Consider the following 144,179-nt stretch of genomic DNA (forward strand, 5'->3'; position numbering starts at 1 on the left):
GAGTGGATAACTAAGTTGACGTTAATTCATACAATTGAGTAGTATGCAGCAATGAAAAAGCACAAACTGCCATTGCACATAACAATGTGGATGACTTTCCCAGACAATATTTAGTGAAAGGAGCCAGATGTCAAAGAGTACATAGTGTATGGAGTCTCTTCACATAAAATTCAAAACCTGGTAGAACTGATTTATGGTGCTAGAATTCAGAATGGTAGTTACCCTTGGGGAGTTAGTGACAGAGAGATGACACAAGGGAACCTGCTGGCATTCTGGATTATATGTCGATCTAGATGGTGGTTACATGTATCTGCAACACATTCAACACACACACATGCACACACATGTATATGTGTATATGTATATGAATTTCAGGAAGAGAGCCTTCTTTCTCCCTCCCTCCCTCTTTCTTTCTTCTCCTTCCTTCCTTCTTTCTCACCCCCCCTTCCTTCCTTCCTTCCTCCCCCTCCTTCTCCCTCTTCTTTCTTTTCCTTTCTTCCTTCCTTCCTTGTAGGAGTTCAATCAACCAATACATCCTATGGATCATTACTATAGTTTTCTTCAGAAATACAGCAATACCAAGTGCATGAGCTAAAAGCATGGCCATTATTCTGTCTTACTCAACAATATTTTATCCTTTTTTCTGAATCCATATTCACTGGGGCTTTAATCCTAAGTTCTACATCTTCAAAATAATGAAATATTTAAAAAGCTAACAGAAAACTCATGGATGACTATTTGATTTAAAATGATAGCAGAGGTTGGTGGTTTTGAAATCAGTTTACTTGTTGATTCACTTACTGTTTTTTTCACCTTAATTGGTGATAAAAATGTTCACTCTCTATCCCATCCATTGACTGTTTTAACTATCTTTTTTTTTGACCCGAATCTAAAACTTTCCTGTTGATTCATGAAACTTCAGTGTTTCTCCTTAGATTAGTTTCCTGTGGCCATTGTGACAAATTACTGTAAATTTGGTGGCTTAAAACAACATTTATTCTCTCATAGCTTTGCAGTCTGCAAATGTTTTTTTTTATTATTTTTTAAGTTTTTTTTTTTTAAGATTTTATTTTATTTATTTGAGAGAGAGAGACAGTGAGAGAGAGCATGAGCGAGGAGAAGGTCAGAGGGAGAAGCAGACTCCCCATGGAGCTGGGAGCCTGATGTGGGACTCGATCCCGGGACTCCAGGATCACGCCCTGAGCCAGAGGCAGTCGTTTAACCAACTGCACCACCCAGGCGTCCCGCAGTCTGCAAATGTTAAACCAGTGTTTGCTGGGCTGAAGTCAGTGTGTTGACAGAGCTGCACTCTCTCCATTGGCTTGAGAGGCAGAATTCCTTCCTTGCCTCTTCCAGTTTCTGGTGCTGCCGACATTCCTTGGCTGGTGGCTGTGTCACTTGTTTTTGTCTCTGTGGCCTCAATGCCTTCTCTTTTTCTGTCTGAGTCAAATTTCACTCTGTCTTTCTTTTATAAGGGTACTTGCGATTACATTTAAGGCCCACCCTGATAATCCAGGATAATCTCTCTATATCAACATCCTTAATTTAATCACCTTGGAAATAAGGTAATATTTATAGGTTCCAGAGATTGGGACCTGTTATCTATGGAGAAGTCACTATTCTGTCTGCAGTACCTCACCACCAAATTCCAAGTTCCGTAGACACAGAGTCCTTGTATGTCTTGTGTGTTCTCACTGCTTAAAACAACTGTGAATGAGAATGCCTGGCACATGGTAGGCATTTATGTAATATTTGTGAAATAAATCATTAATTGTAATGAATACATTTGAAGACCTTCTTTTAGATTGGGGGAGTTCTGTTTCACTCCAAAAGACATACCTGATACCATTAGTCGGAATTTATAGTGAAGGGTTTCTGTTCATCTCAGATCAAATATTCTAATAACCAGGCTTACGTCCATAGTTCAGATTCCTTCACAGGGAATGTACTCCTTGTATTTGGATGTACTTCAACAGAATTTGGATTATCATCTGTTAAAGATGCTAGAGAAGATATTTTAAAATTAGGTGGGAAGGTGGTAGCAGATAGCAGTCAGGTTTATCTTACTTAAGTACTTTTACTTCTTCATAGCTAAAGAACCCTAATCTCCTGAATTTTCTAGAATTCATCTTTAAACATTTTGTTAATTTATTGTTCTTATGACCACTGAAAAAGATTTCCCTAGTTTATGACCCTGTTGCGGGTTCTTACATAAGCTCCACATTTTCCTTTTCTGTGGATCAGCTCTATTACTCTTTAGAATGGTAAGGCACCATACTGGAAGCTTTCAGTGCTAGGTAGCATGTTCTCTTACACAAGAGAAATATATATTTTAAAATATTTTTATTTATTTATTTGAGAGAGAGAGCATGAGCTGGGGGAGGGGGAGGGGCCAAGGAATAGGGAGGTAGATAAGCAGACTCCCCATCGAGCAGGGAACAGCTTGATCCCAGGGCTCTGAGATCATGACCTGAGCTGAAGTTAGACTTGGGCTTAACTGACTGAAACACCTAGGCACACCTCCTTTTTTTTTTCTTTTTAATTTACAAATATGGTTCCAAGTCTTCAAATCTTAATATTCAACCTGGAATCTTGTCATAGATGGGTAAAATATGGTCACTAAAATAATGCAATTGGCTTGTTTCGTGTAGCAGCACTGCCCAGGGATGAATCCATGTCCAAATAAATGATGTCTCTCCATCAAAGCAGTTGTCTAGGAAATTAATGATAGGAAAATCCAAGGTTTTCTTCTAAATTTCCCTTCATATGAAACCACAGTGAAAATCGGTCTTAACAACCTCAGCTGAATCTAGTTTGGAGCCAAAGCATTTGTGCCAGTTGGGATGTTTCTATCTGCGAGTAATGGAATACACAGCCAAAGTGCCATATAACAAGAAGCCTGGAAGGCTGTGGTAATTCCAAATATTATGTCCTCACCCAAATAATGACAGCAAGGGAAGGGAGGGGGGAGATATTTCTTCCTGAATCTCTCCATTTTCTCCTTCCTTCCTTCTCTCTCTCTCTCTTTCTTTTTAAAAAAGATTTTATTTATTTATTTGGCAGAGAGAGAGAGGGAACACAAGCAGGGGAGTGAAAGAGGGAGAAGCAGGCTTCCCACTGAGCAGGGAGAGCCTGATGTGGAGCTTGATCCCAGATCCGGGGATCATGATCTGAGCAAAAGGCAGATGCTTAGTGACTGAGCCACCCAGGTGCCCCTCCATTTTCTTTTTTAAAGAGAAAGGGAGAGAGAACACATTTGTGTGTGTGTTTGTGTTGGGGGGGGGTGGATAGAGAGGGAAAGAGAGAATCCTAAACAGGCTTTGTGCCCCACTTGGAGCCTGATGACCTGGGGCTTGATCTCATGACCCCAAGATCATGATCTGAGCTGGAACTGAGAGTCTGAAGCCTAACTGACTGAGCTACCCAGGTGCCCTTCCTTCCTTTTTAATCAGGGAGGAAAATCTTTTCCAGATGTCTCCCAAAGGACATCCTCTTCTGTCTCATTGGTCAGAACTGGGTTACATAACCATTTCCATTAAGGACAAATGGAAAAGCAAATTTCTGCAACATAAACTCCCTTTATGGACAAGAAGGGGTTAAATCTGTCTTCATTAGAAACAGATTCCTCAAATCAACATTTATAAAGAACTTGGCAAAACCCTTTCAGGTACTTTTCCTACTGATACTCATTAAAAACTTGGTAATGTAGGAAGTTGTTAGTGGTGGTGTTTGGTAGTAGGGAAAGTACTGGGAACTAATACTAACTGGGTAGCTACTTTTGGGGACTAATCCTACCTACAGATGAAGAAACCAGGCTCTACATGTTGAGACCTTTATGGCTGAGTGATACTGCTTCCTCCTCTAAAAATGAAAAGATATTAAATGCATGACACCACAATTTTGTGTGATCATGGGCTGATTAGTCATCAGTCCATCTAGATGTTCCATTTGAAAGGATTGTAGGTAGGAGTAGAGTTACAAGGCCCTAAAGTAAGAATCTGATGCCAAGTATAGTTTTAATATAGGACACCCCCCCCCCCACGATGTGTTATGGGCCCAGAGTGAGAAGAAGTACACATTTGTGTAAGGTTTGCTGGTTTCTTGAGGTTTGCTGATCAAGGTCTTTTTTGGAGAAGTGAAGTGCATTCCAATTTAAGTATTACTGGATACTAGGTTAACTTAATGTCTTATGCAAGATTAATAATTGTATGTACATGCTTATATGCAGGGGCTATATCATTAATGCACAATAATTCATAGGGGCCCTGCTGGCAAACATAATAAATACATGCTTATATGCAAGGGGCATATCATTAATGTATAATAATATGTGAGGGGAAGACTGAAAAACTAATGTACAATTAAATGTAATCTACATAAGAAACCTGTCTAAGGTAACATCCTAAGGAAGAAGTGATGCTCCAATATGGACCATATCTACTGATGATGATGAAGAGGATAATTACACTGTTAATACTGAGTGTTACTAGTGTATGTCAGGCATTGTGCTATTATTTTATATTCAGCACTTCATTTGATTTTCAACTTTATGAAGGAGGTGGTACCTCTATTTTATGGATGTAACTGTGGTTCAAGGTCACACATCTAGTAAGCATAGGTCTCTGATTAGAACTCCAGTGCTCCCTCTAGGACTGGTCATTTCTTAAAACTGTACTGCTTTCCCATTCTACTTCCTGCATTCTTTCCAGGACCACTGACTCTGAGCTAAGCTTTCTGTGCCTTAAGCTTATGCGTCTGTAAAATGAGATAATTCTACCTACTTTATAGGGTTCTCGTGAGGAATGAACCATGATCATCCCTGTAAAGTAATTAACAATGAGACAAGCATAGTAGGTTGGCACTATTATTACAGAATTTATGTCTATTGAAATTTTCTGTGACATCTTTTACCTACTCTACTGGACTGAGACAGTATAGCAATTCTTAATACTTTTTGGGCTCAGGGCCTCTCTACACTCTTAAGAAATTACTGTAGACCTCAAAGAGTTTTTGTTCATAAACATTGTTCATTATTATCATTACTGCTTCGAAATTAATACTAAAATGTTTGGCACTCTATAACAAGCACATGATTCCGTAACTGCCAGAGTAATGCCATCATATACATCATGCATCCCCTGGAACACTTAAACTCGTGAGAGAATGAAAACGAAAAAGAAAAAAAAAAAAAGGTGTTTGTATTATTGTGAAAATAATTTTGACTTTATTGGCGTCCCCCAGGGTTCCCCGGACCACACTTTGAGAACTGCTGCTCTAGGTTCATTGCTTGATGAATGAACCATCAGATTCTGTTGTTCTGTCCACGGAACCCCATGGTTTCAGAGGTCAAAACAAGAGGCAGCGCCAGAACTCTGTTCAAGTGAAGGCCCCTACGGGCGTTTCCCCGCAGGCAGAACGGTCCTCGGCAGCCTCTGCGGCGCCCACGCTCCTCCCCGGACGCGACCCCCGGCGCCCCTACCACCTCCGGGTGGAGGGCCAGCCTCAGTGGGCTGCGCAGTCCTCCGGCTTCCCCGGCGCCCACAGACAGGCGCCACCCCACCGCCTCTCCACCAACTCCCGGCTTCCATGGCAACCGGGGCGAGCGGCCCAGGCGACTACGCCCCCGCCTCGGGTTAAACCATTCGCTTCAGGGACCTTCACAGGGGGTGATGGACACACGGGAATTTGATAGAATGCCCGAATGCTAATGGGCTCCCATTTTTCTACCGCGTTTGAGTGATACATTTTGTTTTTCTTCTTCACAGCTGCCTGTGCGAGAGTAGCGCCCGTCTCGCCAGGTCAGTTCAAACGCCTCCCCTGTCCCAGGCCCGGAAATGGGCCGGTTTGCTAGGGAGGCTCGCGTCCGCGCGGGTTGGCGCAGAGGAGGGGGCGCGCGACAGACGTAGCGCGTGGGGGGCGGGGCGGCGGCCAGGGGAGGGGAGGTGGGCAAGATGGCGCCCGGCGAGTGATTCAGCCTGGTTACGTCCAGCGGCCGCTGAGACTTCGGGGCGGGGGGTTCTGCCTCCCCTGCCGCCCTTCCTCCTCTCCCCCGCCCCCGGAGACCCCCTGTTACCCTTCCTCCCTCTACCTCGGGGTGGGGGTGGGGGAGCGGGCCTGGTTCCTGGGACACCATGTCGGACTCTGAGGAGGAGAGCCAGGACCGCCAACTGAAAATCGTCGTGCTGGGGGACGGCACCTCCGGGAAGGTCAGTCCTCCAGCGGGCCCGCCGTCTCCGGCCTGCAGGAACCCCGGCGCGGCCCCTGCAAACCCCAGCCTCCTCCCGCCGCTCGGCGTCGCCTCGTTATCCCAAGGGCCGGGGCCCGTCTGATCGTGGCCTGGGGCCAGACACGAAGTAGGCGCTGGGTGAAGGCTGACGAGAGCCGTCTAGCTCTCCTTAAATTAAATTAAAAAAAAAGAAAAAAAGAAAAAGAAAAAAAGAAAAAGAAAAAAAAGTCACTTCCCAGCTCCTTGCCTGCGCGAACTCCTACTTCTTCAAGAGTCGAGCCAGCATCGCCCTCGTGGGAAGCTTTCCAGCTTCTTGCCTCTGAGGACTGGCAAAAATCTGCTCTTATCACTTTAGTCCAGGTCACACTTTGCCTTCCTCCCCCCGCCCTCTCCGCCCCCCCATGCCCCCATCCCCCATCCCCCCATCCCCGCACCGCCGGCCGCCTTATGGTTTCACGTACCTACAGTGCACTCCCCAGAACGTGGCTCTGGAATTAGATTCCCTGGGTGAGCACTGCCCCATCACTTATGGTCGGGACAGCGGAGGCAAAATTGCTTCCCTATTTGTGCTTCATCGGTAAGGTGGCTATTGATAGGGGTCGCCTCAGAGGGTGAAGTGTGCAAATACACATGCAGTGTGAAAATCCACAGAAAGCTTTCAGAACATGGTGTGCACTCCATAAACGCTGGCCGCTGGTTCGTAGCATCATACCTGTTCATCCCTGCTCCCTCCAAGCACAGCACCTGTCAACACAAGCACTCATTCAGCAAGTATCCATTGAGCGCTTACTTTAGGCTGATGCTGAGAGTACAGTTGCTATCGTGGCCGGGGGGATCCTTGCTTCGAGTCTAGTCTCCGGTGACGGTTGATCTAATAAATGAGCCTGAGTGCTTGAGAATATCCGACAGCCAGTCCCCTTACCTCTTCAGGCTGACGTTTTTAACTCTGGGTTGGGGAGCCCCCGAAGAATCATCTCTTGGTGCTTGCTCTTTGGGGAGGGTCCATGGGATCTCAAAACGGTGTGTAAACCCCCCCCCCCCCAATAAAGTGAGGAGCTTCTGCCCCGGGTGTCTTCACACCTGTCGCTTCTGTCCAAGACGCCAACACTGTTTCTTGGAATATTGCTAAAGTCGGCCTCCTTTCTTCTTCCCTCCCTTTTCCCAGCCAGGGTCTTCAGAAACGCAGGTTGTTATTGTTACCAGTTTCCGGCTCATGATTCCCCTTTACTGGTGTAGCTTGGACCCTGGCTTCTCTGGTGACGACTGCTCTTTGCATCTTCCCTGGCAATTGGCCCAGCAGAGCTGCTCCAGTCTTTGGTTCTGAGATTTGAGTTCCTAGGGCACCTGGGAGAATTGTCATTTATGTGCAAAATTTGGAGCATTCTGTTAATTTCTTTTCTTGCCTTTCCGGATGATATTTTGTTACTGATTTTTATTGCTGAGGAAAAACAACCTAATATGCTCTGATTACCTTTAAAAGATTATTGGGAAGAAACTTTTTGAATGTTTCAATTGTTTTAAATAGATCAGTATTGTTTCTAACAGTCTTATTCAATAAAAATTTTGAGGTATATTTGTATAGTTTTCTGATTATTCAGTGTTCTTTTGAATACCTTGCTAACTTTTCATTTCCTAAATCCTTTTATGGTCAACTCATAGCTGAATCCATTTCCTGTTTAAAATTATAATGACAATCTATAGCACTAAAACACTTGTTAAAAGAGACCAAAATTGCCAGTTACCCTGTGGTCTATCATAATTCTTTAAATTTTTTACTTTTTCTTCCAGTATTTATCAGTTAGTTTCATACATGTGTTAGTTGAATTTTGTTCATAGTTTTTTTATCTGGGTTTTTTGTTTAGCCTGCCATGTTTTCTTCTTGTTGCTAATATAGTGTGAATAATTACAATTTTTCATCTCTGTCTAAAGTTCTTTCTAGTGTAGGACAAGACATGATTTTTTCCCTTCCATATTGTTGAGTTAGGACTATCATTCTGCCTAAAAGAGTAAGAGTGGTAACTGTTTATGGTGTTTGACTTAGTCTTTATCATCTTGACTAAACTCTTTTAAAACTGAAAAGGCATTTTCTGCCAGAGATTTTCAGACACAAACATCAGAAACCTAACCTTTATTTCAATATTTGTATATCAAGCTTTTTTCTTCTTCATTCTCTATTCTGCTCTAAAGTATTTGGCAGCTACCAAATTTCCCATTCTGTTTCCTTTACTATCCTTTTATGAAGTCAGCCTCACTTTCATTCTCATTTGTATCCTGATTGAACTCCTGGCTGTTTTTTCTAGCATTAGTTTCTTTTGTCAGTTTTAACTCAAGGCATTTAAATACACATTGATGGAAGCAACAGAGTATTGACATAATCACTAATAATTTCTCCAAGAGAAATTTAGCTCCTCCTTCTAGTAACATGTGTTTTAGTTCTTTCTGTTTTGATTCATACTTTTGATTTTATTACATATTTCTTAAGATTTTTTTGAGGCAAAATATTTTTCTTTTTTTTTTTTCCTTTGGTATTACTAAATATAGTATGGTAAAAATTGTTAGCAGAAACTCACCAGACAAAACGATATAAAGAATCAGATAAAGACGTTTCACAAAAAGATGTTTCACGTATGGTAGATGATTGTTCACGTCATAATTGTTTAAGAAAGGTATTTATATAATGACTTGAGAGAAATTATTAAGTGTGAAAGAAGGCAGAAAGTCTAGAGAATTGAAGAGGAAGTGCCTACCACTGATCCAGTTGATTTTCTGTTTAATTTTTATAGTATGTCCAGAGATGGTATAAGAATATACTTTAATATTCTCATGTTCTCACAGGCCTGTATTTTTGACAGATTATACTTTCTTCCAATCAAAAAATCCTAGCTTTATGTTTGCCTCAAAAATGTGAGGGTAAGGCTTTCAGAATCTCGAAGTCCTGTTTCCAAGAAAAGAACCTTCGAATTTTTAAAACTATTCATTAATATAAAAATACTGAACTTTGAGAAGCTTACATGAAAGTGCAAAATTACCTTAAATGGCACTATGCTAATGTTACATGTGCCTTGAGTTTCTCTTTCTGTTATAAAAGTATAGCAACAATCCCTATATTAAACATTTTGAAATATCTGTAATAGTTAATAGTGGTGGTTATTTAACTCTGGAACTCCAAACCTCTTAACAGAAGATTTTGTACTGTGAGTTAAACACGCTCAATGGCATAAATAAAGATAAATGAAAAACAAAGAGTTTTAAAAAGGAATGCTTACCTTTTTTATTCCAGGCTCTCAGTTATTATATTATTGTTACCTGCTTTAGGAAGCCAAACAAATTTTCATTTGAGTGTAGTGAGTTTATTTCTCAGTGCCTAGCAGAACATCTTTCTTAGGGTGTTCAATAAATATTTGACCACATATCTTAGAAATTTATTACAAGTGCTGAGTATTTAAATAATAAATGAATTAGACTTAGAGTGTGCACATTGTCATTTGTGTGAAAAATATGGTTCTTGTGTCAAAAAGAATTTTATGTCTTTTTGTTTGAAGAAATTGAAAATTGGCCAAGTTTTCTTTTGCATTGCTGCACTTATAATTAATTATACTAAGGTGTCTTGGGAATTTTATTTTAGTTTTCATTATTTTAGGAGTTGATACCTAATTTTAACATTTAAAGTAACAAAGGGCAATTTTCACTTAACTTTGGTAGTCTTTCTTAAAGAGCGTAGAGCTCTTTAAAAGCTTTGTGAAGCTGCCTTTCTTTTTGGTGAAGTTTACAAATAAGTAGGGCATTTAAAATATTTGAGAAACTTTTAAGTTATTGAGTTATTTCAGTTGTTTCCAGAATGTTTTTTATTCTGCTTTGATAGGAAATGGTACTCCAGAGTTTTGAATACAACTTCAAGTTGTTATTTAAAAATATGTAGAAATATGTGTATCTGTTCTGGTTGTAATATTCTTGTGACTTAATCTTTATGGTTGTTGGATGGAAAATATTTTTGCCCACTTAATATTAGTCTTAAAAATACCAGCTTCTTAATTTTAAAGATAAATACTATCTCAGTCATTCTGTAGTATAATTTTCATTAACTTCTTTAATATAGAGAAAAATTAGACATTTAAAGATACTTTTTTGTAAAGGAAAATTATATGAACAGACTTTCCTCCTTTTAATTAGTACTTATTGTTTCTGAGAGCACAAATATTCAGAGTATTTAGCCTCAGAAATGAAACTTAGAATTGTATTGGACTGATATATATGGATATTTAGGATTCAGATCTTTAGTCATGTTGTTTTAATTTTCTTGTTGATACATCTCAAATTCTAATTTCCAGCAAGGAGAAGGAGCTTGACTATCAGGGGATTTAAAGAGATCTAACCTATTAGTCTGTTGTCCCCACTGATAGCTGTTGGCAAGTGAAATTTACCTGGTGGAGTGTTAAGTCCCTCTTTGCTTTGTAACTGATTAGAACTGCTTAAAGTTTTTGGTTGGATTAATGGTACTATAAATACTAAGATTACTTAATAAGGTTTAGTAATGACTTTATGTTTACATTTCTAAAACAAAGACATTAATTTTGATATTCTATGCATCAATTTTTTTAGACCTCCTTAGCTACGTGTTTTGCTCAAGAAACTTTTGGGAAACAGTACAAACAAACTATAGGACTGGATTTCTTTTTGAGAAGGATAACATTGCCAGGTAAGAGACTAAAAAATCTTAACATAGAAAATTGTACATATCTTACAATAATAGCAGAGATATGTAAAATAAATTTGGGGGCTCTTTCTGCATGAAAATATATATAATTAGCAAATCTATCATAGGGAGGTTAAGTTTGATCAGGATCTACCATGAAGACATATTGTCCATGGGTGTGAGAAAAAAGTTTATATATTCCCCCATTCTCCCGTTGTTTTTGACCACTCCACACATTTTTCGAGAATAAGCAATAGTTACTTATAAAATTCTAAAAAGTTGAAAAAAATCAAATGTTACACAATTATAAACAGATATTGTATAAACTAAATGTGAAAAGACTGGAAAGGATTATTTTTTTTAAATATTATTTTGATTAGCCTCTGCTTCAGTTTTTTGTTCAAGAGAAAGTTGGAACAGAAGTATAATGTAGCTATGGAACTTCTGTGCTCTAATATGTGAATGCTGTTTTATGCAAGGCAGCATGAAATTGCTGGCATTTAATAGACCACTAAAATTTAGGGTCCCTAGGCACTCATAAAAATACAGTTTGAGCATTCAAGATGTTTCAGTTCACCATGCAAAGAAACTATTTAGATGCCAGTTGCAGCACATTTTGTGGGAAATACAGGGAAATAATAACAAAAAGAGAGTGGTTTCTGTTTTAAGTTAGTTTCTGAACAATTGGGGCTTTAAAATGCTCTGTCCATTCATTTGTGATGGTTAAATTATATGTTTAAAGTATTTTATTAAAAGCAGTTTATCTTGATTGACTTTCTAAACCAGTCCGTCTCTCTCCTCTCTGAGGCAACACATTTGAATAAAAACGGTTGCAAATTTATCAGATTCATATACTGGAGCGTGAGTGATATAGTGGGAAGGGTTTTAATAAATTCCAGTATTATCGAAATATGTTAACCTCTCAAACACCCCATCTGTCAGACAACTCTCCATCAAAGTTTTGGAGCAGCTAATGAAAACTCTTGGTAATTGAAGGTATTCTGCTTATCTCACTAGTGGTATGCTCTATTATATTTTGTGATTGTCTGTATTCAGCTACCAATGAAAAACAAATTGAAAGATAGAGTATGAGAAAAGAGTTCCAACTTTCTGTTACTAAGTTATTGTTTAGCAAGAGGCTTATGAGAAACATATGCACATTTTGTTTCATTTGTATTTCCTTTTAATGTATTCAGAACTGAAAAATCTCATTTTATTTTTGTTATTCTCATTTGTGTGGATAGGTTAATGCTGCATTCAGAATATTTATAGCAATTACTAGAAGAAAATATATACAAGTCGTATAATATACATGCTGAAAGCTTATTTTTTGCAACAGTTTTTTCAGAGATGCCAGTTGTACATAGAGAACTGTCATATATCTAGTTATTGATTATTATTTTTGATGCTAACTAGCAAGAGCATCAGCTTTCTGTACCATTAATATTACTTAGTTTTTCTGACTCTTTTTTTTAGTTCAAAGCCTTAAATACAGGAACAAGCAACATTCAATCATTAAAAATATCTTAGGACTGGTTTTGGACATTTTATAATAGGTGATATATACATATGATGATTTCTGATCTGTTGCACAATACTACCCATTTTAAAGTTTTATTACTTTGTAAAAAATATTTGGTATTTTTGAAATCAAAATTTATAGTATAATATTTTAGAGTTAGAAAGTACTTATATTAAAAATGGCATTAGGAAATTTATACTCTTAATGAATGTATATTTTAATGAATTCCTGATTAAATTTTTATTTTGATGGGTAGAATTCCAGAAAAAAATTCCTTTTTTTTTAAAGCAGTTGGTTTTATGTTACTTCATGAACTCAAAATTGTGTTAGAAATTTCAGTAGGAAAAAATTGTTTTGATATAATTGATATTATATAATTAATACATACATTAATAAATGAAGTAAATAAATTACAAGGTTCACAGTATATCCTTTACATATTTTAACCTTAATTTTAATTCATTGTAGTGGCAAATGTAGGATGACTAATAATTTGTATCATTTGCTAAAACATTACAGGCAGCATTAGTGAATTTATAGTAAAGAACATACTAGGTGAATCTAATATTTGTGAAATATTCTAGTAAGTCTTCTGTCCATTCAGATTGTTAAACGTGAATACCTCCTGTCCATCTATTGACATTCTCTTCATGCAAGTTTTCAAGGTCATTACTTTGTAAATATTCATCCATTTTAGTATATTTCATGTTCCGGTATGCTGTATAGTCTGGATGCAACCACTGTGCAGAGTTTACTGCTTAAAATAGTGTATCTGTTAGTCAGAGATTCTGCTGATAGAGCTTCTTAAGAGCCTTAGTCAAAATACTTTCAGGAAGCTTGTGGGTACAGTCCAGTAAACAGCGTTCTACTGTGAAAAGGATTTCTAAGTCTTTAGTGCAAGAAGTGGGCAAACTTGTGTTTTTAGTTCCATCTTGACTATGCAGCACTTTAAGTAAGGTTAACCAAGGCACCAAGTGTACTTTTACAAGGTCACTGTTGAATCCTCTTGGTGGCTTTGATTCATACCAAAAGCAGCTTACCTGTATTTTGTCACCTCATTTACTTTATTTTTTTCCACTGGTTACATGTCATTTCTTACTGGGTAGCAGGAATTTTGTAGCATTTTGCACTTGAGATTAGATTGCTGACAATCTCCTTAATGTTCTTTATTAGTAGGAAATTTATATCAGATGTATTCTTGATTTTTTAAAAAAATTTTACAGCATTGATTATTTGAGTACTATTTTAATAGGTTATTAGGTATGTCATTTTGAAAATATACATGGCAGTTTTACGTATTTATATTTAGGGAAGTTAAAATGAATATTGATTAGAATTCCATCTTTATTTGATTTTGCTTCCCAAATAGGGAAATTTATTTTTATTTTTATGTGTTAATAATCCTAAAATCCACATGTAGAAGTTAAAAATATATTTCTAGACATATGTAACAAATATGCAGTGAGTATCATTTGCGGAAGCTATAATTATGGCAGAAGTGGGTTTTTTTTGGGGGGGGCTAGCATTGTCGATTATCAGTAATGCATAACTATTTTTATTTCTGAGGCACTAGAATATGTATATTAAAAAAAACAAGCCAACAACAACAGTGTTTATATAGAAAGATATGAATTTAAAAAATACCTGCAAAACATGAATATAAATATAAACTCACATGGGGGGGCAACTGAATATATGATTTAGTCTTGAAATGATGTAGTGAGGATTTGGAAACATGAATATCATGTTCATAAAGTTTGTAGCTAAGGTGTTCACAATAACCAATTCAAATTGGATCTGACTATCAGAATTTAAAGGCAGAAAAGCTTTATATTTATTGATGCAAAGCCAAGTGATAGGATTTATTGGCCTTGAAGAAAATGGTATTAAATACCATATGAAGTGTTGCCTATAATCTTACCAGAAAAAAGTTAATATTGTTAAGCACTGTTTTTTTTTTTTTTTTAACGTAAACAAATGATTGTAAAAAGAGTCTGCAAGTAAAATGAATAGAGTACTGCCTCTTTATCTAGGTGCTTCTTGAAGCGATTTAACATACTATTAGTGACCGCTAGTCCTTTCTCACCTGCTTAGTGTGAGACAGTGTCATAGAATGAGTTCAGCTTTGAAAACTTAACAAATTTAGATTTTTAAGTAAATGGGTTTATTCCAGTTGTTGGATAAGTCTTATTTAGGTTGTGCATTTTGGTTTTCATCTTCACAGAACTCTAAGAACATTTTCGTCATTACTCTGTGAGTGTTGAAAGTGTGTGTATGTGAGAATGATGACGGGTGATAAACTTCAGGAGTTCTTATTAATGCTAATGGAAGTCCTCATGTAAATCCTTTGCACGTTGGCAGATGCAACAGACCTACCTCAAAATAATGGAAAGATTGTAATACAAACCCAACAAAACTTAGAGTTAAGGGTAAAGCTTGGCTGGTTAATCCATTGTTATACTTGCTTTTCAGTTGAATGATGTGACTAACATTCTCTGATTTTAATGTTTGGCATTGGCATAAAAATTCATGTTTTTATAATCTTTTTCATTATTGTTTTTGAAGTGAGAAGATTTTTTTCAGTGTCTTATGTTTTTGTTTTGACTTTTTCTGATTTGCAAATCATTCAGGAAGGTACATTAGTGTGAGAGCTCATTTTGAAGATACTAATTGAGACTTTGTCTTCTTTGGAGAAAACTGCATCATTAGGAGAAATACTTTGAAATGTTAAACTAGAAAGTATATTGGACATGGTCTTTAACTTTTGGGGTTATGGATTCATAAGGGAGAATAGTTTATCTCATAAATTTTTTTTTTTTTTTAAGATTTTATTTATTTGTCAGAGAGAGAGAGGGAGAGAGAGCGAGCACAGGCAGACAGAATGGCAGGCAGAGACAGAGGGAGAAGCAGGCTCCCTGCCGAGCAAGGAGCCCGATGTGGGACTCCATCCCAGGACGCTGGGATCATGACCTGAGCCGAAGGCAGCCGCTTAACCAACTGAGCCACCCAGGCATCCCCTATCTCATAAATTTTTGTATCAGGCAAATACTTTGCAAAATAGATGAATTTTAAAGATTGCTTTTTAGTGCCGTTTTTTTTTTTTTTTAAGATTTTATTTATTTATTTGTCAGAGAGAGAGAGAGAGAGAGAAAGCACAGAGAGGCAGAGTGGCAGGCAGAGGCAGAGGGAGAAGCAGGCTCCCTGCCTAGCAAGGAGCCCGATGTGGGACTTGATCCCAGGAGACTGGGATCATGACCAAGCTGAAGGTAGCCGCTTAATGGACAGAGTCACCCAGGCATCCTGCTTGCTTTTTAATATTTTTAAATGCTTTTATAATGCTTGTATGGGGAGGATTTGTTCTACCATTTTATGAAGGCTTTGATGCACGTATTATGATTTGTTTCAGTGGAAATGCTTTGAGCAGTAAATGCATCATAATGTTTAGTGAAATACTGGGTATGTATCCTACATCTGTTCTGAAGAGGGCTGTCATATGTGTTTATATTTTATAGATCAAATTCGAAAATACGTGGTTTTAAAAATTGTTTTCTATTGCATATAAATGGGTGACATTTAAGTTTTAAAAAGTGCATTAATTTGAGATGAAACCCTGGGTCCATTTTTGTAGTCTATTGTTAATCTGTGATTATTAGAACCTGTAGAGTTTAGAGTTTACAGTAAAATTCATTATGTGCTATAGGGTAGGTTAATATATAAAGTTCTATTTTTATTTTTAAATCATATTTTTTTTTACCTCCCGTACAAGTGTTCTATTATCCTATTTTCTGTTTAAGAAAATTTTTTTTAAAGTTTTGAGCAGTTTATGAATTAAAGCTTTTTTTATTTTGGTAGTAATCATAAATATGGTTCTGTAGAAATGGGGTAAAAGTATAAACCTACATTCTCCATTATAATTTCTTTTGACAATATTATTTTACAGTTCCAAATATCTGACCATATGAACATGCAGAATAAAGGGCAGATTAGGGTCAAATAAATAAATAAAAATCTTAAAAAAAAAAAGGCAGATTAGTTCCACAGTTTATCATTGTGATTTAGAATTCTTTGGAACTGTATTCAGTTGTTACTTTGTTACTTACCTTTTCTGCATTCTTGTTTTTATATTCAAGGGAACTTGAATGTTACTCTCCAAGTTTGGGATATAGGAGGACAGACAATAGGAGGCAAGATGTTGGATAAATATATCTATGGAGCACAGGTATGACATAAATTCTGTGATTATTCCAGTTCTAAAAATACTCTTCTCATAAGCACATACAACTGGGTACACGCATACATAAACACACACACACACACACACACACACACACTCTGTCTCTCTCTCTCTAACTTGATTTTTATCTCATATGTGGAGAGACTGATGTTACATTTTATGCATATTCATTTTTCTCTTAAAAGATACATCTCAGATTTTTGTGTCTGGCTTTTCTGTTTAATTTTTTCTGCTTTAAACTAAGTACATTCAAAGTGATATTAGATAAAAAAGAATTGCTGGACAGAGATTTGTGGGAAGCCACAGTTCTTTGTTTTGTTCACCTGTTTGGTAAAATGAATTTTGAAAATAATAATCTCTTTCCTCTTTGTCCTTTAAAGTCTACCTTCAGGGGTACATATTGGATTTTTTAAAAAGATAAACATTACATTAGTCAAGCTTCTCATAATATTTGACTCTGAATGTCAAATAAGATAACTTTTTATTGTTTATAGATTTATCTAGTTAGTGGAGAGTAGGAAGATTTTGTGAATCTCAGGGCAAATAATACAAAATTAAATTTTTCTTCACTAAAAATTGAGGGTATGTAATTCTCTTATTTTTACCTTTCCATCATTTAAAAACTTATTATTTGATTTATATAAATTTATTATAAATAGAAAATTATATATAAAATTAATGTTGACTTGAAGTCAGCATTAACCACTGTTAAAGTATATAATCAGTGTCATTTAGTGCATTCACAATGTTATGCGACTGTTCTTCTAAATCATTTTTTTGTAGTGTTTTATGCTATTATGTAATTGCTTAAAAATCAGACATTATTGGTCGAATTTGTAGAAATTTAAAAAAATTTTCATCTTTTTTAGGGATCCTGAGTTTAGTAAAATATCTGTATTCTCTTCTGATGTCCCTCATATCTTATGAGAAAGAGCATGTTATATTCCCTCTTATAAGTTGTCAAATAAGATTTCTGTTTTGAAGGTATATATGACATTTTTTTCTTGCCTTTTATTGTTTATACTTTACAATTTGTGTGAATGTTATAAGACTGTATCTTGTTTAATTGAACAGCAATGTAAGGACAGTATTTCTGAGAAGTTCATGAACATTTTCATCAAATTGTGCCAGGAAACTGTGAATTCTGAGATGATCAAAATGAATTATTGTAAACTAATGAAAATATACTTAATTTTCTCTGCTTTCCAGAGATTCTAAATTAGCTTATGCAAACAAAATACATGAAGTACATTTTTCTAAATTTATGTAAATTTTTTACCTAGGCCAGAGAAGCTCTGAGGACAATTCACTACCAAAAACTGAGGGGAATGTTACTTTTCAGAAACATTGCTTTCAAAATATTCCAGTAGCATTTTAAGATATTTAACAACTTTATATAGTCATATAATTATTCTTCAAAGTGTATCTATACTGTTTCTAGAATTCTATAGATGCTTATATTGCTCATCTCATGAATGAATACTTTGCATTTTGGTATAAATGTTACAGGATAGAAGTTGCTCAGAAATGATGTTTTGTCAGGCTGTTTTGAGGACATCAGTTTAATGGATTATTTAGGATTGTGGTTTAGGTTCTCTAACTTATGTATTGTATATAGAAAGAATTATCTTATACATATCTGGGCTATTAAACTAGTGAATCTATTTTTCTTAAAGCATTTCTGAACATCAAGAAGCTTATTGGTAGGCTGGGAATGAGCTTAGATTCAAGTAGAACTGTTTTACCTTATTTACATTTTACCCCCAGTAGCATTAAACTTGAGCAATCATCTATTGAATAGTGTTAGTTGAAACAAAATAGGATTGACACCCAAGAAAGAATTAGTGAGATATTTTGACAAGAACTAGTTCTAAGAATGGAAGCATTTCCCAGTTAAATTCCCAGATTTTAAATTAACTTAAAATTTTCTAGGAGTCTTCAGAAAGATGTCATAGGCTATTTTTCATAGTGGTTACAAGCAAACACACAGTACATAGTGTTTAGTGCCCTGTAACCTGTGGCTAACAGAGGCTAATAACAAACCTCAGAGAAGGACTGGGTGTTTCATTTTTGTAGCTCTTTCCATCCTGGAATCTAAGTGGTTTGCAAACACTGCCTTACTGAGCATAAACTCAATGAAGTGTAGTCATTTGTGAGGCAGAACACAACTACTATTGTTGCCAGTGCCCCACACAGATGAGCCAGCCTGTTAACCACCAACAAAAGGATTTGGTTGCCCACATGATGCCCACATGATGGGGAGAGAATGCATCGCAAAGCTGGACTCTCTGAGACCATGTGCTATCTTTTACTGTGCATTTCTTACTTGGATATTTGCCATCTTATAACTGATTATACAGACCTCTCTTGCATTAGTGTTTCTTCTTATAGGTTGTACTTATGGAGCAAAGTGTATATTGTTAGTACTATGGTACAATCTATATGTTTTAACACATTTCCACATATAAGTAAAAGCCAAAGTAGATTATTTGTTGTACAAATCAGGGAGAAAAAAAATGCCTGTATTACGGGAACTGGAAACCTTTCATTTTGTGGAAGGTTAAATTGTGTGTGTATTGTGCCTGTTAAATTTCTGAACTAAATCTGTGGAATAACTTACAGTATTTAGATAAGTTACTGTCCTTTGAAACTTCAGTATTCCTTTGAAAATGCTATCTATCTGGTTAGTGGTTCATCATGTTCATTAGATAAGGTGGTAAGTGAAAATAGGTGAAAACAAAATACTGTATGAAGAAACTTTATGTAATATTTACTCAAAGTCTTGTGGTTTATAAAGAGAAGGGGTGATAGTGTCTTCTAGTAATTGCAGGCAGAAAAAGTGAAGTTAAGGCATAGAAAATACAGGGATTTTTTTTTGAAGAATTTGAAGATACAGAAAGATTTCCAAAAGTCTTAACAAAAAGATTTGGGATGAAGAGGAGCAGTTTGAGGGTAAAGCAGGGAAAGCAAGCACAGAGCAGTGTAGGGAAGAAATACAGGAGAAAGATGAATGGAATGTAGGTAGGTGATAAAAGTGCATCAGGAACATGAGACATGGAGGTGGGTTTCAGTGGCCTTAGTGTTGCCAAGAAAATACTTCTAGCAGTTCCTGGTAGATTGCTTCAGTTGTTGCCAAGTTGTGTTGCATTTTTGAGAGATTTATACTTTCTTGTGGCTGAGAAGATTTTGATAGTTTTCTGGAAGCAGTCAGAAGAGGTCCGGATTGATGGATGTGGTGAGAGATTCAGGGCTTTGAGCGTGCTTGTGTTATAGGCTCCTGAAGAGGTGAGTACTTAGACATATGACTTTGGTGTGTGCTGAAGCTGGTGGTTAGAGGCCTTGGTGTTGGTCAGTGGCTACTTGTATGAGTTTTGGTCAGTTGTGTCTTTTAAAGAATTGCCTTTCATCTCTGTGATCAACCTTTTGGCCATAGAGTTGTTTATATTACTCCCTTACTATTCTTATAATGTCTGTGGGAGTAATAGTGATGTCCCCTCATTAATTTGAATTTTCTCTTCCCCTCTCTCTCTTTTTTGGTTAATCTGGCTTGAGGTATACCAGCTTTTGGTTTTGTTGATTTTCTCTATTATTTTCTTCTTTTAAATTTCATTGATCTCTGCTCTAGATTTTTTTTTTTTATTTGTTTATTTGACAGAGATCACAAGTAGGCAGAAAGGCAGACAGAGAGGGAGAGGGGGAAGCAGGCTCCTCACTGAGCTGAGAACTTGATGTGGGGCTTGATCCCAGGACCCTGAGATCATGACCTGAGCCGAAGGCAGAAGCTTTAATCTACTGAGCCACCCAGGTGCCCCTCTGCTCTAGTTTTTATGATTTTTTTTTTTTTTTTGGTTCTGCTTTCATTAAGCCTAAATTGCTCTTCTTCCTCAGTTTCCTTAAGTAGAAGCTTAGATCATTGATGTTTCTTCTTTTCTAATATATGGATTCAGTGCTATACATTTTCCTCTAAGCACTGTTTTTGCTATATCCCACAAGTTTTGATAGGCTGTGTTTTTATTAATTTATTTTAAAACTTCTCTTGAGACTTCTTTTTTGACCCATGTGTTATTTAAAAGCATCTTGTTTAATAACCAAATATTTTGAGTTTTTCCAGCTATCTTTCTATTGTTGATTTCTGGTTTGATTCCTGTGTGGTCTAAGAACACAGGTGGTATGATTTCTATTCTTATAAATTGGTTAAAGTATATTTTAAGGCCCAGAATGTAGTCTGTCTTGGTGAATGTTTCATGTAAGTTACTGATTGTCAGCTGCTTAATGTATCAGTCAGTGAGAAAGGGGGCGTTTAGGTCTCCAACAGTACTAGTGATTTGTGGATTTACAGTTCTATCAGTTTTGGCATTACATATTTCGATACTCTGTTGTTAGGTGTATACACATTAAGGATTGTTATGTCTTCTTTGAGAATTGATCCCTTTATCGTTTTATACCCAATACCTTCCCTTATTCCAAAATCTGCTTTGTCTGAAATGAATATGAATACTCCAGTTTTGTTTTCATTAGTGTTAGCTTGGTATTTCTCTATCCCTTTAATTTGTGTTTTTATATTTAAAGTGAATTTTCTGTAGGCAATGTATAGTTGAATCTTGGTTTTTCCATCCCCTCTGATAATCTGTCCTTTAGTTGGTATATTTAGACTATTCACATTTAAAGTGATTATTGATCCAGTTTGGTTAATTCCTGTCATATTTGTTTTCTAATTCTTGTGCTAGTCTTTTGTTTTTTTTTAAACCTTTCTCGCTTTTATTGTTTTATTTGAGCATTTTAACTCTTCTCTTAACCTTTCAGTTATATGTAAATACATTTTTTTAAGCAATTGCCCTGGAGTTTTCAGTATATATTTTTAACTAGTTTAAGTCCACCATCACATAGCACTGTATTGCTTTGCATGTATAGTTCAGATACTTCATAAAAGCATTATTCTTAATCCATCCCCTTATCCCCTATGACATGACTATCATTCATTTCACTTTACCCATATGCTATAATCACTCAATACATTGTTACTATTATTAAACATTTGCATTTTAGATCATGTAAGAATAAAAAATAATGCTTTTATTTTACTTTTACTTACTCCTTTTCTAATACTCTTTCTTCCTCATATCAGAGAGATCATATGATTTTTTTTTCCTTTCAATTTATTTATTTTCAGAAAAACATTATTCATTATTTTTTCACTACACCCAGTGCTCCATGCAAGCCGTGCCCTCTATAATACCCACCACCTGGTACCCCAACCTCCCACCCCCCCGCCAGAGAGATCATATGATAATTGTCTTTCTCTGATGGACTTATTTCGCTTAGTTCTTGTATGTTGTCTACCTTTTCCATTGGAACCTTTTTAAAAATATTTATCATTATTTGTTTTAAAGTCCTGATCATTCCAAAATCCATATCATATTTGAGTCTGGTTCTAAGGTTTACTTTTTCCTTCAAACTGCCTTCTAATTTATTTTTATTTTTTAATTTTTAAAATATTTTATTTATTTATTTGACAGAGAGAATACAAGCAGGCAGAGGCAGAGGGTGAAGTAGCCTCCCCACTGAGCAAGGAGCCTGATGTGCAGGACTCGATCCCAGGACCCTGGGATCATGACCTGAGCCGAAGGCAAACCCTTAACCTACTGAGCCACCCAGTTGTCCCTTTTTTTTTTTTTTTTTTTAAGGCAAGGTATGATGTATAGAGTAATAAGAACTCAGGTAAATAGGGCTTTAGTGTGAGGTTTTATGTTAATTAGCCAGGAGTTGGTCTGTGTTTAATGTTTGCTGAGGCTCTAGGTACTGGAGACATCCAATTCCTCTAGTGTTCTTGTTTTTTTCTCCCTTTTTGGGAACCTCAAAAAACTCTTCTTCAGTTGAGGTTTGTGTTTTGCAGCTCTCAAATGTAATACACTGCTATTCGGCTGGAACCCAGTTGGTGGTGTGGTAAAGTATGGAGGCAGGGAAGCAATCTATATACTTTCATTAAGTCACAGTCTTATATTGGCCTTGAGTCCCCGGGCTGTGACCTTCACACGAGTTTATTAGCTCTTCCCACTCAGGTGAGAGAGGATGGCTAGAGGGGGCTGGAGATGGGAACTGTTTTTCCCCTATGTGATATAAGACACTTTTTTTTGTGGATAATACTCTAGGGGTATGTTACAATGGTTAATTTGTCTCTCACCATGTCAGAGCCATGTGGGGTATATTTCTTGATGCTTTACCAAAAGGATCTGCTAGGGTTTCTGGAGGTAAAATCTGTGAAAGTGTAAGAGTACTCCCATACTATGTCACCTGGAGTTTTTCATTCTCAAAGTGGATCATATGCAGCCTCCAGCAATTTGTCGAAATTATCATTTAAGTGTTCCCACTCTTTACTGGCTATAGTGGCTTTTGTTCAGCTAAACATGTTTTGGCTGTGACTCTTTCAATTCACCTATCTCCCAGATTTCAGGGTGGTGACTTACCCTGCAAACTCAGTTCTCTGTTTTGCCCAAGAGAAGTCATTGATTTTTAGTTTGTTTAGATTTTTTTCTTACTATAAGGACAGACATGATGACTTCCAGGCTTTTTTACAGGTCAGAGTTGAAACTGAAAATTCTAGAACACTTCTGTGTTTTATTGTCTTTTCTGTTTTCTCATTTTCCCTTTTCAGAATTTGACCACATTGGTGTAGGTCAGAATTGGTGAAGGATTGTCATGTTAGGAGCAAAGATGGAATCATAGTTTTTTACATTAAGTGTTATTGAGAATGGGGTTTATGAACAGATGTTTTGGTTGATGGATAGCTAGATTAATGAAAGACATTTAATCCTTCTGCCTTTCTTATGAGTTCTGGAAGATTCATAGGTTTGCTCTCTTAAAAATATTGGACATACTGATCTAGATCAGGAATTGGCAAACTTCTCCTTAGAGAACCAGATAGAAAATATTTAAGGTTTCACAGGCCATATTGTCTCTGTTGTAGCTACTCAGTTCTGCAGTTGTAGTACAAAGACTGCCATTGATAATACTTAAATAAGTATGATTGTATTTCAGTGAAAATTTATTTACAAATATGGGCTTTGAGCTGAATTGACCTGGGGGCCATAGTTTACCAATTCCTATAGTATCTAATTTAAATTTTTAGAAAAGATTGTATTTATTTATTAGAGAGTGCATAACCATGAGTTGGGGGGAGGGGCTGAAGGACAGGGAGAAGGAGAAGCAGACTCTCAGGGGGCCTGATGTAGGGCTCAATCCGAGGACCCTGGGACAGTGACCTAAGCCGAAGGCCAACAGTTAACTGAGTGAGCCGCCCAGGTGCCCCCATTTTTTTTTTAAAGATTTTATTTATTCATTTGACAGATAGAGATCACAGGTAGGCAGAGAGGCAGGCAGAGAGAGAGGAAAGGAAGCAGGCTCCCTGCTGAGCAGAGAACCTGATGCGGGGCTCGATCCCTAGACCCTGGGGTCATGACCTGAGCTGAAGGCAGAGGCCTTAACCCACTGAGCCACCCAGGTGCCCCCCATTTTTTTTTTTTTTAATTTTTATTGTGTTATGTTAGTCACCATAAAATACATTATTAGTTTTGATGCAGTGGGCTCCATGCCCAGTGTGGAACCCAGTATAGGACTCAAACTCATGACCCTGATATGGAGACCTGAGCTGAAATCAAGAGTTGGAGGCTTGGGATACCTGGGTGGCTCAGTTGGTTAAATGTTTGCCTTCAGCTCAGGTTATGATCCTGGTGTCCTGGAATGGAGTCCCACATCAGGCTCCCTGTTCAGTGGAGAGCCTGCTTCTCCCTCTGCCTGCTGCTCCCTGTGCTTGTGCACTCTCTCTCTGTCTCACTCTCGCTCTATCTCGAATACATAAATAAATAAAAGAGTTGGAGACATAATTGATTGAGCCACCCAGACACCTTAGTAGTACTTAATTTTTATTCTGTAGCTCTGGTCTTTGGTATTGATCACAAAGAGAAGATGGCCATGTTTTATTTGCATATTCTGTCACATTCACGTATTGGTCCATGTTAAGATGAAGATTTTCGTATATTGATTTGAAGAGTTCCAAAAATCTAAAGGTAAGAGACATCACAGGTTGGTGGCTCAACTATGAGTATAAAAACTACCTCAAAGTTGCCTTGAAAATGTGATTCTTATTCGCTCAGAATAATAAAGAAAAAATTCCCAGCCATTATGTAATTTTTAAAAAAATTTTAAGTTAGTTTTTAACTTTCTTTATCTATATATTTATTTATTTTTATTAAAGATTCTATTTATTTATTTGACAGACAGAGATCACAAGCAGACAGAGAGGCAGGCAGAGAAAGAAGGAGGGGAAGCAGGCCCTCTGCGAGCCTGATGTGGGGCTTGATCCCAGGACCCTGGGATCATGACCTGAGCTGAAGGCAGAGGCTTTAACCCACTGAGCCACCCAGGTACCCCGTTAGTTTTTAACTTTAAAGTTAGTTTTTAAATAAGTCTATTTTTATTACTTTAAATAATCATGTAGACATATTAAGTATTTTAGAGGTGGATGACAAAAGCATTGCCCAAGATCAGTAGATGGTAGGGCCAAGACTGTAGTCCAACAGCAATATGACTTTCAGGACAGAGCTCTTTTAACACAATATATTGTATCATTCAAGTCAACTGGAGGTGGAGACAGTAGATTGAAGATTAGTTTTCTTCAAAGGCCAGTTCTGGGGCATTTTTCTTTTCTTTTTTAAAGATTTTACTTATTTATTTATTTACTTATTAATTTATTTGAGAGGAGAGGCAGAGAGGGAGGGAATCCCAAGCAGATTCCACTGAACGTGTAGCCCAACCCTGGGGCTTGATCTCATGATCTGGAGATCATGACCTGAACCAAAACCAAAAGCCAGATGCCCAACTGATGGAGCTACCCAGGAGCCCCTGGGATGTTATTAATAAGAAAATTGCAAGGCAGTGGGTCCTGGGTGAAGGGAGGGAAAAAATTAAACAAGATGGGCCTGGGGAGGGAGACAAACCATAAGAGACTCTGAATCTTAGGAAACAAACAGGGTTTGTGGGGGAAGGGATAGGGTGGCTGGTTATAGGCATTGGGGAGGGTATGTGCTATGGTGAGTGCTGTGAAATGTGAAAGCCTGATGATTCACAGACCTGTAACTCTGGGGCAAATATTACATTATATGTTAAAAAAAAAGAAAAGAAAAGTGGACTTATGCTGATTATTTCAAATAATTCTGTGTTGGACGTTATTTGAAAGCATTGAGAAGACAGATATAGGTGTCTAAGTTATCAAAATGAATCAGACAAATGATTTTGCATAAAAATTATAGAATATTTACACTGGAAGGGATCTTAGAGACCGATTAACTTTCAATGATCTAATTTTATTTATTTATTTATTTATTTATAAAAGATTTTATTTATTTACTTGACAGAGATCACAAGTAGGCAGAGAGGCAGGCAGAGAGAGAGGAAGGGAAGCAGGCTCCCTGCTGAGCAGAGAGCCAGATGTGGGGCTCGATCCCAGGACTCTGGGATCATGACCTGCGCCAAAGGCAGAGGCTTTAACCAACTGAGCCACCCCAGTGCCCCTCAGTGATCTAATTTTAGAGGCAAACAAACCCGAGACCCAGAGAAGCTAAGTGACTTTGCAGCCAGTGTAATTTAATAAAAGAGCATGGTGCTAGAAAGTTATGAGATAGTGTGCTGAAACTGGCTTGGGAAAGTCGTTAAATTTTTGGGAATTTTTGTGAGCCAGTTGTTGAATACATTCATGATTAAAAATTATACAGAAAGATATAAATTATACTGAAAACAAAGATATATGCTCAGATGCATGTTATCTTAACATATATTTTTGTTATTATCTTTGTTCTTGAAATTATTTATGTCTAGTGTAACTATGGTGCAGATGCAGTATGGTGGTGTCCTACCTAGCTCTGTTCAGTGAAGTGACATCAGTATCTCGAAAATGGCCCTAGGGGGTTATTTACACCACAGAAATAGGCAAATGCTACAAATCACACTCTATAGCTCCCTACCCGCTTCCATGACCATAGCCAGTTGATTAACCTTTACCAGCATATCACTGGCAATCACTTTCGTGTTCTGTACTTGTCCGTTTATGTGCCTGCCTTGCTGCAAGACTGAGTCTTTCGAGGTTTGGAATTTATACTCCTAGGCATATAGTTGGTAGACAAGTGCTTATAGAATGAATGAGTGAACTTTATATTCTTTCAGCTCTTGATTCATATCTGGCTTCATTACTTACCTAGCTGTATGACCTTGGTTATTGTAACCTCTGTTTATTAGTAAAATGAGAATAAGAATACCAGCATTGCACGATTGTTGAAAGGACTAATGAAAAAATCTAAATATATGTCTAGATACATAGTAGGTACAAAAATGTAGTTAAAATTTATGATTACAACCTAAGAAGAAGGAGACATAAATGCTGTTAGGGTCCAGACTTACACTGTATGCAGAGCTTTGTATTAAGTGTTTGACCACAAACTGGATGAGAATCAAGAATGTGGCACTGTTATTTTTGTGTGTGTACATACTTCTTCTCCTTCCCACACAGAATAATGGGATATATTAAAAGGAATATGATATATAAGAGGCAGGAAGCAATCCCTCTGTTATATTTGGCTTTGTTCAGGCTCTTATTACAGTATCATGTCTAGTTTTACATTGCTCATTTTAAAGAGGATGTCAAAAAACTGTATGTAGTGTGTCCTGGGAAGAACCCAACAACTATGATTAAAGGGATAGAAAATAGGTCCTTTGAGGCAAGTTTAAGGAATTGAATTTGTTTATTCTGGAAAGGAGATGGTAAAGGAGTTACTTAACTATCTTCAAGTACATGAAGGGTTATTATGAGGAGGATACTCTCATGTTGTTCTCCAAATGCACAGAGGACCAAAAGAGGAAATCGACTTATTTCATTTAAAGAAAATTGTGTTAAACACTAAAATTGACTATCAAGGGATGTCATGGAATCTCCATTTTTGAAAATATTTAAAAAGAGCAGCAGCAGATGGCTGTTACTGAAAGGCTTACATGGTCGACCTCATGAAAGTTACAGGCAGGATTATGGACCTTGCAGCTTTTTCACCTCTATGATACGGTTTTCTTATATTCATTGTAACTTGCCATGCATGTGCCAGGTATCTTACAAAGATTCTGTAACTCTTTTGTGACAGGGAATCCTCTTGGTATATGATATTACAAATTATCAAAGCTTTGAGAATTTAGAAGACTGGTATTCTGTGGTGAAGAAAGTGAGCGAGGAGTCAGAAACTCAGCCACTGGTTGCCTTGGTGGGCAATAAAAGTAAGTTATTAATGCTTATTTATGTATAGTAGTTTATTTGCCTATCCCATAGTCTTTTTTTCTACCAAAATGTTAATGTTTAGAAACATCAAAGATATAGCTTTCCTGGAGTAAGCACATTAGTTGGGAATATTTTTAAAGATGTATACAATCTTTTCAGTAAGAGTTTTAATGCTTGCTTGATTTGTCATAACTGCTCTGCTGCTTTGGCCAGTGCCTGTTCAGGTAAGTTCTGTTCTGACCATGTGTGTTTTGGCTTCCTGTGGACTGAGGAAGCAGCATGGACTATTAAGAACAGCAACACAGCTGCAGATTTTATGATACTGCACTGCAGCTTCAGCTCTGCCCCAGAGATTTTGAGAGATAGATTTCATTAAATGGTCCCCTTTTCTAGGAAAGAAAGCAGCATTTGGGTAGAATTTTGTATGCATTGTTTCTTGCTCCCATCTCTCATAAACTTCCCTTTTTAAATTTTTGGGGTTTGTTCTAAAATACAGATTTTTTTTTTTTTTAAGGAAAGACTGTATTGAGAGATGAGTAGTGCTTGTTAAAAATGGTGGATAAGTAATTTTTGAGATCTGTCTCTTGGGCTATGATATATAGCATATAAAATTATAAGACTGAATTTAGTACAGGACTGTTAGTTGGTTCATAGTCCTACAGAGCAGTTACCTGGAGAAATAGACATTAATAAGGGTTTTTAAATATAAAATATTATGATACAACCTAATCTTCTATAACTATTTGAGGTCAGAAAAAGAGAAATGAATTTAAATTATACCATGGAGGATTTAGGTCAGGAACAGTTTCCTGACTACAAGCATTGTTAAACCAATACCCAAGTATACTACCAGGAGAATTGTCTTCTCCAAAGGTCTTTAAAAGTGTAGTGCATTTTTGTGTGTGTAATTATTTAGGAAATAGTGCTTCCTGTAGGACTAAACCAAGATTTCTTCATTATGTGCTTTTGCACACTTAGATGAACATTTAATAAATCCAGGCCTTACTTTAAAATCATTATAAAACAGGTGTGGATACCATTTCTCTGAAGAGTTAAAAATACAAATTTTATAATACTTTTTTAGAAAATAGTATTATATATCATGAAATGGGTGTCTTGAGTAAAAGATACAGCTTTTTAAAGCTTTAGTTCAATTTTGCTCTTCTGTTCCGTAAATAGTTCTAATTAAATGAATCAGATGTTTTTAAAGTCATTGAAATTCTTCCTTAGAAAGTTTTGATGACCTTAGATTCTATTTTTTTTTCCCAATTTATTTATTTTCAGAAAAACAGTATTCATTATTTTTTCACCACACCCAGTGCTCCATGCAAGCTGTGCCCTCTATAATACCCACCACCTGGTACCCCAACCTCCCACCCCCCCGCCACTTCAAACCCCTCAGATTGTTTTTCAGAGTCCATAGTCTCTCATGGTTCATCTCCCCTTCCAATTTACCCAAAAGCACATACCCTCCCCAATGTCCATAACCCTACCCCCCTTCTTCCAACCCCCCTCCCCCCAGCAACCCACAGTTTGTTTCGTGAGATTAAGAGTCACTTATGGTTTGTCTCCCTCCCTATCCCATCTTGTTTCATGGATTTAGATTCTATTTTTGAGTGCAGCTATTTGTTTTAGGAGACCATTTCTTTGTTGTCATGTTACTGAAGCACTAGCATGTATTATGGTTAAATTTGTGCTTTAGTAGCAGTTTCTCATCACCTTTTAGGAAATTATAGAGTAGAAAAGGGTTGGGGGTTGAGGCTTGTTTTTATTTCTTTCAAGACAAAATGGTGTAGTGGTGCATAATTTTATACGTTATGTGTTTATGCGGTCCTGTGAGGCATCTGCCATTAGTCACTGTCAAAGAGAGGCTATCAGACTAGGTTGATTGTGGGACTGTTCTGGTGATGCCATTCCTAAGTTTTAAAAACAAACATTTATATAAGTTATATGAATTTATGAAAAAAATATTAGTGTTATGTTTGAGATTTAATAGCATAAAAAGTTGAGTTTTTTTAGCTTTTGGCTTAGCTTTAACCCCTTCCTTGTATTTATAATACTCTTTTTCAGAATGAGATTATAGAATAAAGTGTGCAGTCACACAGAATGTTACATTTGTAAAATGAAGAGATTATAAGATGAACATTTTCCTGGATATTATTTACTGCATACTGTCACTGGGCTGATTTCATATGGTCATGTAATAAAAGATCTTGAAATCTGTGTTTCCAAGTTGATGTTACAGTAGTATAGTAGTATGTTCTCACCTTCTGTTTTGGGGGGCAAAATTATATTAAAAAGCAAAGATTTGACATATGGATTAAAGGGAAAACAAAAGAAACATGATGGGAAGATATCTGAAACTGGATTATTATGTTCCTTATCTATAAAGAATCATCTTCTACCTAAACGTGCTTTTTAAAACTCATCATTGTGTCCTTTTCTTTGCAACTTAGAACGTTGCAAAATAGAAAGCATATGTTGAAAAGAAGTATGTATGAAAATATTGGCAGCAGTAGCCAACTTTTATTTCATTTCAAAAAAGATTTTATTTATTTATTTATTTTAGAGAGAAAGCATGTGTGCATGTGAGCAAGTGAATGAGCCGGGGGGCGGTGGGGGGTAGGGGTAGAGGGAGAGGGAAAGAGAGAGAATCCCAAGCAGACTCCATGCTGAGTGAGAAGTCTCATGTGAGGCTTGATGCTACAACCCATGAGATCATGACTTGAGCTGAAATGAGTCCAGTGCTTAACCGACTGAGCCACCTAGGTGTCCCAGCGGTAGCCAGCTTTTAGCCAGAATTTAGCAGAAAGATAGGATAGACAGAAAATTTCTATACAGGGAGAGAGAGGGAGAGAGAGAAGGAAGGAGGGAGGGAGAGGAGAGGGAGTGTGTACATATGTGTGTGTATGTGTGAATTTGTATTATAGGAAGAGTTTATAATGTTATAAAATCATTTGTTTTTTATTAAAATATAGTAAACTCACAGAAATTTGGGCTAAGGATTGAGGATAGTCTTAGGTAGGAATGAGTTATGGGTTTATTTTTATTAAAAGTTGTGTTTTATTATGTTTAAAAATAAAAAGTAACTGGCATAATTAAGTAGCCAGTATAGGAAGGGATTTGCTTTTATGAAATAGAATTGGTAACAACTAAATTATTTCAGTGTATAATGCTTAAAACAAATTTATTTTATTCTATATTCTATTCTTAAAGGCTGTAGGACATTATTGCTTTTTCTTTGTACTATTTAAGATTTTATTTATTTTTTATTTTTTTAAGATTTTATTTAGTTACCAGAGAAAGAGAGAGAGAGAGAGCACAAGCACACAAAGGGAGAGGAAGAAGGAGACCCCCCAAGAGTGGGGAGCCTATTGTGGGGCTCGATCCCAGCACAATGGGATCATGATCTGAGTTGAAGACAGACGCTTAACTGACTGGACCCCGGTACTATTTAAATTTGTGTTGAGTTATGGTTAAGATCATAGGGCTTTAAATTTTGGGGTGCTTTGCTTTTACAAGCCCAGTTTCTTCATTTAATAGCAGTGTGACAGCAGAGTTTACTTTGTATCTGCATACCTCAACTTCCTCATCTGCAGGTAAGGATAATAGCTTTTGTCTGATAAAGATGGTTTAAACTTTAAATGAGATATTACATGGAAAGCACTTAGTCTATAATCTGTATACTGTAAATCCTCAATAACTTTTATCACCACCATTATCATTCATAATAGCCTTTAAAAAAACTGATTATAGCTTCAATTTAAATTATCACAATTACAAATTAGTAGAGCTGAAACAGATATCTTACAAAAGTGGCTTGTAGGTGAATTTCCTAGAGAATTCGTTTGTCATCATCTTATGCCTTGGGTTTTTATTTTGTTTTGTTTTGTGTTTTAGATCAATACTTCTCTGTACCATGTGATGGGTGGAGCAATTTAATTCAGCAAACATTCTGGAGTGCCAGCTATGTGTATTCAGTTAGACATTAATTTGCACAAAGGTTGAGACAAAGAGAGTGCTTAAGGGGTGATAGGGACCTGTTAACCTTAATTTTAACCAAATTAATTAAGTCTTATTTTATTCTTTTGCTTAGCTGCCTTCAAGTTTTCTAAAAAATTGACTGCCTTTCTTTTGCTCTGTTTGGTTGTTGGGATTAATAAATATAATTATGTCTAAATCTTCATGGAAGGCCCTGCTTTTCCTTAGCGAGGTAAGCATAAATTCTTGATAGGTAACTTCCAAAATAGGAAAGAGGGTAAGTTACCTACTTATTCTGTGTTCTTTACTGAAGAGCTGTTGAAGTTTGATGGTGTCTGCAGCCCAGTGTGGAATGAAACAATTGATAGACACCTGGAAACCATTCTGTTGCTATTTAAGACGATTTCTGCAATTCGGGGAGTCAGATTTATCAGGTCTGGTACCTGGTTTCCTGGCCTTGAGAGCGTTGCTCTCTCAGTTGATCAGAGCCTGCACCTCGGAGCCTCAAGGTTTTCTGTTTATGTCTGCTTCCAGGTTTATTACAGGTGGACTTGGCAATGGCTTAACACACCATCATCACCTCATGTGAACTACTGCAGTAGCTTCCTAACTGTCCCTCCTGCTTCTGGCTTTGCCTTCCTGTAGTCCACTTCCCAAATGGCAAATCATGTTATTTGACTCTTCTAATGCTTTCTCATCACACTTAGAAAACATATTCCAAACTCCTCATCCAGATTTACCAAGCACTAGGTGATCTGGCTCCTTCCTGCCTCTTGCCACTATATGCTAAGGCACATGTCTTTTTTTTCTGTACTGAAAACATTCTAAGTTAATTTGTACTATAGGATTTCTTCTGTTTGAAATACTTGTGGTCTTTGCTTGACTGGCTCCATTTTATCATTTGGATCTCATCTTAAATGTGATCTCCTCAGAGTTGCCTTTCTTGACCACTCAGTGTAAACAGGCTATGCAGTTCCTTTCTCAAGACAATTCGGTTTCAATTATCTGTGGAGCATCAGTACCATCTGATGTTCTTGTTTGTTCCTTATCTTCTTTCCCCACTAAAATGTAAGCTCAACGAAACCTAGGGACCTCATCACTGAGAACAGTGCCTGAATGAATGAATGTTGAATGAATGAATAAAAGCCTTTTCATGAAGCCTTCATTGAAGTGTTAATGGCCTGGAATGTGTTATTAAGGGAAAATGATTTTCTTAATGAGGAAAAATACATGTGTAGATACAGGGAATCTGTTAGATGACCTTCAGCCCAACTGACCTACTGAATTCCACCTTGGTGAACAACTTCAGTGTTTCTTAGGAAATATATTGAAGTTATATTATGCTGGATCATGTTTGAGATAAAGTGTCATAGGTTTTATATTATGATTTTAGGTTAAATAAATATAAAAGAATAAGAATTTTGCTTTTTCCTGATGTAACTTTTATGTAGTGGTAGAAACCTACACTTTTGACTTTTTATTTTTTTCTTAATTTTGGTGTTTAATTCCAAAAACCATATGCATTGAAGTTGCACCTTTAATTTTTCTTTCAGTCCCATTGAAATGAAATTAACATTCAGGAATATTAATTTTTTAAAGATTAATTTTAAATTCAATCCATGTTTTATAAGCACACGATATTTTAATTTGTCATTTTGTTACTTTCTATGTTTAAGCTGTTATGTTTTCCTACTATCTGATCCATCAACTAGTTTCTCCCCTGACTAGCTAACATTCTCAGTTGGATAGATTGTAAACAGAAATTAACAGGGGTTGCATAGAAGCTGCCCTCTCCCTGATTTATAGCTTCTTAGTTAGTGGAGGGGTGGTGGTTATCAGTAACTTGTATTGGGGATAGGAATTATCACGCTCTGGGATAGAGTGGGTGGATGAATGATTTCTGCTCTTAAAGATATTAACCAGATCCTTTCCCAAATAAAGACTAATAACTCAGATTTTTAAACAATCTTCATGACAGATGAGGGCATAGAGGAGAGTGCATCAACACTAATTAACAATGTTGAGTGTATATTCTTCTTAACAGTGATTGATTGTTCTTGGAGTGCTATCTCTGCCCAGGAAGTGATGTTTTACACTGCCAGGTTCAAAGGTTACATTTTAATGTACGCTGTAGTTGTGTTCCCTGAACTCAATGGAAATGTATTAGAAAAACAAGTAAATTTCAGGTTGGAAAATTTAACTGATGCCCTCAATAAAATTATCACAAAGTTTTTAAAAGATTGTTCTTTATTCTTAGTGACAGAGGAGTCTAAGAAATGGTTATACATTCAGCTTGAAAAACTTCAGTGGAATTTACAGAAATATGCTTGCTTATCCTGTGACTCTCTTGAGTGTTCAAAAATTCTTATTTTATCTGCAGAATAGAAAATGTGAAGTAGGTAACATTTACTTTGATTCCTATTTTGAAGGACTCACATTAACTTCTATAAAAGTTATTATCTACAATATTATAGCAAAGTGAACGAGTGAGTCATTATTATCAGTTTGCTTAAGAGAGTTTATAATTTATATAAAGCGTGAACAGAAACTCTTTTGAGAATTTGAAAAGTTCATTCTGTTTATACATTGTGAATTAAAACATTCTGCCTCCTTGCCCATTTATTTTAATACTTTGGTTCTATTTTGTTCTGGGAATAGTAATCCTAAAGTATCAGACACAAGTGTCTTTTTCAGATGGACTTTATATTTTTGCTTCTGTTGCTTCATTTTTTTTTCTTTTTCCTCTCTTTGCATGTAAATTTGTTAACTAAAGCTATGATTATTTATATCCTGGAAAATGCTGAGAGCATCTGATTCTGATACTGACAGCATCAGTAGTCTGTGTACTGAGAGAGTATTTTAACACACACTCTTAAAGCTGTTCCTTTACATGATACTTCACAGTCCTGCTATACTTTCAGAACATTTTGATAGTATTTCCAGTTCAGTTGGTGGAGTAATTAACTCAAATTAAATGCACAAAATTGCATTCAGACTGGTGTTAGGACTGATACTAACTGGGGAAGAAAATGTCAAATGAGTGCTTTTTCATAATACTCGTCAAAATCAGTTGTTGCAGTGATGTTATGTCATTTCATACTTAATTTTCTTTTTATAGATAGCCTACTTCAAACCATTTGACAGTATTATAATGTCCTTAGCTTGGCGCACCTGGATGGCTCAGTAGGTTAAAGCTTCTGCCTTTGGCTCAGGTCATGATCTCAGGGTTCTGGGATTGAGCCCTGCATCGGGCTCTCTGCTCAGCAGGGATGCTGCTTCCCTCTCTCTCTGCCTGCCTTTCTGCCTACTTGTGATTTCTCTCTCTGTCAAATAAATAAATAAAATCTTAAAAAAAAATGTTCTTAGCCTGAGAAGCATTAAGGTTTCTGTGATTTTGTTTTGTTTGCTTGGGGGAATTGTGTAAGCATTTCTGTCATAACAATCTGTTTATGAAATTTTTTAATAGAATTTTTTTTAAGATTGTATTTATTTATTTGACAGAGGGAGACAGTGAGAGAGGGAATACAAAGAGGGTAGTGGGAGAGAGAGAGCAGGCTTCCTTCCAAGCAGGGAGCCCAATGTGGGGCTTGATCCCAGGACCCTGAAATCATGACCTCAGCCGAAGGCAGTCATTTAACCAACTGAGCCACCCTACCCCTGTTTATGAAATTTATGTTTGTCTCCGTCTCATGATAGAGAAACTTTATTAAATGCTAAAGAAATGTCATCCACTTTACTTTTTTTTTCTTTTATGGGAAATCTCTGATTTTAAAAATGAGAAGAAATTATTAAATATTTTAATTTATTAAATTACAATTATAAAAATATATAGCTTTATAAAATTTATAAATTAAAGTTATCTATAGCTATAAAACATTTCTTTATAGAAAGGAAATTAAAATTTTTCATTAATGTAATTTAAACCTCTTTATTAATTAATTTATTTTAATTTTATCTGTAGTAATTGTGGATTTGCTCCATAATTTAAAGGAAGAGTTAGAGTGGAGATCAGAAAACTTTAGCTTTTGTCCTGGTGCTGTCATTTTATCTGATTACATCACCTTGGCCAATTTACTTAATCACTTAGGATCATCCTCCTGCATAAAATGAGGGATTATATTTGGTAATCATAAGCACCTTCTATTCCTAAAATATGATGACCCAAACATGTTTAGTAATAAGTCTGCTTACTCGAACATATTTACTGCCATATAATTTTAAGAGAGTTTATTTTTATTTATTTATTTTTTAAAAGGTTTTATTTATTTATTTGTCAGAGAGGAGCACAAGCAGGCAGAGTGGCAGGCAGAGGCAGAGGGAGAAGCAGGCTCCCCACTGAGCAAGGAGCCCAATGTGGGACTTGATCCCAGGACCCTTGGATTCTGACCCAAGTGGAAGGCAGCCTCTTAACCAACTGAGCTGCCCAGGCATCCCATAATTAAACTCCCATAAGAGAGTTTAATTTTAACTTTACATGTCCTGTAAACCCTGTCTTCTTATCTTTGCAGATGGTTTCTTTGGCTCATTTTATTCACTTGTTAGATTATTAAGAATTTTCTTTATACTTGGATAGGTCTATATACCTAATAACAGTAATAATAACTAGCTAAGAGTTATTTATTTTTTATTACTTGCTAGGCACACCTTGAAAATACTGTTAACTTTGGAGTATTTGCGGGGCTCTAAAAATAGCATTTCCTTTTAATTTAAAAATTTTCTTAAGCTGAGAATTTACTTTTTATTTTCTGCGATATTATTTCCTAAAATTTTATATAAATGTCTAGTTTTTACAGTACAAAGAAAGCAGTTTAGCAGCTATTTCATTTTGTTTTGTTTTCTGTGTCTTCTTTCATTCATTCATTTCATTTAACAAATAGTTACTTTGCACATACATGTCTAGGTGTTGGGATACAGCAATGAACAGGCAAAAATTCTTGTCCTCATCTATCCTGGTTTTAATAGAGGAAGACAGTAAATAAATGAATAATAAAATATATAATATGTTAAATGATATTTTGTGTAGGTAAAGCAGGGAGGGGAGAAAAAAGACTAGGAAGAAGGTATTAATATTTTAAAGATGGTAGCAGGGAAAGTTTGAGAAGATGACATCTGAGCAAAGAGATAAAAGAAGAAGGAGTGTCTCAGAGATAATCTGGATGGAGAGTTACCCAAGTAGAAGGGAAGAATAGTAGTAAGGCTTTCAGATAGTATTTTGTTCCCCCGTACCCCCGGAACTCCAAGAAGGCATGTGTGTGTGTGTGTGTGTGTGTGTGTGTGTGTGTGTGTGTGTATAGCTGTGTGCGTAGCTATATATAGGGAATAGTCAGTGCAAGAATAGTGTAGGATGTGAAGTTAGATACAAAGGGGAAAGGATCTAGGAAGAGAACAGATCAGGAAAACCTTTGTAAGGGCTTCAACTTTTACTCTGGGTGAGAAGGAAGGCCACTGAGGGTTTTTAGCAGACAGCAACTTCTTTCAAGATATGTCTCCAAAGGCAAGGGAAATAAAAGCGAAAATGAACTTTTGGGACTTCATCAATATCAAAAGCTTCTGCTCAGCAAAGGAAAACAGTCAGCAAAACAAAGAGGCAACCCACGGAATGGGAAAAGATATTTGCAAATGACACTACAGACAAAAGGTTGATATCCAGGATCTATAAAGAACTCCTCAAACTCAACACACACAAAACAGATAATCATATCAAAAAATGGGCAGAAGATATGAACAGACACTTCTCCAATGAAGATATAGAAATGGCTATCAGACACATGAAAAAATGTTCATCATCACTAGCCATCAAGGAGATTCAAGTTAAAACCAATTACCACCTTACACCAGTTAGAATGACCAAAATTAGCAAGACAGGAAACAATATGTGTTGGAGAGGATGTGGAGAAAGGGGAACCCTCTTACACTGTTGGTGGGAATGCAAGTTGATGCAGCCACTTTGGAGAACTGTGTAGAGATTCCTCAAGAAATTAAAAATAGAACTTCCCTATGACCCTGCAATTGACTACTGCGTATTTACCCCAAAGATACAAATGTAGTGAAAAGAAGGGCCATCTGTACCCCAATGTTTATAGCAGCAATGGCCATGGTCGCCAAACTGTGGAAAGAACCAAGATCCCCTTCAGCGGACGATAAGGAAGATGTGGGCCATATACACTATGGAGTATTATGCCTCTATGAGAAAGGATGAATATCCAACTTTTGTAGCAACATGGACGGGACTGGAAGAGATTAGGCTGAGTGAAATAAGTCAAGCAGAGAGAGTCAATTATCATATGGTTTCACTTATTTGTAGAGCATAACAAATAACATGGAGGACATGGGGAGTTTGGAGAAGGGAGTTGAGGGAAATTGGAAGGGGAGGTGAACCATGGTAGACTATGGACTCTGAAAAACAACCTGAGGGTCTTGAAGGGATGGGGGGGTGGGAGGTTGGTACAACCAGGCGGTGGGTATTAGGGAGGGCATGTATTGCATGGAGCACTGGGTGTGGTGCAAAAACAAGGAATACTGTTACGCTGAAAAGAAATAAAACAAAATAAAAAAAAAAGAATGAAGTGATTTAACTTGAAAGAATCACTACAGTTCTTGTTGAGAGAATTTACTCTAGTGGGTATGTATGGAAGCAAAGTAAAAAAAAAATGAGAGGTTTTTGACATAATCCAGGTGAAAAATAATGGTGGTACAAGTAGTGAGAAGGAGTTGGCCTCTGGATACATTTCGAAGGGGGTGTTGGATTTTCTCATAGATTGGTTGTGGAGTTAGAGGAGAGAAGAGGCAAGATAATGCCAAGATTTTTGGCCTAGGCATCTGGAAGGCTAAAGTTCGATCTACTGACTTGAGAAAGAGTGCAGGAAGAAAAGTTTTGGGTGAGAATCACAAGTTTGCTTTTGGACATGTTAAATTTGAGATGCTTAAATTAATCGTCTTTGTGGAGATATTTAATAGGTAGTTGGAAATGAGTCTGGAGTGCAGGGGCAAGAGGAGGTCTAGAGATAAAAGTCGGGGAGTCAACAACATATTGATTTTATTTAAATCCTGAGACTGGATGAACTTTACATAGGAATGCGTATAAAAAGAGAAGAAGTCCAAAGGTTGATCCTTGGGCTATAGCCATGTTTTAAAGTTTGGGGAAATAAAGAAAGAGGAGCAAAGGAATTGAAATGTGGCCAGTGGAGATTGTAGTCCCAAGAGTGAAGTATCCTGGCAGCTACATGTAAAGGTGTTTTAAGAAGGGGTTGATCAATAGATGAGGACCAAGAATGATTATTAAAGTATGTAGAGGCGATGGGTATTGACCTTGGCAAACAGGTTCATGCGAGTGGTGTGGGTGAAAGCTGGGTAGAGTGAGTTTGAAGAAAGAAGGGAAGTCGACGAATGGTAGACAATGAGTAGAAGCGATATGTATACGTAATGCCACTCTATAAAGGAGTTTGTAAATGGGGCAGCTGCTGGAGGAAATGTGGGTCAGAATTCTGTGGTAGTGTGTTTGTAAAGAATGGAGGATATTACAGCATGTTTTATGTTCATAGGAAGAGAAAGACAGACATGGGGTATGTGTGCAAATACCCGGGGGCATAAAATGCATGTGTTTTTATTGTTTCTGAACTTGTTCTATTTTTAGATATAATTTTGAATGAGTCATTTCCATTCCTTAATCTTCAATCTATTGCATTGATTCAGATTTAGTGAAAAAGTAGAACACGAGGAGTCTGTGAGGACTTTCCCAAATCTTAAGCTCTTTAGTGTGTTGAGAGAAGTGAATAAATAGAAGAGGACTAGGACAGAATACTAGTTTCTCACTTAATTTTCTTTCCCTCAGTTGTCTAAATGCTGCATTTTACCTTCTCTTTTATTTATTTTTAAATAATTAATAACTATTTATCTATTTTTAAACTGTGTGATTCTTCTGAAAAAGTCACCATTTTTAGAGTAAAACTCCCCCCCCATCCCGTAGTTTGTTATTCAGATGTTTTGTAGTTGAAGCTCCATGAAGGCAGAGACTGCTCATGGTTGTCATTCTAGTATCTAGCTTAGTCTCTGCACACAGTAAGCGTTCAATAGGTACTTGTTATGAATGACTAGAAAAGTATTAATTCTCTGTCTCAGTGAAAAATGGAACTATAGACTTTTTGAGATAATAAAGTGAAAATAATACTGTTTTGGCTTCTGTACAGCTCTGACCCCAGATTTTTCAATCGGAAGAGGAGTTTAATAATGACAGACTCACTTTGTGCTTATGAGTCATTACTACATCAGACCATGCAAGACACCTGCTACATTACAAATATAGTTCTTTTGAAAACAGACTCCTAACTCTAATTAATCTTTTAATTTTCGTATAAAATTTTAGTTTAAAAAAGATGAAAAATTGTTTTTTCTTTTATGGATATTTATGATAGAGTGTGTTCTGGCACATTAATATTCAATACAGAGAGACAGTGTAGAGAAGTGGTTAAGGACACAGACTTCTAAGTAAGGCCACTTAAGTTCAGATATGGGCTCATTTATTAATTTTTGGCTGTGGTAAGATACCCTTTTTGTAGCTCAGTTTTCCCATCTGTAAAGTGGGCATAATAATAGCAGCTACTTTATAGGGAGGTTGTTGAGTTTTATCTATCTATCTATCTATCCCCTAGAACCAAAGCCTGTATGTAACAGGTGCTAAATGTGTTAGTTCTTATTATTGTGTCTCTCACTGTTTCCTCAAATTCTGTCTTCTAGTTATGTATAATGGGAGGAGGTACTGCTTAGTGTATATGTATATATATTTAATTTAAGGATTTAAAAGCCAAATCTTTAAAAAATTGTATAAAATGTCCTTGAAATATGTAAGTAATGATTAAAGTTTCAATTATTATTAATGTTTGGAAACTAGCCTTCATTTAACTTCTATTTTAGGAATATATTTTTCCGAAAAATCATTTAAACTTGAAGGTGATACCGTTTTGATATCTAATCTCAATGGTGAAAGCTGGTGTATAGTTGCCATGAATTTTTATCTCAAGTTTATTTTGCTATGTAGACATGTGTCTAATTAAAAAAAAAGATGCTGCATAGACTATGGTTTGAGTTTCAATGTGCTTCTGTTTTTGGTTGAGGTATAAATGTTATTTCTGGCTGTGTTCTTCATACTTAGCTCTTCTTACAACAAATGGAAAGGCCTTAATTGTACCTAAGGGAATAGTTAATCCACAGTGGACATATGGTGGACAAAAGCTGAGTCTAGTGAATGAAATAAAATTATAAATGGTAAACATGTGAATGCTTGCAAAGTCTTGCAACTATGAAAGATAAGAGGATTGTTTGAGATTAGCAAATTTTGTGCAGCATAATTGTTTTGTCAGCATGTTTCTATTGAACAGGTATATAGAAATTCAGTTAGATGCGTTCTTAACAAACATACAGCATATTTGTCTTTTTTATTGTTCATTAAGCTTTTTGATAAGACTTTGATGTCAGCAATAGAGGTTGATGATCTCACATTTTTGGGAAGTTACTGCTCTTTTGATTGCGGGCAGTTAATTAGCATTAACCCAGAACAGCTCTTGGGCTTTATGGATTTGAGCGTTATATGTGGTTGCACTGCTCCAGCAAAAGGTTAAGTATTAATGGAAAATGGTCACAGCCCTTTTACTTAAAGAAAACATGTTACTTGTAAGTTTTCTTTTGATTTTACTTTTACAGTTACATTGAATGTCTTCATTCATGTAGCCATCCATAAAGCAAATATTGTTGCACATGCAGTGGATAATAAGTCTTTTTAGGACTACTTGTGTGGTATGTCACAGATCATTAACTGCAAGTAACCACCTGACTTGAGGGAAGCCTGGAAGCATCATTATAGTGAAATAAGCTTTTATTTAGGTATCACTGCAGCACATTGATTTATTGAAATGTCACCAGTTGCTACTGTGAAAATACATTCTCATTATCATTCAGGGACTGGTAGAGATTAACTGCTGTAGAGTATAAAAGAGATATATTGCTAACAATGGAAAAATAAGAAAAAATGAAAAAATGTTATTGTGGTCTGTATTTTATCTAATAATTACCTTTAAAGAATTAATTTAGGTAATTAGGCAAAATTAGATGATCCTTTAAGATTTTTTCAAATCTCTGTGTAGTTCTCTATATGTTCTGATTTCTCCCTAATTTGAAATACTTTTAAATTAAGTAATGTAGAAAAGCAGTAGCCCACTTTGTTATAACTACTTAACATAGTCCATGAAGTAGTAAATTCTTTCTGTGAACACATGGCTACTCCCTAGGCACATATATCAGGAATCCTACTGTCAGGAAACTTCAAGTCTTGTTGTGGAAGCAAGATTTACGTAAAAAGTACAAAGGAAAGACAACATATAATTTTGCACTGTTGTATGAATGGGAGGGAAAAATTGTCACCTGAGGATTAAGAAGAATCTGGAACTTAAACTGAGTCTTTGCAAAACTAGTCGGGTTTGGATACGTGAATGGAAGGCTGGAGTTTCAGGCAGAATGTAACATTTTAAGATAGTGTATTTAGGGAGAATTTGACAAATCTAAATCCTTAAGTATTTGAGTCATTATTAAATAGAGTCTAGAGCAAGTATGTATTATTTTTCAAAGCAATATAAGCTCTTGTGTCAATTTGATTTTATTTGCGCTTTATTACTTAAGTTAGAGTAAAAATTAGATAATAGCACTTGGCACATTGGTGCCACACACAAGCACACACATAAGTAGTGCTTAGGTAGATAGCTTACTGTTCCTTGTGGCTAATGCTGAGTTATTTAAATACAATGATGAAATGATGTCTCCTTTTATAGAGCATTGGTTATATGCTAGGTATCATGCTAAGTGATCTCCCTTTGTGACTGAGGAAACTGAATCTCAGAGAGAGTAGATTGTTATTAAATAGCTGGGAGGTGGAGCCAAGATTTGAACCCAGCTGTTTTCCTCCAAAATATTTCACTTATGTCCATCTTGTTACAGCTAAGTTTTAAGCCAATTCAAGGCTATCTATCCATCTGGAATTTAATGTTGGCTCTTTTGGAATTAAAAAAAAAAAACTTCAACTACACAAACATATTTATACATATATGGAACACAAAAAGCTAGTAGGAAGTCAACTTTTGCTTTAGGATGAGGAATTTTACTATTTCTAAAGTCCTGCTATAACCGAAATAGTTCAGCTTTTATGTCTCCAAAGAACTCATTTTAGAGTTTTCTGAAATATTAGTTCCATTTCTTTATTTTGGTGTTTGTTTCCATGCTAAGGAGATTTTTCTTTTTTTCATGCTAAGGAGATTTACCAGGACTGCCGTAACGAAGTACCTCAGACTGGATGGCTTAAACAACAGAAATTTATTTCCTGCAGTTCTGGAGGCTAGAAGTCCAGGATCAAGGTTTTCTTTTGAGACCTCTTTCCTTGGCTTGTAGTTGGCAGTCATCTCCCTTTGTCTTCACATGTTCTTTCCTCTCTGCCTGTCTGGGTCTTAATCTCCTATAAAGACACCAGTCATTTCAGATTAGAGTCCATCCACATGACCTTGACTTTACCTTATTACTTCTTATAAAGACCCTATCTCCAGAGTCACATTCTGAGGAATAAGGGGTTAGAACCTTAACATATGAATTTGGGGGGATGAGGGTAATGCAGTTAAGCCAAAATAGAACCATTATGTTTAGTATGTTAGACATAAATCTCAAATAATCATAGAAGTGTAATAAAGGCAGTCATGACACACTTGATGTAATTAGTTGTGCTCTGTATTTCAGATGGTCTAGTAATAAAGTAGATACATATTTAATGTGTGATAATATATGTAGCATAACACATGTATATAAAAAATTACCTTATATTCTGATATGCTTGCTAAAGAGAGAGAAATTGGTAGAGATACAGTCTGCTTTGGTAACTATATATACATAATTGTGTTTGATGGCATTATTCATTGTGTTTGGTATTGAAGAAAAATTTGAGGATTAAGAGAGGATCTGGGAGTTTTGCATGCATGATTTAAACTTTCACTGTCCATGTATTCATTCAGATTTGTAAAATAGGAGTCAAATACTTTTTATCACCCCAAGAGACTGTTGACCATTTTATACTTTTATAATTTTAAGATGCTATAATTATGAGGTTTTTTTTTTTTTTAAAGATTTTATTTAGGTAGAGAGTACAGGTGGGGGAGTGGTGGGCAGAGTGAGAGGGAGAAGCAGGGAGCACTATGTGGGGCTCGATCCCAGGACCCTGAGATTATGCCCTGAGCCGAAGGCAGAGACTTAACTAACTGAGCCACCAGGAGCCCCTAGGCGATCTTTTTCTTGTATGAGATACAATTCATATACCTTAAGAGTCACCATTTTAAAGTATATAGTTTTTGGTATGTTCTCTAGGTTATGTAACCAGTGCCACTGTCTAATTACAGAGTATTTTTATCCCTCCAAAAAGAAACTCTTTTCCCATTAGCGGTCATGGCTCTTTTACCTTCTCCCCACTCTTCCCCATTCCTAGCCCCTGGCAAGTACTAATTTACTTTCTGTCTCTATGGGTTTGCTTATTCTGGGCATTATAAATGGAATCATGAAATATGTGGCCTTTTGTGTCTGGGTTTTTCCTCTTATAATGATGTCTTCAAGGTATTTTGCTTATAAATGTATCATTACTTCATTTCTTTTTATGGTTGTACAATATTGCATTTTTGGATAGATTTTGCCACATTTTGTTTATCTTTTCATCAGGTGATGGACACTGGGTTGTTTCTAATTTTGGGATATTATGAATAATGCTGTTATGAATATTTTGCCCAAGTTTTTGTATAGACATAAGTTTTCATTTCTTTTGGGAAGATATCCAGGAGTGAAATTTCTGGGTCATATTTGAGAAACTGTTTGAGGAACTGCCAAGCTGCTTTCCTGCTTTCTACAGTAGCTGCCCCATTTTACATTTCTTTTTTTTAAATTTTTTATTTATTTTATTTTATTTATTTGACAGACAGAGATCTCAAGTAGGCAGAGAGGCAGGCAGAAAGAGAGAGAGGAGGAAGCAGGCTCCCCGCAGAGCAGAGAGCCCAATGTGGGGCTTGATCCCAGGATCCTGGGATCATGTCCTGAGCTGAAGGCAGAGGCTTTAACCCTCTGAGCCATCCAGGTGTCCCCCCATTTTACATTTCTGTTGGCATTGTATGAGGGCTGTAATTTCTCTGTATCTTTACTAGTACGTGTTATTATACTTAAAAGATAGACATTCTAATGTGTGTGAAGCAATATTTCATTGTGGTTTTGATTTGCATTTTTTTTTAAAGATTTTATTTATTTATTTGACAGAGAGAAATCACAAGTAGACAGAGAGGCAGGCAGAGAGAGAGAGAGGGAAGCAGGCTCCCTGCTGAGCAGAGAGCCCGATGCGGGACTCGATCCCAGGACTCTGAGATCATGACCTGAGCTGAAGGCAGCGGCTTAACTCACTGAGCCACCCAGGTGCCCCTTGATTTGCATTTTTTAATGATTATCGATATTAGGTATCTTTTCATGTACTTAATGCATATTTGCATATCTTCTTTTTAAAAATTTTAATTTTTTTCTCACCATAGCACATACCCTCCCCAATGCCCATCACCCAGCCACCCCATCCCTCTCACCCTCCTCCCCTCCAGCAACCCTCAGCTTCTTTCCTGAGATTAAGAGTCTCTTATGGTTTGTCTCTCTCTGATTTCATTTTATTTCATTTTTCCCTCCCTTCCCCATGATCCTCTGTCTTGTTTCTCAAATTTCTCATATCAGTGAGATCATATGATAATTGTTTTTCTCTGATTGACTTATTTTGCTTAGCATAATACCCTCTAGTTCCATCCACATCATTGCAAATGGCAAGAGTTTGGTTTTTTGATGGCTGCATAGTATTCCATTGTGTGTGTGTGTGTGTGTGTGTGTGTGTGTGTGTATTTATATGTTCTTTATCCATTCATGTGTTGATGGATATCTAGGCTCTTTCTATAATTTGGCTATTGTGGACATTGCTGCATATCTCCTTTGGAGAAATGTATATTCAAATCATTTGCCCATTTTTTAAATTGGGCTGACTTTTTATTATTGAGTTGTTAGTGTTCTTTATAGTATATAAATCCCTTATCAGATATATGATTTGTAACTCTTTGATTCTGCAGTTTACCTTTTCATCTTCTTGGTAATGCCATTTGATACACAGAAATTTTAAACCTTGAAATCTATTTTATCTATATTTTTCTTTGGTAGCTTAGACTTTAGTTGTTATATCTAAGAAACTCTTGCCCTATCCAGGGCCATGAATATTTATACCTGTATTTTGTTTTAAGAGTTTTATGGTTTAGATCTTTAGGCCTTTAATCCATTTTGAGTAAGTTTTCTTTATTATGTAAGAGTCAAGATTCATCTTTTTTGCATGTGTGTATGTCCCAGCACAGTTTGTTAAAAATACTCTTTTCTCCCACTGAATAGTCTTGACACTTGTCACAGTCAGTTGACCATAGATGGGTTTATTTCTGGACTCTTGCTTGTATTTCTCTGATCTTTACTAAAGTCTGTCCTTATGCCAGTACCACTTGAGTTATTACTATAGCTTTGTAGTATGAAATTAGGAAGTGTGATTCCTCCTGCTTTCTTCTTTTTCAAGAGTAGACTATTTTTTTTTTCTTTTCTTTTTTTTTTTTTTTAAGATTTTATTTATTTATTTTGACAGAGAGAGATCACAAGTAGGCAGAGAGGCAGGCAGAGAGAGAGAGAGAGAGGAGGAAGCAGGCTCCCTGCTGAGCAGAGAGCCCGATGCGGGACTCGATCCCAGGACCCTGAGATCATGACCTGAGCCGAAGGCAGCAGCTTAACCCACTGAGCCACCCAGGTGCCCCATCAAGAGTAGACTATTTTGAGTTCCTTGCCTATCCCTATGAATCTTAGCATCTACTTGTCATTTGCTGTAAAGGAGTCAGATGGAAATTGGGTATATACTGTATTGAATCTGTAGATCAGTTTGGGGAGTAATGCCATTTTAACCATGTTAAGTCTTCCAGTCCAAGAGCATGGCAAGTTTTTCCATTTATTTAGTTTTTCTTTAATTTCTTTCAACAATATTTATAGTTTTCAGAGAGTAAAATATATACTTCTTTTGTTAAATTTATTCCTAAATCTAAATATTTTAATCTTTTTAGTGCTATTGTCCTATTATAAATGGAAATGTTTTCTTCTTTCAATTTTGGGTTGTTAATTGCTAGTATATAGACATGCAGATGATTTTTGTTTATTGATCTTAAATTCTACAACTTTACTGAACTAGTTTATTGATTTTTTTTTTTTTTAAATTTCTTTTCAGTGTAACATTCATTGTTTTTGCACCACACCCAGTGCTCCATGCAATATGTGCCCTCTGTAATACCCACCACCTGGTTCCCCCAACCTCCCCGCCCCTTCAAAACCCTCAGGTTGTTTTTCAGAGTCTATAGTCTCTCATGGTTCACCTCCCCTTCCAATTGTCTTATGTGTGTGTGGATTCTTTAAGATTTTCAACATATAAAGTCATGTCATCTCTAAGTAGAGATAAACTTACTTCTTTTCTTTCCAATGTGGATACCTTTTAATTAATTAATTTTCTTGCTTAATTGCCCTAGCTAGAACTTCCATTGAACGGAAATGATGAGAACAGATATCCCTGTCATGTTGTTATCATAGAAGACTGTTAGATTTTGTGAAATGCTTTTTCTGTATCTGTGGAGACAATCATTTTTTTTCTCTATTTCAGTTTGATTATGACCTGGCCTATCTTCAACTGGCCTGTCTTCAAGTTTACTGATTACTTTTTCTGCCTGCTTGAATCTTCTGTTGAACTACTCTAGTGAATTTTTCATTAGTGCTCGTTAATTAATCCATGATTTTTATTCTTTCTGGATCTGTTTTTCTGTTTTTTCCCCTGACATTGCTCAGATTTTATTGTTTATTTATGTAATATTTCTCTTACTGGCCTTTGGACCTTTTTTTTTTTTTTTTTTTAAAGATTTCATTTATTTGAGAGAGAGCACAGGAGCATGAGCAGGAAGGGGAGGTAGGCAGAGGGAGAAGCAGACTCTCCCTTGAGCGGGGAGCCTGACATGGAGTCTGATCCTAGGACCCCAGGATCATGACTGCAGCTGAAGGCAGACATTTAACTAACTGAGCCACCCAGCTGCCCCTGGGCACTTTGGACATTCTTGAGTGCTATATTTTGTTGCTGTATTTTGTTATCTTTTGTACTTTGGTAGGCACTTAAATTATTTGTAGCTTGATAGTCTTTGAGCTTTGTTAGCATGCCTATATTTTAGGGCTAGTTTAATTCCATTCCAAAGAGTTTAGCCTTTTGTGTTCTCCACTGAATGCCCTGGTAATTCCATGAGTTTCTTCCTCTGTAGTTGGTTAGAAATTGAGTATCTCCTAGGAATTTTTCTGGGAATTTTTGTAGTTCTTCTTTGCCCAGCCTCATGGAATTTTACCCTATATATGTGTAGCTTAGTATTCCAGAATAGGCTCAAAAAGACTCTTTTTATAAATATTTCTGGACCTTTTTCTTTTCGTAGAGTTGTCCTTTCCAGTATTCTGCTTCACAGAGTCTCAAGTGCTCCTACTTGTTTGAATTGTGTGTTCAGTTTTCCCTAGTCACTGAGCCACTGCTGCTTGCCTTTAGTTCTTCATTCCCTTTGTGTTGTCCAGAGAGTACTTCCAGATAGAAAGTCAGAGTGACTATAAAGCTACCTTATTTGTATCTTGTCTCTCAAGGATCATACAGCCTAATGTTCAGTGTCTGCTTTATATATTTTATCCAATTTTCTGGTGATTTGTAGCAGGAGGAAAATCTTGTCTCAGTTATTCTGTCATAGCTGGAAGTACTTTAAGAAGGGTTTTAGTCTTTAATATTTTATATCTTCAAAATGTTTTATATTTTCAAATTCAACAAATCCGATAAAACGTTGATTATATTTACCAACGTTTTGTGTTAGTTGTTTTTATGAGGAGAGTTTCAAAACTAGAAATAATTAGAGAAACTCAAAAATAGATCAGTTTATTTCAGAATATCAGACCTATAGGGAATTCCATTCATTTGGAACATGAGGCTGAACCATTTTCTTACACCATGCTTACCTGGATTTCATGGAAAGCAAGGAGAAGGACAATGTTAATGGCAATTTAAAAACATGCAAACTGGGGGCACCTGGGTGGCTCAGTGGGTTAAAACCTCTGCTTTCAGCTCAGGTCATGATCTTAGGGTCCTGGGATTGAGCCCAACGTGGGGCTCTCTGCTCAGCAGGGAGCCTGCTTCCTCCTTTCTCTCTGCCTGCCTCTCTGCCTACTTGTGACCTCTGTCTGTCAAAATAAATAAATAAATAAATAAATAAATAAATAAAATCTTTAAAAAACATACAAACTGAATTTTTTTTTTTTTTAAAGGAAGTGGTTTCGAAAATCTGAACTTCTAAAGTACATGTTGTTACCATCGGTAACAAGATATTGTCATTATTCATAATCTTGAGAGTAAAGGTTATTAAAACTAATAATTAACCATTTTAAAGGTTAGCCAAATATTTTGACTAAACTGTTGAATAACATGGGTATCATCTCATCAGTGCAATATGTTATTATGCTTTTATTTAGCAAACATTTGTTAAGGACCTGTTTGCCTAAGAATCATACTAAATACTGGTAATACAAAAAGAGTAAGATAATGGTCCCTACCCTTAACTACCCTTAAAGATCTGATAGTTTTCAGTATTTGGCCATAAAATTTTGAGGAAGATTGGATTTATGTGGTTGGATGTATGGACAGACAGGGGAAGGTGGATATTGAATGGAGATTGAGGTAGAGGATCAGAATCGTGTGAAGACTGTGGAATAACAAAGTAATAGATATTGATGAAGTATTTTTTGGGGTTTCATGAGTTCATTTAGTTTTTTTCCTCATGGTCCTCTATTGAAATCTCATGCCAGGTTCCTTTCCTCAGACATTCTTCTCCAGGATTGCTTCCTGAATTATACAGGATTTCTGTCAGATTGGTTGAGACCAGATGATAACCTGAGGCTAAGAAGAGGATGAATTCTGTTCTGCCCTCTCTTCCTGAATAAAGGTTTTTACACCAAATCTTTATGGAGTCTCAACAGGAATTTTTTCAAAAGATGGGGATGTCAAAGAGAGGGGGTCTCCAGGTTGAAGCAGCAATCAGGCAAATTTTTGTCCTCTTCAGTTTGAACATTATGTTATGTTTAAATCTCTTGAGAAAATAGATTGATACTAATATGATAGTCACTAAACTTAAAATTATTAGTGTAAAATTTGAAATCAAATCTCACTTTTAACCTAAGCTTAATTTCTTTTTCTTTTATATTTCACTACTAGAATACAAGTAGGTGTTAAGTGGGAGTAGAAGGGGAAAATAGTGCCTCAAAGTGATATCTTATGAGGATAGTCATTTATGGATTGTTTAGAATTGATTCAGCTTCAAAGTAGATCATACTATCACATTTTTCTTGCCACAGAATTCTGTATACATGTGGTAAATTAAAAAATCAAAACCCAAAAAACTGCTAGGATCTATTAAAGCCAAGAACTTTGCTGGAGGTTAGAAGCTTCTATTGATCCTCCTATAATGCCAGATTCATTGAGATCTTGAAAAGATGTATGTGGATCCAAATTTGGCTTTCTCTAAGAATTCTTCCTCAACTGAATATGTGTACACACACATAAACACACACAGCTTTAGTATAGGATCTTGAGTGCTTTTCATGATACTAGAGATTGAATTTGCTTATGTTTGTTTCTGAAGTGGGAAGATCTGTGTTACATTACTAAGAAGTATTTAAGGAAAACAGCATTTGTTGACATAGTTTTACATGGGATTCAGTCTTTAATTTTATTAATATTTAAACAAGTTTATTTAATTCCAGAACCAGTTGACTGCTTGCTGATATTATTGTTTTTAAAAAATATAGTACTATTAAGACAGATTTTTTGGAGCACCTGAATGGCTCAGTCAGTTAAGTGTCTTCAGCTCAGGCCATGATCTCAGGGTCCTGGGATTGAGCTCTGTTTCTGGCTCCCTGCTCAGTGGGGAGCCTGCTTCTCCCTCTCCCTCTGCTAGCCACTTCCCCTGCTTGTGTTCTCTCTGTCAAATAAAAAAAATAAAGTCATTAAAAAAGTCTTTTTTTTTTTTTAAAGAGCAGTTTAAGGTTCACAACAAATTGAAAGGAAGGACAAAACAAAATTGAAAGGAAGGTACAGAGATTTCCCATATACCCCCTGCTCCCACAGATGGTGTTGCTTCTTCTATTATTTTTATTTTATTTTTTGCCTTTAAGTTTTTTTTTATTATGTTACATTAGTTACCATATAGTACATAATTAGTTTTTGATGTAGTGTTCCATGATTCATTGTTTGCATATAATACCCAGTGCTCCATGCAATATGTACCCTTCTTAATAACAATCATCTGGCTAACCCACCCCCCCTGCCCAAAAACCCTCAGTTTGTTTCCTGGAGTCCATAGTCTCTCATGGTTCATCTCCCCCTCCGATTTTCCCCCCTTCATTTTTCCCTTCCTTCTCCTAATGTCTTTCATGCTATTCCTTATGTTCCACAAATAAGTGAAACCGTATGATTGGCTTTCTCTGCTTGACTTATTTCACTTAGCATAATCTTCTCCAGTCCCATCCATGTTGATGGCAAAAGTTGGGTATTTATCCATTTTGGTGGCTGAGTATTCCATTGTATATATGGACCACATCTTTATCCATTCATTGGTTGAAGGGCGTCTTGGTTCTTTACACAGTTTGTCTATTATAGACATTACTGCTATGAGCATTGGTGTGCATACAGCCCTTTTTTCACTAAATCTGTATCTTTGGGGTAAATACCCAGTAGTGCAATTGCTAGGTAATGGGATAGTTCTACTTTTAATTTTTTGAGGAAACTCCACACTGTTTTCCAAAGTGGCTGTACCAACTTGCATTCCCACCAACAGTGTAAGAGAGTTCCCCTTTCTCCACAGCCTCTCCAACATAATGTAGTTTCTTGCCTTGTCAATTTTTGCCATTCTAACTGGTTGTAAGGTGGTATCTCAATGTGGTTTTGATTTGAAACTCCCTGATGGCTAGTGATGGTGAACATTTTTTCATGTGTCTGTTAGCCATTTGTATGTTTTTCTTTGGAGAAGTGTCTGTTCATGTCTTATGCCCATTTTTTGATGTGATTATTTGTTTTTTGGGTGTTGAGTTTGAGAAGTTCTTTATAGATCTTGGATATCAGCCCTTTGTCTGTAGTGTCATTTGCAAATATCTTCTCCCATTCTGTGGGTTGCCTCTTTGTTTTATTGACTGTTTCCTTTGCTGTGCAGAAGCTTTTTTATCTTGATGAAATCCCAAAAGTTCATTTTCATTTTTGTTTCCCTTGCCTTTGGAGATGTGTCTTGAAAGAAGCTCGTGTGGCTGATTTTGAAGAGGTTACTGCCTATGTTCTCCTCTAGGATTTTGATGGATTCCTGTCCCATATAGAGGTCTTTCATCCACTATGAGTCTATCTTTGTGTATGGTTTAAGAGAGTGGTTGAGTTTCATTCTTCTGTATAGAGCTGTCCAATTTTTCCCAGCATCGTTTGTTGAAGAGACTGTCTTTTTTCCGCTGGATATTTTTTCTTCCTTTGTCAAAAATTATTTGACTATAGAGTTTTGAGGGTCCATATCTGGGCTCTCTGTCCTGTTCCATTGGTCTGTGTGTGTGTTTTTTGTCAGTACCATGCTGTCTTGGTGATCACAGCTTTGTGGTATAGCTTGAAGTCAGGAGATGTGATGCCCTCCCTTTTTCTTTTTCAACATTTCCTTGGCAATTTGGGGTCTTTTCTGGTTCTGTGCAAATTTTAGGATTGTTTGTTCCAGTACTTTGAAAAATGTCGTTGGTATTTTGATTGAGATGGCATTGAAAGTGTAAATTGCTCTGGGCAGCATAGACAATTTAACAATATTTATTCTTCCAATCCATGAGCATGAAATGTTTTTCCATCCTTTTGTGTCTTCTTTGATTTCTTTCATGAGTGTTCTGCAGTTCCTAGAGTATAGATCCTTTAGCTCTTTGGTTAGGTTTATTCCAAGGTATTTTATGTTTTTGGTGCTACTGTAAATGGAATTGCTTTTCTAATTTCTCTTTCTGCAGTTAAAATTTTAGTTTATAAGAAGGAAACTGATTTCTGTGCATTGATTTTGTATCCTGCCACATTACTGAATATCCTTTCGGTATGTATGATGTATGAGTTCTAGTAATTTGGAGGGTGGAGTCTTTTAGGTTTTCCACATAAAGTATCATGTCATCTGTGAAGAGAGAGGGTTTGACTCCTTCTTTGCCAATTTGAATACCTTTTATTTCTTTTTGTTGTCTGATTGCAGAGGCTAGGACTTCTAGCACTATATTGAACAATAATGGTGGGAGTGGGCATCCTTGTTGTATACCTGATCTTAAGGGGAAAGCTTCCAACTTTTCCCCGTTGAGAATGATATTTGCTCTGGATTTTCATAGATGGATTTTTTGAATTTGAACAATGTTCCTTCTATCCCTATACTCTTAGAGTTTTAATCAGGAAAGGATGCTGTATTTTGTCAAATGCTTTTTCTGGATCAATTGAGAGGACCACGTGGTTCTTCTCTCTCCTCTCTCCTCTCTCGTCTCTTAAGGAGAACACATAAGATATATAAGATAAGAACACATAACACATAAGGTAAGATAAGAGCATATAACACGTAAGATAAGAACACAGAACACATAACATCATATAAGATAATGTGTACTGTCACATTGATTGACCTGCAAATGTTGAACCACCTTGGATCCCAGGGATAAATCCCTCCTGGTCGTGGTGGATAATCCTTTTAATGTACTGTCAGATCCTATTAGCTAAGATCTTGTTGAGAATTTTAGCATCTATGTTTATCCTGGTGAGTATTCATTTATCGAATTTATTGGTCTGAAATTCTCCTTTTTGATGGGGTCTTTGCTTGGTTTTGGGATCAAGATTATGTTGGCCTCATAGAAAGAATTTGGGAGCTTTCCTTCTGTTTCCTTTTTTATTTATTTTTATTTTTTTATTATTATTCTTAAAGATTTTATTTATTTATTTGGCAGAGAAAGATCACAAGGAGGCAGAGAGGCAGGCAGAGAGAGAGGAAGGGAAGCAGGCTCCCTGCTGAGCAGAGAGCCCGATGCGGGACTCGATCCCAGGACCCTGAGATCATGACCTGAGCCGAAGGCAGCGGCTTAACACACTGAGCCACCCAGGCGCCCCCTGTTTCCTTTTTTAAAAACAACCTCAGGAGAGTAGGTGTTATTTCTTCTTTGAATATTTGGTAGAATTCCCTAGGAAATCCATTAGGTCCTGACTCTTGTTTTTGGCGAGGTTTTTGATCACTGCTTCAGTCTCATTACTGGTTATTAGTCTAGTCATGTTGTCAATTTCTTCCTGTTTTGGTCTTGGTAGTTCACAAGTTCCCAGGAATGCATCCATTTCTTCTAGGTTGCTTAACTTATTGGCATATAGCTGTTGATAATTTCTGATTATTGTTTCTATTTCCTTGGTGTTAGTCATGATCTCTCCCCTTTCATTCATAGTTTTGTTAATTTGGGTCCTTTCTCTTTTCTTTTGGGTAAGTCTGGCCAGTGGTTTATTGATCTTACTAATTCTTTAAAAGAACCAGCTTCTAGGGGGTGCCTGGGTGGCTCAGTGGATTGAGGCCTCTGCCTTTGGCTCAGGTCGTGATCCCAGGGCCCTGGAGCAGAGAGCCTGCCTCCCCCCCCACCCCCACCCCCAGAGGCCTGTCTCTCTGCCTACTTGTGATTTCTGTCTGTCAAATAAATAAATAAAATCTTAAAAAAAAAAAAAGAGAACCAGCTTCTAGTTTCTTTGATGTGTTCTACTGTATTTCTGGTTTCTAATTCATTGATTTCTGTTCTAATCTTAATTATTTCCTTTCCTCTGCATGAGTTAGGGTTAAGTTTTGTTGATTCTTCAGTTCTTTAACGTGCAAACACAGTTTGTATATTTGGGATTTTTCTATTTTTCTGATTGAGGCTTGGATGGCCATGTATTTCCCCCTTAGGACTGCCTTTGCCATATCCCATAGGTTTTGGATGAATGTGTTTTTATTATTGTTTGTTTCCATGAATTAAGTTCTTTGATTTCCTGGTTGACCCAGACACTCTTGAGCAGGATGGTCTGTAGCTACCAAGTGTCTGCATTTCTTACAAACTCTTTCTTGTGATTGAATTCCAGTTTCAAAGCACTGTGGTCTGACAATATGCAGGGAATAATCTCAGTCTTATGGTATTGGTTGAGACCTAATTTGTGACCCAGCACATGGTGTGTTCTGGAAAAAGTTCTATGTGTGCTAGGGAAGAATGAATATTCTGTTGTTTTAGGGTGGAATGTTTTGCATGTATCTATGAGGTCCATCTGGCCCAGAGTATCATTCAAAGTATCTTGTTTCTTTGTTGATTTTCTGTTTAGATAATCTGTCTACTGCTGAGAGTTGAGTGTTGAAATATCCTATTACTAATTTATTTTTATCAATATGTCTCTTTATTTTGGTTAACAGTTGGCTTAGATAGTTGGCTGCTCCCATATTGGGGGCATAGATATTTACAATTGTTAGATCTTCTTGTTGGATAGACTCTTTAAGAATAGTATAGTGTCCTGGGACGCCTGGGTGGCTCAGTTGGTTAAGCAGCTGCCTTCGGCTCAGGTCATGATCCCAGTGTCCTGGGATCGAGTCCCACATCGGGCTCCTTGCTCGCCAGGGAGCCTGCTTCTCCCTCTACCTCTGCCTGCCTCTCTGTCTGCCTGTGCTCGCTCTCTCTCCCTCTCTCTCTGACAAATAAATAAATAAATAAAATCTTTAAAAAAAATAGTATAGTGTCCTTCTGTATCTCTAACTTAACTACAGTCTTTAACTTAAAATCTAATCTGTCTGATAAGAGAATTGCTACCCCAGGTTTCTTTTGAGGTTGGTTGGCATGAAAGATGGTTCTCCATCCCTTCACTTTCAGTCTGGATGTAGCTTTAGGTTCAAAATCAGTCTCTTATAGACAGCATATGGAGGGGTCCTATCTTTTAATCCAATCTGCATTTAGTCTGTTTTATGGGAACATTTAGGCCATTCACGTTGAGAGTGATTATTGAAAAATAAGATTTTATTGTCATCATGTTGAGCCTGTAAAGTCCCTTCTCTGTAGATTGTCTCTGTAAATTTCTGTTCTATATCACTCTTGGGGGCTTTCTTCTTTTATAGAGCCCCCTTAATATTTCTTGCAGGGCCAGCTTAGTGGTCACATATTCTTTGTTTTTGCCGGTCTTGGAAGCTCTTTATCTCTCCATCCATTCTAAATGACAGCCTTGTTGGATAAAGTATTCTTGGCTGCATTTTCTTCTCATTTAGTACCCTGAATATGTCTTGGCAGCCCTTTCTGGCTTGCCAGGTCTCTGTGGACAGGTCTGACGTTATTCTGATGCTCCTGCCTCTGTATGTAAGGAATCTCCTGCCCCTAACTTCCCTTAAGATGGTTTCCTTTGTTCTAAGATTTTCGAGTTTTATTATTACATGCCTGGCTTGGTCTATTCTTCTTGATCTTGGGAGGGGTCCTCTCTGCTTCTAGGATATGAATGCTTGTTTCATTCCCCTGATTAGGGAAGTTTTCAGCTACGATTTGCTCAAATATATCTTCCAGTCCTCTCTCTATCTCCAGCCCCTCCGAGATCCTAATAATTCTGACATTGGAACTTCTTTTTTTTTTTTTTTTTGTTTTTTTTTTGTTTCTCTAATTCTGTTTTCATGGATTTTAAGCTGTTTGTTCCAGGCCTCCTCATGTTCCTTCTTTTCTCTCAGTTTGTCTTCTAGATCACTAATTTGTTCTTCTGCCTCATTTACCCTAGCTGTTAGAGTATCTAGATTAGATTGGATCTCGTTGATAGCATTTGTAAGTTCTGCTAGATGAGCTCTCATTTCTGCCCTTAGAGAATCTATTTCCATTAATGATTTTCTCCATCCTAGCTGTTGTCTGCATAACTGTTATCCTGAAGTCTGTTTTTGCCATCTTGCTTATATCCATATCCGTTGATTCTGTGGCAGAGGTCACAGTCGCTGAATTTTTTTTGTGTTGGGTGTTCTCTTAGTCATTTTGTTGAGGGGTGGTGGAGGATATACAGAGTACAAATTATTGACCACAACCAAATGAGATGCACCTGTTTTATAGGGACCTTAGAGTTGTTGGCCTCTTTTTCTTCCAGCCTGTCTTCTGGGGGAGGGGGCTGTAGTGCTGTTATTCAGTCAACCATGTTGGGGCAGAGTTGCCCTGTACCCTATGAAGGGGGATGGGCTCTGTGAAAACTGGTGTTTTGAGGCTTTTGTTCTCTGGTGGCTTTCTCTGATGGTTTTCTGGGTCCTCCCTAAGAGTCAGAGCAGAAGTGACTATATCTAAACCTTTTTCTCAGAACAGAGATTACAGTCTGCTCCTCAGTGTATTCTCCAAGCCTCACTGTCTCCGTTTCTGTGTGTGCTGCTAAAAACCACAGAGTCCTGGGTTGTGTGCCCCACAGCAACACTCCCAGCCTGTGCTTCCAGGTCCAGGCCCATCTCTGCCCTTTGTGCTTCTAAAACCACCAGCCACCTCTAGTTTGCACATGTGTCCCCACAGCTCCAGGTTTCAGTCTGGGGAGGCTGTCCTGAAGTTCTTTCCCTGCTGCTACCAGTCTGTGAGTCTGTGCCTAGTCCCTAGCGTGGGAGGGTTTTGTGCTCTGTGGGCGTGGGATCCTAGAGGCTCCCTCCCCCTTCCATTATTTTCCAGTATCTGCCTGCAGAATCATGGCTCCCTGCTTCACACCTCTAAACCAACCCCCAGAGATACTCTGTTTGTAGAGATACAGATATATCTTCCTACATCTCAGGCTGATTTCGTGGGTGTTCAGAGTGGTCTGGTAGATACCCAGCTCAATTCAGGGGACCAGTTGAAATAGGGTCCCCTACTCCTCCGCCATCTTTCCCCAAACCTCACTGCTTTTCCTGTTATTAACACCACATCAGAGTTACAATTGACAAACCTATACTGACATACCATATATCACTCAAAGTCCATAGTTCCCTGCTTCATTTTTGGTATTATGTTCTCTCTGGGTTTGGATAAATATGTAATGGCATTTGTCTGTCATTGTGGTATTATACAGAGTATTTTCACTGCCCTAAAAATCTTCTGTGCTTCACCATTCCTCCAGCCCCCCTACCTTCCCTGCCCAGCTCCTTGCAACCACTGATGTTTTTACTGTCTCCATAGTTTTTTCTTTTCAAGAATGTCATGTAGTTTGAGTCATACAGTGTGTGGCCTTTTCAGACTTGCTTCTTTAACTTAGTGATATGCATTAATTCTCTTCCATGTCTTTTCATGCCGTGATAATTCATTTCTTTTTGATGCAGTCTATCTCCATTCATCTACTGAAGGACATCTTGGTTGTTTTTAAGTTTTAGCAATTATAATGAAGGTGCTATAAGCTTTGGTGTGCAGTTTTTTTGTTTTGTTTTGTTTCATTTTGTTTTTATGGACATGTGTTTTCAGTTCATTTAGGTAAATACCAAGGAACATGATTGCTGGATCATATAGTAAGCATATTTTTAGTTTTGTAAGAAAATGTCAAACTCTCTTCTAAAGGGGCTGTTCTATTTTGCATTCTAAATAACGGTGATTGAGCAATTATTGAGAGCTCCTCTTGCTCCACATCCTTGCGAGAATTTAGTGTCAAAATCCAGTTCTGGATTTTGTCCATTCTAGTAGGTTACAGTGCTATGTCATTGTTTTAATATGTGCTTTCCTACTGATATATGATGTGGAACATCTTTTCTTAGGCCATTTCCCATCTGTATATCTTCTTTGGTGATGTGTCTGTTAAGATCTTTGTTCCATTTTTCAATTTGTTTTCTTATTACTGAATTTTAAGATTTTTTTAAAATTTTGGATAACATTGCTTTATCAGATATATCTTTTGCAAGTATTTTCTGCTAGTGTGGGACTTATCTACTCACTCTATTGACATTGTGTTTCCCAGAGTAGAAGTTTTTAATTTTAATGAAGAAACAGCTCATCATTTTATTTTATTATTATTTTTTTTTTATGGATTGTGCCTTTGGTGTTGTATCTGGAAAGGTATCACCATATCCAAGATCATCTAGGTTTTCTCCTGTGTTACCTAATGAGTTTTATAGTTTTGTGCTTTACATTTAGGTCTGTGATCTTTTTTGAGTTAATTTTTGTAAAGGATGTAAAGTCTGTATCTAGATCCACTTATTTTTGGATATGGCTATCCAGTTGTTCTAGCACCATTTATTGAAAGGACTGTCTTTGCTCTATTGTACTATCTTTGTTTTTTGTTAAAGATCAGTTGACTGTATTTATATGGGCCTATTTCTAGACTTTCTCTCCTGTTCCATTTATCATTTCTTCTATTTTTTTTTTTTTTTTGCCATACCAGAGTAACTTGATTCCTTGAGCTTTATAATAAGTCTTGAATTTGAGTAGTGTCAGTCCTCTAACTTTGCTCTTCTCCATTATTGTTTTGGCTATTCTGGATCCTTTGCCTCTTTATATAAATTTTAGAATCAGTTTTGTCAATATACACAAAATAACTTTCTGGGATTTTGAATGGGATTGCATTGAATTTATAGATCAAGTTGGATAGAACTGCCATCTTTATAATATTGAGCCTTCCTGTCCATAAACATGGGGTATCTCTCAATTTATTTAGCTCTTATTTGGTTTTGTTCATGAGACTTTTTTTCTTTAATCCTGTTTTGGGGGGGATTTTTTTTTTTTTAAGATTTTATTTATTTATTTGACAGACAGAGATCACAAGTAGGCAGAGAGGCAAGCAGAGAGAGAGGAGGAAGCAGGCTCCCTGCTGAGCAGAGAGCCTGATGCGGGATCCCAGGACCCTGGGATCACAACTTGAGCTGAAGGCAGAGGCTTAACTCACTGAGCCACCCAGGTGCCTCTGTTCATGAGACTTTTGTAGTATTCCTCTACATATACATTTTCTCTACAGGGTATAGATCTTGCACATATTTTATTAGATTTATACCTAAAGACTTAATTTGGGGGGGTAGTTACTAATGTAAATGGTATTATGGTTCAGAAAATTTTTTAAAAAGATTTTTAAAATGTATTTATCTGAGGAGAGAGAGAGAACAAGCAAAGGGAGGGATAGAGGGAGTGGGAGAAGGAGACTCCTTGCTGAGCAGAGAGCCCAGCGTGGGGCTTAGTCCAAGGACCCTGAGATCATGACCTGAGCCGAGCTTAATTGACTGAACCACCTGGTATTATGGTGGTATACCATGCCCCAATGGTATTATGTTTTTAATTTCACATTTCAATTATTCATCACTGGAATATATAAAAGCAGTTGACATTTTTATATTAACCTTGCATCCTGCAACCTTGCTGCTATTCTTAATTAATGTTATTTCAAAGAATGCCTTAAAGTACTTACTACATCTCAGTGTACCTCTCAAACATTAAAAAAAAATGTTACTTACCTAGTTTTGGTATTGAGTATGATATTCTGGATGCTAGTTGAAGAAGATATTCTAAGGCAGGAGGAATCAACTATGTCAAGTGTTGCTGATAGGTAAGTAAGAAGATCAATAACTGACTTTTAGAATTAGCAGCAATTCATTATTTATCTATAAGATCAATTTTAGTGAAGTGAGGACAGAAGACAAATTGGAATCAATAAATATAGATTATTCTTATGAGGAGTTTCTTTTTTCTTTTTCTTTCTCTCTCTCTTTCTTTTTTTAAGAGAGAGGAGAGAGAGAGTGTGCATACATGAATGTGAGTGGGGGTGGGGGCAAAGGGAGAGGGAGAGAATCTGAAGAAACCTTCATGCCCAGTTGCAGAGCCCAGTGTGGAGCTCGATCTCATGACCCTGAGATCATGACCTGAGCTGATATCAAGAGACAGATGCTTAACCAACTGAGCCACCTAGGCACACCTCTTATACCATATTTGATGTATAGGTTTGGTGACACATGTGGTGAATAGTCTCTTGACTGTTTCCAGTTTCTCAGTGAAATAGGAGGAATAGTCTTTGTTGTGGGTTAAATTGTTTTTCCTCAAAAATATACATTGAAATCCTGACCTCTAGTACCTGTGTGACCTTACATAAATGTGGGGTCTTTGCAGATATAATCAAGTTAAGATGAGTCATACTTGAGTAGGGTTAACTTTAAATACAATGACATATCTTTTAAGGAAGAGAAAATTGGGCAGAAACACAAACAATTAAGGAAGAAATCCATGTGAAGATGGAGGCAGAGTTTGTGGTGATACAGCTACAAGCCAAGGAATGTCCAGGTTTGCTGGAAACCTCAAGAAGCCAGGAAGACGCAAGGCACAATTCTTCCCTATAGCTTTCAGAGGGAGCACAGCCCTGCCAGTACTTTGATTTTTGACCTCTAGCCTCTGGAGTTGTGAGAGAATAAATTTCTGTTGTTTTAAGCCACCTAGTTTGTGATACTTTCTTAATGTAGCCCTGGGAAACTACCAGTCTTCAACTGAGAGTGGGAATGGAGGAAGGCTTGATGTCTTGATTTCTTATGGATGTCTCTTTTCTTTCTTTGACCTGTGATTTCATACAATGTTATACTGCCTTGACACTTTGATTGGCTGTTGGTTAGAATGTTTCTATCCAGTTTTAGTGGACAAAGCATCTCTTTAGGATTCTTAGCTTTATGAGAGTCTTGATAGTAGTTTTCTCTCTGTTTGCAACTGTAAGCACATGATTTTTTTCTGGGTAGGTTTTAGAAAAGCTGACTGCAGTGCTTAAATCAGATAGAATCTCTCTTAACCTCCCAGTGAGCCAATGTAGAATCAGTTAAAATACGGATTTTTTTTTTTAGCGTTCTGTTATAAATATTTTCAAGCACACAGAAAAGCTGAAAGAATTTTACAGTAAACTTGTATACTCATTATCTAGAGCAGGAGTCAGCAAACTTATTTTTTTGAAATGATCTGGATGGTAGATATTTTAGGCTTTGTAAGTCATAAGCTAACTGTTACAGCTATCCTACCTGTTTCACTGTAGTGTGAAGCCAGCCATAGAAAGTATATAAGTGAATGAATGTGGCTGTATTCCAAACTTTATTGTCACTGAAATTTGTATTTCATATTTCATATTCATGTCCTGGGTTATTCATTTGTTTTAAATCTTTAAGAATTGTAAAACCTAATATTAGCTCTTGGGCCATAACAAAAACAAGTGGCAGACCGGATGTGGTCCACATGCTATGGTTTGCTGTCTCCTGATCTAGAGTTTACAATGGATATTTTGCTATGTTTGCTTTATCACAAATTTGCCCATCTAGCCATCCCTCTTACCAGTCAAGCAGTTCATCTACTTTTTCATGCATTTCAAAATAACTTGCAGATGGTGCTTTTCACACTTAACATTTCATTGTGCATATCATTACTTAGACTTCAATTTTTTTTTTTTTTTGGTGGTGATACAGTGAAATGAAAAGATCTCAAGAGTACTATTTGTTGATTTTGACAGTTTGTTCCCCTGTATAACCTAATTTGTATAAAATACAGAATGTTACCGTCCTAGATGAGCCCAGCCTTCCTCGTTGCCCTCCATATCCCGCTGCAGCAATTGTCTCTACCATGATGCTGAAATGAAAGAATTAACTGCAGCAGCCCCTGCTGCCCAACAGGAAGAGACTGGAGATGAGGAGGACAGGATGCTTGCCTGCCTTTCTTTCTTTCTCTCTCTCTCTCTCTCTTTCTTTCTTTCTTTTGTATTGTTCTTCATTTTCTTTATTGACTGTTTTCTTGAGAGTCAATAGTTCTGTGGTCTCACATTGATTCCTTATGATCTGTGGATACTTGCTTATTCCTATTAAAATACGAAGATAGAATTGAATAGTATTAGTAGCTGATCTGGGTTTTTAAATTTATGATGATAGTCAATATTGGATTTTCTCAGTAGTTGTTACCTTGAATGTGAGGATGGACCTCAGGGCTTGCAGTCTTTTTTCACCCTGATTGTAGAATATTGGTGGCAAATGGAAAAGTCGGGCTTCTAATATGGGTACATAGGCAGGTGATAACTGAGTCCACTGCCCATTGTAGAAGTTAAGAAGGACTTTCCCTAGACTGGTGTACCAGTCTGTACAGTTGTCCTTCTTCACTCATACCTTTATAATAGTTTGCAGTTACATGGAGGTATTGACCTATTTTCTCTGGTGGCATTGTACTAGGTCAACTTGGCTAACCTGAAAATGCTTCCCCAGATTTTGGTTAGTAGTGGCCACAAGAGACATTTTGCATAGGAAGTGGCAGGCATGTTTTTTGTCTCTCTGAGGGTCAGTGCTGAGTACCAGGCACTATGTCAGCTCTCTTACAGTGTCATTGATTTGTTAGGTCACTTGTAGGTGTGGGATTGCATGTGGATCAGCAGTTCTTTCAGCTCCTGCCAGATTTCCCTTTTCAGCATCTCTGAGTACTTGCCCTTCATGTACAAACCTCTAGGGAAGGGTGTAGGCTTCTCCCCTAGCTCACACTTGGCATCAAAGTTGGAGTTGGTGAGAGACAGATGCGAGTTCCAGTTTGTCATTGCCACTTTCTTTTGTCTTCGTGGGTTCCAGTTCTTGTAGATTTCAGTTGTCTTTATCCATTCTAGCTCATCCTTGGGGGTTCCAATTTCTCTTTGCTCCTTTTTTGTTTGTTTGTTTGCTCCTCTTTTTATTCTGTTCCCTTTCTGATTGCTGGTTTGGCTGACCTATAGTGACTTCAGGCTTAAGATTAGATGCAGAGGTAAAAGCTTACACCTGCTGCTCCAACAGCTTCCACAGTTATACAAGGTCTAACCCCTATAATAAATTCTTTAACACCCATGCTGGTTCTGCGTCTTTGGTACAACCCTAGTTGATACACTTTACTCTTCTGGGATTCATACTAGAAACCTTTTGTATTATATATTGAGAGTTATTTCTACCAGCTCATTTTATCTTTCAGAATTTTTTTTCTCTCTTCTACCTGCACCTTCATTTTTTAAAATACTGCTTGTACTCTCATTTTTAATATTTCATCTGGCATATCAGTGGTACTTTGAACCCTAAGTAACAGTAATAAATAATAAATCCTTATTTTGCTTAAGTACTGATTTTAAAAACAATTAACAGAGATAATAGTCTTGTAAAGACAGTTGAAGCTTTTTTTTTTACCATAAAGACTCATTTAACAAAACACTGAGCTGGAGAGAGTATGAAAAACCCAAAGAAGTTTTTACATTTAAATGTTCTAGAGTAGGGGCACCTGGGTGGCTCAGTGGGTTAAGCCTCTGCCTCCAGCTCGGGTCATGATCTTAGGGTCCTGGGATCGAGCCCCACGAGCCCCACGTCGGGATCTCTGCTCAGCGGGGACCCTGCTTCCCCCCTCTCTCTCTGCCTGCCTCTCTGCCTATTTGTGATCTCTGTTTATCAAATAAATAAATAAAATCTTTAAAAAAATGGCCTAGAGTAAAATAAAAGTGTTATTTTAAATTAGTGCCATGAGAGAGATGTAGTGAGAGATGTTAGACAACCAATATTCAGACATGTTTTTGTATTATGCTATAGAAGGGTAATGTAATGTGATGTGATCAATAAAAAGAGTTCTAAAACTTTTCTTTTTGGAAACTTTAAAGTTTGAATGATTGTTTCAGTGACATGTAGTTCTTCATTGGAATTGGCTTGCATATCTTTTGTTTTCATCATGATTGAGTAGTATCAGAGGTGTATATTTTGATTTTTGAAGTTAACTTTTTTATTGGCAATTGATAGAATTGTTTATATCCATTCAGTTTACTTGATGCCACTTTTTGCCCCAAATGAGATTTTATTATAGAGCATTATTTTTTTCTGAGACATTTATATTTAAAAGATAATATAATAAATAATTGTTGAATGGATTAATACCAAATGGGGAGATCTGAAAATATTTTTAAATTTTAATAAAATATATTATTAAATATTACCATATTTATCTGGTGTTAACTTCATAACTTCTTAGAGTGCTGTTGATGCCAAATATGTCATTAATATACTTGTTTTGCTGAGTGAAATAAGTCAAGCAGAGAGAGTCAATTATCATATGGTTTCACTTATTTGTGGAGCATAACAAATAGCATGGAGGACATGGGGAGTTAGAGAGGAGAAGGGAGTTGTGGGAAATTGGAAGGGGAGGTCAACCATGAGAGACTATGGACTCTGAAAAACAATCAGAGGGTTTTGAAGGGGCGGGGGGATGGGAGGTTGGGGTACCAGGTGGTGGGTATTATAGAGGGCACGGATTGCATGGAGCACTGGGTGTGGTGCAAAAATAATGAATACTGTTATGCTGAAAATAAATAAAAAATAAATTAAAAAATATTGCATAAAAATATACTTTTTTGTTGCTTTTATTTTTATTTTTTTTAAAGATTTTATTTATTTATTTGACAGAGAAAAAGAGAGAAAACAGGCAGGGAGAGTGGGAGAGGGAGAAGTAGGCCTCCTTCTGAGCAGGGAGCACAATGCAGGGCTCTATCCCAGGACCCTGGGATCATGACCCTGAGCTGAAGGCAGACGCTTAACAATTGAGCCTCCCAGGTGCCCCGATACACTTGTTTAAAAAATCACTTTACTGTACATTTATGTCTCACATTGAAGTTTTAGCATAATGAATTATTTAAAACATATCACTTTTGTAATGTATTCTAAGATGTTGTTACAGTGTTATTTTAAAGTTATTCTACAATTATTCTGTAATAGATACTTTGCAGGACTTTAGAGTAAAGAGTAATCATTACATATTTGACTTAGAAAATTGGAAAATGCAGACACCTATGAAAAAAAAATCACTACGAATCTACCGTATAGAACCAACCAACCAGTTGTTAATATGTGCATGTATTCTTTTAAGCTCTTTCTGTATATATTTTCTTTTCACTTAAAGTTTTAAGCCTATATATCTTTTCTTGTATACAGACTTTTTTTAAAGCTCTATTTTGAAGAGCTACCTAAAATTTCTACTGATTGGATACCCTATAGTTTACTCATTTTTCCATTTATGATTATTTCTTTGTGATTATTTCTAAGAAGCATGACTTTTATAATGTTGACTATTATAAGGGGGCAGTGAGCCAAAAGTTAAACTTAGATGAATATTAGATCCCAGTGAACTGTGAAAGTTATAGTTTGGGCTGCTAAACGGAGGAATTAAAAATTCTTGTTAGTGTTTTCACCTGAAAGCTATAATGCTTGTTCATTTTAAATTCTCATGGTGTAGTCTTCATTTATTTTTCAAATAGTGAATTGAGTATACTAAAAAATGGGAATCGGAGTTCAGTATTTTCCCATTTATTTCTCCCCCATGATTATAATATTCATAAAGAAATCTCAGAACTTTATACATAAATACTGATTGTATTACTGACATAGAATTGTAAGGAGTGCTGCCAGCTTTTCTTATTAAAAGTTTTTCTTGGGGCACCTGGGTGGCTCAACCAGTTAAGCGTCTACCTTCAGCTCAGGTCATAATTCCAGGGTCCTGGGATCGAGCCCTGCAGCGGGCTCCCTGCTAACAGGGAGTCTCCTTCTCCCTATTCCTCTGCCTGCCACTCCCTCTGCTTGTGGTCTTTCTCTCTTCAGCTGTCTCTGTCAAATAAGTAAAATCTTAAGAAAAAAAGCTTTTTGGAGTAGTCAGTAAAAGAAATCTATTTTTTAAGTCTCAGAATCAGGTAATTCATTAACATGAGAACAGTAGTTTTCAGAAGGATTTTCTGTACTCTTTCTCTCTTTTTATAAAATTTAAATTCAATTTAGTAAAGATATATTGTATTAATAGTTCTGTAGTCTCTTGAATAGTTCTGTAGTCTCTTTGTATTTCATAAAGGCTGACAGCTTTCTTTTGCCTCTTTTGAGTGTAGACTGGTGTTTATTGTTTCAGCTTCATAGAACACATTGCACCCATGAGATATATTTCTGAGGTTTGAATTTTTTAAAAGATTTATTTATTAATTTAATTTTTAAGTAATCCTACACCCTACATTATGATATGTAGGGGGGCTTTACAGCAGAAGTAAATACTTAAACAGAATCCCTACACCCATGGTGAAGCTCAGATTTACAATGCTGAGATGAAGGGTTACATGCTCTGTGGACTGAGCCAGCCCCACGCCCCTGTGGGATATAATTTTAAATAAGAAGTATTTTGAAGTTAGAATGTATCATATAGTAGCATATCCCAATAAAAGAAAGACTGCTGGTTTTGAGTTAGATATTCTTAGATTTGATATTTTGACTATGCATTTGTTTCCTCCTAAGCTAGAAAATTTTTACTCAGTCTTCCAACACAAGCCATTTACTTCTCAAATACGGGTTTACATTTTCTCTTTTTCTTTCTTTTTTTTTTCCCTGCAAAATCTTTATTGTTTCCATTTGATACACAGCTTGAGAGAGGCTCCCATACGGTTAAAAAGCTGCCCATTGGCCATAGGAAGAAGCTCAGACAGATACCATGGCACCAGGCAGATGCAGAGAGGCCCCTCAAAGGCTGATGGGCTCTGGAAGCTCCTGGTTGCCGCTGAGCATGAGCTTTTGGAATAGCTACTGGCCAATCCAGCCATGGAGTGGGCAGCCTGCCGAGGTTAGTCAGGTGGTCGCCATATTCGTGACCTTTCACCTCCTCAAGTAGGAAGTGGCTTTTCAGGCAGTCACAGAGAACCCCGCAAATGCAGATCCAGAAGGGCCTGGTTAGGGTTCTTCTCTAGGTCTATGTGGTTTCCATGGTGTCAAGGTTTTACCCCACTCATAGTGGAAAAGCTGCTGTATATCCTCGGGTTTACATTTTCATTAGGAGACAGAGATATTCTACACAAAAATGGTTAATCTTTTGAAAATGAATACTTGAATGTAAAGTTTTAAAAATATTCAGGAGTGATTATTAAATCCCACTTCAGAATTTTTCTGTAATTTGTGGCTAGTCAAAAAGTACAGAGCAGTCAGTTAAGTCTTAACAAAAACAACAAAAACAAAAACAAAAACAAAATGGCAGGTATCTGAAAATAAAACAAGTGACTGTTGTTAAAACTTATCAACTGAATTTGTCCATTTCAGTTTCAGTAAAAAGTATTTTTTGGTTTAAAACTGAGCACCAAACATGATTGTATAATTTTCATTCTTTATTCCCTTTTTCCCCATGATTGCTACTTACATCCACAGAGTTATAACCTGATATACTGATACATTAAGTCTGTGAACTGGATTCTTTGTCAGTGGAGATGAATGTTTTCTAGGTTTGCAATTAAGCTCTTTCTTCCTTCAGGATCTCGTTTTAAGCATTCTAGATTACTGACCACTTTTCTATACTTACATAAGAATTGACAAAAATTGATTACATTTTACATTTAATCTTAGATTCAGTAGTCAAGATTTCTTCTTTCAAAGGAAGTTTTCTGTTAGGAATTATCTATATTTGTGCCTTTTCCTTAAGTAAAGATTTTTTTTAGAGGAAGTGTTTTCTTTGCTATTTGTCTTATTTTTTATTTCTTGCTTATTAACATATCACACTAGCACCATCTTCTGAGTCTGTTATATAATACTTTAATATCAAACTCTAAGGGACGTTTTATAATTAAGAAAATGCTTTCAGTTGTTATGAGAATTGGATTTTTTTCCCCTAAAATCAGTTTGGTTAAAATGCATGCTGATAACCATTAAAAACTACTGTGTGTTAGAATTTGTTATTATTGTAGATATTTGCACATATTCAGTTTCCTCTTATATTTAAAAGTACCCACTCATTCATTAATTCATTCATAAGTGCCAAGCACAAGTGTGGGGGAGACAATATGATGGTGTTGTCCTATAGTGATGTGCTGACTACACAGGGGGACTTTACAGCAGAAGTAAATACTTAAACAGAGTCTTATGGGTTATGTAGGAACATACTATATAGAAAAGTGCAAGAAAGAGCAGTCCAGGTTGAAATAAAACTTTAGAAGCTAGGAAACAGTCTGAAATATAATGGAAATTTATATTTGTCCCAGCTAGAGGTTAGGGTGTAAGGAAGGAGAGTTGAGAAAAAGAGATAATGTTTTAAGGAGTTTAGATTTTCTCCTAAGAACTCTAGAAAGTCTCCAAATGCTTTTAAACAGTGATTTGACCATTAATGTAGAGTAAGGGTCCTCTTTTTGTATGGTCCACTAAGAATGGTTTTTACATTTTTAAATGGTTGGAAAAAAATCAAAAGAAGGATATTCTGAAAATTATATGAAAATCATCCATAAGTATTTTTATTGGAAGAGAGCCACACTCACCTTTTACATTATGTCTGGGGCTGTTTTTTCAGTACAATGGCAGAGTTGAGTAGTTGCTATGAAGAACATATAACCCACAAACTCATAATTGACTTACTTTCTAACCCTTTACAGAGAAAAGTTTCCCAAAACCTTGTCTAAATATACCAATTAAAAATATAATGATAGAATGGATAAAAAAGCAAGACACACTTATAAGCTGTCTATAAGAAACCCACTTTAAATATGAAGATTCAGATAGGTTAAAAGTAAAAAGAAGGAAAAAGATATATTCTGCAAACACTAATCAAAAGAAAGTTGGAGTAACAATATTAATAAGATAAGGAATTTAGTCTTGGGATTAAAAAAAGTAAATGAATAAGTAAGACAGAAAACATAATATTCAGAGGGTTAATTCACAGAAAAGTCTTTTTTCATATCTGCAGGACATATGGTAAATTCCCTCTTACATTCCTGATACTGTAATTATCTTTTTTTTTCACGTTCAGTTTGGCTAGAGGTTTATCAATTTCATTGCTTTTTCAAGGACCAGTTTTTGGTTTCATTGATTTCTCTACTGTTTTTTTTTGTTTGTTTGTTTTTGTTTTTGTGCTCTTTTTGGGGAAGAGGGGGTAGGGACAGAGGGAGAGCATATACAATATGCTCAACAAAATACAGTATAAAAAAGATACTACATTAGGGGGTTTGTCCTGGAAATGTAGGCTAATTCAGTATTCAAAATCAATTAGTATAATTTACTATATCAATAAACTAAAGAACAAAACCCATTTGATGATCTCAGTAGATGTATAAAAAGCATTTGACTAAATTCAACATCAATTCATGATTTAAAAAAACTCTCAGCAAACTAGGAACAAGAGGGGACTTCTTCAACCTCATAAATAACATCTCTGAAAAACCCATAGTTAATATCCTACTGAGTAGTCACAGAGCGAATGTTTTCCTCCTGAGATCAGGTACGTACAAGTATGTCTACTTTCATGATTCTTATATTCAACACATCATTCTTGAGATCCCAGCTATTGTAAGACGGTAAGAAAAATATAATAAGATATAGATATATAGATTAAAAATGAAGAAACAAAATTACCAAATTCTTAGATATGATTAATTATGTTGAAAATCCCTCTTGAGAAAATTGTACAAGTATAAGATCCAAATAAAATAAGACAAATACCATATTAAAGGATACAAAGACTGAATATTGTAAAAATGTAAGTTCTTCTCGATTGATTTATGGATTCAGCATAATTTCAATTAAAGCCTGATGGTATTTTTGTGTGTAGTGTTTAAACAGACTGTATCTAAAATGTATATGGAAGGGTAAAGGTCCTGAAAAGTCACTATGCTCCTGAATTACAAGGTGAGGAGCATATACCTTGCCAGTGATCAAGACTTTTTATAAGTAGCTTATAATAAAGACAGTGTGGAATGCACTCAAGGAAACAGAAGAGAGATGCTGGAAACAAAGCTCATGTAAATGGCATTGGGATGTTATTTTGAAAGTGTTATTGAAAATCTTTGAGAAAGAGTAGAATATTTAATGAGTAGTCCTTGGACAGTTGTTTATTTGAAAAAGAAAGTGGATCCCTATATTATTCCCATACACAAAAAATCAGTTCACCTGGAATGAAATGTTAATGGTACATCTTTTTAGAAGAAACAAATAAAGGAATTTGTTTCCTGTCTTGGTATGTGGAAGGAGTTCTTAAACAAGATCTAAATGCTAAATTTAAATAATGAATATATCAACCACATAAGGTAAATACCAAAGAAGATAAACATCTTTGTTTTTATCAAGTGACACGTTAAAGAATTAAAAAAGATAAGTCACAAATTGGGAGAAGGTATTTATAACAAAAGTAAATGACAAAAGATTACTATACTTTTACAGATATACAAGGAAAAGGCAACTCATTAGAAAAATGGGCATAAAGCAGAAATAGGAATTTCATACAATAAGAAAGACAAATGGCCTAAAGACATGAAAGTAAGTACAGTCTCATCTCTGAGAAGAAAATGCAAGATATGACCACCAGTTAAGTAGTAAGGTACAAATCAGGAGGCCCAAGAATAACAGTGATGGAGACATAATATGAATCTACAGGAGTTCATTTTCACTGGTAGGTGGATTGCAAATTGGTATAACCATTTGAGAATAATTTGGCATTATTCTATAAAGAACATTCATAGACTATGCTTGCTCTCAGCCAATAGGCTGAGAAGCAATGAACATTCATAGACTATGATTCAACATTTTTTTTTTTAAACTCTGCTGTATAGCTCAGACTGCTTCTCATACATATTAGGTGACATGTACTGTGACTAGTCATAGTGCTTCATTGTTGGTAATAGCTCATACTTGGGGAAAAAAACTCAAGTGTCCACCGTTGGAGAAGAGAGATACAAATTGTGATATGTTCATCAGAGATACCCTCTATGGCAGTGAAAGTGAGTGAACTTTTCTACTTGGGATAACATGCATGAAACAACATAGCATAAAAATAGTCAGTTCCAGGGGCACCTGGGTGGCTCAGTGGGTTAAAGCCTCTGCCTGCGGCTCAGGTCATGGTCTCAGAGTTCTGGGATCGAGCCCCGTGTTGGGCTCTTCGCTCAGTGGGGAGCCTGGTTCCCTTCCTCTCTGCCTGCCTGCTTCTCTGCCTGCTTGTGATCTCTGTCTGTCAAATAAATAAAAATCTTAAAAAAAAAAAAAGTCAGTTCCAGAAGACTACATGTATGAAGAGAAAGTTATGTGAGACTCTGGAACTGGACTGATGTGAGGTTGAGTTCTGGCTCCCCTGCTTACTAGATGTGTGTTCATACTTAAGTCATTTACCCTCTTTGTGCCTCAGGTTTTTCATCTGTCAAATGATGGCTGTTTTGAGGATGAAATGATTTGATAGTGTAAAGTACCTGTAAAAACGGCTTTCTAGAAATGTTAGCTCCTCCTATTACTCTGAGATCTTTTGGTATCAGGCACTTTCTCTTTACTTATTTTCTTTTGATTGTTATTTTTAAATGATCTTTTTTCATTCTCTCTCTCCCAGTAGATCTGATATATGGTGGGGAATTAGAAAATATAAAGAAGAATTAAATAACTGTAATATAATTGCCAATAAAGGCAATTCTTACTGTTGATTCTGTTCTTTGCAAGATCCCAGGGTATGCTGGTATCTAGGCAGGACAGCCCCATGCAAGTCTGTGTATGAAAGGCATAAGTGAATTTAGACCCTATTATATCTATAAATCACACAGAATTTTACAAACTTGTACAGTTCTGTTCAGGTATGAAATTCTCTAGTAAGAATTCATATGGAAAATGTTCAAAACCTGGATTAATTTTTCAGTTCCTTCAGGCTTTTGGCATATGGGCAAATGTTAATCTTGATGATTTATGCACACGTGTTACAGAAAGCAATAGAAAGTTGTAGATAGCCACAAATGCAGAAAGATTTACTTACTCTCTGTTCTCAGTTAGACCTATTATTTCATTTTAGTGTGAAGTGAGAGGAGAAGTAGTTATCCATTATCTGTTCCTAGAAAGAAGTTGGGTAATCTAATTAATGATACTAACTAAGTTGAGGAAATAATATGGATTCTCACATACTCCCTCCTTTCCTCTTGATTCTGGCTGCTGTTGGTGTTGCTCTGGTTATTCTACAGAGTTCATATTCATTATCACTTCGGAGTTCTTATACATTGGTTTGTGATAATATATGTGACTACAATAGAAATGCAATGCGAAGTGATTAGGCAAATTTTATAATAATATGGAGATCTATAAAAAGGTTGGAGAATTATTAGAAGAAAAGTAATTAACAAATGAGGATCTGACAGAGGCAGGTGACAAATAGATCCCCAAGGCTCATGGCACGGCATGAGGTCAAAAGAATATGATCTGATAAATGATTAATAGAAGTCCTTGGGAAGATCTGTAAGCACTATGAATATTTTTGCAACAGTGACGCTTCTTTATGATCATATTAAAAATTAGGTTTGAAATGAAGATTGTCATCATTACAATTTTAATAGGAAGTTTTAATATAGTGAGACATACATACAAGAATATGTAAGATATAGAATAGCTCTTCCCTGGGTTAGGACTTAGAGCAGGCACCCCAAAGGCCTATGAAGTGCCTTTCTTAATCCTTTTGTTAACTTCTTAGGGTTAACTATTACCCTTTGTCCTGATCTTTTTCTTGCTGTGTTTTTGGTTTTTTATTGTTTTTGTTTTTGTTTTTTTTGTTTGTTTGTTTTAGTGTTATCATCTGTATATAGCTCACTAAATAATATTTATTTTGATCACTTTAAAAATTTCATATGAATGCTGTCATTTATGTGTATTCCTTTGTATCTTGTTTCTCTTGCTCACACGTTTGTGATATTCATTCTTACTGTGAAGGAGACTCTTAATTTTTCAGTCCTGTATAGTATTCCTGCAAAAATAAGGAAGTATATACAGTTGATTCTTGAACAACATGGGGCTATGGGTATGACTCCCATGCAGTTGAAAATGTGCATATAACTTTTGACCAAAAACTTAGCTACTGTTGACTGGAAGACTTACAGATAACATAAGCTATTGGTTAACACATATTCTATAGGTTATATGTATTGTATGCTGTATTCTTACAATAAAGTAAGCTAGAGAAAAGACAATGTTAAGAAAATCGTAAGGAAAATAAAATACATGTACAGTACTGTACTGTATTTATTCGGCACACGGGAGGGAGCTCCAAGAGCTACTGTGGCTGCCACTGCTCTGGCAAGGGTGTGAACAGTAGGGGGCAGCCTGGGCTGCAGAAGCAAACAGGGTTTAAAGCGAGCTTCATGTTCCAGCTCTGTGTCCCAGCGCCGACCCAGCCTGCAGTGTGCCACGCTTGTCGTCTACAACTCTTTGAGACTCTGGGAGCTGCCACTAGCCGAAGAGCCTTCTGCTCCTTCCTTGTTGCCTCCACCCTTGGCTTCCTTCTTATGGTCCTCCAGAAAGCTCACATGGTCAGATCTATGATCCTATAGCACCCAGGCTTCCTTCCCCTGCAGCAGTCATGGCCTCACTGCTAAATAGGCAGAAGCAGGTTAGCTGGAAGACAGAGGAGTTGGACCAGAGAGAGTGAGGGCTGCAGCATGCTACTTTAGGGAACACAGTTACTCAACAGAAGAGTTGGGCCCTTTTTTTGCCCAGCTCAGCCTTACTTTGTCCAGGACATCTCAATGGAGATCCTCCAGGAATTTCTGAAGACTATCCACCATGTACTGCCTCTGCATGTGCAGCACTCTGGCTCTTCTCCCGAATGTCCTTGCCTGCCCAGCTTTGCATAGAGACAGGCAGTGGCTCAGGCTTGGGCTATCTGTCCTCTGGGTCCTACTTTTCACTCCCTGCTCCTTTGTGTGCTGGTATTGCCATATGTGTAAGTCTTCCTGGAGCAAGAGTTCATTCAGTTTCTTTGTTTTCTTCATTTTCTTCATTCGGGATGTTTTTTTGTCCTCCGGGCGATAGGCATTCCAGATTCAGTGGCTGGATCTCCATTCTAATGGTGCTGAAGGCCAGCACGGCTATAGCTGTGTTCATGCTGCTGCTTACCTTGTTCTTCACTAACATCACTCTCCTGGGAATTGGGTTGCTCAGGCAGAGCCACTCTATTTATTTATTTATTTATTTATTTTCCCAATTTATTTATTTTCAGAAAAACAGTATTCATTATTTTTTCACCACACCTAGTGCTCCATGCAAGCCGTGCCCTCTATAATACCCACCACCTGGTACCCCAACCTCCCACCCCCCCCCGCCACTTCAAACCCCTCAGACTGTTTTTCAGAGTTCATAGTCTCTCATGGTTCACCTCCCCTTCCAATTTACCCAAATTCCCTACTTCTCTCTAACGCCCCTTGTCCTCCATGCTATTTGTTATGCTCCACAAATAAGTGAAACCATATGATAATTGACTCTCTCTGCTTGACTTATTTCACTCAGCATAATCTCTTCCAGTCCCGTCCATGTTGCTACAAAAGTTGGGTATTCATCCTTTCTGATGGAGGCATAATACTCCATAGTGTATATGGACCACATCTTCCTTATCCATTCATCCGTTGAAGGGCATCTTGGTTCTTTCCATAGTTTGGCGACTGTGGCCATTGCTGCTATAAACATTGGGGTACAGATGGCCCTTCTTTTCACGACATCTGTATCTTTGGGGTAAATACCCAGGAGGGCAATTGCAGGGTCATAGGGAAGCTCTATTTTTAATTTCTTGAGGAATCTCCACACTGTTCTCCAAAGAGGCTGCAGCAACTTGCATTCCCACCAACAGTGTAAGAGGGTTCCCCTTTCTCCACATCCTCTCCAACACATGTTGTTTCCTGTTTTGTTAATTTTGGCCATTCTAACTGGTGTAAGGTGATATCTCAATGTGGTTTTAATTTGAATCTCCCTGAGGGCTAATGATGATGAGCATTTTTTCATGTGTCTGATAGCCATTTGTATGTCTTGATTGGAGAAGTCTCTGTTCATATCTTCTGCCCATATTTTGATGTGTTTGTCTGTTTCGTGTGGGTTGAGTTTGAGGAGTTCATTATAGATCCTGGATATCAACCTTTTGTCTGTACTGTCATTTGTAAATATCTTCTCCCATTCCGTGGGTTGCCTCTTTGTTTTTTTGACTGTTTCCTTTGCTGTGCAGAAGCTTTTGATTTTGATGAAGTCCCAGAAGTTTATTTTCGCTTTTGTTTCCTTTGCCTTTGGAGACGTATCTTGAAAGAAGTTGCTGTGGCTGTTATCGAAGAGATTACTGCCTATGTTCTCCTCTAAGATTCTGATGGATTCCTGTCTCACGTTGAGGTCTTTTATCCATTTTGAGTTGATCTTTGTGTACGGTGTAAGAGAATGGTCGAGTTTCATTCTTCTACATATAGCTGTCCAGTTTTCCCAGCACCATTTATTGAAGAGACTGTCTTTTTTCCACTGTATATTTTTTCCTGTTTTGTCAAAGATTAATTGACCATAGAGTTGAGGGTCCATATCAGGGCTCTCTACTCTGTTCCACTGGTCTATGTGTCTGTTTTTATGCCAGTACCATGCTGTCTTGGTGATCACAGCTTTGTAATAAAGCTTGAAATCAGGTAAGGTGATGCCGCCAGCTGTATTTTTGTTTTTCAACATTTCCTTAGCGATTCGGGGTCTCTTCTGATTCCATACAAATTTTAGGATTATTTGCTCCAGCTCTTTGAAGAATACCTGTGGAATTTTGATTGGAAGGGCATTAAAAGTATAGATTGCTCTAGGCAGTATAGACATTTTAACAATGTTTATTCTTCCGATCCAAGAGCATGGAATGGTCTTCCATCTTTTTGTGTCTTCTTCAATTTCTTTCATGAGTGTTCTATAGTTCCTCAAGTACAGATCCTTTACCTCTTTAGTTAGGTTTATTCCAAGGTATCTTATGGTTCTTGGTGCTATAGTGAATGGAATCGATTCTCTAATTTCCCTTTCTGTGTTTTCATTGTTAGTGTATAAGAAAGCCACTGATTTCTGCACATTGACTTTGTATCCTGCCACGTTGCTGAATTGCTGTATGAGTTCTAGTAGTTTGGGGGTGGAGTCTTTTGGGTTTTCCATATAAAGAATCATGTCATCTGCGAAGAGAGAGAGTTTAACTTCTTCATTGCCAATTTGGATACCTTTTATTTCTCTCTGTTGTCTGATTGTTGTTGCTAGGACTTCTAATACTATGTTGAACAAGAGTTGTGAAAGTGGGCATCCTTGTCTTGTTCCTGATCTCAATGGGAAGGCTGCAAGCTTTTTCCCATTGAGGATGATATTTGCTGTGGGTCTTTCATAGATAGATTTGATGAGGTTCAGGAATGTTCCCTCTATCCCTATACTTTGAAGCGTTTTAATCAGGAACGGATGTTGGATTTTGTCAAATGCTTTTTCTGCATCAATTGACAGGACCATGTGGTTCTTCTCTCTTCTCATATTAATTTGTTGTATCACATTGATTGATTTGCGAATGTTGAACCATCCTTGTAGCCCAGGGATGAATCCCACCTGATCATGGTGGATAATCTTTTTAATGTGCTGTTGGATCCTGTTGGCTAGGATCTTGTTGAGAATCTTAGCATCCATATTCATCAGTGATATTGGTCTGAAATTCTCCTTTTTGGTAGGGTCCTTGCCTGGTTTGGGGATCAGGGTAATGCTGGCTTCATAGAAAGAGTCTGGAAGTTTTCCTTCTGCTTCAATTTTTTTGAAACAGCTTCAGGAGAATAGGTGTTATTTCTTCTTTGAAGGTTTGGTAGAATTCCCCAGGGAATCTGTCAGGTCCTGGGCTCTTGTTTTTTGGGAGGTTTTTGATCACTGATTCAATCTCGTTATTAGATATCGGTCTATTCAGGTTGTCGATTTCTTCCTCGTTCAATTTTGGTAGTTAATATTTTTCCAGGAATGCATCCATTTCATCTAGGTTGCTAAGCTTATTGGCATATAACTGTTCGTAATAACTTCTGATGATTGTTTCTACTTCCTTGGCGTTAGTTGTGATCTCTCCCTTTTCATTCATAATTTTATGAATTTGGGATTTCTCTCTTTTCTTTTGGATTAGTGTAGCCAGTGGCTTATCGATCTTATTGATTCTTTCAAAAAACCAGCTTCTAGTTTCATTGATACGTTCTACTGTATCTCTGGTTTCTCCCTCATTCATCTCAGCTCTAATCTTGATGATTTCCCTTCTTATGTGTGGAGTTGGTTTGATTTGTTGTTGATCCTCCAGTTCTTTAAGGTGTAGAGACAGCTGGTGTGTTCTGGATTTTTCAATTTTTTTGAGCAAGGCTTGGATGGCTATATATTTTCCCCTTAGGACCGCCTTTGCTGTATCCCATAGGTTTTGGACTGAAGTGTCTTCATTCTCATTGGTTTCCATGAATTGTTTCAGTTCTTCTTTGATCTCCTGGTTGATGCAAGCATTCTTAAGCAAGGTGGTCTTTAGCTTCCAGGTGTTTGAGTTCCTTCGGAACTTTTCCTTGTGATTGAGCTCCAGTTTCAAAGCATTGTGATCTGAGAATATGCAGGGAATAATCTCAGTCTTTTGGTATCGGTTGAGTCCTGATTTGTGACCCAGTATGTGGTCTGTTCTGGAGAAGGTTCCGTGTGCACTTGAGAAGAATGAGTATTCTGCTGTTTTAGGGTGGAATGTTCTGTATATATCTATGAGGTCCATCTGGTCCAATGTGTCATTCAATGCTCTTGTTTCTTTATTGATTTTCTGCTTCGATGATCTGTCTAATTCTGAAAGAGGCGTGTTAAGATCTCCTACGATTAGTGTATTCATATCAATATGACTCTTTATCTTGATTAACAGTTTTCTTAAGTAATTGGCTGCTCCCATATTGGGAGCATAGATAGTTACAATTGTTAGATCATCTTGGTGGATAGTCCCTTTAAGGATTATGTAGTGTCCTTCTGTATCTCTGACTACAGTCTTTCGTTTGAAGTCTCATTTATCTGATATGAGAATAGCTACCCCAGCCTTCTTTTGAGTCCCATTGGCATGAAAGATGCTTCTCCACCCCTTCACTTTCAGTCTGCGTGTATCTTTAGGTTCAAAATGGGTCTCTTGTAGACAGCATATGGATGGGTCCTGTCGTTTTATCCAATCTGCAACCCTGTGCTGTTTTATGGGTGCATTTAGGCCATTCACATTGAGAGTGATTATTGATAGATACGTTTTTATTGACATCGAGTTACCTTTGAAGTCATTCTTTCTGTAGACTGTCTCTATATTTCTGTTCAATGCTATTCTTGGGATTTTTCCTCTTTTATAGAACCCCCCTTAATATTTCCTGCAGTATTGGCTTGGTGGTTGCATAGTCTTTTAAGCCTTGCCGGTCTTGGAAACTCTTTATCTCTCCATCCATTTTGAATGTCAGTCTTGCTGGATAAAGTATTCTTGGCTGCATGTTCTTCTCATTTAGTGCCCTGAATATATCTTGCCAGCCTCTTCTGGCTTGCCAGGTCTCTGTGGACAGGTCTGACGTTATTCTGATGGGCTTCCCTCTGTAAGTAAGGAGCCTCTTTGCCCTGGCGGCTTTCAAGAGATTATACCTACAATTATAATTTCTCAATTTGACTATCAGGTGTTGTGATGTTTTTTTGGAGTGTATAATCTTGGGTGGAGACCGTTCAGCCTCTAGTACATGAACGCTGGTTTCATTTGCGAGATTCGGAAAATTTTCATGAAGGACTTGTTCCACGATATCTTCTAGACTTCTTTCTTTCTCCTCCCCTTCAGGAATTCCAATAATTCTGATGTTGGAACGCTTCATGGCATCATTTATTTCCCTGATTCTGCTTTCGTGGGATCTAAGCTGTTTGTTCCAGGCTTCCTCCTGATCCTTTCTCTCTATCTGTTTGTCTTCCAGATCACTAATTCTATCTTCTTTCTCAGTTACCCTAGCTTTGAGAGAGTTTAGATTAGATTGGAACTCATTGAGAGCATTGTGGACCTTCTCCCTGGTAGCTTTAAGCTCCGCCCTAACATTGTGAACATCCTGTCTGGTCGCTTTCAGTTCGGCCCTAATCAATTCTGTTTGGTCATCCATGGCTTTCTCCAACCTAGCTATTGCCTGGATAATTGTTAGCCTGAATTCTCTTTCCGACATATTGTCTATGTTGATAGCGTGTTGCAGAAGGTCCATCCTCTGTATTTTTCTTCTGTTGGGCATTCCTCCTCCTAGTCATTTTGGTGGGAGAAGACTGAACAGATGTAGCTGGATGTATCAACTCTGGTGCAGTCAAGGTGCACCCTGGAACACTTCTGAGCAATCAGGATTCCCCACCCAAACGAGAGACAAAAGAAAAGAAAAAGAAAAAGAATAAAAGGAAAAGAAGAAAAAGAAGAAGAAAAAAAGATAAAAGAGAGAGAGAGAGACAGGAAAGAAAGGGAAGATGAAAGAGAAGGTTCAGCCCAGATGGGCCCCAAGGTAAGATTTATGAAGTAGACAAACAAAAAGAGATAGAAAGACTGATACAATTATATGGCAAGAGAAAGAAGAAAAAAAATATATATGCAAATAAAGAAAGAACCTCGTCAAAAAGAACCACAAGTGTAAAATTTATATGCTATCAGGACAAACTCAAAAAACACAGAAACACTGGTGGAAGAAGATGGGAGAGTTCTTATAAATTCTCAGTGTGTGCGAGGAAGGTTGTTTTGATTCTTCCTGGATGTATCTTGATATCTTTGTTAAAGGACTCAACTTTCCTAAGATAAAGGGGATTAAAAATTGGTTTACCTATAGGGGTAGTATTGATTGGGGAAAGGGGATTACTTTGAAGTTAACTCTATATGAATATTAGAGGATAAAAATAAAAGGGAATATACTAGACTAAACTAAACTAAAATTTTAAAAAAAGGAATTCAAAAAATAAAAATGCAAAAGAAAAACATAGGTGTATGTATCAAAAAGTTCAGGTTAGAAAGTTATTATGGAATTTGATGTACTGTGCAGCTCGCTGTGGTGGTAAATTGGTTAAAAAAATTACCTATGTGTAAAAAAATATATATATATATGAACCGGAATAGTGGAAACGAGTGAATAATACAAGTTTTCCTATGAAGTAGTGGTGGTTCTCTTGTAGTCCTTTTTTTTTTCTTTCTTGGTTTGTTTTCTGGGGGAGGGGTCTGCCACGTGGGTTGTCAGTCAATGATGTTTCCTGAGTTGAGTCCCCCCGCCCCCCCTCAAGGGGGTGGGCTCTGGCAAAACTTTTTTTTCAGGCTTTTGTTCTCTGGCGGTTTTTATGCTTGTTCACTTTTTTTTTTCCTCTCACCTTGACCGCCTTTGATGGTTTTTGTAGTATTAGAAGAAATCAAACCGCACCCTGATCTCCATCTCAGAGAGAAGCCTCAGTCTGGGTGCAGAAGCTGAATAAATTCACCCTTGGACGCTGGCAGCGCAGATTCCAAGTTGCAGACCCTGGGGGCGCAGGATCTTTTGCTCGTCCCCAAAGCCAAGGCAGTGGCGGCTGTCTGGGAGCTCCCGACCGCCAGAGAGGTTCCAAGCAGCAATTGCCCACTGAGATTTTGCCGCTGGCCCGGGCTGGGAGTGCCCGGCTTGCGCGCACCTCTTTTCAGAGGCGGCTGTGGGTCGGGCGCGCGTCTGGGGCACTGAGAACGGGGCGCTAGTCCGTAAGCCGCAGGCTGGGTTTTTGCGCGCCTCTGTCCGGGGAAGAATTTTGCGCGCGCGTGGCTTAGGCTTTGAAACAATGGCGCGGGTCAAGGAGCACCCCCGGGCCTTAGTAACCCAGGAGAGCTCGAGGGACGTGTGCGCGCATCTCAAGCTTTGTGGTAGGGCTAGCTCGCGTTCTGCAGACTGGCGCAGCTCCCATCCCCTCACAGGAGCCGGAACCCATGCGCTCCGGGGCACGCTGGCGGCTTAGGGACCAGGAGCTGGTTTCTCCGCCGCACTCTCTCTGCCTCCGCGCTGGGGAGGCCGTCTGGGACCGGGGACTTAAGCCCCTGTCCCTAGCCGCCCCGATTCCCACAATTTCCCCCCGCGATCCTTTGCTCTTTTGGAGTGCTTTCAACCAGTCTCCAAGTTAATGCTGGTCCCCAGACGCAGGGCACTCTCGCTCGTATTGGGGTATTACTTTCCCACCGGTCGCCACTGGTGGCTCCCTCCCCTTTTTGTTTATCTTCTGATATCAGTCCGCCGTTCCCATTCCGCTTTACCTGCTCACTGGCGTCTTCTGCCCCTGTAGAGATCCAGACGTGTATAATTCTGATCTCAGGCTGATTTCATGGGTGATCGGAGTTCTTTGGTAGGTAATCAGCTCACTTTGGGGTACCAGCTGAAAAGACGCCTCTTCCTACTACCCCGCCATCTTGTCCCCCCAGGCAGAGCCACTCTTTGCACTGCCACATAGATGCCAGCTTTCAGAAGGCCTGTCAAGAATTTGCTTCCCGTGTCTTCCTAATTTGGTGGTGCAAACTGTAGCTGCCAGTGCGGCTCCGGGGGCTCAAAAATGCCTTCCAGGTCTTGTGACCCCTGATTGGGATGCCCTGGCTCTGTTACTGGAGGGAGCTGACTTAGCCCCCATCCCTGAGGTCTCTGGGACTTGGCGAGACATCACCACTTGATGTCTCCTCTCTAGTGCCCCCAGTCCCGCAGCCATGACTGCTGAACTTGACTTAGGGTCTGGAGAGCCCACTGTGACCAGTCACTACTTCCCCACTAGCCCCGCAGTTAGGCCACACTACTGCCACCTCTTATGCGCTCCAGTTCAGCTTCCCTCAGCTGTGCCAAATCAGTTGCTTTGATTATTTAAATAAAAAGGAAGTAGAACTGGAACTCAAAATAAATAAATAAATAAAGGCCAACATGTAGGTGGACCTGTAGTTTCAAACCCGGTGTTGTTTAAGGATCAACTGTATATTATTTTAGACACCATTGATGCTTTGTATTTCTTTCTTATTTTCTTTTCTCTTCTTCCTTCCTTCCTTCCTTTCTTTCTTTTCTTTCTTCTCTTTCTTTCAGATTTTTATTTAATTATTTGACAGAGAGACAGCGAGAGAGGGAACACGGGCAGGGGGAGTGGGAGAGGAAGGAGGCTTCTTGCCAAGCAGGGAGCCCGAAGCAAGGCTTGATCCCAGGACCCTGGAACATTGACCTGAGCTGAAGGCAGACACTTAACGACTGACCCACACAGGTGCCCCTCATGCTTTGGATTTCTTTCAAGAGCTTAAAAAATATTTTTGTTTTTATTCAACACACTTTGTGAGTGGCTATTATGTGCTTTTTTGTGCTTACCTGCTTTTGTTTTTAGCTGCATGTTAACAACAAAATAAGCGTGGCTTAAATATTGAGCTTATTACATCATTACATCAGTGTACTTGATTTCATAAAACCCTAATTTCTGTGTCTCTAAAGCATCATGAAACATTTAAAAAGAAAATCCTAACCTGGGAGGAATATTTAGAACAAATTTGGCAAATGTCCTTATTAGAGAAAGTGCTTATACACATTGATAAGGTGAAATACATAAAACACAGTAGAAAATAGGAAAGGAAGGAAGGGACATTTGATAAATAAATATAAAAACTAATATACAGGAAAAATGTTAAACTTCAATGAGGTTTTAAACTTTAAACTAGAAAGTAGTTTCTTTGATGATACCTTTTTCTTTATCTGTGGGACACTGATTTTCAGGCAGTTCTCTTTTTTAGGAAGGTTCATTTAATAATCTACAGAGTCAAAGTCAAGTTCTGGTCATTTTTTATTTTTTGGCATTAGCAATTCTTCTAATACAGTATGATTTATTATGTCATCAGAGAAAGACAGCATTAGAGAGTGTGCATGGCAAGGTAAAATTAAACACATGCTCACAATCAAATTAATGTATTTCATCTGTCTTCAACTAATAACAATCTGTCATGTTATCTATCTGAGTAGGGGCATAAACAGTTTATTTTGTGTTTGGAGTAACTTCCTGGAGGTAGTTAATGTGACAAGTAGTTTGTTTGAATTGAGTATAACCAGATCAACACTCTAGATGTTTCCTTGATACCCTAAAATTACTGTGAAAATCTGTACAAGTGCTGTATTTCTATTTTGCTTTTACTTCTTCAAGTTAGCGACATATTTTACAGTCATTTCACAGAGAATATTATGTTTCTGCCATGAACTGAGGAGCAAAATATCCTTTTAATGCTTTCTTTCCATTGATAGGGAATAAACATTTATAATGATTAGCATCATACAGCACTTTCCCTTTTTGTAAAAATGTACAATAATACATTCTGATTTTGATGAAAAAGTCATATTAATTATAGAATGTGTTTTTATAACATGTAAAAAATGAATATTTCGGAAAGTAGGAATATCGTAAAGTCTCAGGCCCCCCCCAAAAATGATACTATTGCAATGTTTTTCAGATTTTAAAAATCTTAAGATTTCTCATCACTTAGTCTGATCAGTAGGTCAGATTATTACACATTTGGCATACCTAGTTTTTAAGCTATTTATTACATTTGCACTATAACTTTGAAGACTGTTCTGTTGATTATATCAGTAATCCTATAGGTAGATGCAGTGGGGCTCCTGAATAAGGATACCTGAATGCCAGTAAACAAATAAGACTTAAAGAAGGAAGTTGTCATATACTTGGCTAATTAGTATTAGTGTATGTTTTAGATGTCAAAATATATACATATTATAAGCACACGTAGATCAAATTTAGTGCATTATTAAGGGTATTTTACTTGTCATATTTGGGCTAATCCTGATGGATCATTTTCAAACATTATGTAATTTCACAATTTGTACAGCTGCAAGTACTTTGTAAAGAACTTGTAGTGTTAAGGCAAAGAGTATCTTAGTAATGCTGATGGGCTCAGTTTTACGATTTATTATTATTAATACTTTTAAGGTACTAATAAGTTATAACCAGGTATAAATAGTTCACTTTTTTATAATGATGAGCATTTAAAGTTTTAATGTCTTTATTCTTTTAGCTAAGACTCTCAATGAAAGTTAGAGTGTTAAGTGATCATCCCCAAAGAGGGTGTTCATTCTTCTTGGTAAGACACTAGGTGGATTTGGAATTAAGTGGCTCTGTTCTTTTTGTTGTCCCCCCCCCTTTTTTTTGGTGGCTCTGTTCCAATTCTGATGCTATTGATGACTAACATTGGGACTTCGGTTAATTCACTCCAAGCCTTGTTTTTTTCAGATGTGAATTAGATGAATGCTTTACCTATTTTCCAGGAGTGTTACGAGGTCCCAAAGTATTTGCAAATTTTGAAACAGAGTTTAGATTGCTTCCCAAGTGTCCTGGAATGGTTTCTGTTTTTGCCCTTTCCCATCTTTCTTCTTCATAGTAGCCAAAGTAGTTTTATTGAAATGCAAGATCACATTGTGCCATTGGTTACAACTCTGTAAGGGCTTTGCATTGGTGAATTTGGGTTATATCCTCATGTTATACCTGCTGCATGCCCCTACTCTTACTCATTATGCTTCTTGGTTTTTCTCAGTTGTACTCGGTCATTTTCCTCTGTTAGGTTTGTCCCCAGCTGTTCCAGCAACTGAAACATTTTTCTCCTCCAGTCTCCTCTTAGCCTGGTTGGCTTGTCCTTATCTTTTAGATCTCAGATCAAAGAGGTCTTCCATAGCTACCGTATAAAATTGGCACAATTACTATCTTGGTTCCTATCACTCTGCATCCGCGCTCCCCCCCAAATTCAGATTATGAAAATTGTTTCATTGCCTTGTGTATTTATGTGTTTACTTGTTTATCAGTCTTTCTCCCTTGTTACTGTGAGATTAAGGTTAATGTATTTTGTTCTTTATTGCTTTTACTTAGCACAGTACTTGACACACAATAGGTATTTATATTTATTAAATAAATGAATCTTAAGGTATTGTTTTACTTCTTTCAAAGAAGCACATGATTTTTTTTTTTTTTTTTCGGTAACCTGTGATTTTTGTGACTACACAGTTAATCTGAGTCATCTTTAGGTTGATTAACGTGTAGGACTGTAACAACTTTTGGAGGAAAAAGAATCAGCTGCATGTGTGTAAAACTTGCTGGCTTTTATTTTTAAAGTTATATAGATAATGGGGATATGAATAAAACTAGTTATACAAGATGGCTGAACAGAAAAAATGCCATATCCATGAAATCTGTAGGAGTATACCCCCCCTTTTTTTAATCATTTGTAATATTCTTTTGAATGGTCTGAGTTTAGAAACAAGGAGTTGTTATTGTATAGTGAATGGAAGGGCTTTGAATTCAATAAGGGAAGGTTGAAGGATTTTTAATATATGTTACTCACAAGGATTTCTTTTTCGTGCCCATGTTTTTGCTCAGGTGAGCTGGAATAGCTAAGGTAAGATGGGTGAAAAGTGCAGCTGTGGTGCAGTTGGTTGAGTGTCCAACTCTTGGTTTTGGCTCAGGTCATGGTCTTACAGTTGTGAGTTTGGGGTCTGTATTGCTTTGTGCTCAACATAGAGTTGGCTTCATTTTCTCCTTTCCCTCCTATTCACTCTCTCTCTCTCTCTCAAATAAATGTTAAAAAAAAAAAAAGTGGAGCTGTGCAGATGTTACCTGTATGTATATGAATTCCTTAGCACCCAGTATAAGATCCTGACGCCTCAGCCCTGCTGATTTCACCATCTCTTAGAAGCCAGGTTCTTCCAGATGCTTTTGCACATTTTCCTTTGTTAAAGAGTATACATCCTCTCTACCCCAAGGTTGTCTAACTGGTTTTTTCCTCTTCTTTCAGTAGTTAGCTAAAGCATCATCTTCTCTGTGAGATCGTTCCTTTAAGCAGTTCTAGAAATTTCCTTTCTCTGTTCTCCTGTTGTACCTTATCTTATATAGAATACTGTTGCTCTCTTGGTCTTAGAATTCCACTGTATACCTTTCTATATGTGTTTCTCTTAGCCTTCCTAGCACTTAGCACTTAGGTGGTGCTGGTAAATAACTCAGGAATAAATGAATGGATAGACAAACCACACTAACACTAGCTAATACTTACTGAGTATGTGGTTTTTACATATTTATTTTATCTATCATAGTAACATTATGAGGTAGGAAGTGTTGTTGCCCCCCTTTTATAAATGAGAAAACCAAGATAAAGAGAGAATGATTTGTTCAAAATTTCACAAGTGGTAATAAAACAGGAAACCAAACCCAGGCAGTCTAGCTCTGAAGATTGCATTTTTACTTACCATGTCTTACTTCCTCTTCATGTAAATAGGTATTTACATAAATTGGTGAATTATTGAAGAACCATAGTTTTTTTTCTTTATTTGCCTTATTATAAACGATTGAGAAGTACCAAAAAGTTATTTCTTATATGAGATTAATTCTCATATGTAATCTTTCATCACTTTATATCAATTAAATAGTAACAAAGATAATCTATTGGGCTATGAATAAATTTTTTGCAATAACTCTTTATGATATTTGATATAATGTGAATTTTATTAGAATCCTTTTTATTAAACATCATTTATTGTTACTCATAAAATCTGTCTCTGGGCCTTTATATAGGCCACTTTATCCTGGAAGTTATCCAGTGAATAAATTTTGAACCATCACATCAATTTATAGAGTTAGTGTTCTATTAGAATTAGCACGGCCAAATGAAGGATGAAAGTGACAACTTTAGATTCAAAATTCTGGTTTGTTGCTTCTAAATCAAAGCTATGAACCTCAATAAAATCAAAACAAAATAAGGTATATGATACTAAAATATTTATGGATGAAGTTAAGTATAATATGTTTGAGTTTCTTAAAATAATCTGAGAGTGGGGATATGAATAAAACAAGATTGGTCATGACCTGATAATTGTTGAAGAATCTTTCCTTGTATCTTCCAACAAAATGTAGTGACAAAGAATGCATTTTTGTTTTCATACAGTTTTCCATGTATTACTTGAGCCATTGAATGGCAGAAGAAAGGACATTTCTCCAATATTTCATGTTTTATTTTATTTCCCTAGTAAGTAAAAAATGCAAAAGAGGCTTCTCAATCTGTGATTATTCAATGTAATTTTGTGACTATTTGAATATTGCCATAACCCAATCAAAGAGAAAATTATAGTGCTTAGATTTTTGTTATCTGGCTAACTATAACTTTCAGTTATCATTAGTTAATAACTCAAGACTCAGTGTATACTCAGGAAGAGGTTCATTGCTAACAAGAATGATGTAGACCAGGGGTCCTTGGCTGGCCCAGTCAGTAGAAGCTCTGACTCTTGATCTCAGGGTCGTGGGTTCAGTCCCCAAGCTGGGGGTAGAGGTTGCATTAAAAAAGATAAAATCCTCGAAAAAAAAAAAAAAAAAGTAAAAGAACATCTTTGGGTGCCTGGGTGGCTCAGTGGGTTAGGCCTCTGCCTTCAGCCCAGGTTGTGATCTCAGGGTCCTGGGATCAAGTCCCGCATCAGGCTCTCTGCTCAGAAGGGAGCCTGCTTCTCCCCCATCTCTCTCTGCCTACTTGTGATCTCTCTATGTCAAATAAATAAATAAATAATCTAAATAAATAAAAAATCTAAAAAAAAAAAAGATTTAAAAAAAGAGAATGATGCAGACCTATATTTTATGTTAGTTAGGTAATCTGTATTAGTTAAGGTAATGCTAGATGCTATAAAGAGACAATTCCTAAAGTTTCACCATCTTAGTACAATAGAAGTTTATTTCTTGTTTATGTAAAGACCAAAACCAGGTAATGCTTATCACTAGTGGCTCATCCCCCTTTCAGATACAAACTCCTTAGATCTTTTCTATTTTTTTTTTAAGATTTTATTTATTTATTTGACAGAGAGAGATCACAAGTAGGCAGAGAGGCAGGCAGAGAGAGAGGAAGGGAAGCAGGCTCCCTGCTGAGCAGAGAGCCCGATGCGGGACTCGATCCTAGGACCCTGAGATCATGACCTGAGCCGAAGGCAGCGGCTTAACCCACTGAGCCACCCAGGCGCCCCAAACTCCTTAGATCTTTATGGAACTGCCATTTTCAACAGATGGCTTCATTGGTTACCATGAAGCAGGAGAATAAGGACTACCACACCTAGAAGGTTTATTTATTCATTTTTAATTTTTTAAATTTTTATTTCTTATTTTTTTAAAGATTTTATTTATTTATTTGACAGAGAGATCACAACTAGGCAGAGAGGCAGGCAGAGAGAGAGAGAGGGGGAAGCAGGCTCCCTGCTGAGCAGAGAGCCCGATGTGGGGCTCGATCCCAGGACCCTGAGATCATGACCTGAGCCAAAGGCAGAGGCTTAACCCACTGAGCTACACGGGTGCCCCTATTTATTCATTTTTAAAATGAACTTTAATTAATTAATTAATTAAGATTTTATTTATTTTATTTTATTTATCTATTTGAATAAATTTGTTTGTTTGTTTGTTTGTTTGAAAGCACAGAGGGAGAGTGAGGGAGAAGTAGACTCCCTGTTGAGCAGGGAGTTCATGCGGGGCTCAATCCGAGGATCGAGCTTCTATCGGGGGACCCTGAGATCATGACCTGAGCCAAAGGCAGATGCTTAATCGACGAAGCTACCCAGGCACCCACACCTGGAAGGTTTATATGGGTCAGGCCTAGTAGTGATGCATGTCACTTCTTCATTACATTGATCAGAAGTTAGTGTTATGGCCATACCAAACCACAAGCCAAGCTGAGAAATGCACTGTAGGTTGATGAACAGCTATCAGCTCTCACTGTCTTATCAATTGTTTATCTATTTTACTCTTCTTTATGTTAAGAACAGGGAAGGATCTTAGATTTTACCTTACTTGCAAGCTAACAAGTTATCCTCTTGCCACTGTGGCCACTGGCAAAAGGCCTGAGATCCTGGGTCAGAGATAAAGGATTTTGTTACTCATACCACAGCAAGCAGGCAAGGTCAGCCCTGTTTGCACTGGTTCTCCTTGTTCCTAAGTTCCACTAGGGCAGTGTGAGAGGGCCTACGTAGATGATATATGCCTGCAGTGATTTTTATCAGTCAAGGAGCTTAGGAAACCTGAATCCTTTATGATGGGTTACAAACCCATAAACCTCAGAACTTTGCTCTAGGGGTGGGTACCATCTTTATTATACCAGACAGTATACAGACTTAAGCTTTATCCATGATGAAGGCACTATCTCTAGACTGCTTGATGTAAAAACATCTTTGAAAGGATAGTCTAAAATAAAAGCCGTCATTTAAAAATTTAACTCTTCCCAATTTTAATTTTTAAAAATTGGTGTAACCTGGGTGGCTCAGTTGGTTAAGCAGCTGCCTTCGGCTCAGGTCATGATCCCAGCGTCCTGGGATCGAGTCCCACATCGGGCTCCTTGCTCGGCAGGGAGCCTGCTTCTCCCTCTGCCTCTGCCTGCCACTCTGTCTGCCTGTGCTCACTCTCGCTCCTCTCTCTCTCTGACAAATAAATAAATAAAATCTTTAAAAAAAAAAAAAATTGGTGTAACAAGGGCACCCAGGTGGCTCAGTTGGTTGAGCATTGGACTCTTGATTTTGGCTCAGGTTATGATCTCAGGGTCATGGGATTGAGGGTGTTGGGCTGCACTATGGAGTCTTCTTGAGATTCTCTTTCTCTCCCTCTGCCCCTCCCCTTGCTTGTCCACCTGCTTATGAAATAAATAAATATAACTCTTTCAAAAAATTATGTACCAAATTTTAGTGTATTTTTGTCATTTATGACAAAATGTGACTAAATAAAATAGGACTTCTATTAAATACACAATTTTGTACTGTACTTTTAAATTTAACATCCTATACTCTTGTTTATTTCACTTAGTCTTTTTTTTTCACCTTTATTAGGATATAATTAAAGATTTTTATTTATTTATTTGATAGACAGAGAGAGATCACAAGTAGGCAGAGAGGCAGGCAGAGAGAGAGAGAGGGGGAAGCAGGCTCCCCGCTGAGCAGAGAGCCCGACGAATGTGTAATGTGGTTAAACTTAAGGTATACAACCTGTTTATTTGATACACTTACATACTGCATAAATGATTATCACCGTGGCATTAGCTGACACCTCCATCACCTCACATAATTACCATTTTATTTTTAGTGGTGGCAACATTTGAGATTTGCTTTCTTAACAGCATAATGCTGTATATTAGAATCCCAGAACTTATTCATATTTTAACTGGAAATTTGTACCCTTTGACCAACATCTTCCCATTTCCCCAAGCCCTTAGCTGCTGGTAACCACCATTTTGCTATTTTTCTGAGGTCAGCTTTTTTAGATTCCACATATAAGTTATATCATATAGTATTTGTCTTTCTCTGTCTTATTTCACTTAGCATAATGCCCATAGGTTTCATCCATGCTTTTGCAGATGGTAAGATTCTCTTCTTTCTCATCTCTGAATAATACTCCATTGTGTGTGTGTGTGTGTGTGTGTGTGTGTGTGTGTGTATGTGTGTGTGTGTATACACCACATCCTTTTTTTTTTTTTTTTTTTGTAGTTGGCAGGAGGGACGGAGGTTGAGGGAGAGAAAGAATCTTAAGCAGGCTCCACATCCAGCCTGGGACTTGGGACTCCACATCCGACATGGGACTTGATCTCACAACTGTGAGATCATGATTTGAGCTGAAATCAAGAGCTGGATGCTTAACTAACTCAGCCATCCTGGCGAGTGAACATGGGAATGCAGATATTCTTCAAGATCCTATTTTCATTCCCTTTGGTTATATACCCAGAAGTGGGATTTTTTTTGCAGAACCTCCATACTCTTTTCCATATTCCATCCTTCTTTACATTTCTACCAACAGTGCATAAAGGTTCCCTTTTCTACATTCTCGCCAGCACTTGTTGTCTCTTGTCTCTTTGATGATAGCTATTCTGGCAGATGTGGTGTATCTCATTGTGATTTTAATTTTTATTTCCCAGATGTTTAGTGATATTGAGTATCTTTTTGGGTACCTGTTAGCCATTTGTATGTCTTCTTTGGAAAAATATCTATCCAGTTTCTCTGCCCGTTTTATAATTGGAATGTTTGTTTTTTCACTATTGAGTTGTATGAATTCTTCATATATTCTGGATATTAATTCCTTACCAGATATATGACTTGGAAATATTTTCTCCCATTCTGTAGGTTGCCTTTTCATTTTGTTTGATGGTTTCCTTTGCTGTGGAGAAGTTTAATTTGATGTTGTCCCATTTGTTTATGTTTTATTTTGTTGTCTTTACTTTTTGTGTCAAACCCCGAAAAATCATTACTAAAACTTCAGTTAATAGTCTTTAAGTCTGTGATTTTTAATGGCCAGAGAGTATATTGCATTATGTGGTTGTGTCATAATTTAACTCTGTGTCTCTTTTGGGACATGAATCTTTCTTCTGATATTTTTTTGTGTTACAGATAACTGTGTAGTGAAGATCTTAATTTATAATTGTTACTTTTTTACACCTCTGATTTTTTCTTCAAGATAAACTCTTCCAAGTTATGTTATGTGGTTATGGAGTATAAGTGTTTTAAAGTTCAGCACAGATTTCCAAGTTGCTTTTCAAAAAACTAGTAGTACCATCCTTCATCAACTGTGGGTGTTCTCATGTTTTTTGGGTTTTGTTTTGTTTTTTCTTTTGTTTTGTTTTGTTTTTAGTTTTGCCATTTGAAAGGTAGACATCAGTTCTGTTTTTTCTTTCACTTGCTTTTCTTTGCATACTGATTGAACAATGCTTTCACAGGTTTATGTGAAAACATTCTTAAAAAGGCCTTTAAGGTAGCCTAACATTCTGTCAAACATAATTATTAGTTACGTTACTGAGAAAATACCACTTCTCACTGGATTGTTAGTATTCCATGAAACCCTGACATATGCTTTTGTTGGTGTCTCTTTCTTGCTGTAAGTCTAAATTATAAAATATGAAATATTGTAAATTGTATTTTAAAAATACATTAAAAATTGTACAGGTTCTTTCTTTTTTTTTTAATTTTCATCATTTTTCCCCTTTTTAAATTTTTTTCCCCTCTTCCCCCAACCCCTCTCCCCCCAGCAACCCTCAGTTTGTTTTGTGAGATTAAGAGTCACTTATGGTTTGTCTCCCTCCCAATCCCATCTTGTTTCATTTTTTCTTCTCCTACCCCCTTAACCCCCCATGTTGCATCTCCACTTCCTCATATCAGGGAGACCATATGATAGTTGTCTTTCTCCACTTGACTTATTTCGCTAAGCATGATACCCTCTAGTTTCATCCACGTCGTTGCAAATGGCAAGATTTCATGTCTTTTGATGGCTGCAGAGTATTCCATTGTGTATATATACCACATCTTCTTTATCCATTCATCTGTTGATGGGCATCTAGGTTCTTTCCATAGTTTGGCTATTGTAGACATTGCTGCTATAAACATTCAGGTGCACGTGCCCCTTTGGATCACTACGTTTGTATCTTTAGGGTAAATACCCAGTAGTGCCATTGCTGGGTCATAGGGTAGTTCTATTTTCAACATTTTGAGGAACCTCCATGCTGTTTTCCAGAGTGGTTGCACCAGCTTGCATTCCCACCAACAGTGTAGGAGGGTTCCCCTTTCTCCACATCCTCGCCAGCATCTGTCATTTCCTGACTTGTTAATTTTAGCCATTCTGACTGGTGTGAGGTGATATCTCATTGTGGTTTTGAAATGTATTTCCCTGATGCCAAGTGATATGGAGCACGTTTTCATGGAGCCATCTGGATGTCTTCTTTGCAGAAATGTCTGTTCATGTCTTCTGCCCATTTATTGATTGGATTATTCTTTGGGTGTTGAGTTTGCTAAGTTCTTTATAGATTTTGGACACTAACCCTTTATCTGATATGTCGTTTGCAAATATCTTCTCCCATTCTGTCAGTTGTCTTTTGGTTTTGTTAACTGTTTCCTTTGCTGTGCAAAAGTTTTTGATCTTGATGAAATCCCAATAGTTCATTTTTGCCCTTGCTTCCCTTGCCTTTGGCGATGTTCCTAGGAAGAAGTTGCTGCGGCTGAGGTCGAAAAGGTTGCTGCCAGTGTTCTCCTCAAGGATTTTGATGGATTCCTTTCTCACCTTGAGGTCCTTCATCCATTTTGAGTCTATTTTTGTGTGTGGTGTAAGGAAATGGTCCGATTTCATTTTTCTGCATGTGGTTGTCTAATTTTCCCAATACCATTTATTGAAGAGGCTGTCTTTTTTCCATTGGACAACCTTCCTGCTTTGTCGAAGATTAGTTGATCATAGAGTTGAGGGTCTATTTCTGGGCTCCCTATTCTGTTCCATTGATCTGTGTGTCTGTTTTTGTGCCAGTACCATGGTGTCTTGATGATGACAGCTTTGTAATAGAGCTTGAAGTCCGGAATTGTGATGCCACCAACTTTGGCTTTCTTTTTCAATATTCCTTTGGCTATTCGAGGTCTTTTCTGGTGCCATATAAATTTTAGGGTTCTTTGTTCCATTTCTTTGAAAAAAATGGGTGGTATTTTGATAGGAATTGCATTAAATGTGTAGATTGCTTTAGGTAGCATAGACATTTTCACAATATTCTTCCAATCCAGGAGCATGGAACATTTTTCCATTTCTTTGTGTCTTCCTCAATTTCTTTCATGAGTACTTTATAGTTTTCTGAGTATAGATTCTTTGCCTCTTTGGTTAGGTTTATTCCTAGGTATCTTATAGTTTTGGGTACAATTGTAAATGGGATTGACTCCTTAATTTCTCTTTCTTCTGTCTTGTTGTTGGTGTAGAGAAATGCAACTGATTTCTGTGCATTGATTTTATATCCTGACACTTTACTGAATTCCTGTACAAGTTCTAGCAGTTTTGGAGTGGAGTCTTTTGGGTTTTCTACATATAGCATCATATCATCTGTGAAAAGTGATAGTTTGACTTCTTTTTTGCCAATTTGGATGCCTTTAATTTCCTTTTGTTGTCTGATTGCTGAGGCTAGGACTTCTAGAACTGTGTTGAACAGCAGTGGTGATAATGGACATCCCTGCCGTGTTCCTGACCTTAGCAGAAAAGCTTTCAGTTTTTCTTCATTGAGAATGATATTTGCAGTGGGTTTTTCATAGATGGCTTTGATAATATTGAGGTATGTGCCCTTTATCCTGACACTTTGAAGAGTTTTGATCAGGAAGGGATGCTGTACTTTGTCAAATGCTTTTTCAGCATCTATTGAGAGTATCATATGGTTCTTGTTCTTTCTTTTATTGATGTGTTGTATCACATTGACTGATTTGCGGATGTTGAACCAACCTTGCAGCCCTGGGATAAATCCCACTTGGTCGTGGTGAATAATCCTTTTAATGTACTGTTGAATCCTATTGGCTAGTATTTTGGTGAGAATTTTCGCATCTGTGTTCAGCAAGGATATTGGTCTGTAGTTCTCTTTTTTGATGGGGTCCTTGTCTGGTTTTGGGATCAAGGTGATGCTGGCCTCATAAAATGAGTTTGGAAGTTTTCCTTCCATTTCTATTTTTTGGAACAGTTTCAGGAGAATAGGAATTAGTTCTTCTTTAAATGTTTGGTAGAATTCCCCTGGGAAGCCATCTGGCCCTGGGCTTTTGTTTGTTTGGAGATTTTTGACGACTTTCAATCTCCTTACTGGTTATGGGTCTGTTCAGGCTTTCTATTTCTTTCTGGTTCAGTTGTGGTAGTTTACGTGTCTCTAGGAATATATCCATTTCTTCCAGATTGTCAAATTTGTTGGTGTAGAGTTGCTCATAGTATGTTCTTATAATTGTCTGTATTTCTTTGGTGTTAGTTGTGATCTCTCCTCTTTCATTCATGATTTTATTTATTTGGGTCCTTTCTCTTTTCTTTTTGATAAGTCTGGCCAGGGGTTTATCAATCTTATTAATTCTTTCAAAGAACCAGCTCCTAGTTTCGTTGATTTGTTCTATTGTTTTTTTCGTTTTTATTTCATTGATTTCTCTGATCTTTATGATTTCTCTTCTCCTGCTGGGTTTAGGGTTTCTTCCTTGTTCTTTCTCCAGCTCCTTTAGGTGTAGGTGTATGTTGTGTTCCTGAGACCTTTCTTGTTTCTTGAGAAAGGCTTGTACCACTATATATTTTCCTCTCAGGACTGCCTTTGTTGTGTCCCACAGATTTTGAACCGTTGTGTTTTCATTATCATTTGTTCCATGAATTTTTTCAATTCTTCTTTAATTTCCTGGTTGACCCATTCATTCTTTAGAAGGATGCTGTTTAGTCTCCATGTATTTGGGTTCTTTCCAAATTTCCTCTTGTGATTGAGTTCTAGCTTCAGAGCATTGTGGTCTGAAAATATGCAGGGAATGATCCCAGTCGTTTGATAACAGTTGAGACCTAATTTAGGATCGAGGGTGTGATCTATTCTGGAGAATGTTCCATGTACACTAGAGAAGAATGTGAATTCTTTTGCTTTGGGATGAAATGTTCTGAATATATCTGTGATGTCCATCTGGTCCAGTGTATCATTTAAGGCCTTTATTTCCTTGTTGATCTTTTGCCTGGATGATCTGTCCATTTCAGTGAGGGGAGTGTTAAAGTCCCCTACTATTATTGTGTTATTGTTGATGTGTTTCTTTGATTTTGTTATTAATTGGTTTATATAGTTGGCTGCTCCCACGTTAGGGGTATAGATATTTAAAATTGTTAGATCTTCTTGTTGGACAGATCCTTTGAGTATGATATAGTGTCCTTCTTCATCTCTTATTATAGTCTTTGGCTTAAAATCTAACTGATCTGATATAAGGATTGCCATTCCTGCTTTCTTCTGATGTCCATTAGCATGGTAAATTCTTTTCCACCCCCTCACTTTAAATCTGGAGGTGTCTTTGGGTTTAAAATGAGTTTCTTGTAGGCAACATATAGATGGGTTTTGTTTTTTTATCCATTCTGATACCTTGTGTCTTTTGATTGGGGCATTTAGCCCATTAACAGTCAGAGTAACTATTGAGAGATATGAATTTAGTGCCATTGTATTGCCTGTAAGGTGACTGTTACTGTATATTGTCTCTGTTCCTTTCTGATCTACTACTTTTAGGGTCTCTCTTTGCTTAGAGGACCCCTTTAAATATTTCCTCTAGAGCTGGTTTGGTGTTTGCAAATTCTTTCAGTTTTTATTTGTCCTGGAAGCTTTTAATCTCTCCTTCTATTTTCAATGATAGCCTAGCTGGATATAGTATTCTTGGCTGCGTGTTTTTCTCATTCAGTGCTCTGAATATATCATGCCAGCTCTTTCTGGCCTGCCAGGTCTCTGTGGAAAAGTCTTCTGCCAATCTAATATTTTTACCATTGTATGTTGCAGACTTCTTTTCCCAGGCTGCTTTCCGGATTTTCTCTTTGTCACTAAGAATGTGAATTCTTTTGCTTTGGGATGAGATGTTCTGAATATATCTGTGTAAATATATCTTGTAAATTTTACTATTAGGTGAGGGGGTGTGGACCTATTTTTTTTTACCACATTGATTTTGAGGTGGGTTCTCTGCACCTCCTGGATTTTGATGCTTGTTCCCTTTGCCATATTGGGGAAATGCTCTCCAGTAATTCTCTCCAGTATACCTTCTGCTCCCCTCTCTCTTTCTGGAATCTTTCTCTCTTTCTTCTGGAATCCCAATTATTCTAATGTTGTTTCATCTTATGGTGTCACTTATCTCTCGAATTCTCCCGTCGTGGTCCAGTAGCTGTTTGTCCCTCTTTTGCTCAGCTTCTTTATTCTCTGTCATTTGGTCTTCTATATTGCTAATTCTTTTTCTGCCTCATTTATCATAGCAGTGAGAGCCTCCATTTTTGATTGCACCTCATTAATAGCTTTTTTTATTTCAACTTGGTTAGATTTTAGTTCTTTTATTTCTCCAGAAAGGGCTTTTATCTCTCCTGAGAGGGTTTCTCTAATATCTTCCATGCGTTTTTGGAGCCCAGCTAGAACCTTGAGAATCGTCATTCTGAACTCTAGATCTGACATATACCAATGTCTGTATTGATTAGGTCCCTAGCTTTTGGTAATTTCTCTTATTCTTTTATTTTGTGGTGAATTTTTCCACCTTGTCATTTTGTCCAGATAAGAGTATATGAAGGTGCAAGTAAAATACTAAAAGGGTGGCAACAACCCCAGGAAAATATGCTTTAACCAAATCAGAAGAGATCCCAAATTGTGAGGGGGGAGAAAGGGGATAAAAAGATTATCTATTTATATTAGATAAACTAGTTAAAAAAACATTGAAAAAGAAAAGGATAAAAGTTAAAAAAATTCAGCAGAAGAAGAGAAAAAAAATTGAAAAAGAAAAAAAATTAAATTAACTGCAAGACTAAAGAATCATGGGGTGAAAGCCATGAGTTCCGTGCTTTGCTTTCTCCTCCTCTGGAATTCAGCTGCTCTCCTTGGTATTGAAACTGCACTCCTTGGTAGGTGAACTTGGTCCAGGCTGGATTTCTCGATCTTCTGGGGGAGGGGCCTGTTGTAGTGATTCTCAAGTTTCTTTGCCCCAGGCGGAATTGCAATGCCCTTACCAGGGGCTGGGCTGGGCTGGGCTGAGTAATCCGCTTGGGTTTGCTTTTGGGAGCTTTTGTTCCCTGAGGCTTTTCGTAGAGTTCCGGAGGATGGGAATGAAAATGGCGGCCTCCCAGTCTCTGGCCCGGAGGAGCCGAGAGCCCGGGGCCCCACTCCTCAGTGCACCCTCAGAGAACAGCGCCCAGTTACTCCCCTCTCCCTGGCCTCCGGCTGTGCTCCAAGCTCACCGAGCCTGCGACCGGTTCAAGGTAACCCCGAGCTGGGAGCTCACTTCTCGGCTCTGTCTCTGTAGCCGGCTTCCCCCTTCGAATACCTGTAAGCTCTGTGACACTCAGACAACCCCAATCCTTCTGTGACCCTGCGGGACCTGAGGTCACGCTGACCCAGCTTGGGCTTCACCCTGGTTTAGCCTCTGGAGCGATGTCCCTCAGCAGAACAGACTTTTAAAAGTCCTGATTTTGTGCTCCGTTGCTCCGCCGCTTGCTGTGAGCCCCCCGTCCCCTTCCTGGGTTCTATCTTCCCGTCGCTTTGGATTCATTTCTCCACCAGTCCTACCTTTCTTCTTCTCTTCGATCTGCCATTGGATTTGTAGGTGTTTTCAATCTTTAGATAAGCTATGTAGCTGATTTCCTGCTACCTGAAGTAGTCTCAACCTGCTACTTCTCTGCCATCTTAACTCCAGGTTATTCTTTCTATTAGCTTTCTAAGTTTTGTCAAAATTAAGGTTGTTAACCAAAATTAGGCTTCTCATATGACTTCTATTTCATGTGATTTTAGGAACATGACAGATAGTCTTAGTATCTTGACAATGTTTTTTCCCCTTTTCCATTTTAATATACAGGTCAGGATGAATGAGCCACGTAATTTTTTTTTTTTATTTTGCATAGTTGGTTTTGACAATAAAAAATTTGGATTTTCTTGTCTGACTAATGTAGACTTAGAATTTTTTCATCTTTGTGCTTTTTGTCCTCGCTTATGTTCCCTACACAAGAAAACCTAGGGTATTAATATCATTGGTTTATCTTTTGCATTCTTATCCTATACAGCTCTGACCTCCCATTTGTAGACCCTAGTTTCGATCCTTTTTTAGTTTCTGAGATGCTTCCACATCAGTAAAATTCCTGTATTTTTAATATCTTCCTTGAAAAAAGTTTTAAACTTCTACTGTATAATGTATGTACGTACTTGTCTTTTCTGTTGGGGGCCTATTTGGCCAGGCACTGTCCCGGGTGCTGCAGATACAAGGAGCTCACAGTTTGATAAAGGCAAGAGACTAACAGGAAAAATACATAATCAGAGACAACTGTAAGTGCAAAGACCCTAAAGGAAGATGATACTTAGTAGTAAGAGAAAAACAGGAGGCCAGCCAGGATGGCTGAAATGAGTTAGCAAAAAAAAGGGAAACAGTGGAAATGAGGTTTAAAAAGCCAAAAACCAGATCACACAGGGTGCATAGGCCACTGTAAAAGAGATGGGAAGTTACTGGGGGATTGTGAAGAAAACAAACAAACAAACAAAAAGTAATCTGGCATTTTAAAAGGTTAATTTGGGTTGCTTTGCTGAGAATAAACTACAGAGAGTCCAATGTAAAGCAGAGAAGCCACTGAGGAAGCTACTGTAAAAATCTTAAGGAAAAAAAATTGGGGAAGAAAGCAGAGCTAAAAGAAACTGGGTTGCAGATGGTGTGGTTCACTGAAGGACATAAAGGAAATTAAATCAAAGCAGTGAGTGTTTTCACATATATGATAGAATGTTATCACATATATGAGAGTGTTACCATATGTATGTATTGTCGCTGGTTAATAATTTCCAGGATGATCTTAAAAGTGAAGAAAGGAAGGATTTTACCAGTGTAAAATATAAAAAAATATATTAAAAATAGGCCCTTAAGTATTTGTTAGCCAAACGAATGAATGATCTATAAAGTGGTTATCCTTTGAAATTATTAAGCACATGTTTAAGCAGGATTGTAGTATGCTTGAGGTAGAAGAAACTGCATGTATGTGCAACATTAATGCCTCTGTCCTTCAGTTGCTTTGATATTGGCAGGATATGCACAAAAGTGTTATCGGTAGTTGTCTCTAGTTAATGGCATTTTTTGAGTCCCTGGATCACACCACAGCTAAAGATAAAATAATTATTGGGTTTTTCAGTTATGTGAGGCTATAAAATTCCCTCCATTTTTAGGAAAAAAAATCTAAAATCTATGAAAAAGATGATGATAGTTTGGACAATATTTTACTTAGTAGCAGTAGAGATGTAAAAAGTAGGGCAGATCCTCAATAGATTTTTGGAATAAAAAGTAAATACGAAACGCTAACGGATTTGACATGGGATGTGAGGGATTGAGAGAAATCACTTAAAGACAGTTAACCTGGATTTAAAAGGAGATACAGTATGTTACAGGTTTTGTTCTAACTACACTCAGCTGCATCAGTAGAGGTGTTGAGTAGATCAGTGCTTGCATTCAAGCAGAGAAATTACTTAAGTAATTAAGCAGAGAAACTGTACCATGTACAACACTGAGAAAAAGGGCAGGTAACTTGAAGATAGTAAATGCAAGGAAGTGATTATACTGATGGAGGATGAAATCTAAGTTGAGTAAGGAAGGTTTCAGGAAATTGAAAATTGTTAAGATATAATTGGTAACTGATGTTAAAGTTTTGTGTGAGTCTAAAAATTGCTGGAGTTAAGTTACAAAAGCATCTGAGCTGTAAAGGCAGGAGATAATGGATAGACTGGGATACATAAAATTATATCAATATTACAGAGAGGGTGCAGAAATTGATACGAACTAGGTCTTAAGTATGTTAGTGTAGGTTGGGAACAAGATGACTAGAGGTAAAATACTCAAGGAACGTGAGAGAGTAAGGACACTGTGTGTGGGCACTGGAGTTACCAGGAATGGTGACAGCAACAGTAATGGAGTGACTGTGATCCAGGAGAAATCTCTGAGATATTCACAGAGTTCAGGCAGGGGTTTGCCGATAAGCCAACAAATAAAAGTAGCTAGATGGACGGAGGTATAATCATTTGGCTCAAATGATTATTCGAATCTAAGGGTTTTTAGGGAAAACAAGGAGAATGGTCTGGAAAGAGAAACATGGAACAAGGTCACCTATCCCACCTTCAGGCCTGACTGATATAAGGTAGATACAACAGGGGAAAATTAACATTTGAAAGAGCTTTAGGAGGGGTGCTTGGCTGGCTTAGCTGTTAGACCCCGAGACCATGCGACTCTTGATTGCAGAGCCCTGAATTCAAGCCCCAAGTTGGTGTAGAGTTTACTCAAAAAAAGAAAAATAATAATAATCAAATCTAAGAGAAAAAAAAAAGAGCTTCAGGAGAAGACAGCATCATCCTCACAGGAGATAATATTTTACATTTCATTTTCATAGTTTTTCTGAATATTTGGGTAATGAATATGTATTACGATTATTAGGAAATTTTTATTCCATTTTCAAAAACAAAATATGACAACTAGAAAGATGGTGTGGTTCACTGAAGGACATAAAGGCAATTAAAGCAGTGAGTGTTACCACATATATGATAGAATATCACATATATGAGAGTATTACCACATGTATGCATTGTCACTGGATAATAATTTTAAGGATGATCTTAAAAGTGAAGAAAGGAAAGATTTTCCAGTGTCTCACTATAACTTTATCTTCAGAATATACATTTCTGGATCATTTAGAGTTAAGAATTCTAGTAACTGAGTCCTCTTAAACATTGCCCACTAAATTTTAACAGAGCAGAGGAAAACTTTGTGGTGAAGTTCTGGGAGGGCCTATTCTCTATCTGCTGTCTCCTTTGTCAGACTCTCAATTATAACTGTTTCAATTGCTGATGATCTTTTATGCTCCTAAAGTATGGATAATGACTTTTTTAGGACCAGGATTGTATCTTTTCCATCTTTGGGTTCTTATTGCTTAACCTACTAGTTGGTATATAATAGGTACTTAATAAGTGTTTGATGGATAAATGTTGTTGTTTTCAGTTGATCAGTGATAGTACTAGTTTCTCAAGAGTATCGTCTTTTTTTTTTTTTTAAAATATTTATTTATTTATTTTAGAGAGATAGAGTGTGAACTGGGGGAGGGGCATAGGGAGAGGGAGAAAATCTCAAGCAGACTCCCTGCTGAGCTCCGAGCCTGCCGTGGGGCTTGATCTCGTGATCCTAAGATTATGACCTGAGCTGAAACCAAGAGTTGGACACTCAGCTGACTGAGCCACCCAGGTGCCCCATCATGGTTATCTTTATTAGGGAAAACCTTTTGCTTGGGTAATAAATTCCCCAGTGCTATAGGTAAGTGAATGTTGTTAGGTTGTTGGTGGACAGGGGGAAAGAGGAAAAACAAGAAAGAAAAAATGGAACAATGATAGACTATTCCATTCAAAAGATGAATACACACATATATTAAATGACAAACTATGTGTTTGTTTTTATTTTTAATTGGACAGTGATTTCATTGGTTAATTTTCTTAGTGACATGACTTGTCTTACTCATGTTGAATTAGGAAAGCATTTTAGCCTCACTATTATGACAAACTAGATGTATAAATGTCCGTGCTAATAGCTTAGTATTATTTTATTTTAGTCTTCTACAAATTGATGCCTATGGTATCTGGATATTTTTTGGCTTGTTCTTGTAAATAAGGTCTCAGTGATGTTTAAGGAACAACAACCTGTGGCCAGAAAAGAAAAAAGCTCCATATTATCCAACTAAGCAATATAAATGAGTCTCAGAAATCCCCCACTAGATCAAAAATCTCCTAGAGAAAGATCTCTTGAGCCTGCAAACTAAAGACCTTCAATATAATTTTAAATAAAGCCTTTTATGTAGTATGAGAACATTTTTTAGTTGATGATCAATTGCCACTATTATGTAGGCTTAGTAGATTTACAAATTTACAACTTTTTACAAGTCAGTTGGGTCCCTTCCTCAGGAAATCAGTTCAAGTTTTTTTTTCCTATATTGACTCAAAGAGCCTAGTTGTCCTTAAATCCTGCAAATATATTTGCCTTATAATTTGACGGCATTGAGTCAACACCCTTATAGGGTCTGTAGTGTTGTAAAAAGAGAAACTGTCCAATAAAGGATCACATTTGAAAAAATAGACTGTGCTGGATAAAACCGGTATTGGCCATGAGTACCGTGCTTTGCTTTAAAGCACCTATACCTATTCAAGGAAATATTCCCTTACTGAGTGCTTTCAAAATGTATACTTTAGGTTTGGAAAGCAACTGAGATGTATCTTTGTGAAATTAAACCATGGTTTCAAATAAAGTAAGCATGCAACAAAATAGTGCTACCTTTTGGCATAAAATTAATTCTGTATTTGTGTTAACATTAAAGTTTATAGAGATTGCAGAACTATTGTAATTATTAAAGCAATTAAATTGTTTCAGACTAAATATGCTTGGGTAAGTGCATCTTTCAGTTACAGTTGACCCTTGAACAACATGGGGGTTTGGAGTGCCAATTCCCTGCATAGTCAAATCCATGTATAACTTTGGCTCCCTGAAACATAACCACAAACAGCCTACTATTGCCTAGAAGATTTACTGATAGCATAAACAGTCAATTAACACAAGTTTTGTTTGCTATGTGTATTATATACTATATTCTTACAATAAAATCAGGCAGAGAAAAGAATGCTGTTAAGAAAATCACAAGGAAGAGAAAATACTTTTATAGTGCTGTACTGTAAAAATCCACATCTAAGTTCAAACCCACGATGTTCAAGTGTCAACCATAATCATTATGTTTAAACATGTTATGCGAAGTAGGTCTTTTTTTGGGTCTCATCAATGTGACTAAAGCTGTAGGTAATAAGAATGATAGCTTTCATTTTTCAAGCACTTCTCATGTGCTGGTCATTGTGCATCATCGATGCATTCACTCTCAAATAACTACATAAGGTAGGTGTGTGTGTGTGTGTGTGTGTGTGTGTATATATTATATATATATTACATGTATATATATACATGGTTAGTCTCAGTTTTTAGCTTTATAGACTCAAGCATAACAAGGTTAAAGAATTGCTCAAGGTGACACAGCTAGTGTCTAAGCTGGGAAATAATTTTGGAAAGTAAGTCAAATTTAAACATGTTAATGTATTGTTTGATTCTGATACTGGGTTTTTATTCTCTGTTTTTGTTTACTTTTCTAGTTGATTTGGAACATATGCGAACAGTAAAACCTGAAAAACACTTACGGTTTTGCCAGGAAAATGGTTTTAGTAGCCACTTTGTCTCAGCAAAGACAGGAGACTCTGTAAGTAAAATAATGAATATCGAATATTATGAGCGATCTTTTTTAGTAATAGTATTCCCAGGAAGTACACTTCCTAGGCTTAACTTTTGGAATAAATTAATTCCTATTGAAGACATAAAATAGATAAAATGTTTATTCTGTTTATATTACATTTATAATTCATTTAACCTAAGATTATGGTTATTTTAGGGAATTTAAAAGTATGAGAGAAAAAGAACATATATCCAAAAAAAAAAAAAAGAACGTAAAAATCATCCACTATCTCAGCATCCAGAGATTACCATTCACAACCTCCTGTGATTCCTTATAGTTTTCTGATGCTCCCAAATGCTCATGCTATTGCTGCTAGTGAATTGCATTCACTGAATGCTTGCTTTGTGACTTGCATTGTGCTTCTCCCATTATGTCTGTGTTATAGAGGAGTCCTAGACAGTTTATGTAAGGGGGGTCCAGGGTACACAGCTAATGAGTGGTGGGGATAGGATTTGTAAACCTAATTGGTGACCGTCCAGGGTTATTAACTGCACTAAAAATTTATTTAAAAAATTAAGATCATAAATATAGAAATAACTTGGTGTTTTAATGTTTTATTTAATATATTTGTGAGCAGAAAATTTGACCATGTCATTTGATACTATTAAAGAGATTTAATAATCCATTATATTTAAGTAGATTTAATAATCCATCCTACTGCCAACATTGTATTAGTGCTATTTCACTGTGGTGTTTTTTTAACATCCAGGATTTTTTAATTTACTATGTTATTTTGGTAGGCCAAAAAAAAGAAAAAAAAAGGTACCTTGGTGCTTGAATTTCTTTGATTGCTATCAAGATTGAACTTTTAAAAATTTCATTACCTATTTATTTTCTGACTATTTTCAGAACTTTCCTCCAAGATAATGCAAACATGGGCACATACCCACACATGCCATTCAAAAATGTGTAAAATCAGTACTCCTTGATAAATACATGGATCGGGCTTCTACCCTCACTTATCTTCCTAGGGATCTTCTGTCATTTTTGAATTATTTTATTTTATTTAATAATTTTTTATTATTTTTGAGAGGGAGAGAGTGAGTGAACATGTGAGTGGGCAGGAAGGGGTAGAGGGAGAGGGAGAATCTTAAGCAGGCTCCATGCCCAGTGTGGAGCCTGATGTAGGGCTCAGTCTCACAGTCCTGAGATCATGACCTGAGCTGAAATCAAGGGTCGGAAGCTTAACCCATTGAGCTACCTAAGTGCCCCTAGAATTATTTCAACTTCCAGTAATTTACCTTGTGTTTAACCACTCCATATTTTTTGGTACTTATGTTGAGCCATTCTTAAAAATCCTTGTTATTTTCCTTTGAAATGCAACTTTGAAATGTTTTTTTCTTGTGGAATCACTTTGAGACTTTAGTCATCTCTATCTTCAGCTTATTTTCCTCATCACCTGGGGGGTTGAGCTCCTGACTGTACTTTCTCTGATATTACCTTTGTTGTAATTCTTAGTGATTCCAGTATTTTTTTTTTCCTCCACCCCACCTTAGCCACTCACTCCCAGGCTTTGTCATTACAGATCACAACATCTCAATGTCAGACATCCTAATCACTGACCACCCTCCTGTCTTTCCAGCTCATACCCCTAAATGCCCTAGTCCAGACAATCTGCAGTTCTGGCAGAACCTGCTAGATGCAGATCTTAACATCTTTTTAATGTCCCCAACCTCCTTTGATGTCCTCATTTTCCTGTTTTCCTAACTTAAATCTCTTGGTCAATCAAAATCATTGCCATATGTAGGGGCGCCTGGGTGGCTCAGTGGGTTAAGCCTCTGCTTCGGCTCAGGTCATGATCTCAGGGTCCTGGGCTCCTGCATTGGGCTCTCTGCTCAGCAGGGAGCCTGCTTCCCCCTCTCTTTCTCTGCCGCCTCTCCACCTACTTGTAATCTCTCTCTCTCTGTCAAGTAAATAAATAAAATCTTTAAAAAAAAAAATCATTGCCATATGTATACCCTCAATTCCCTTTCCTCGCTTTGACTTTCTCAGATTCACTTTTCTAAACCTTAACTCTGGTTTAAACCAAGCTCCTGCTGTTTTGTGGCAGCACCCAGGTATTTGAACGTGATCAGAGAGAAACGGAGGCATGCTGGAGGTTTCACTTAAAATTCACAATCACTAGCCTGAAGGGGGGGGGCCTTAATGCTGCTCAGTGGTTTTACCCCATGTCCATAAGCCATCATCACTCCCTCTCATTTTGATGACTGTTTTCATAACTTCTCTTCTCTCTTCAGATCTTCAGCATTTCCTCATCCATTCTCTGAGCTGATGACCTTGTTTTCTATTCTATAGAAATCTGAAGTCAACAGAAGATAACTGCATACTCTTGCCACCACATTTACTCCCATTCTCCTTGCTCCCTGTCTCTGTTCCCATATCTTCTGTCTTTTGTCTGGTTACTGAAGGACAAACCATCCATGGTCCTGGTTAGGGCCCACTCCTCCATTGTGCATTAGTCCCATTTCTCTTGGCCTAGGAATGGACATTGATTGCTCAGCAATTCTCTCTCCGTCCTGTATCATCACTTTTTTTGGTTTTTCTGTCTACTGGATTATTCTATCATCACAGAAAATGCTATGACTTACCTAATTTTAAAAATAAGAAATCCCACAGTTCTCTCTAGCTGTTGCCTTCTTTCTTTCCCCTAGTTCCAGTGGAATGTGTCTTGAAAGAGTTGTCTCCAGTTTTCTCTTTGTAGTTTCTCTTGAATAGTTTCACCTGGACTTTTTCACCCAGTATTTCACCCATACTACTGTTATTATAATCACCAACGACCTCATTTTTGCTAAATGCAGTGGTCAGTTCTTAGTCCTCATCTTACTTAGTTGAGGCATATAAAATAGTCAATCACTCTTTCTTTGAAATACTTTCCTCACTTTCCTTCCAGGATACTACACCCCCTGGTTTACTCTTACCTCACTAGCTACTCTCTCATTTCCTTTTGCTGATTCCCTCTCACTCCATCTTCTGAATATTGGAGTGCCTTAGGGCTCAGTCCTTGGTACCTTTCTCTAAACTTACTCCCCAGTGACCTCATTTAGCTTCAGGGCTTTGACCAGACCTCTTCCCTGAACTGCAGCCTGCCCAGCACCTCCACTTACATGCCTAATAAGCAGCCCTAGTCTTACCCAGATTCAGAACTAAACTCTTGATAGTCTCTCCTGAAATCTCCCATAGTCTATCCCAGTTCAATAAATGGCGGATCTTCTGCTAAGTGCTAAGGTGGAGAAAATTTTAGAATCCTTCTTGACTTCTCTCTTTCTTTCATACCCCACATTTGTATGTTGCTAAGTCCTGTTGGTTGTTCTTTCATGATATATCCAGAATCTGGTGACTCTTTCTTATCCTCTCTACTGCTACCACTTTGGTTCAAGCCTCCATCATCTCTTACACTAGCGTCCTTGCTGGCTCCTCTTTTTGTACCCTTTATCTTCTGTAGTGAGAATATTCAATATAAGAATCAGAGTGACCCTATTAAAATAGAAGTCACATCAAGCCTTCTTCCCATGGCTTCCATTTAACTCGGAGTACAAGTCAAAGTACTTACATAGCTTACCAGATCTTCTGTGATATGTGTACTCCCTTAATCTCTTTGCTTATTGTCCTTCATAATCCCCCACTTTCTCTCCATCCCATCATGCTAGCTTTCTCATTTTTCTTGAATGTTGACCATGAGTGAACTATCATATATAATCCCTTTTAGGATGTAAATGGCATAAGCCTTTTGGAGGTATGTATCTTTTATTTTAGAAATAAAAATTAGTTGCAATAAATATTCAATAAGCATGAGATAAGTAGGGGTAAGAATATGAAAAGATGCTTATGAAACAAAGACAAGTATAACATTATAGTCAGTGTCTGGGTTGGAGTCCTGGGAATCCTAGTAAGCTCAGCATACGCTAAGTATGTATGAAAGTCTGTTTATGGAAAAGTACTTTTGATTTCTGTTTAAGGATAACACAGTATACTATTCCTTTACTCTGAACCAATAAAATAAAGATTACTAAATTGTTTTGCTCAAGAGATATGGCTCATTTATTGAAATTAATGAATGCCACAAAGATTATTAAAGGATTAGAAGTTAAGCACTTTTTTTTTTTTTTTAAGATTTTATTTATTTATTTGCTAGACAGAGATCACAAGTAGGCAGAGAGGCAGGCAGAGAGAGAGAGGAGGAAGCAGGCTCTCCGCGGAGCAGACAGCCCAATGTGGGGCTCGATCCCAGGACCCTGGGATCATGACCTGAGCCGAAGGCAGAGGCTTTAACCCACTGAGCCACCCAGGTGCCCCAGAAGTTAAGCACTTTTAAGATAGGCTAAAGCCAGATCAAATGACCAATATAGAATTGGCAGTGAAAAACCTTGGTACTAAAGTACAGACTAATTTGTTTTCCCCTGGACTTTTAGGAGTTTGCTATGCTAGTAGTCTTTTTTTTTTTTTTTTAATGTAGTATCTGTAATTAATTCTCTTTTGTTAAAATTTTTTAAATGTAGGTGTGCCTGAGGTGGCACCTGAGTTGGTTAAGCTGTCTTTGGCTCAGGTCATGATCCCCGGGTCCTGGGATCCAGCCCTGTGTTGTTGGGCTTAGTGGGGAATTCGCTTCTCCCTCTGTCCCTCTTCCTGCTTGTGATCTCTCTCTCTCAAATAATTAAAATACAAAATAAAATTAAAAAATTTTAAATGTAAATTTTTAGGGATAAATATCTTTATGTTCAGACCAATCTAGTGAATTGCATGATTTTCAAATTGTCATTTAATCATTTAAAAATTATTATACTTAAAATGTTATTGCATTTGACAGAGCTATTTTTTTAAAAACTTGGTACATCATATTTTCACAATTCTTGATGTTTATCCTTTTTTAGAAAGTTCAATTTGTTTGACATTAACTTAAGCATGCCTGTTTTAAATCATTTAAACCTATTTTTGTTATGTAGGTCTTCCTGTGTTTTCAGAAAGTTGCTGCTGAAATCCTTGGAATCAAATTAAACAAAGCAGAAATAGAACAGTCACAGGTGATTATATTGAACTTTTATTTTTAAAAAACAATTTATTTCCTAAAGACATTAATTTCACCACTGACTCCTTTATCATTTATACACCCTCTGTACATATCCCTAAAAGCCTTAGGAATAAATTGTGTTTATGAGTGAATCAGAGTTTAGTGTAGAAGATGGAAGATGTTAACTTTTTGTTCAATTATGATACCCTTGAAACTTCATTTTGTCCTAAAATTGAGATTAATATAATACACATTTCATCAGTAGTTAAATAATGGGTTAAGATGCTGATCATATTGTTCTGTACTTCATTTAAGTTCTTCCAGGATTACTATACTACCATATTCTTTTTATATTTCATACAAAGTCCCAACAGTTTATTTAAGTTTTGTCTTAGAGTTTACTGTTTGGCATCCTGCATGTTCTCTTTGGTAAAACATTATTTTTTCTTTGAGTCTGTGTTCTCTGTTCTTCTAAAACATCCCCTCTTGTAATAAGACCAGTTCTTGATGTTATTTTATTGTTAATTTAATACACAATTTAATAATGGTATTAATTATAAAGGCAGTCCCTACACTAATAAATAAATGTGAATACTAACAAGCATTTAAAAATACCACCATAATAGTACACCAATTCATATGTTTGATAGAATGAAAAATCAGAGTAAAATCCTAGAGTTTAAAGGTAAGTTTTTGGTTTGCTGAGAAGCAACAGATAAATTACATCTTCCCTCAATCCCATCTACTCTGTGCCCATCCCATTTAGCTAAAAAGGTATAATTGTCTTTTCCTGTCCTTATATTTTCTTTAATTTTCTCAGCGTTCTTTGTCTTATTTTCATGGTAAATCTGTGTGTGTGTGTGTGTCTGTCTGTCTGTCTGTCTTAAAACAGAGCAAATACCAATTGAAAATTTTTATGCTGATGTGACTGTTTCTAGGACTTGATAACAATATTTGAAACTCTGGAAATCTCTTTTTATTTATCATTTTTCAAAAGACATTTATTTCAGCACTTACTCGGATGTGTCTCTACCCTTCCTGTATACCTTACCTTTTTAGTGCACCTCATCTTGTTTATTAGGCAATGACGCTATTTCAGTCTTCGGTTTGTCGGTGTGGTTTACTTTGAATCCGTTCTTCTGAAGATGAGTTCACTGTACTAGAACCCTCTTTTGTTATGTTTGCCAGAATCCTTTGTGTAGAGAAGCCTCATTCTTCTTTTCTGAATCTGATTAATTTGGTGCTTTTGCCAGTTAAATTATTGATTTTACAATAATTGTAAAATATTGTAATCAATTGTAAAATATTGATTTTACAATTGACAACATTTCCCTGTGGAAACATTTTCGAAAGTTCAGATTTTAAAAAGAGGTTTCTAAGGACCTACGTCCAAGCCAGCAAGTCATGTTGAGCACAGTTATTTCTTTTTTTAATTGAAATCTATTTGGCATATCACATTGGATAAACATAAACTTAAGGTATACGGCATGTTAATTTGATACATTTATGTATTGTAATATGATTGTCATTGTAGTGATAATTAACACCTCTATCACATTACATAGTTATCTTTTCTGTTTAGCAGTTTGAGTAATTAAGTTCTAGTTTCTTAACACATTTGATGATTATAATACAATATTATTGTTTATTTTCACTGCACTGTGTATTGTATCTCTAGGGTTTATTTACTATTTGTTTTAAATTTGTACCCTTAAACAACATTTCCTCATCCTCCTCAGCCCTGATCTCTGGCAGCTACCATTTTATTCTGTTTTATAAGTTTGGCCTTTTAAACTTCCACATATAAGTGATACCACACAGTGCTTGTCTTTATCTGACATCTGTCACTTAGCATAACATGCTCAGGGTCCACCCATGTTGTCACAAATGACAGTATGTCTTCCTCTCTCATGGCTGAGTAACCCTCCATTTTATATATAAAATTTTATATATAAAATGGAGGGTTACTCAGCCATGAGAGAGGAAGACATATGTAAGAAGATTTATGTATTCATTCTAGAGAGAGAGTACATGTGTGCTCATGTGGGGAGAAGGTTGGAAGGAGAGGGAGAGGGAGTCTTGTGCAGGCTTCATGCTGAGTGCAGACCCTGGCATGGGGTTCGATCCCATGACCCATTAGATCACGACCTATGAGATCATAGCTTGAGCTGAAACTAGGACTCGGACGCTCAACAGACTGAGCCACCCAGGTACTCAGGTACTCACTCCTATATGTACTAGACCTTTTTTTATTCTTCCATCTATTGTTGGACACTTAGGTTGTTTGTATATCTTGGGCTGTTGTAATAATGTTGCAGTGAACATGGGAGTGCATATATCTTCAAGTTAGTGTTTTTATTTTCTTTGGCTAAATACCTGGAAGTAGAATTGCAAGATCATATGGTAGTTTTTGTTTTTAATTTGAGGGGGAACCGCCACAGTTTCCCATATTGGCTGCACCAGTGTACGTTCTCACCAGTGGTGCAAAAGTGTTTGCTTTTCTTCACATTCTCCCCAACATTTATCTGTTTATTCTTGATGTTGGCCGTTCTAACTGGTAAGTGAAAGAGGGAGAGAGAAAAAGAAGTGGGGCAGGGAGGCAAGACAAAGAGGGAAGGAGAATGCACACTTGTTTTCTGTGTTTTTTGAATGATTCCTGAGGGAATTTGGTGTAACATTTGAACTGTTTTGTTTTGAAGTGTTTTATTTTCTGGAGAAGGAGCTAGTTGGTAGACTGACCAGACACATGGAAACTGATGCTATAGTAATTCAGTTTGTGACATAGGTATTTATAATCAGGTTATAGGGGCACCTGGGTGGCTCAGTGGGTTAAACCACTGCCTTCAGTTTGGGTCGTGATCTCAGGGTTCTGGGATTGAGCCCCATATCGGGCTCTCTGCTCAGCGGGGAGCCTGCTTCTCTCTCTCTGCCTGCCTCTGTGCCTATTTGTAATCTCTGTCTATCAAATAAATAAATAAAACCTTTAAAAAAAAAGTATGAGTGATCTTAAAAAAAAAAGACAAAGAACTTTTATAATCAGGTTATGGTCTTGGTTCCATTTAGTGATTATTTTAAAAGATTCCACTATTTTAGTTCTTCTAATGTAGTTTGTTCCTCTTAGGGAGTTCTATAAAATGAGTTACCAGCATATTTTGCAAGCTTTGTAAAGAAGAGGAAGGGGAAAAGGGAGGAAGGAAAGGGAACACAGTTCATTAATACAGCAGACGTTCTTTGCTGGTCTACTTCATACCAGGGGCTGCAGTAGAATCTGTGGATCCAGAGAGGAATATATGGAAGTCCTTGTCCTCATGGAGCTCCCAGAACAAGTTAGGGCAGACATCTATTTAAACACTTATGTACACTCTAGATGCCTTGTCCACAGTTCCCAATTTAAGCAATAGTTGCATTTGTATCATTTATCTGTACTCTTTTTTTCCCAACTATTCTTTTCTAAGATAGTGTAAAAGCCAGGACTGGTTGTTAACAAATGTCCTTATTTCCCATATTGTTCAAGTTTTTTTTGCTTGTTTGTTTACAAAGTAGTCAGACCTTTAGGGAAAAAATGAATTTCCAGTTGGTATTCTCTCAAAGGTGTAGTGTTCAACTTTTCAGGGAGAATGGCAGGCAGAGGGAGAAGCAGGCTCCCTGCTGAACAAGGAGCTTGATGTGGGACTCAATCCTAGGACCCTGGGATCGTGACCTGAGCCAAAGGCAGATTGGTGCTTAACCAACTGAGCCACCCAGGCATCCCAAGAGTCCTTAATACATTTTTAAGCCTGGACATTTTCACTTTACAGTTTATGAACTATGAATTTCTGTTTGGTTTGAACTTGGTAAGCATTAGTTTCTCAAAAAAAAATTTTTTTTTCTCTTATGTCTGAGATAGTAAACTTGCTAAAAAAATGCTAAAATACACACACACACACGTATGTATATATATACATGTACTACACATGAACACATCTAGCGTGGTAGTGCATGCACGTAACTGTACAACTGAAGTGCCCATTTAACCCCTTATCCTAGCGTCCCTCTCTTTAGCTTTATCTGAATATTGATCTACCTTAAGGAGATACAAGGAACTTAGATTCTTCTTGCCTAGATGTTAATCTTTATCATTTTTTCCAATCTGTTTATAAAAACTGCAGTGAGATTCTTTTCTTATCTTAAACATCACTTGTCTTACTTGCAGAACATATTTACTTGCTTTATACATACTATTCTAATTCTCAGTACTGAACATTGCTTAATGGATTTCCTTATCATCCCATATTTTTCTTTTCCTCCTTACCTTCAAAGTGATTTTTTCATGTAGTTTCAAGATCTATAGGTAGGACTTTAGAGACCACATAAATAAACCTTGTGTTTTTAGATCAGGAGGTTGTGAACACCAAAATGGTAAAGTAACTTACACCCTAAGTGATGAAAGTTCCTGAGAGCATCTAAGGGCACATTATATTCAAGAAAAAGAAAAGTAGTTTCCTTTAAGTTTCTACTGTGTACAAAGTTCCATGCTTTAAAAAAAATGCTATAACCAGGTTGCCTGGGTGGCTCAGTTGGTTGAATATCTGCCTTCAGGTCAGGTCATGATCTCAGAATCCTGGGATCGAGTCCTGCACTGGGCTCCTTGCCCAGTGGGGAACCTGCTTCTCCTCCTGCCTGCCACTCACCCTGCTTGTGCAGTCTTTCTCTCTCTCTGATAAATAAATAAAATATTTTTTAAAAAATGCTATAACCATATTTAAGTGGTAATCTATAATTTTGTTGCACTTTGAATATGTATCAATCATAATATTCTTTAATAGTTTACATCTCTGTATTCCATGCTAGACTCTTACACATCTCGGAGAGAGAGATTATGTATTATTTTTCTGAACGTCTTCAATATCTAAAATAGTGGTTAACTTTGAATGAGCAATAGTGACAAGTGTTTTAAGCCTTCAAGGTATGTTTACTCCATATCCTGAATATGACAAACTACAACTTTTGCAATGGCAGATGTGTTACTACTATCTGGATTAAAACACCATTGCAGAATTGGCAAATTTAGTGTCCTCGCAAGAGTCCATCTCTACTCTTTACACCTTCCTGCCCAGCGCCTGGGTTGCTTTCTTGCTTACCCTCTGCATAGCTGCCGTTTCCATTTCTAATATCCAGTCACAAGTAAATACTCTGACAAAGTAAGGGTTAAGCCGGTGTTCAGCCACACAGCTTCTTTCCTCTTAGGGCCATTTCTTTATTTTTACTCCGTTAACTAATAGCAGAGAATAATAGCAGAGTGTACTTTGTGGCTCCACAAGTAAAATTTGGTGTTTTGTAGGTAACATTTTCTCTGAAAACATCAATGAATGGCTTGTAAACAAGCTGACGACTATGAAAGCACCGACTCTGAAGTTTATGGCATGGAAATTTTGTTTTTCTCCTCATAGAAAGCAAAGTTTTGAATCTGTAGGGCCTTAGTCTAACTTCCAGTTCAGAAACTTTGTACAAAGCTTTATGTCAGACAGCCAAGGCTTCCAAGAAAGATGTTGCCTTGTTAGTTCTTCACTAATTTGATGAAAATTAATGGTGAAAATCCAAGTCATTTATGTTAGTCAGTACTTCAACCAAAATGTCTTGACCACAGGTCAGTAACCTGGTTGTGTTTATAGGATAGGGTTTAAACCGACATTGTGGAGGATTTATGAGTTGCTTACTGATTATGAAAATCCCTTTTCTTTATTGTAACCCATAGTTTGTCATGAAACAGTTAGGTATGGGGAGGTCAGATAATGGTGTTCAACTTTAATACCTCATGTGGCAGTTGGTAATGCTTCTGTTGATAGCATCAGGCTGAATGCCTAGTAAATCATGAGTCTTGTCCAGAAGTTAATTCTGCTTGCTAGAGAATTGGAGCCGAGCCCATCCAATGCTAATATACCATAGAATCCTCTTTATTTATTATCAGTTGTTTATCTAATTTGTTATAAATATTATTACAAACAACTACCCACATTAACAAGTGTTTCTATATGTGTTAATTAATATATACTAATATGAAGAAAGATTTTCAGAAATAAGATACTTGAAATAATAAAAAAAAGTGAGGATAATTTCAAGTGTAAGAAATTTGAGGGGAGCATGTTATCTCTATCATATTTGTCATACATGCCCTTTTCATCCTAAGGGTTAGAGCCATCCAAAACCTATCAAAGTAATTTTGATTTTTTATTTAGCAAAACTCCTTGAGATATTTGAAACAGTAGTTATTATGCTTAAATACTGTATGTTAGGACTTCCTCTGAAATGATAGAAAAGTGTGTTTCGAAATTGTTTATTTCTATATGGAATTTGTAAGTGTGGAGGGGAGGGTTATGTGGGACGAGGCAATGAACATCAAAAAGAAGTCTTTGACAAGCATTAGATATTAATAAGTCCATAAATCTGGGACATTTATAAGTGGCACATGGCTTCCCCAGATTTATGTGTCTGCTCCCCACCTTCAAAGAGAATTAATTACTCCTCCCGCCTGTATTCCTACACCATGTTTTAAGTCCACTAGTAAAGCTCTTACCTTGTATGGCAACTAGCTGTGTACATGTTTCTCTTCTCATTTAGTGCAGAGCACCTAGTGAACAAAGCCTGTGTAATTCACCTGCGCATTCCCAGTAGAGAGTGACTGGCACATAGAGAGATCTGCAGTAATATTTGTTGAAGAAGATGGAATTAAATACTGTTACTGTACTTTAGTATAGAAAAGCCTTGTAATTCTTTTTTGTCCTCTGAAATTCTGGGTCTTATAGGTACAATGTGTCATTGTGATACCAAAAATAGAACTCCCAACTTACCTGGGCAGTTAGGTAGACCTGTTTCAATAATTAACTAGAGTTGCAAAGAGGAGTGTTTCATGGATCTTCATTCATTTTCTTTCCTTTTATATGCATAAGTTTTTTTTTTTTTTTTCTGTGACATGTTTAAATTTATGTGTTTGTTTCTTTTTCTGCTTTGGTATTCCCTTCTATTTTCAACCATTGAACATACTTTCCATTTTTTCTTTCTTTTCTTTTCCCTGCCCCCTGCTTTCTTCTTCATCTTGTTTATGTTGTACGGAATTGGCAGCATATTGTCAGGGCAGAAATAGTGAAGTACCCGGAAGAAGATAATCAACATACCAACTCTGCTCAGAGTAGAATCTGTTCAGTACAGTAGTGCAGGTATTAAGGGGTAAATTGATTGCATTTGGGGGGAGGAGGGAGGGAGAACTGGTAGATGCTGTCTTGCTCTTTATTCCTTATGAGTAGAGAAGTTCAAATGATTATTGTACATGATTGGAAGTTAGTATTGTTAATTGTAAGTCCTGTTTTAGAACTTTGAAAAATTGGTTATTTGCCAGGAGACCGACAAACAAGAAATTGGGACAATTTAAAATAACATTTCAGTTACTTTCAAACATATTTGTCCTTATGGTTGTGTTTATCACATGTGCAGTGAAGTGAAGAATGCAATGGTTATTCCCATTTTTCTTGAAGCAGCGTGGTAATTGAAAGAGTATTTTTAAAATTTGCCTTGAATTACCTTTCTTTGTCTGCTTCTGTGTACAGATTTAGTAAAAGAGTTTGGAATAGTGAAGGAGCTGTTTTAATTTAAATTATTACTTGGGGCATATTACTAAATTCATCATCGAAGATATTCCTTGAAGTGTGGGTTAGAGGGATGAAAAGAAGAGTTAAAAGTGTCTTTTGGTTTAAATTATTTAAAAAAAAACATGAATATGAGGTGATTTTCTAAATTTTTCATTCTATATTTTGTTAGAGTTTTTATTCATAACCCAATAGTGAGCTCTTTGGTAGTAAATTAGGGATTTGGGAGGAAAGTTATAAAAACTGGAAAAGTTTTAAAAATTGGGTTGCTCAAAACATTTCTCCTTTGTGTGTGACTCCTATTTAACATTTACACATTTCTTACTAACTCACAGATTGCTGCAGATACTCTAAAAAAGTTATGGCTGGGCATAATGGTTTATTTAAATATTAATAAATGATGACATATTTTACTTTGAAATTATGATGTCTTGCCTGTGAATTAAAATATGTGAATGATTAATTCTCATTCCTTTGCTTTAAATTATAACCAGGGTTTAATTTTTCATATTTATTTGTCAGTTATATTTTAGACTTCTTGTAACCTCAAGTTAATGTCATAAAACCAGGGAAGACTCAGTAAAGGAATTGGTCTTCCATCCTTAAAAAACAAAACCAAAAAACAAACCCAAGTCCCTCACTCTCCAACATCTCAGCTCTCCAACAGTTTGTCCTGATTGATTCTTTTAATATCAGTTCTGGCTTCATTTATGATGTCTGTCATCAGGAGTTCACCAAAGTTCAGAAAATAAAAATATACTTCAACGAGCTCTTTCTAAATGTTCTGATGTTCTGATAATAACTCTGTTTTCTTTTATGACAGAGGGTGGTGAAGGCAGATATTGTAAACTACAACCAGGAACCTCTGTCAAGAACTGTTAACCCTCCCAGGAGCTCTATGTGTGCAGTTCAGTGAGCGCACTGTACCTTTGTACCAGTAGCCCTGGCGGCCCTTCCCCACTGTGTGGCCTGGGGCCTCTAGAAGCTCTGTTATCAGTGGCCATCTCTGTAGCATTCGGTTAACACTTTCCTTCCAGCTCCCTTGCCTCCTCGGCCTGGACAGGATTCATCTTTGGGATGACACGCTTGGAATCCAAAATGGAAAGCCCCTTCTCTGGAATTAGACTGCTTCACTGAAAAAGAATAATGTTGGTTGTCTTTACGTTCTCCCTTCTTTTTTCTCCAATGTAAACCTTTTTAGACAAATATGAAAACTATACAAGTCTTGATCAACTGCCAGGATTTTGGCACAAAATCATTCTCTCATCTGAACTCCTACCTGGCAAATGTGCTTCCGAGTGCAAACATTTAAATAAGTAATATATTTTATCTATAGATACTTCAGAAGGCATTCTTTTGCTGTCTGTTGTGAGTAAAAATATATAAAGTTGTATCTAACTGAAAATGCTTGAAATAAAGCTATAATAGATCTATTTTTTTCATTTTTTAAAAAAGAGCCTAAATTGTTTATATTGCAGTTGTAGCTCACAAAGTAGTGAGTATTTGCTGTTGTATTTTTATTACTGTGTCATGGTCATTATGTATTGTGTAATACTCAGGTTAGATGGCTTTCTGAGGTTTGATAAGTGTTCAGCTGATGCCTCCTCCAAACTGCAGAAGAGCTTTCTCAGACGAGTCACTGCTGGTGTTGGATCATTGTGGTCAGACTGTACCCGATGTTCAGATGTTCTTCTCCTGCAAATAAACTTATTTCAATTACTTTTTGGGGGGAATTTTCTTTGGTGTCTTGCTTTAAGTTACAGTAAACATAGTGTATTTGGATACAAAGTGAGGGATCATGTCATGTTTAGTAAGCTTTCACTCTCTTAGACTTGTAGGTTATTTTGTTGGACCAAGTCAAGTCCGTAGCCTGTCATGTCAGGACTCCTCATGAGGTGCCCCCTACCTCTCTACCTTTTCTCATCCTGGTCTCCTGTGCACTTCCTACCTCTGCACAGATAGAGCCCTGGACTCAGTCCTGTGTGCTTTATGATGCTCTGCCTTCCTGTCTTAGTGCACAGCTCCCTCTGCCTGGTATCTGCCCCCTCTGAATTCTGTCTTCTGCCACACAGCCTTTAGGCACTATGAGGATCTTCTGAAGATCCTCATAGTGAAGATACACTATGTGTATCTTGGTCACAGTTGTGCTTGGCCTAGTGGGTGCTTCATACCTGCCACATCAAAACAGGAATGAATGCTGTCCCTCCCCAAAGCCAGTCCTCATCTATATGGCACAAGTTCCATGTGAGTACCTCTTGGATGGTCATTATTCCTTCCTGCCTCTAATCACAGTTATTTGTGTCCTCGTGTTTTATTACATAGTAAGCCATGAGCCTACTGAGAACAGTCTGGGTCTGTTCTGTTTCATGCCTCTCTGGAGCGCCTAGCGGGGTGCCTTCCTCAGAGGAGACTTGCCACAAGTATGTGCACAAATTTTGGACACCTCATTTTACAGCTGTAAGGGATCTTAGAAACCTTGTTATTTCGTATCCTGTGTGGCCAAGGAAACTGAAGTTTGGAGAGAAAAAGGAACTTGCTAGAGGACATGGGATCAAAGCTAGAGCTGATAGGAAATCTGTATCAAGGCCAGGCGTCACCACTTCTCAAGAGTGATTTAAAGTTCGAGAAATTTTAAAGATTGTGACTTTTGAAGTCATCAGGTAGCAAGTCCAATCTTTCTTAACTGTGATTTCTGTGTTTTTTATTTTATAGCAATTAAGCAGCCTTGTATGCCTTTCAAGTCATACAAGGTGATAAGCATACAAGGTGATAAGCCCTTCTAAGTATTTCATTTTATCTTTCCTTTTAGCATCTCCTAACATGCTGGCCAGTCTCCTAGGGAGAGGATATTCTCCCTATGTTCCTCAGGAGAATATAAATTTGAATAAAGGAGAACTCAACTCTCAAGGACCTTACAGTCTAATAGAAATATTTGTTGTTGCTATTTTATTTATTATTTTTAAAGATTTTATTTATTTGACAGAGAGCACAAGTGGTGGGAAGGGGCTTGAGATCCTAGGACCTCAGGATCATGACCTGAGCCAAAGGCAGGTGTTTAACCCACTGAGCCACCCAGTTTAAAAGCTCTGATTAAGTCTACTGTTAAACTAAACTTGCCCTAGACTGTATGTTCAGTAAGAGATGAGGTCATGTTCTTGTGGTCATTTTGTCTTGTTTTTACATCTGTGTGAGAACTGGAAGATTTTCAGATTATTTTTCTTGATCCAATTACTGCAGGTATGACTTATCACATATATGATTGTACAAAAGTGCTACAAGGCATTCTAGGGGAGGCAGAGAGAAATTTTGAGAGATCTGTGATCATACCAAAGCACTTCAGCTGTGTATTGATGCAGTTGGAGCACTGAATGGGACTGAACAGGGAGCAGGAGGGAGAATGGCCTTTGTAGGATTGCTTTTCCTGGGCATTTTTGGGCACTTGTCACATGAGCTATCTTTTTGTTTGTTTGTTTGTTTGTTTGCTTCCCTCACATCAATCTACAACAGGTGTATCATTGTCCTCATTTTACACATGAGGACACCAAAGCTGGGAGTGAGTGATTGATTGTACCAACTCCCTCCTTGAGTAAGCAGGTAGAGCCAGGATCCTCATACACCATTTCTGAGAAAGGGTGGACAAGTCTGGGTACCGATTTAGGCTGCCTTCCATTTGTAAAGATCACACAACTGACATTCTTGGGAGCTGACCATACCTGAGTGTTTCAAGCAGGAGTGTTGGCCAGTGTTGGTCCCTGCACCTTCTCACATGGCCACCTAGACCAGTAGCATAGTCCAGAGAGGCCGGTGATGATAAGTTTCCCCTCTGATCACTGAGGTGAGGATAGAAAATGTGCCCCTCTCCCCAAGCTGTGCCTCTGGTGCCATCAGTTTTATGTCTTTCCCAGCTGAGCTCGACCCATCATTGAGAGCCTTTTGTCCGAGGAGAGCAGGCACAGCGAACATGCAATAGAGCATATGGCCAAAGTGGATTTCTGAATTCCATATTACAATTTTCCCCATACCTCAGGTTTTATTTTTGAAACAAAAACGTAGGATTCATGCTTATTTTACTTTGACTGTTACCTCTCCTGTCTACAGTTTTTAATTTAAAAAATTACAAGTTTTTCCATCTAGTTTTAGGCACTTTGTCTCCTGAAGACACATGCTATAAAGTTTCAAACACATTGTGGTCACTTCTGGTGCTTATTGAACTTTCAAAAAACACAAAAGTTTTCAGCCAGAACTGGTCATTGGATGCTGCTTTTCAAGTGCACCCTCTATTATGTGTGGCAAACCGCTCCGGAGTGGTTTTTGGAGTGGCCCAAAGAACTCCTGTGACTGCTTTATTATTCCAGGGGGAGGTAAGCCAGGGCCTTTAAAGTCAATCACTGAAACAATGCGATGGAGCATAATAATTTGTGTGTCATTTAAAAATAGAAAAGTTTTCTGGCCATAGCCCATGTTAGTGATTGCTGTACTGTTGGACCTCCTGGGGAATAGTTGCAAGATTCAAAGGCAATGGAAATGCAAACCTACTGAGCACCATGGTAGACATCTGTTCGTTGTCTCCCCAGCATCCATGCCACCACTCCTCCCAGCAGCTTTTCCTCATTGCCTGGTGGAGAACCTCCTTCCCTCACCAACTGTTTCCAGCGACTCACTGTAGGAGTGGATCCTCACTGGCTTGAACCCATGAGGATAGTCATTTCTCCTGGCTTCAGGGACTGGCTCAGAAATAAGGGGGTAACTCCATGAAAGCTAATGAAATTAGAGGGGACATTTGCTAAGGTTTCTAAAAAAGAAAAGAGAAAAGAAAATAAAAACAAAAACAAAAACCCTTCCAGCCCCTAAAGTTTCCAGATACTCTTTGCCCACTGGTCTTGAACGAGAAAGGCTAAGGCTCTGAGCAACGTTGGCCGCCATCTTGAGGACACTCAAGGGAGGGGCTGCCTAAGGTCCAGAGCTGATGCCAAGGGGACAGAAGTGAGAAGTGAGAGAATCCCAGTCCCTGAAACTAAGCCCCAGAGCAAGCCATGTCACAGATTGTGACTCAGTTTCCTTTATCATCTTAGCTACTGTTTATTTTTTTCTTACACAAGTAACTATTGGGGCCTTGGCTTGGCACCAGATCGGTAAACATGATCTGTTTTTGCCCCTAAGATCTTAGTCTAGGCACATGTATAACTCATCAAAATGTAATCAGACTGTTAAATGCTTCAATAAAAACGTTAATAGGACACGGGAATATGAGGCTTAGCCATAAGTGTTGTCAAATACGGATTTCAGACAATAAGAATCAGAGTCGCCCATATGACATAATTACCTTCAAAAGCGAATGCACTCTTAGGCTACACTAATGTGAAGAGAGTCCATTCTTTCAGGTGATTTGTACATGCAGATCACCTGGAGAACCTTGATTCAGTAGATCCCGGGTGGGGTTTGAGGTTCTGTATTTATGACAAGCTCCGAAGTGATATTTCATGCTGTTGGCTTCTGGATGACACTTTGAATTGCAAGGGATTAGACCATGCTTGCAATATTTTCCCCCTTAAACAGGTACTCCTCTTTAAGAGGATGACAGAGCATGTTCTGATAACAGTGAGGGGATCCAGTGTCCAATGAAACAGTTGAAGGAAGTGTGCTTAATATGGAAAAGCAGGCCTCCGACAGACTCTGATGGTAGTCTTTAAATAGGTGAAAGACTGTGCATTAGAAAAAGGCTAATCTACTGTAGAACCTATAGGACCCCAGAAATGTAGAGAGAAGCTGTAGAGAGAAGATTGCAAACATCTGCTTCCTGAGGAGGGAAGAGATTGCTTTATGCAATATTGTGTCACATCTCAGGTCTGCAAACTCATGTGGCATCAGGCACTAGGTACGCAAATAAATGAATAAAAATCAATTAAGAGTATAAAGAAGTAGGGAATGGGTGTTAAGCTAGAGTGCTCTGCCTAAAGCCATTCCAATCCAGTTTTTAAGTTCTATGGGCCCATTAAAACCTCTGTGTATATAGAGCCTTTTCTAGCCCATATAGAATCGTTCTGCCAACAGGAAAAACAAAATGTTCCTTTCTCAAGTATTTTGCTTCCCTGTTTCAGAAAATTGCCACACTATTTTGTTAGAAAAAAGCATTTTGCCATCCTGGAAAATGGGTGATGAATCTACCCTCCCTGGGAGGGTACCCTGGGAGGGTAGAATGGTGTTGGCCTTGTGACTAGAAACTTAGTGTCTGGATATAAAACTGATGAAATTAGAAGAGAAAATTGTTTGTTCAACTTGTACTTGGAAGCAAAATCCTAGTGTTCATCCTGGGCTCTAGGGCCATATAGTGCCTGGGGCTCTAGTCTCTGCCCTCACGTTATCAGGGCATTGTGGCATCCTAAGTGTCAGAAGAGAAGCCACGCTGGTAAGCCAGGCGAGGGGCGCTGAGAGTAGGTAAGCCCTGCCCGGAGCAGTGCGAGGGAGTGGTCAGGAGGGATTTGGTCAGCCTGGCCTGAGACACCCTCCCTCCCAGCACCTTCAGCCCGGAGGAAGTGAACCTTTTTGTGGAGGAGGGCCTTTGGGCTGAGCTCAGAACTTCATACATTCCATTCTGTCTGGTCCTTCATCGCTTCACTTTTCCACACTGGAGAGCTGGGAACGAGAGGAAAGGCAGACTATTTGTTTTAAAGTCCTGCTTCCAAGTTGTATTGAATGTCCCTGGGCCTCCCACACCGTAGATTGAAGTGAGACTCAGGGCTGGAGGCTGGGCTGGAGAGGCAGATCTCCCTGGCACTGTACAGAGGCCAGCTTGCCGGGCCACTCTCACCTAAGCCTCGGGCCCACCGGAATCCACAGGGGGCACATGCATGGAATTCCTATCCACTGTGTCAGCCAAGTCGCTTCTCCTTTCCCACTATTGCTGCCCTTATCCCTGATGCCTGAAGTGCTCCAATGGTCTGCTTCCTTCTGAGACCTCCACAATCTGCTACACACACAGCTGTGAGAATGAACTGATCCCGAGTTTGAATTGTTACCCTTGTTCAAACTCCTCAGTGGTTCCCCGTGGCCTTTTGCATGAAAGGAAAATTACTTCCTCAGCCTGACATTCAGAATCCTCTAAGAGCTTCCCCATTCTTTCTTCTGAGACATCTGTTCATCTTCAACTCTGGTGACTGCTTCGTTCTAGCCAGTGATTCCTCACCTCTTGTCTCTACTGGGATTTTCTCTATGGAAAGAAAGACCCTCAAGAGGCAAGTTAGAAAACCTGTTCCTGCTGGCTCAAAACCAGTTGGCTGTATGACGAGTCAAATCACTTAATGTCTCTGGGCTCAGTGTCCTGAGACCCATTTGTGAAGAGCAGTTATATCTGCTCTTACCATGGCTTATTATGGGTGCAGTGCAAGCACATCCCGAGCTCTTTGTAAACATCTTCTCAGCTGGTGCACGTGGTAATCAGCCTTCAAGATGGCCCTCTGACCCTCACCTCCTGCTCTCCACATCCTGTGTCGTCCCTTCTCATGCTGAATCACCTTGGGTCGTGGATGGAGTGTGGAGTGTGATCTCCAGCGTGAACTCAGAAGAGGCATTATGACTTCCACCTTGGTCCCTTAAGTTGCTCCTTCTGAGGGGAGCCAGACACCAGGCCATGAGGACACTCAAGCAGCAATATGGAGAGGGCCATGGAAAGAACACATCCGACCAGCAGTCAACATCCACTTGCTAGCTTATTGATGCAGCCAGCTTGGAAGTGAATCCTCCGGCTTTTCATCTGACTGCAATTTCACTAGAGGCCCTGTGCTAGATGCGCCCAACAGAGGTGCCCCAAAGTCCACAGAAACGATGAGAGCCAATAAATCATTAATGTTTGACATCAAGAAATCTTGGGACAATTTGTTTCACAGCACTAGGTGGCTAAGGCGGTAGGTATTTGTGTTCTCTCTGACAGATGGGTAAATTGAGGCTTAGGGCAGTTTAATAACTTGTTAGAGGTTGTACAGTTGGGGAGTGATAGAACAGGGGTCCAAACCCAGGTCTGCTGGGCTCAGAAACCTGACTACTTCTTCTTCTCCTTCCCCTCCTCCTCCCCCACCCCCCTCCTTCACTTCTTCCCTTTCTTCTCCCCCATCCAACGTGGGGGTCAAGACCCCAAGATCAAGGGTCACATGCTCCTCCAGCTGAGCCAGGCACCCAGAAGCCTGACTTCTTAGCTACTGTGTGATGCTCCCTCCTTATCAGCAACCCTGTGGCGGGTGCGCAATAGGTGCTTATTAAGCAGTTTCAAATGAGCGAACAAACCACTTTGATGACTGAATACAAAAATGAATTACATGTATATACATACTAAAAATAATGAATATTTGCAATCTCCATTAAATCGGAGTTTCTTCAAAAATGTTAATCTCCAAATGAACAGACCCCTGTCATTTTTCTGTTTATAGAGATATTTTAAAATACTTGTGCTGTTGGAATGTAAATTGGTGCAGCCACTTGCAAAACAGTACAGAGGTCCCTCAAAAAATTAAAAATAGAACTACCATGCAATCCAGTAATTCCACTTCTGGGTATTTTTTCTGAAGAAAACAAAAGCACTAATTTGAAAAGATACATGTGCCCTTATGTTCACTGCATCGTAATTTCTGTGTTCCTTGATAGATAAATGGATAAAGATGTGGTATATATGTCCAGTGGAACATTAGCTGTAAAAAAGAATGGAGATCTTACCACTTGTGACAGACCTAGAGGGTACTCTGCTAAATGAAACAAGTCACAGAAAGACAAATGACATATGGTTTCAATTCTGCATGGAATCTTTTTTTCCTTTTTAAAAAAGATTTTATTTATTTGTTTGACACAGAGAGTGGGAGAGGGAGAAGCAGGCTCCAAGCTAACCAGGGAGCCCAACGTGGGGCTCAATCCCAGGACCCCAGGATCATGACCTGAGCTGAAGGCAGATGCTCAACTGACTGAAGCAACCAGACACCCCCAAAACAGACTCTTAGATATAATGCTAATGGTCGCCAGAGGGGAAGGGGGATGGGAGAAATAGGGGAAGGGAATTAGTAAGTACAAACTTCCTGTTATAAAATAAAGAAGTCCCAAGGATGGAATGTACAGCATAGGAAACATAGTCAATAATATTGTAATAACTCTGTGTGATGACAGGTGGTAACTAGGCTTGTCATGGTGAGCACTTCATGATGTATAAAAATATCTAATCACTATCTTGTACATCTGAAACCATGATAATATTGTATGCCAATTATAGTTTTTTTAAAGCCTAATAACCCTCCTATTCTTCAGCAATAATCACTAGATGACTTTTCAAATCAGTAGGGAAAGGGTATATCATTCAACGGGTATTATTAAGATAAGCAGCCAACAATGAGGAATACGTATAAACCTGGATCCCTGCCTCCCACCGCATGTCCACTCAAGATGTAAATATATAAGATAAAACTTTGTTATTTTAAAACACTGTAAAGTAATACAGAGGAAAGTAAATTAAAATCACCCCTGCCCTGCTCATTATTGTTGACATTTTGATGAAAAACCACCTTCCAGATCTCTCTGTGCATCCGTCCACAAGTCTGTACTAATAATGAGTTGTATTATATTAAATAACTCATTTTGAAATTAGCGTTTATCACTAATGTTATAGTGATATTATAGGTATTTTTCTATATCCATGAGCATGAACACGCATCATCATTTTTAATGGCTTTCTGGTTTTTGAGTGTATAATGCAATAATTTATTTAATCATTCCTCCATCTACAGTCATGTCTTGTTTCCCCAAGTTTTCATTGTTACTGGAAACTGCTCTTTTGAACATCCTATGTATAACTTTCTATATTTGTCTGGATATATTTATCCATGGAATAAATTTCTAGAAGTAGAATTCTGGTTCAAAGTGTATCTTGACAATTATTTTATATTTTCATAAATTTTACCAAACTGTGATTCCGAAATATTGTACAACTTAACCTGCTAATGGCAGGTGAAAGTGTCCTGTTCCCTGTGACTTCGGCGACATTAGAGAACAGTGAATTGCTCATGGAAATTCAGCAGGTTTGCTGACTTGCCACGTGCCCTACACATCACCAATGTGGACTGACTTCATCAACAACTCTGAGCAAAGGCAGATATGGTCTCTGTGCAACAGTGAAGACTCATGGCTGTGGGAATATTTTCTTGCTGCCTCTCTTTTGGTTTTAACATGTTTTTAGATGTTAGACTGTGTCTTCTATACCCAGTAAATATCCTTGGAAAGCTTCCATTCAAAATCATTTATTCTAACTTGAGCTGTATAAAATCCCAGGACACAAGTGGCTTATTAAAACGAACATAAGTAGCCTTCCATATAAGGACATTTTGTTTTCCTTATTTTTCTCTGCCTTCCTCTGAAGTCTTAGTCCTTCCCACCTGCAACCCTGCTGCCATCGGGCAGAAGTTACTAAGCTCTCTCGTGGCCCTGGCTTGTACATGGAGTGAATCCTCTACCTTATTATCTGACAGCAGCCTCGCCAGACCCCTCAGGCAGGGAGCTAGAGGTCACGGAGCACCGCCATCCCATCCCAAGGCTGTGACTCTCCCAACCATACACTCTCTGTGGACTCGACTGTGGACTGACAGGCGAACCTTGTCTGAACCACTAGCCCAGCTGTATGACCTTGGGCACATTCCTCCACCTCCATCAGGCTCGCGTCTTTCCCCACGGAGAGTTTGTTATGTGCTATCAGTGGTTCCTAAACCTGGCAGATCATCAAAATGACCCGAGAATCTTAACAAGACGCTGATTCTGGGGCTCGACCCTAGAAGCAGGGCCCTGGGTGCTGTTTGGAAACCACTCGACAAGCTCACCTCTCAGCATATCTCACACTCCCTTAGGTGACCAGGAACAGACAGCCACTTCTGAAGCCTCACTTTGCAAGTCCATAAAATGGAAGGATCACCATGGTGACTATCCTAGGAACTTCTTTGGGGTTGACGTGAGACTCTAATTGTGGGAGGAAGGACTTCGAAAACTTCTAACAATCCCAAACAAACGTGGACTATTGGTCTTTTCTGTTTGCTTTCCTTGTTGCGACTTGGAGTGCAGTTTCCGTTCACTGAGCCTAGTGGAGCCCCCTCCCGGCCCCCAGTTATGGGTAGGCAGCCTCCTGCTGATGCCCCTCTTCTGCTTCTGCTTCTTCCACCAGCAACACTCCTCTTTTGTTTCTAATTTGGGGGTGAGGGATTGTCTCCCCCTGGCTTCCCAAAGACCCTTGGCTTTTGAGCCAGCTTACCCATTTCTTCTCATCCCATCCCACTCCCCATTCTGTCCCTTATCCCAATCCTCTGACACTTTCTCAGATTTGTCTTCCACACGGGCAGGTGCCCCGTGAACAGACCGGCTAGCCACCCTGTGTTTGGGTCAGGGCAGAGGGAAGATGCCGTAGAAGTCAACAGCTGAGTGAACCAAGAGGTGTGCTCCAGGGGCGCCTGGGTGGCTCAGTGGGTTAAAGCCTCTGCCTTCAGCTCAGGTCATGATCCCAGGGTTCTGGGATCGAGCCCCGCATCAGGCTCTCTGCTCAGCGGGGAGCCTGCTTCCTCCTCTCTCTCTCTGCCTGCCTCTCTGCTTACTTGTGATTTCTGTCTGTCAAATAAATGAATAAAAATCTTTAAAAAAAAAAAAAAGAGGTGTGCTCCATCTCCCAACTCCCTCCCCAACCGTGGACAGAGGGGGACCTAGTCTGGGTTGTCCTTGGAGGCCCACCCCTTGAAGACAGTGGAAGACAGAGGACAGGAGAGGGAAGAGAGAGGGAAGGCATCAGAGGTTTACTGAAGAGTTGGCTACTCTGCACCAGGTCCATGCCAGGCACTTTGTGACTATTTTTCAGAATAGGCAAGCTTTCTAGAACCTACTTGCCATGCAGTATGTACTGAGGCCGTCTGGTTGAACCCTTGTCCCAGGCCTGCAAGGGCAGCTTTGAGTCTCATCTCACAGATCAGAAAGCAGAGACTCAGAGGAGTGTTGGGTTTCCGTCCCAAATGGCACGGTCAGCAAGAGGCAGAACTGGGATTTGAACCCTGCTCTTCATGACTTCAGAGTCTGTCCTGCCCCACGGGAATGGCGGTTATTCACGCTCCATACTTAGCCTTTATATTTCCAGGGAAACGCTTGAACCTAGAATGGGATTTAAGTTTTTGGAGCCAAAATTATTTTAATTTTATGGCTAGGAAAAATGTAAACTTACATTTTCAGCAGACCAGAGATGATAAAGTATGCATTTGTCAAATAAAATTCTTTGCTGTGATAAAGTAAATCATTCCTTGGCCCTGTAAAAAATTAGGCCTCACTTGAATGGTTTTCCCTGTAGCTTTTGCTAATATTTCTGTTATCTCTATTAGGGATTACAGTGATGAATGCCTTTTATTCGCATCGTTAAGCACTTCGGTGAATGTGTGAACACACAGAGCATCATAAGTCATAGGGAAATGAAACAACATGGTCTCCTGGAAAGAAGAAAAGCTGTGAGAGTCTGGCAGATTGGGGTACGCATTCTGTCTCTGCCATTCTCTAGCGATGCAAACTCGGTCAAATTCCTTCACTTCTCTGGGTCTCAGTTTCCTGATGTGTAAAATGTAGATAATACTTATCTCACCGGCTAATTTTAAGGATGGAATGAAGTGCTGTTACTTCGAGCATTTTGCATGGCTTCTGGCATGAAGTAAGTGCATAATAAATGTCAGGGTTATTATTGAAATGGCTCTTGAGGTAACTAGTTATTTAATGACATGCCTGGGGCTCGCTTTAGATATTCGTCTTCTGGGCAGCAAGACGGAGTCTCGCTAGGCTTTGCTGTCTGGTGGGCCCCAGCTGCTGCTGTCCCTCTGCCCCAGTTAGAAATGGCTCGGGCAGGAGGCAGGTAAATCTCATTAGTGGGCATATTTGGGAGATCTTTTCGGCTGCAGGTAACAGAACATTTAACTTAAAGTGTCATAGACAATTAAGAATATCAATCGCCTCGTACAACAAGTATCCTCAGGGTAAGCGGATTCCAGGGTTTTGGAACTAGGTTGCTTAAAGATTGCACCAAGTTCCCAGATGCTTCCTTCCTTTTCTTCTTTGCCATTCTTAGCCTGTAGGCTGTTAGGCTAGCTGCGTCATGGTCCCAAAATGGCTGCAATAACTCCTATAAAATACACAAAAATGCCTACGTTATACCCTTAGAGACTGGTTTAATTGGGTTCGGGTGGTGCCCTGGTGAGCACTCAGGGGAGCACGTGTGTGTGTACACACTACAAGACATGGGTCTAGGGTTAAGGATCATTGGCGTGACTCTCCCATGTTTGGCCTCTGGTATGCGGGGTGTCTTAGCCTTCACTGAAGCACCATGGGATACCTAGCCAAACTGAAGTTCTGGAAAGGGACGTGTGGCTATTTAGACATCCAAAAGAATCTGCCCACACAGGTGTGGTTATAGAGAGCTAGGGAAGCTCCAGAGAGAAGTAACGGAATAGGAGCTGATGAGCCCGCTCACCTGGGACACTTGCACTCCGGGAGGGACAGGGGGCCCCTGTGGCTGTGATACACCCTCTGAGCAGCCCAGGTCATAATGACCACAGCTACGTATGGCTGAAAATGCAGCTTCCTGGATGAACGGAGATCCAGTGTCTCTGAATCTCCCCGAGGTTGCGCTTTTAACAAGCTTCCTACTTGATTCTTATGCTCATTGACGAGTCAAGAAAACTGCCTAGTGGATTTCGTTGTCAACCCCACTACCACAAACGTTCTGAAAATGACAAGCACCTCTTTTTCCCAGAAAAGTTAGGATTACCTGGATTAGGGCACGTGGCATTGTGAGAAGAACACATATTCGACTCTGACAGACTTGAGTGGGGACTCCCATTCTGCCACCTGTAAATTGCATTAGTTTGGTTAACTTGATCTCTCTGAGCCTCGGTTTTACCGAAATGAGGAGGAGGAGGATGATATTACCTCTTGGAGTGGTTTTGAGGTTAAACAAGATGAGTGCTGTGAGAACCGTCGGCACAGATTAGGACTCCAGAGAGGGAGTTTTCCTATTCTAGATAAGAACGTATGTTTGCACCTGCCCTGGGGTCCTTTCAGCCTGACCCAAGTGGTTGTGATCTGAATATTGGACTGAGGCATCAGCAGCTACATTCCTCTGTGTCATTTGGACAGGAGTCCTGGCAAAGAGCTGTTCAGACAGGGGCCCTGGCAGTGGGAAGTAGAAGGTCTTCATTGGCCTTGGAGGAAAGAGTGAAGTGTGAGTTCTGGCTGGATCCTAGGCTTACCGGAGCCTGCAGCATCCACGTTTCATTGCTTAATAGAGGCTCTGGGCATGGCAGCCTCCCCACTGTCAATCCGGCAGCCTCTTGATCTGCCTACCATCCAGGAACGAGTCAAGTATAAACCAGCAATTCATGGAAATGTGCTATCAGGTCACTGAACCAACATGTTACAGTTAACCTGTTTAAAACAGCAATGCCCTTCCCTCTCCCCATTTGTAAACATTCCTTGATAGGCTCTTTTTGGCATATACAACCCAGGAAAATTAATGGCATTGCACCACCTGCCCTAGAATAATTGTCTCCTGTGCTTGTCCAAATGAACCCCATGATTCCACTCAGCCCATGCTAACCCTACACACACGGACTTACCCGAGCAGAGCTCTGTATGGCTCCTGGAAGCCAGGGATTTCCAAGGAAGAGCAGGGAGGGCACTCCATCATTAAAAGGCTCAGAGAATGGAGGATAGAGTAACTCCAGGAGACAGTTTGTAGGAGTGTGATGGTGGACTGAGAAGTCAGACAACCCTGGGCTTGGATTCTGGTTCCCAAGTTCTTTTTTTTTTTTTTTTTTTTTAAAGATTTTATTTATTTATTTGACAGACAGAGATCACAAGTAGGCAGAGAGGCAGGCAGAGAGAGAGGGGGAAGCAGGCTCCCTGCTGAGCAGAGAGCCTGATGTGGGGCTTGATTCCAGGACCCTGAGATCATGACTTGAGCCAAAGGCAGAGGCTTTAACCCACTGAGCCACCCACATGGCCCACTGGTTCCCAAGTTCAATGCTGTGTGTGGCTTGGCAAGGTCATCAGTCCCATCCTAAATGTATTTAATTTCTGAAGCTTTAACTCCACACACTTGGTCAAACAGCATGAACAGAAGAGAATTATTATAAAGGATGTGGGTGATTTTGCCTGCCAGTCCATTCAGTTGAGCACATATTCTGGAGTGAAAGGTGGGAAGTGGGGGGGGCGGGGTCTGTGCTGAGTCAGTTTGGTTCTGCTTGTCTCCTTTCTTGAGAATCTTGTTGTATTGAGTGTGATTCAAGTATTTAGGGCAATCCTATTTGAAAGCAGACCTTTCTTGCTTTTTTTGCTGACTTCAGAATTCAAGCCCTGGGAAAGAAGGTATTTCATTCCATCTGTACCCCTCAACCTCCTGGTAGTGCACTACATAGACTGTGTCGTGTCATTTTCCCTTCCAAAGTGGAAGTCTCCTTGAGGGAGGAATCTGATTCCTCACCAACTGCTCTTCTCTTAGAGTCTAGTATAGAGTCCTACACTTTTTAAAAAAATTTTTATTTATTTTAAAAATTTCTTTTCAGTATACTAGAATTCATTGTTTATGTACCACACCCAGTGTTCCATGCAATATGTGCCCTCCATAATACCCACCACCAGGCTCCCCCAACCTCCCACCTGCTGCCCCTCTAAAACTCAGATTGTTTGTTTTTTTTTTTAAAGATTTTATTTTCTTATTTGAGAGACAGAGAGATAGCAAGAGAGTGCATGAGCAGGGCAGAGAAGAAACAGCAGGAAGCCTGACGTGGGGTTTGATCCCAGGACCCTGAGATCATGGCCTGAGCCAAAGGCAGAAGCATAACCAACTGAGCCATCCCCATGGCCCACAGAGCCCTACACTTAATAAATACTAAAATGAACTCTGAGTGCCTGTCTGCCCCCAGCTCGTCCTTAACTGAAAGCATAAACTGGAACATTTAATTGTGACTCATTTTTCTCTAGCCAAGTTGGTCAGCTCAGAGTGAGTTCTTGATTCAAACAGACCAGTGAGTTACTTCTCTAGCATTACTGAATTTAGGAATGGAACATGGCTTAGAAATGAAAAAGGAAAACAGAGTTTTTGATGGCATTCAGTTTTTGATGGCATTTTGATGGCATATGAAATCAATTCATATTGATTTCAATATATCGTAGAGTCCAAAGAACCTGTGTGTCCTTGAGTGAGACCCAGCATCCTCATCCTTACAAGAAACTCACATGCTCACCTAAGCTAGCTCAAGGTAGGTTTCATTTACTTGTGGCCAAAGTCATCTTAAATAATGCAATAATTTAGGTAGAAAATGACCTGATGTCATTCGGATGGAAGGTTTAAGAGAGCCTCATTGGCAGAGATCCTCACAGGCAGTCCTGTCCTAAGAATGAATGCTGCGGAAGGACATGGGAGTGGCCGTAGAGCTGAAGCGATGGGGTGATAGTTGCAGAGCTGGACCGTCACTGTGTCAATAAACCCTGATATAAGGAGACTCTGTAGATGGAAATCTCTCAGATGCACTGGTTATGTGTCCTCAGACATAACTAAGGAACCGTTGGCTTTTCCTTTCCCATCTTGACTCCTCCTTCAAGCAATTGCAGTTTGGGGAAATGTTGCAGCCTCAGTGCTTTGGATCATTCCACCCTACGGCATCATATTCCCATTCTATTGCTTTTGGTAAAATCATAACAAACTATTTTGGGAGGCAATGTGAGCCTGAGATTTAGAAGACCTAAATTCTAGTTTGCTATGTGATTAAGAACAATTTGCTTCATCTGTCTGGCCTTCCACTGACTTCTGCATAAAATGAGAATATTAGGTCAGGAATGGAACATGGTTTTCCTTGCTACCTTCTCCCACACTTGCAGCTAAGTCTATCTCTACCTTCCCACCCAAATTACCATGCTGTGCTTAGTGCACAAACTCAGGGAGCAGGAAATATACCTTTATTTTTCTACAACAAACTTAACTTTTGTCTCAAATCCCTTTTACATCTGAATGGTGTGTTCCATCTTTCCCAAGGGTCATGGATTTTTAGAAAGCTTGATCCATTTGGTCTTTACCACCATCTATTTTCATCAGCATCCACAGAGATGTCCCTCCTTATCCTGTCTTGTCCTCAATCATTGCTAGTTAAGCAATGTGCTCATGGTCTCAATCAGTTTGTGAATGACCACGTGGAAATGCAAACCCCAGGTTGTGAAATTCTAAAGTCAATATAGATGTAAATATGGACATTTATACATAGATATTGTAGTATATGGATATTATAAGTATATGCACATATGTGATGCTTCGTTTTTTTTAAAAAAATTATTTATTTGAGAGAGAGAGAGAATGTGAGCAGGGAGAGGAGCAGAGGGGGAAGAAGAAAGTGCTGCATTGAGTGTGGAGCCTGATGTGGGGCTCCATCTCATCACCCATGAGATCATGACCTGAGCTGAAACCGAGAGTCAGATGCTCAACTGACTGAGCCACCCAGGTGCTCTCTGATGCCTTTTAAAAATTCTCCAAAATTAGTTAGGTTTCATTACCCCCATGTCATAATTATAGAGACTGAAGCTCCATTTTTTTGGTCTTATCCTAGTAAGAAGAGAGTACAGAGATTTTAACTCCGTTCTGTCTCTCTCCAGTCCCTGGGTTCTCCCTGTAAAGTCCCTGTCTCAATTAAATTTGCAGAATTAGGTGAGACCTTTGGCAAAGAATCCAATGGAACACATGCTAACTTCAGGGCTGGCTGGCCCCTCGGCTGCCTGCCCCATGATGAGGACAGAAGCTTTCCTGTGGTTTATATGTAACTGTTTGGACATGACATAACTGAAATCTTGTGTTCGTGGCAGACGCAGTCTCCTGATACTCCAGCAGAAGGGCGGGGAAGAAAAAGGTGAGTAAATTAGGAGGCAGATGGGATGGTCCCATCAAAAGTAACTTGAAGAATAGGAGAAAGATTTCTAATGGAGGGAAATGCCATCTGGAGCTCTGATTCTTGGATACACTGATGTAGAAGGAAGGGAATTATTGCCTAGGAAAAACTTAATCATGTAAGTACCATTTTATTATTTTTTTAAGTTTTTAAAATAAAGTCAATAAATGTGTAGAAAATAAAAAACACAGTACTGAGAAGCATCTGCAAAATCTCCACACTTTAACATAATCACAATTGATATAAGTAATTTAGAAATTTTTCTGAAGTTTCTTATGAAAAGAATTGTAACTCTTTTTTTTTTTTAAAGATTTTATTTATTTATTTGACAGAGAGAAATCACAAGTAGACGGAGAGGCAGGCAGAGAGAGAGAGAGGGAAGCAGGCTCCCTGCTGAGCAGACAGCCTGATGCGGGACTCGATCCCAGGACCCTGAGATCATGACCTGAGCCGAAGGCAGCGGCTTAACCCACTGAACCACCCAGGTGCCCAAGAATTGTAACTCTTGAACTGGTAATCATTCATCATTTTTGTTTAGCATCATTTCATAACTCTTTTTTTTGACATGATCATATAATCTCATAACTATTATTTTTTATGAGCATAAAATATTTCATTGGTTAGATATAATTATAAAACCATTTCCCTCTTTATGGACTTAGAAGGTGTCCTCAACCTTTTAGCTATAATAAATGAAGCAGGTTCTGTTTTCTGTTCTTGCAAAGAAATCTCTGCTTCCCTGTATCTTCCACACACTCAGATGTGTGGAAGCCACAGCACCCATTCTCTCCACTTCTGTTGCTCGTCTCCAGCCTGAGCACCTCCTGTGGCATTTTGGAGGGTGGATGACTCCTTTCCTTTCCCATATTTTCAATCCTTTAATACTTCAAGCCATGTTTATGTCTCTGCTATTCTAACACCTCCCCGCCCCCCAATCTTGAGTCCACTTATGATCCCACCTAGTATCTCTCTCCTCGCCTCCATGTTGTGTCCCAGGGTATTCTGGCTTCTGTCTCCTCTCTTCTATTGGAATTGCTCTAGTAGCGGCCCCTGGATGGCTCCTGTGGACCTCTCTATGTGTGCATCGTTAGGGGTCTGCTTCCTTGGCCTCCATGATGTTGCTGTCTTAGTCCCTCTCCAAACTCTCGTGCCTCAATCTCCGTCCCCTTGTACTGCACTGTCTCACCCATTCCTGCGTGTTGGCGCTCCCAAGAATCTCATTGTTGGCCTTCTTCTCTTCTCACTTTAGAGACTCTCTTTCTCTGCCCTTTCATTCATTTTCAATTTCAACCACTCCCAGTAGTTGCTAACCTCTATTACCACCTTGAACCATTCTCCTAAATCTTATTCAGACTCCATCTTTTCAATTTACAAATACTTGTCAAGAGCTTTATGTGTGCCGGGATTTGCTCTAGATTGGCTTCAAAAATGAATAAAGGATGGTTTCTGAAACTCATATGTGCATTTGTTGTTGGGCATCTCCCCTTGGGTGATGCACACACATTCTATGACTTCTCTCTTGCCCAGACCAGCTCCCATGCCTGTGCTTAGTGACTGCTTATCATCCCCAGCTAGGTGCCCAAGCCGGAGACTGAGGACTTATCTCAGACTAGCTCTAAACTCAATCTTTATATACTGTGACTGTCAGTGAATGTTTCAGAATCTATGCACTAACCCCATTCCCCTCCCATTGTAGCCCCATCCTTGGCTCTCATCTCCTATCTATTCTTTTGCAGTTACCTTTCTTTCATTCCTTTTTTTTTCTTTTTTAAGAGAGAGAGAGAGAGCATGTGTGTGCCTGGGGGGTAGGGGGAGAGGGGCATAGGGAGAGGGAAAGAGGGAGTCTTAAGCAGGCTCTGCACTGATGCAGGGCTCGAACTCAGGACCCTGAGATCATGACTTGAGCTGAAATCTAGAGTCGGACATTTAACTGACTGAGCCACCCAAGTACCTCCGGGTTACCCTTTAAAGGACTTGAGAGCCTTTAGGATGTGCCTAACCACATATCTGGCTACATCATCCCCTGGCTGAAACTTCTGATGGCTTCCTATTGCATATGGGATACACTTCAAGTACTCTCCTGGGATATCCAAGTTCCATACTCCGCTGGGGATTTCCAAGGGCATCCTGGCCCTTGCTCACCCTTTTAGCTATTTTTCTGTCACTCTGCATCTTACACTCTATGCTATCTAACACTGGCCTCTTGTAGTTTAGCCATCTTAATTGCTTAATACAGGCATTACTCCCTCTACCTGAAATCCCTTATACTCAGGTCTCACTTCTGCAGTTGAATTTTTTCCTTAAATCTAACCTCAGGCTTCATCATTTCAGAAAGCCTTGCCTGGTCTCTTCCTCCCCATCTCATGGATGGGTCACTCCAGATTCTGTGCACTCTTAGCAGCCTGTACATGTCTTCTTCACTCTCTACATCTCACTGTTTATCTGTTCACATGTCTATCTTCCTTAGGAATCCAAACAAATGTTGAACAAATTAATTTTAAAAATCCCATGTATGTACCTAGAAATTCTTTGTTAGTGGCTGATCACTCTAGTTCAGGCTAATTTGTAGAGTTCCCCATTGTTAAACCAGGGGAGAAGTGTTTCTACAGAATCATCTAAAATCCCCAGTTGGGCCAAGAATTGGGATTTCAACTTTGACCTCCTGTCTTCTCATTTTAGGCACTAACTTTTCGACCACAGCAAAGCTCCCAGAACTTTAAGGCTCTGGACAAACTCTCTGCCCTAGAGATTAATTTTAGAGTCATTGAAATTCTGCCAGCTCTGGGGGCAATGATTGGGAGCCAGGCTGACAACCAGTAAAGGAGGAAATTGCTCTGTGTCTATTTCAAGATGAGAGAGTTGTAACCACGGTCCCTCCCCCAGTGATGCTGTTCGAAAAAACATAAATTTAATACTTTCATGAAACTCAATCTTCTAACCATAAGAGTTTCAGGGCTTTCTTTGATGTTCAGGAAAAGTTGTTCCGTGCCAATGTCTATTGCACATATGGTGTGAAAGCCGCCTTGCACATGAGCTCAGCATCTTGAGTCCCTAACTATCTGGAATGAATACTTAATATTTGTTGCAATAACTCAGCAAGTATTTATTCAGTGCCTGATATGTTCATAACACATCGTGTTGCTGGAGAATGAGTACAGACCTTTGGGTCGGATGAAAGGGTATTCACATCCTATCTTGGCTGGACATCATGGCGACCCCCTCTTCCCCCTGAGATTTGGTTTCCTCATGTGTGAAATGGGTTTGGAATATTTACCTTTCAGGGCTGGAGGAAGGATTTTGTGAGGTAGAATAAGAAAAGAGCCTGCCTTGCACACAGTACCGGGTACATAAATATTCATTTAAGAGAGAAACTACGAGAACCCAGTTTCCTACAAATGTGATTTGAGTTGACAAGTTGAGGCTTTTATCTGACTACAAGTAGCATGGAAAACCGTTAGGGATGCATCAATTAGAAATGCGTTTGGCTTCAGAACACAGGAACCAGTGGTGAGCCAGTAAATGATTAACAAGTGACTCTCTGGGGACAAATAAAATGCTGATTTGTAGTTTTTACTGATTTTCATGGTGGAAATACTCCCACCATGGCTGACTTAAAGCTCCCATTGTGATGTCACCAAATGTGGAATTGGAAAGATATATAGTATCTGGTAGAGCGTGTACTATGGTGTGTAGTATGGAGTTGGGAGACTCATGCTATTCTCGCATTCACATACAATATGTGTCTATAGCCTCACGATCATAGATAATAGCAAAATTTATAACATATTTGGGAATTGACGAGTCTTGAATATTTATTACTTTTTAACAATTTATTTGAATGTAACCTTATATAACTTAATTTTTAATAATCTCTGAGTTTACCTGGCCCACTAAGTTTCTGAAAATTTAACAGTTTCCTCTCAGGAGCTGGTTCCGTCAGCTCCAGCACATCACTGCACCAAATCTTAACACTAGTGACTTCAACACTCTTGTTTTATTTCTCTCATATGACAAGAAGTTCAGGGATGGGCAGCGTGCTGGTGGCTCAGTGAAGTCATCAGGGACCTAGATTCTTTCTGCTCTGCCATCTTAAGGATGTGCTCTTCATCCTCATGGGTGTTGCTGCAAGACTGCAAGGTAGCTGCTCTCCATCCAGACTCCGTATCCATCCAGACTCCACAGCAAGAAGGGGGTAGGAGAAAAAGGGTGACATGTGTTTATTTGGGAAGAGATACTATAGTTTCCAATTGACTGCTGTAACAAATTATCACAAGTTTAACACAAAAACAACAGTGGCTAAAACCAACACAAATTTGTATAGTTCTGGAGGTCATATATTTATATGTGTCTGGAGGACAGAAGTCCTTAATGATTCTCACCTGGCTCAGGTTGAGGAGTCAGTAGGGCTGTGTTCTTCTGTGGAAACTCTAGGGGAGACTCCTTTCCCAGTCTTGGGGGTCACTGTGTTACTTAGCTTGTGGCCCCGTTCTGTGCTCAAAGCCAGCAATGGCCAGCTGGATCTCTCTCTCTCCTCACATCACTCTGATGCTGCTCTTGTTTTCACATCTCATTCTTCTTTGAATCCCCTGCCTCCCTTTTTCATCTATGAGGACCTTGTGGTAACATTGCGCCTACTGGATAATCCAGAATAATCTTTGCATATCAAGATCCTTACCTTCATCCTATCTGCAAAGTCCCTTTTGCCAGAGAAGGTAAAATTCATAAGTACCAAAGACTAGGATATGAACAGCTTTGGCAGCTGTCATCCTGCCCACCACAGATACCTTTCCCCGGGGATATTTTGTACCTTCCACTGATCAGAGCTGAACTGTCACAAGGCCATCCTGATTAAAGGACAGGCCAGCAGGCCAAGTTTTAGCTTTCAGAACAACACAGAAAATATGAATAAGGTGGTGGCACCTGGACATAACAGTTGGGTCAACCAACCAACACTGTCTGCCACACTGGGAGATAATGAAAAGCCAAACAGGTCTATCCAGAAATCTATTCTTTGATTCAATGTAATTATTATTGTTATTTTTTAAATAGGCTGCTCTCCTAAATTAGTAATTGGCAGGTGTACTCTATGAACATTGTTCAAGCTTATTTCCTTGCTTGCCTTTCCTTTTCTCTCTTCTCGCCCTTCCTCTGTGGGCTTAACTCAGGTTTCTAGCCTGTCTCCTGGCATGTAGTAGACAATGGAGATGAGTTTATGGCTTACTCAAGGTGGGTGAAAGGTTGACAACTCGTTTCTTCAAGTCAGGGACGTGGTAATAGGATGTAGCATTATAACCAGTTACCTTCACTGATCCACCATTAACCTTGTGAGGAAATTTATCCCACGTGGCTTGTCTATCCATTTTTCAGTTGTTTAGACACTGTAATGGGACCGGTTGGGGGGCAAGGGGTCAGATAACCCTAGGCCTCTGGTAGTCAGATATGGTGACATGGAGAGTAGAGTTACCTCAAGGGAGGAAGGACTTCATGTAAGGGGCACAATGGCTCCTCATTGGCTTTATCACAGTACCAGAATTTTTCCACATCACAGAAAATATGTCAGAAAAGTTCATAACTGGGAGACCCATTCATCCCCATCTTGATCACTGCAAAGATGACAGACCCCAAGAGAAAACAGTATGTGTGTCACTCACATGAATCTTCAGGAGGTAAGTACTAGACGTTGGAACACGGCCGTGTCACTTAGTATCCCTGAAGTGTCAGAATTTTCCACCCTTGGAAGGTTTGTTTGGCTTGGAAATTTCTAAGCTTCTTCATTTGGATGAAGATACCTGATGTGATAGTACATCTTTGAAGTTAAGCTACAGCAGCTGTGCTTTTTACAGTTTTTTTTTTTTTTTTTTTTTTTTTGTCCTCCCTTTCCCCTCTCACTCCTGATTATGTCTATTTTGCTAATCTTTATGTGTCTATGTGCTTCACCAGCATTGTGGGCCAACAGGTGAAATAAAAATAAGTGTGAAAATGAAAAGAACGGGCAAGCAAGAGGAAAGCTAGCAAATCAGCTCTGGGCGTTCGTGGGAAGCCAGGACAGTCAGGGGGCCAGCAGACTGAGAAGCCACAGGAAGCAGGAGGCAATTTGGATAAACACTTGATGTCTCTATATGGTGCTGAGGTCGGAGGAGGCCCGGAAGGAATTTCAGGGAAGAGATATTATAGACTAAGAACTTCCCTTTTGAGACTCTCTAAACAAGGGCTTCATATGCATATGGAGTGGTGTGGTTTTTTTTTTTTTTTTTTTTTTTGGCTGCTGCTTCTCCTTTTTGTAAACTGCATATGCTGAATAAATGAGGCCAGCATCTCCCAGATGCAGCTGATCAGGCTGAGAAGCTGGCTGAAAATCCCCGGGTTCCCCTGCAGCAGGCTCCATGCCTCTGCTGGCTCCCTCAGCCATGGGCGGGACATGGCAGGGGCCCACCACATTGACACTGGTGTCCCATTTTTCTTCGTCCCTTCCTGTTCTCTGCTGCATGGTGGTAGCCTGGGTTGTACAGGATCTCATGAATCTACTTACTCATGGCTGCCAAAGGAGACTTTGGAGTGTAAACTTCATTCATCCGGGTGATTTAAGGCATGTCTTGGTGAAAAGGGCATTCATCTTTCCAAATGGTGTGGGGCCAGCAAAAGCCAAAGACGCTCAACCTCATTACATGATCATTGTTCAAAGACATGTGGGAAATGTGGAAAGTACATGCTCTTAAAAAAAAATTTGTGGTAAAATCTATATAGCATAACACTTACCATTTTAATCATTTTTGAGCATACAGTTCAGTGCCGTTAAGTATGTTCATACTGCTGTTCAAGAATCACCACCCTTCATCTCCAGAACTTTCCCAGCTTCCCAAACGGAAACTGTGCTCCCATTAAGCAATAATTCTCTCCCCCACTCCCTCACCTCTGGCCACTATCTGTCTCTAAGAATGTGGTCACTGTAGGTATATTGTGCAGTATTTGTCCCTTCGTTCCTGTTTCCTTTTACTTCAAGGTTCCTCCATGTTACAGTGTGTGTCAGTGTGTTGTTCCTTTTTTTTTTTTTTATGGCCACATCAAATTCCTCTCTATGTAAACATCCTATTTTGTTTCTCCATTCATCCCCTTGTGAAGTGGTGTCTCGCGGTTTTGATTTCTGTTTCCCTGAAGATGAGTTACTTTGAGTATCTTTTCATGTGGATATTGCCCATTTGCACCTCTTCTTTGGACAAATGTCAATTGGTGTCTTTTGCCTCATTTTTAACTAGTTGCCTGTTTCTTGTTGTCAATTTGTATATGGTACAGATTCTTGAAAAACAGGCCAGGGAACAGTGATAACTGTGACATTTAGAGGCTTCACTCACCAGCAATCAGGCCTGCCCGCCCTTCCCTTGTTTTAGGTCAAGATTTTTAAAGCTTTATTTCCAACACGTTCTGTCTGGAATATTTCAATCTCATTTTGTCACCTTGGTAATCGCTGGGTAATTTGGTTAAAAGCTATCCATGTAGATGGCATAACATTGTTTTAGAACAAAGGGAATCCAGAGAGAGAAGAGGTAAAATCTGGAAGCTGGTCTCTTTGACTCTGTAATGTTGACTTGGACAGAGGGCCCAAAATGGTAGAGCCTGACCCAAGATTTCCATGTTCTAACTAACTTTTGACCAAAGGTTGGGCAAAGCTCCATTTGGCCTACCTCATTGGCACTTCTGCTGCCCATGCTGTCTTGAGGGAAAATAGGGCGGCTCTATAAATAAAATGCCATGAAATGTTAAAAAAAAAAAAGTAAAAATAAATAAATAAATAAATAAATAAAGCAACTCTGCATTTCTGCCAGGGGCAGGGGTCGGTGAGAGTGGAAAGAGAAGAAATTCCAGCCTCCAATTACCCATCAGAGTCTTCCATAGAACCCCAAGAAATGGTTACGTCTTACTAGGATGCCCTTTTGGCATTGTGAGAGTTCAGCTTTGTTCCTCCGCCACTCTTGGTTTCTAGAACCGTATGTCTTCTGGGCATGGCTTGTTGAAGTTTGCACTAGGGCTGCTGAGACACTTCCCAACCCCCAACCCCCGCTTCTAGCCCCTGCTCAAGACAGCTGAAACTGGCCTTAAACATGCCAAGGCCCGTTGGTACCCCCTGCTATTGGTGTCAGGGTTGCAGGTAACCTTGTCCTGAAGCTGTCCCATTCTTCTGGCTCAGATTCACGTTTCCCATGGCAACCCCCTTACCACAAATCTGACCTGAGCCCTGTGTACAGGACCTCTCCAGACTTCTGTCTAACTGACAACATGAACTGCACCCAGACCCACCCCACTGATGCAAACATATTGCTCTTTGGTCAGACTTGCGTGCAGGAACTTATAGTGCGAGGTTTTCTCTACCAGGATACTCTTATCTCTCTCCCTTATTAAAATGTATGAGCACTGGATGCTATACACAACTAATGAATCATTGAACACTACATCAAAGATTAATGATATTATTCCTGGAGGACATTAGGAGAAGGAAGGGAAAAATGAAGGGGGGCAAAACAGAGGGGGATACAAACCATGAGATGCTATGGGCTCTGGGAAATAAACTGAGGGTTTTAGGGGGAGGGGGTGCAGGGATGGATTAGCCCAGTGATGGGTAGTAAGGAGGGCAGGTGTTGTATGGAGCACTGGGTGTTATATGCGAACAATGAATCATGGAACACTACATAGAAACTAATGTACTGTATGGTGACTAACATAACATAATAAAAAAAACTAATGTATTATATGTTGGCTAAATGAACATAAAAAAATAAGCAGGAAAAAATTTAAAAAAGTAAAGTGTAAGTATAAAGTAAAAAAATATATATTCTAACATATATACATATCCTGTTGATGGGGCGCCTGGGTGGCTCTTTCGGTTAAGTGTTCAACTCTTGATCTCAGCTTGGATCTTGATCTTGGGGTCATGAGTTCAGGCCCCATATTGGGCTCCACACTGAGCTAGG

The 144,179-nt window shown here is 38.3% G+C and overlaps 1 protein-coding gene and 1 pseudogene across 3 annotated transcripts; both read left to right on the forward strand.

Moving 5' to 3' along the window:
• Positions 1-5,938: 5,938 nt before the first annotated feature.
• RAB28 (RAB28, member RAS oncogene family) lies at positions 5,939-118,970 on the forward strand. Of its 3 annotated transcripts, none has more exons than XM_044226135.1 (7): positions 5,939-6,206; positions 10,826-10,922; positions 16,572-16,660; positions 27,856-27,985; positions 104,490-104,593; positions 109,567-109,644; positions 118,288-118,970. In XM_044226135.1, exons 1-7 carry the CDS (start codon positions 6,132-6,134, stop codon positions 118,372-118,374), a joined length of 660 nt encoding a protein of 219 aa, XP_044082070.1. In that variant the 5' UTR covers positions 5,939-6,131; the 3' UTR covers positions 118,375-118,970. The 3 variants fall into 3 exon arrangements, with proteins under 3 accessions (XP_044082070.1, XP_044082068.1, XP_044082069.1); XM_044226133.1 differs by having other exon boundaries at positions 118,074-118,377; XM_044226134.1 differs by lacking the exon at positions 118,288-118,970 and adding an exon at positions 116,730-118,054.
• Positions 39,264-82,496, forward strand: LOC122889640 (annotated as a pseudogene).
• Positions 118,971-144,179: the final 25,209 nt, after the last annotated feature.

This window comes from Neovison vison, chromosome 11 (assembly GCF_020171115.1).
Source record: "Neovison vison isolate M4711 chromosome 11, ASM_NN_V1, whole genome shotgun sequence".
NCBI classification, from domain to species: Eukaryota; Metazoa; Chordata; class Mammalia; order Carnivora; family Mustelidae; genus Neogale; species Neogale vison.

Bases quoted from the DNA above. Each gene is read 5' to 3' on its own strand.
- RAB28 (XM_044226133.1), top strand. From the start codon at position 6,132: ATGTCGGACTCTGAGGAGGAGAGCCAGGACCGCCAACTGAAAATCGTC. The intron at 16,661-27,855 runs GTATGACATAAA...CTTTTGTGACAG, and splicing joins AATATATCTATGGAGCACAG to GGAATCCTCTTGGTATATGA. The intron at 109,645-118,073 runs GTGATTATATTG...CTTTTATGACAG, and splicing joins CAGAAATAGAACAGTCACAG to AGGGTGGTGAAGGCAGATAT.